General features: G+C 43.2%; 8 protein-coding genes across 13 annotated transcripts in view; 3 read left to right on the forward strand and 5 right to left on the reverse strand.

Annotated features, from left to right (window-relative positions):
- Positions 1-1,833: 1,833 nt before the first annotated feature.
- rnd1b (Rho family GTPase 1b) lies at positions 1,834-12,297 on the forward strand. The gene is made up of 5 exons (XM_076741033.1): positions 1,834-2,097; positions 2,623-2,710; positions 8,483-8,592; positions 8,737-8,871; positions 9,256-12,297. Exons 1-5 carry the CDS (start codon positions 1,978-1,980, stop codon positions 9,499-9,501), a joined length of 699 nt encoding a protein of 232 aa, XP_076597148.1. The 5' UTR covers positions 1,834-1,977; the 3' UTR covers positions 9,502-12,297.
- Positions 12,298-26,965: 14,668 nt separating this feature from the next.
- On the reverse strand, positions 26,966-30,494 carry LOC143327234 (putative E3 ubiquitin-protein ligase DTX3). The gene is made up of 3 exons (XM_076741478.1): positions 30,129-30,494; positions 28,855-29,072; positions 26,966-28,156 (listed from the first exon to the last, which is right to left on the reverse strand). Exons 1-3 carry the CDS (start codon positions 30,414-30,416, stop codon positions 28,078-28,080), a joined length of 585 nt encoding a protein of 194 aa, XP_076597593.1. The 5' UTR covers positions 30,417-30,494; the 3' UTR covers positions 26,966-28,077.
- Positions 30,495-32,151: 1,657 nt separating this feature from the next.
- dtx3 (deltex E3 ubiquitin ligase 3) lies at positions 32,152-38,043 on the reverse strand. Its single transcript, XM_076741477.1, has 4 exons — positions 37,306-38,043; positions 35,954-36,756; positions 34,320-34,537; positions 32,152-34,125 (listed from the first exon to the last, which is right to left on the reverse strand). The coding sequence occupies exons 1-4, from the start codon at positions 37,316-37,318 to the stop codon at positions 34,050-34,052; spliced, it is 1,110 nt and encodes a 369-aa protein (XP_076597592.1). The 5' UTR covers positions 37,319-38,043; the 3' UTR covers positions 32,152-34,049.
- Positions 38,044-43,484: 5,441 nt separating this feature from the next.
- ptges3a (prostaglandin E synthase 3a (cytosolic)) lies at positions 43,485-47,357 on the forward strand. The gene is made up of 8 exons (XM_076741488.1): positions 43,485-43,649; positions 44,574-44,687; positions 44,896-44,965; positions 45,055-45,153; positions 45,427-45,516; positions 45,616-45,672; positions 45,831-45,858; positions 46,290-47,357. Coding segments are annotated over exons 1-8 (462 nt in total). The 5' UTR covers positions 43,485-43,647; the 3' UTR covers positions 46,292-47,357.
- A 3,100-nt stretch (positions 47,358-50,457) lies between these two features.
- On the forward strand, positions 50,458-51,870 carry mipa (major intrinsic protein of lens fiber a). The gene is made up of 4 exons (XM_076741486.1): positions 50,458-50,817; positions 51,226-51,390; positions 51,504-51,584; positions 51,685-51,870. Exons 1-4 carry the CDS (start codon positions 50,458-50,460, stop codon positions 51,868-51,870), a joined length of 792 nt encoding a protein of 263 aa, XP_076597601.1.
- A 1,042-nt stretch (positions 51,871-52,912) lies between these two features.
- stat6 (signal transducer and activator of transcription 6, interleukin-4 induced) lies at positions 52,913-75,730 on the reverse strand. The gene is made up of 20 exons (XM_076741679.1): positions 75,279-75,730; positions 68,331-68,476; positions 68,006-68,150; positions 67,458-67,538; positions 66,476-66,659; positions 65,183-65,283; positions 64,661-64,809; positions 63,761-63,877; positions 63,425-63,592; positions 63,039-63,126; positions 62,836-62,958; positions 62,625-62,717; positions 59,514-59,717; positions 59,336-59,430; positions 59,106-59,239; positions 57,469-57,618; positions 57,311-57,371; positions 57,104-57,184; positions 56,416-56,529; positions 52,913-56,307 (listed from the first exon to the last, which is right to left on the reverse strand). Exons 2-20 carry the CDS (start codon positions 68,462-68,464, stop codon positions 56,247-56,249), a joined length of 2,283 nt encoding a protein of 760 aa, XP_076597794.1. The 5' UTR covers positions 68,465-68,476; positions 75,279-75,730; the 3' UTR covers positions 52,913-56,246.
- A 4,660-nt stretch (positions 75,731-80,390) lies between these two features.
- fignl2 (fidgetin like 2) lies at positions 80,391-96,715 on the reverse strand. The gene is made up of 3 exons (XM_076740118.1): positions 96,629-96,715; positions 94,880-95,020; positions 80,391-84,901 (listed from the first exon to the last, which is right to left on the reverse strand). Exons 2-3 carry the CDS (start codon positions 94,902-94,904, stop codon positions 82,857-82,859), a joined length of 2,070 nt encoding a protein of 689 aa, XP_076596233.1. The 5' UTR covers positions 94,905-95,020; positions 96,629-96,715; the 3' UTR covers positions 80,391-82,856.
- A 37,635-nt stretch (positions 96,716-134,350) lies between these two features.
- scn8aa (sodium channel, voltage gated, type VIII, alpha subunit a) overlaps positions 134,351-144,179 on the reverse strand; it is a 42,883-nt gene continuing 33,054 nt past the window's right edge. For all 6 annotated transcript variants that reach the window (XM_076742005.1, XM_076742001.1, XM_076742006.1 and 3 more), the window contains 6 exons: positions 140,033-140,317; positions 139,624-139,677; positions 138,982-139,119; positions 138,783-138,887; positions 138,413-138,683; positions 134,351-138,303 (listed from right to left, as the gene is read on the reverse strand). In XM_076742005.1, coding sequence (XP_076598120.1) covers positions 137,144-138,303; positions 138,413-138,683; positions 138,783-138,887; positions 138,982-139,119; positions 139,624-139,677; positions 140,033-140,317 — 2,013 coding nt within the window. In that variant the 3' untranslated portion in view covers positions 134,351-137,143. The remainder of the gene's footprint in view (positions 138,304-138,412; positions 138,684-138,782; positions 138,888-138,981; positions 139,120-139,623; positions 139,678-140,032; positions 140,318-144,179) is intronic.

Raw genomic sequence — 144,179 nt, forward strand, 5'->3', positions numbered from 1 at the left:
AATAAAGTTTTTATAATGCATGAAGAAAGCACAATCTCTGCATATTTCAGCCCTCTTTTCTCCACATACTTTAATTACTGTCACAGTCTTTTTAGGTCTTTATTACACCCTGGCAACAAGATAAAGGTGGAAAGTTATCTAGCTCTGCTCCCTTAATGCATTACTGCATCATGATAGACAATTGAGTAAGTCTCTGTTTAATTGTGGTTTATTTGCTGCATTAAAGTGAATTAGTTTCAAGCAAATGCTCACCCGGTTTGTTGCAGCATCGAAGAAGCATGTTGGAACTTAAAACATGTAAAGGCACAGTCCATATATTCAAATTGAAGGAAATGTTGCTTCATCTATCAGCATGCAACTGTTAGAATATTAACTAGCTGGCCATGTCACAGAAAAATATTAAATTATTCTGAAACACTAAGTAAGTTGTGTTCATTCAACAAAAAAGATTTTTTTTTGCCCACCATACTGCAGGATGAATACAAAATACAATACAAAAACTCTTTTATGAGCAGTACTATTATACACTCACTTGAAAGATTGGTGCAGAAATCACAGTAACTGCTATGAACAAAGAGAGAAATAGCGCTTAGTCAAATGTAAATAACAGCAATACTAAATATTTTCTCCTCGGCATGCAGACACAACCCCCACAGTCAGAGCTGTGCATGATGACAACAAGACATATTAGGCTGTAAAACACAGACGGATCCCAGCGTGAGGGGTGAATGATACAGGCTGTTTGTGAACAAAGGCAAATTGCTTTGACCCACTGGGGCAAAAACTGCAAGGGCTCTGATTGGTAACAGTAAGTAAATTAGCCAACGCACTGCCAGACACAGGGGAAGGTGGCTAATTGACTCTTATCTTTTAATTCTTCTTTTACTTACAGTGAGATGCTGTTTCCATATGGTAATAACCTTCAGGGTGTGAAAGTCAGTGTGCCTATGTGTGTGCGTGTGTGTGTCTCCAGGGATTTGACCGGCACAAGTGAGAGGAAAGACCTCTGACTTGACCCTGTGGACAGCCCATCGCTGCTCACCTATCAGGGGGCCTCACACCATCCCACCACATGCCGACATGGTGGTATTATACTGAGCACCATGCTAACACCGGTCAGACTGCCCTTTGATCAGCAGACACGCACTGAAACATCGTATCGTTAAACACACCACAGCAGACAGTAAAGGTTCAGTGCTAATTTGTCTCATTCCAAAGTCAATGATATTTACCATCCACACACTTTCACACGGCTTAATGTGAGTCAGGGAGTTTCAGACCAGTTGTGGAAGATGGAGAATCACTTTCAAGGCGAAGAAGCTGAGTTGCTTTGATAAAATTGACTTGACACTGTAGTGCAGATTAAAGTTAACTAATTAGTGTGCTGTGGATTAGTCTATCAGCCCCATTGTCCTTGGCCAGTGGTATGCTAATGATGTGTCCAGTCAAGTCAATCTAATCAATCACTATGCAGCAGGCTTAGTGACAGGACCCATAGGTGACAAAACAGACGTCTGCAGTGACTGACTGCTGTATTTCTGAAGCCCTAATCTTGGAAGTACATAACAATGGATTTGCTCAGTTTGCAGGGAAACATTAATGAGCATATAACTGAGATATCCCTCTTGTAATGCATTCCGAACAAAATCTTCAAAGAAATCCCTGCTTATATATCGCAGCTGTTCTATCATCCTTGACAAAATAACTTGTTTTGCTCTCTGGGAACATCACCGAGTGCAGTGAAGGGACGTTAGAAAGCCTGTGGAATGGTGAGCTCCTATTGGCTGCTGCTCGCCTGTATAAAGAGCCGCAGTGGCAAACTCAATCAGATCCACTGCGAGCATCCTCAGAGATCCGGACACCGGGACGCTCGATCACTCTGGGGCGATTTCTGGGCTGTTCTGTTGCTTGTTCTTTTTTTTTTTTTTTTTTTTTGTGATAATTTCTGCGGAAAAAAAAGTGGACAGCATTAACACCATGAAGGAAAGGAGAAACACACAGCCGCTGGTGGTGAGATGTAAACTGGTGCTTGTTGGAGACGTTCAATGCGGAAAAACGGCGATGTTGCAAGTGCTGGCGAAGGACTGTTATCCAGAGGTATGTCCTAATGTGTGTGAAATATAACTACTGACACATGCATATAAATCTGATCTGTGTATTAGTGATAATCCGAGTGTTAAGTTTTCTTTAAATCATTGAATGTGGCAGAAAAAACATCGGTGCGTCTGTTGCAGTCACAGTTTTCGTGCGCATTTTCCTAAAATTTCGTCCCTTTGGTTTATTTTTCCTACACTTACCGTAATATTTCAAGATGCATTTGCTTTTTGATGGCATGGTTGATTAATGGAAATGTATTACCCACGGATTTGTGATCGCTTCATATTATATTGGCCTGTGCTGAATATTTCCTGCAGCTGCAGTGATTCATGTGATTGATTGATCCAAAATTCCTTCATACTGAGGAAAAAAATTATCAAGCTTATTATTTGATCGACCCCCCCTCAGCGCGTGTTTTCGTGTGTCACCGCCTAATTAGTTGGACAAATTCCATTACCTGTAGCTGACTGACTGACTGACTGACACCTCCCCACTAATGGCACCGTGTTGCTAATTGCTCCCCAGACCTACGTGCCCACGGTATTTGAAAACTACACAGCCTGTCTGGAGCTGGAGGAGCAGCGAGTGGAGCTCAGTCTGTGGGACACCTCAGGTAACTGATCAACCTTTTCTCTGTCTGTCTGGCCCATCATGGCTTGCCATTCTGCCTGCAGCACTGAAGGAGACTGGGCTATCAGGCAGTGCGCTGCGAATGTAATGAGCGTCTGTCTCAGCTGAGAGCAGAGCTGCGCCTTTGAATTTCCTCCCATGTTCATCTTTTGGGAACTGTCATGACCCCGTCCATCTTGGAATAAAGGAGATGATATGAAAGTGGTGTTTTTGGGCAGACCTCGTACTCTTTGTTTTGTTGATGCAAGGGCACAAAATGCGCACTTGTTGCACTGCAGCCTCAGCTGTCCTTCAAATCTGTAAACTGAGGCTTATATATCCTCTTACATCACACTTTTGCATGTGGCAGGATAAAGGATTGATCAGGATTGATACAGATGCATCTCTGCCTGATATGTGTCACTGGAAACTACACAGAAAGACAGTGATTATTCCGCGTCCCTTGTTGTTACTGCTGACTTTGTGCATCATATGTTCATTTAGACTCAGCGTGAAAAAGAGGGTCAATGTGTCAGAGTGGATCTCCCCGGGGATCGGCTGTTTAGAGTGTTGACCTGGATAGTGTGAGCACGGGTCTGCAGCACCTGTTTGATTCCCTTCATGCTCACTGCACAATGGCATCCTCTCTGTAGCTCGCGTCCTCTCCATCCACACTCGTGCTGGCTGTATCTGCAGCCTCACTAGGTCACCGTGGATGAGCAAGTTGGCTCGTGTGCGTGTGTGTTTTGTGCATATGCGTGTCTGCGTACAACAAATCCTTTATGTAACAGACCCACTTGTATGAGATGATGCAGTATTTACTGTGTCGTCCCCCCCACCACCACTCCTCAATTATCCAAAAGCGGCAACAGGCAAAAAAGTGAGTGTAATTCCCTCCCCAGACCAAATCCTGGTTTTTAATCCCAGACTGTGGACCTTTGGTCTGGCCAGCAGGAGTGGGCCTGGTGCCGGGGGATGACGGGCGCACAGAGAGACATCCTGTTGAGCAGGAAGGTTTTCTGGAGCAGACAGACAGGAGGCAGCTCAGAAACTCTGGTGACCTGCATTCGCCTCCATATGCTACTCTGGGTCACCCACTCGAACAGCATGATGCAGTGGATTAAGACTCTGAATAGGACCACTGGGCCACCCCTTCTGACTGACCCACTGAGTTTGAGAGGCTTTCTTTCTTTCTTTCTTTCTTTCTTTCTTTCTTTCTTTCTTTCTTCATCACTTCTTTATGCAGCATTTCTGTTCCCATTTACACCCTTTTCCTTCGCATCTTTCATTGTTTCAACTCTTTTCTTCCCTCTGTTGACCCTTTTTTGGCCCTTTCTAGCTATCCAGGCACAATCCAATCCAGTTTCTGCCTAATTTGCATCACAAGGAACAATGAACATACCCAGTACCAAACACATACGATGCAATACAGCGTAACATAAACATCACACATACCTATGCCTACTAAATTGGCCACAGAAGGCATCACAGGAAGTTTTTCATGATGATGTGAATATTTTGACAGGCTTTAGGTTTGATTTAAAGACTCAAGTAAATTTTCTACTTTCTTGTTCCACTGAGAGGAAGACTTACATCACCGCCTCCCATCATTTGTTATAGACGCATCTCATGTACCTCACGTCAGGCTCCTGGTGATGGACGACAGGCGCAGAGGCTATTTATTGGCCACACCGTACAGTTTCTCCTTCTTACTGTAATTTGCTCTAATTGCGTGGAGTTGTGCCGCTGCGGCCCCACCACACTGAGCGGGTCTCCTCATTATCCCGACTCCCCTTCATTGATTGGACTGACCTCATCACCGGCTCCACATGGCAGGCAGCTCCTTCTCCCAGCCCCGCCATGGATTTACAGACCAAAATCAATCCACCGGCTTTAATCAGCCTGGTCCGATCGGACGTGGAGGAGGGGGCAGGGGAAAGAGGGGAACACCATCCAGTGGCTGTAACTCATGTATGGTGAATAATGAATCTTGTTATGGTGTTAGTAATTTATTTCAGGTTGAACAGTCTTGCTGATAAAGCCTTTGAGTCTTAGAGGATACTGTATTTCATCATTTTTTGTATGATTAATGAATGAGATTGATTTCTAATGAACCCAATATCCGTTTAAGCTCATGAAACAATCTGCGAAAACGTAAAAGAGAGGCGCTGTTGGTGGACAACAGTCATGCTAATGGGTATATATCAGTCACATCTAATGACCGCTCTGTTTTTGGGGTTCAGTCTGTTTTAGGGCTGCAACTAATAATTGTTTTAATAATAGATTAATAAGTCGGCTATTTTTGTGATTAATCAATTAATTATTTGATCTATAAAATGTCAGAGAAGGAGAAAATTTGATGCCTGTAATTTAATTGTTTTGTCCAACCAAAAGTCCACAAGATACTCAGGTAGTCAGTTTATTTGTTGATTGAGTAATTGTTTCAGCACTAATTCAGTTTTTATTAAGAATAAGGGATAAGGCATTAAAATACATTGTTTTAAAGTGCACTAATTCAGTGTTCACATGAACCTTTTAAGTGTTCACACAGTTGTAGATTTATACCTCTGAGGCTCTGACTGTAACTTTGTGAAAGATTACCAGCAGAATACACTTTTTAATTCAGTGCACATCAAGGCTTCGCTTTGAATTTTTTAAACAATCTGTTGTTTGACTCAACTTCAAAACGCCGAGTGTGATCAGCTTTGACAGTGTCAAGTTACAAAGTAAAGCTTGTTAACAGCTCAGACGTGGTGATGCTCAGGAACAAAGAACCGTCCTCTCCCTCCCTGCAGGGGGCTTCAGCTGCGATTCTGACTGGCTCTGGCATGTGAAACCAGGGAACAACTGTCTGACGCAATGTAGTGTGCTTTTTGGCCTGGCTGTGAAGACTGTAGTTATCAGCTGCAGCAGCAGCACCACCACCACAGCTCCCAGCCGGCTGAGTGTGGGTGGAGGGCCAGAGCTAGTCCCATCCCCAAATCAGTGAGTCATCTCATCACTGGATCATTAATCTGTCTGACCCCTGCATTCTCACTGTAGGAGAGGAGTGTGCTAACGATGAAGACGGGCTCTGTTGCTCAGATGATTTAGCGCACGTGCACAAAAATTCCCTCACGGTCTCACTCGTGCACACTCAGAAAAGTAGATTCTCCCCTCCCCCACCTGTACGCTCCAGCATAAGGCCCGTCGTCTCGGCCTGCAAAGCCTACTTCTGCTCTGGCCCAGTTTCCACCTCGACACTTAGCTCTGGGCACAGCACCATCAAGACGGATGGAGTAGAGCTCAGCCGCAGGAATTTGGTTATGCTCTTTTCTTTTCCCTCCATTCCCCCGTTAGTCAGCCTCACTCTCCATGTTTCATGCCTCACAAACTCTCCATCTGTTGTAGAGGCATGCTGTTGCGAAAAAAAGGAAGAAAGGGAACATTTGGAGCATGCTTAGGCTCTGCGTGCGTATTGATTGGCCCATCCAAGCCATTCTTTGGGTTGTTGCAATGGAGAGAAGGAGGGAAGAGAGGGAAAGGAGCGACTGGTACTCTCTCTGTGATATCAGACTGCAGGGGGTGAAGGATTAATGGCATAGGAGGGCTCTTTGTGATCTGCCTCAGTAGGCAACACTCCTGCTTTCCCTCCTCTCTTCCTCTTGGCTTTTTCTTGCCACAATAGAAACAGCTATTTCTTCCAGGATTAGAAACTGGGTCCTGGAGTGTCGGGAGAGTGCTGCCAAGGCTGCTCTCGTACCCAAACAGCATGCTGTTCTTCAAATACTAATATTTACACATTCATATCATTTTGTATTTATTCCCTTTGAACATAGGATAAATATGTGTACTGAATCGTGCGTCGCTTGTCCAAAATGAAAGATTGAATCAATTTCTGTGGAGAAAAAAAAAACACCCCAGACGTCCCCTCCGCCTCCCTTCCTCCTTTGCAGGGTAACTAATTTGTCAGCTTTAATTGCAGAGGCTCTTGGACCCCCTGTGCAGCTTTCCATTGATTGCTGCATTTAGATCAGTGGCCATTTAATGCAGAATCACACCCAGTTTCCCGGCAGTCTGATAACCCCTTGTGGGAGATTGAGAAGATTTATAGAGTGGCCCTGCCTCTGATTCTCCTATGAGATACCTCAGAGTCACCACACACACACACACACACACACACACACACACTCATCATCCCAGTGGTGCTAATTGTTCTGATCTTAATGTGTGTCAATTTTCACAGTCAGCAAACGCAAAGTTGTCTCACAGATGAGCGTGGCTGTTTTTCCTCCAGCCCCAGGTGTAAATGGTGTAAGGGCATTCTGTAGGTGCCGTATGTCCTGTTTGTAAAAAATACAGTCATAGTAAATCATTTGCTTTAATCAGGATGTCCCAGTTCATTTGCTTTTTAAGAGTAGAACAAAGTAATTCTTCTTTCCAAAGGCAAAGAAACAGAGTCAGAATACAACCAGCGCATCCCTTTGTTCCTTTGCAGAGGTGTTTACTTTCTTCCGGACATTGAGCCCTGAGGAATTTCATCGCAGCTTGTCATTATTCCACTCACAGCGCCCGGCAGCTGGCAAATTCAGTTTTACCCTTTGATAATGTGGAAAATCATTAAGTATTCATGAAACTGATCTATATGCACACATCCATGTTGTGCGTGTTTTTTTCATATGTTTCTTTCTGATGCATTGTTTTCTACGCCGTAAATCAATTAGGACGCTTGTGTAACATCTAAATGAGAGATTACACACTCTGCTTTTGTTATGTGTAGCTATAAGAGGAACACTGAATCCCTCCTGGGATCCTCACGGAGCCTAAAGTAAACATGTTAATCCCACTGAGCTGCTCTTCTTCTGTTTCATCTGATCCTAGATTGGGTTCACCTCTGGCTGCTGCCAAATTTAAATAGTGAGTCTGTGTGCCATTAGATGTGGATGTGTGTGTGTGTGTGTGTGTTAGTGATGGATGCGTGTCTGTGGGCCCCAGCTCTATTGCAGAGCAGAGGAATGTCCCCAACAGTAGGTGGGTGGGCAGTTTGCGGTGTAAAATGATTGACTGGCAGTTAAGGCGAGCCTTTATGGAGAGGTGGGAGGAACGCCTGATGTAGATGGTGGATTCCAAGGCTGTTGCTGTGGTAACAGAGGGACTGGAGGTATTGCGCGCCGAGCAGAGGATTTTTGGGGGGGGTGGGTGGTTTACTTAAGGATTCTGAGCATGAGTGGGAGCGTCTGCCTGCCCAGAGCCCCACCGTTCCACTTGCGTAATCTACTGCAAGAGAAGATCAATGAGGATTTAGTGCTCGATTGTCATCTTCTCTGCCTCTGAAATGGCAGCAGAGGATATCGGTGCAGGGAAAAGAGCAGCTTCAGGGACAGCAAAGTGAGGCTCAGCAGGAGAAGTGATTCCGATTGCGCGTAATCCCTGCAGCTGTACTCTCTCGGTCTGCCGTCGCCACCCTTTTTGCTCTGGCCAACCGCCTGTTGTCACAGCAATCAATTCCTGAAACAGTCTCCACTGAAAATGAATGAATCATTGGCTCAAATCAGGAACTCTAAAAACATTTTACAATGCAATGTGCTGAAAATATGAAATGAAAGAGTAGTTGTGGCAGAAGAGGATTTTTTTATCCATATTTCAAAATGGTGGCTGTGCAAGATTCTTTTGTCTCACAAATCAGCAAATACTCAACACTGGACTCACTCTGCTTCGAGCTGCTGTGGTCACTCATGTGTTTACAGGTGTTTGTCTTTTATCCACATTAATAAGTCTCTGTTTTCGGCCATCTTAGGTTCTCCATACTACGATAATGTGAGGCCCCTGTGCTACAGCGACTCAGACGCAGTTTTACTGTGCTTTGACATCAGCCGCCCGGACACTGTGGACAGCAGTCTGAAGAAGGTAATGGCTTCAGTGCTATACTTTACAATCATAATTCTCTTTGTACCCCATTGTCACAGACTTAATATCAGCAATTCCTTCAAATCCGGCTTGTTTTCTTCAAAGTAGGACTGTCTGATACTGATTGCCCTTTTGTGTCCCCAGTGGAAAACTGAGATCCTGGACTTCTGTCCCAGCACACGCATCCTGCTCATTGGCTGTAAGACTGACCTGCGCACGGATGTCTGCACACTGATGGAGCTGTCCAATCAGAAACAGACCCCCATCACCTATGAGCAGGTGAGACCAACATATATAGTCCACTTCCACTGGAGCTGCGATTTTCAGCTGGCATCCTCCAGTGTTTCATGAATCATTTTGGGAATTTGGTTCATCAATTGCTTGAAAAATGTGGTGATAATGACGTTTCATTAAGATTACAATGGCAGCTGATAAATTCTGAATACTTTTTTATGATGACAAAGTGGCGAAGAATGTAATGAGTCACCTATAGTCACCTAGAATAGTCAATGATGCCATGCTCCCTCGCTTTTAAAACTCACAGCCATTTTATGAGCTTGCAGGGGCGCCTCTTCCTGAACTACATGCAACGGTGACCCTGTTGCAAATAGAAAACAGTAAAGGATGTATGAGCAGCACCCTTCATCACTCCGTTTATTGCAGGGTTCTGCTATGGCCAAGCAGCTGGGTGCAGAGGCTTACCTGGAGTGCTCAGCGTTCACCTCGGAGAAAAGCATCCACAGCGTGTTCCGCACCGCAGCGATGGCCTGCATCAACAAGCTGCAGCCTCTCCCCAAGACCAGCCCCACCCGCCGCCTCTCCAAAAGACTTCTCCACCTGCCCAGCAAGTCAGATTTGCTCTCCTCCACCTTCAAGAAGGAAAAGGCCAAGAGCTGCTCGGTCATGTGAGTGGAGACCTCTTGGGTTACAGTCATCACATGCGACCCCAAGCCCCTGCCTCTTTGGTCTTGGGGAAGGGGGGGGTGGGCACGATGGTTTTATCAGGGCTTCCTGCTGAATCCTTCCCTCACCCCCCCAAAAACCAAACACCCCTCAGAAGAGGTGGACACCTCGCTGTCCACTTGCTCCTGAACCTTTTAGCGCACATCCCTCTTTTTCCACTACTGTCTATCTTGCTTTCGAACAAACAATATCAGTCGAGGTTTGATCATCGAGCTATCATTTTTTTCACCTGTAAACAGTATGCAACTACAATGGTGTTACATCTGTCTGATTTTACTATCTCTAGGCACATGTTGATTTTGTCCAAATTGGAAATGTGCAACGTGTGACGTTTAATCTTGTGATGTAATTGCCTCTGAGACAATTCAATGGATATTTTTCTAAGTACAAAAATATATCTAGCATGAAACTGTCAGGAATTAGCAAAATCCTGTATATCCCTCTTAGTAAGGTGTCCGAGGTGTGAAGTAGCTTGTCGCCGGTGTCCCCATTTAGGCCTGTGAGAGCACAGAGATGTAGAGGGAGTAGTGGGACAAACCGCAGTGAGAGCTATTACACAGAGAGCTGTTCTCATTGTCTCAGTGGTGATGAGAGCGGGGATAAGAGCTGTGAGTGCAGGCTGCTGTGCAGACAGCAGTCTGGACTGTTTCAACCTGCATGGATTGTTGATGCATGGTTGTGTGGCTCTGGACAGCACTGCTCCACAAGCTTTCAGTGGAGGAGGCTGAAGAGGCTCTGTGTGTACAAAAATGAGGACACACACACACAAAAAATAAAGGGAAGTTTGGTTGGGCTTCCGGTGTCTGTGCTGTCACAGCTGGAGTCGATTTTAAAATACTGTTTTGGTGATGGGACAGACACATTTTAATGGATGAGAAAAGATGCCTTTGCTGTGACCAGGAGCATAAACGTGAGAGTTCAATGTCGAGCTGTCGAGCGTTATTTATGAAGCTGTGACTGGTTATTGATGCCAGTCAGGGTGAGGGGGTATTTAAAAGCATAGCTTAACGCCTACTGAAGTCAGGCTGACTGCTAATGGGAAAATCCGGTTTGTCGTTTTCAAATATTCTTCGGAAAAGATTTGTAGCATTGTATTGTTGAGAGTTTTTCAACAATTCTCAAGTGGTATGCAGTTCTGAAAAATGCCTTTCATATCATGTTCCCAGAGGTCATTGAGAGTTTGTGACTACTGTAATATGCCTGTGGATTTCTATCATTTGCAAAAATCCAATGTAGCACTCCCAACCTGACTTAACTCTTCCAGGATGACTCAAGTTTTTGTGCCGTACACTCTTGTTAATCTAATGACCTCCAATAAGCAGCACTTACTGTAGGTTGCGATGCGGGGCAAAAATCGGACCCTTTTCTGAGCTTAAATCTTTGGCTTCATGGTTACGTGTGTGTGCAGCATTGATCTCTGTGCTTCTAACCATAAAGCAATAATGATTTAAGTGCTTGTGATGCAAGGTGTGGCAATAAAGATGCAGCTTTGTGATTACTGTCATGCTATAGCGCTCCATGGACATCCACGTTATAGACTGAAACCATCTCTGCTGTACAAAAAGGCTGCTGATCTATGTTCGCCCCCCCTCCTCCATGTAAGTAGCCACTGGTATATGAAACAACCAATGACAATGTCTTGCTGTGACATAAATCTGAGTATCTGAATAAGAGGGATTCTCTGAGTTGGAGATGCTCAAATTTGCTGTCAGTTTTACATAATTAAAATAAAAAAGCGTTGAGGCAGCAGGATCTAAATAAACTGCTTGAGTGCATTACCGCTGCATATGCTTGTAAAATTGGAGCTCTACCTTCAAAAGTCAAACAATCATCTTGTAAAAAAAAAAAAAAAAGGGCTAGTGTGTGGGGGAAAAGGAAATAACGTGGGACTGAGGAGAATAAGTAATCAAAATGCACAGGCTGGCCCTGTCCAAAGAAAGCTATTTTTCCATTATTTGTTTTTATGATTGATGTGTATTTTCTTTTTTCTTTTGTTTTTTTTTTTAAAGCATGATGTCAGTCCCACTGTTTTTTGGAAATTTCTCCCTGAGATGGTCGTAGCATCTTTCCGGAGCTGTGGACTGCCCCCCGGTAGTCGGAGGAACTTAAAGTGGTGATTTGCACAAAGGCTTCCAGTTCATGGTCACACACCAAATTCCTCAGCATTGCCTAGCAACAGTTCAGCATAGGAGGCAGAGTCTGGCTCTCGGGTTGGTTGTGTGGACAGGGAGGGTTGGCTCACAAGCAGACATCCCCGCATCCATTCTTACAGCATCAGTAATGCATTTATTGCCAGGCTTGTTCAAAAAAAATAAATAAATGAATAAAAAAAATCTGAGTATTTTCCTTTGGGTTAGGGAGCTGATGCCAGGCCTTGTGAAGACGGGATTGATGGGTGGCTCACGGACCGTGTCAGTTAATATGCAGCCTTTGTGTTGTAGTCAGTGTGTGGTACAGTGGTGCAGTCAAACTCCTAAGCATGTCCTATTGAAGTTGTATGATTGTACATACCGTCTCTTGTTTTATAATCATTGTAAGACATCTTCAAAGATGTCACATGAAATTACTGTTGTTGATGTGAATATTTATTTTGTAGCTATTTTTGCCTCTTTTTTTTTTTGATTGACATGTACATTTGTTTACAATCTATTTTGGAAATTGAACTTTATTTCCTTTTTTTGTTGGTTAATTTTTTTGTTTTTGCTGTGTTAAATAAAGCTCGCCCTGTCTGGCACCCTTGAATCGTTCTCGTCATCATCATTTAAAATTTAAATTATTAACAATTCATTAATATTGTCTGTGAGGGTGTTTGTTAATATACACCCAGTTTCACAGTGTTGAAAATAAATATTTAATTAAAATGATAGTAATATTTATTCAGTAATCCTTAAAAATGAGCTGGTGGTAAGATTAATATATATCAAATATAAGATATATCAAATCTTAATACATTTATACTAAAATAATATCTTTTTAAGATAACCCACACCTACGATGGCCCTCTAGTTTAAACCTTCTTGTCATTTTCAGATCACATTCTTCTGAAATTGTGATAATGAACGTAAACTGAGGTCTCCAGCATTGTATCACTTCAATCATCTCTGTAAGGAGTGAGGTGCTTATCTTTTCCACTCTATCAGTGCTAATAATTCCTCAACAGGCTCCGTGTCACTGCATGCATGCAGAGCATGTCTCATTAAGGACAGAGCAAATTTAAATCACGGCGGATGGGGGATTACTGTCATTATGCATTACTTCAACCCTGAACTAAGATCATAGACGCTGATGATCAGGGAGCTATTATCACAGAGTGAGAAAAGAAAAAAGTGTCAGTCAGATGTGTAATTGACAAATGATTAGCATCAGGAAAAGCATAACAAGGATGATAGGGAAATTTTGATATTCACCACTCAGAATGTAAAATACCTACTCTGCTAAATGGAACGATAAAACTAACTTGGGATTAATTATGTATCATATTATGTGAAAGGTAATGAAAAGCACACTAATGAACATTTTCTAACATAGATAGATAGATAGATAGATAGATAGATAGATAGCAAGCGCTTGGCACAGCAGTCGTCCTGACAGGCTGTTGGAGATCTTCACTGCCTCTCCGTCTCTTGAAGATGCACAAGGCTGCTGCTCTCGTCTGTCTTCAAACATGCCACATCTGGTCGCTACCAGCTGCAGAGGTGTCAAAAACTGGCCTGATGCCACAGAATGTGGCAGAGGTGCCAGCCAGCCCATGTGCCCTCACATTGCCTCTTCTTCAGGCACTACAGGCTCTAATAAGCTCTAGTGACACTCTGCACTGAGCGATGTCTGCGATGTGGAGTCAGTTGAATATTATATATTATAATACATAATAATATCGAACCGTGTTGTGTCTTTCGATAGGATTAGGACTCAATAGCAGACACACAGAGAGGGAATAAGGGGGAAACTAGGAGTTTATTCATTGAGCAATGAGTGGAGATTCCACGTAAACAGGAAACTCATAGCTGGGAAGTCCTGAGAACAGCAGGTGAGGCACGAGGTACTGAGGAACAGAGCAGTTCATAAATGGAGCGCACTAGGGGGTCGGTGCAGGAAATCTCACTGATCAAAAAGGGAAAAAGACACAGGAGATCAGACACTGGGGACAGACACTGGAGAGCAAACACTAGATATTTACTAATTCTCTTGAGTTATACTGGTAAACGGCCAACAATACCACTAAGCAGCAGAAACAATCAACACAACGAGTCTTCAGCAGTCCACAGTCTTTATGCTGTGCTTGATTGTGATGAGTCCCAGCTGTGTAGGAGCCAGCTCCCAAACCACATGGAGAACTAGTGTGTTTGTGTGAAGGAAACACAGGAAACACAGCCCCACACCTCTGGAAACCAAGGTTTCCAAACCACCACAGAACCATATCACAATGAGGCATCAAGGAACCAGAAAACGTGTCTGTGTGTGAACTTTTTAAAGTAAGTTGGTTGCATTGCTTGGTCACCTTTCTTGTGCACTGTCAAGGTGAACATGCCAGTGTGCCAAAAGCGCAAACATATCCTCATCTTTTAAATTGGCGTAGCGACCTGACCTGACCGATATGGAGCAACATTAGATTTTCTTTTGAGTCGTGTTTGTGTGCACGTGATGAATTGTAGTCATTACTCTCCTTCTAACTGTGTTTTGCTCTCCACTAACTCCTGAGTGAAATATCAGGCTCCTCAGCTGCTAAATTTTCCTCCATGTTCAGTATCTAGTAGTTAACTGTGAGTCTGTGCTGTCTGGTGCTGAGCAGGTAGTGTACAGTGAATTTTTGCAGCCTGTAAAATCAAAACAATGAGCCGAGAGATACTGAAACTGGGTGATGATTATCTGTGGGTTCATCACGACAAGCAACAATTTTCACAAATAAATAGTCATTTGATCCATTGTTACAACTGGATGAAAGTATTGATCAAAGCAGCTTTAATGGACTCAAACTTTAGCACCAGAAGAGATTCATTTATGGTCATATAAATAGTCCTGGATCAGAAGAGGGACCATTACTGCAACTAAATCTTATTCACACGATTTCTTGTCAGATGGTTCTGGGAGAAGTTGTGTATTTGCCCGAAACCAAATGATGACAAACTGTTCAAAGAAAGATAAAAATTGTGATTTCCACCTCTTTTCATCAAAATGCACTGAAACATTAAGAAACTGGTGTGAGGACATTGAATCTGAGCTGTCCCCAGTTCACACCTCATATATCAAACCTCTGCTGCTTTTTGCCAAAAACCCTCTGCTGCTAAAAACAAAATGAATCATGGGGTGTCAGTGGAGTGGATGCCGGAGCACCTGAGGTAGAGGCTGACATTGTACACATGCAGGCACACACACTGGGTGTGAGGACATGTAAATGGGCCACATACGCTGCTAGTCGTAGTAAATTAGGCCAACATCTGGACAGGCACACAGAGTTCAATTGCCCACTCAGCTGTGGCTTGTACCTCCAGGGCTCGGTTAAGGAGAAGTGGCATCATGGCACAGTCCAGTGAGCTTTCAGGATCGACCCTGCCATTTTGCCATTTTGTTAGGACTTTGCCATACACAGCCACCTTAGAAAAGTTCTTTGTCTCCAACACAAACAGTGGGTCACTTTGACCAAGGATTACTGTGTGGCCACAGACAAAAGCCGGAGAGAGGCCATTTTTACCCGCACAAAGCCAATTTAACGGACTGTAAAACAGAGTGGATTAATACTGATTCACACACACGTGTTAAACGGATCCCTTCAGAATATCAATCACAAAATTAAATTCATAAGAGTGCTAACATCATTATCTCCGTGGTGACATTTAAATCAATTGATTAAAAATTCCAGACTGATGATAGAAGATGCTCCAGCTTTCACTGTAGTAACAGAGATGACATTCTAGTTCGAAGGTATGTGCCTCCAAAAAATAAATAAATAGATCAAACGCTGGATTATTTCAGGGCCATAAATCAGTTTTCAGGCCAGGATTGGACAGTTTTTCTGGACTGTGGTGTACAAAGGGTGATCTGAGGGGAGTTATGCAGCACTGAGTGGACAGCCCTCAGTGCTGTTGTGTAACATTAACATCATGTGCTGGGTCCTCAGATAACTCTCTGCAAGAACACAACAACACAACAGCACATTCCAGAAGCAACCTGTCACTTTATGTTTCCTGTGTGTGCGCAGGCACATTCAAATACACACATACCTTATCGTCATCTGGAGGGGAGTCTGAATGCTACGGTGCAAATTCATCCACATGCATCTGTGCAGATATGTGCTAATGTTTGATTGCTGATGATGTGTTGAGTCCTGCAGTGTGCTCTCTCTCTCTCTCTCTCTCTCTCTCTCTCTCTCTCTCTCTCTCTCTCTCTCTCTCTCTCTCTCACACACACACACACACACACACACACACACACACACACACACACACAGAGACACCAGATTCTCTGCCGCAGTGCAGGGCAGGGCCAGAATATCCAAACCCATCAATTCCCAATTCAGCCAGTTTCGCTCTGAGAAAAGGGGGATGGATAACTGGGTTTAACTGAACATTCCTAATCATTCCTTTTATCCTCACAGTCTCCACAAGTTCCTGCAAAGGCTGGCAGTAAAATCTAGGTTTTTTTTTTTTTTTTAAATGATAATCTTTTCAGATGCATATTCTCAAAGGAAATATTGGGCTGAGATTTGAGAGATGAGTGTTTATGGATTCATGAGAAACTCAAAATATTCTCTTTACTGTATATGATTATTTTACTTGTTGATGACTTTTAATTTACCCCTTTCTTCAAAGCAAAAGTCCTACATATTAGAGAAAATCTCATCTTGAATTTTAACGTACCTGTGGATCTGGCCTGTCTCTGCTCCGACATCATCATACCGTCGTGGGCACAGAATTTTTTACCTACCACCTCTAATGATCTCGAAGAGGTGATACAACAGCTAAGCTCCTCCACCTGCTCCCTTGACCTAGTTTCCACAAAAATGTTTCAGATGTGTGTTCCACTGTCACTGTCACATGATGTACTGAATATTGGAAACAGTTCCTTACTATCAGGAGTCTTTCTCTCTTCCCTCAAACATGCTATTATTGCACCAATACTGAAAAAAGGACAATTTAAACCCATCTATGATAAGAGACCAATCTCCAATATTTGTTTTCTTTGTAAAATACTTGAAAAGGTTGTCTGCAGTCAGTCTTTGATACTGTCTACCCAGCAACTAGAAACAAACAGGCACAGCATTCCCTGTGTGTGTTGACAACTTTAAATCTGGCGGTTATAATATTTGCTGTGGGGTCCAACAAGGCTCATTTCTAGGCCCCTTAATGTTCAGTGTATATATGCTGCTACTTGGATCCATCATACAGAAGCACAATATGCAACACTCATTGCAAAGTGTTCCTGAGCTCATGTAGTAATCTCCTTAATACAATGATGTGTTCACAAAGTGGTGACTCTCACTCCATCCTCGCTTGCGAACAACTGAGCCTTTCGAGGACGCCCCTTTCATAGCCCATCATGATACTATCACCTGTTACTGTTAGGACCTGGCAGCCTGTCTCACCCTTGCATTTCCTTTTCCCTTTTCCTAGTGTGGATTTTGTCTGTCTGTCTCCCCCTGTCTGTACAGCTGGGTGTGTCCCTGCACCTGGCCGGCTCCGCCTACCCAGAGCACACCGGCAGCTCATCAGGCTCATTAGGCACAGCATAAAAGGAGAGAGCTCTCTCCTTGCTGTGCCGGATTGTTCCAGTCTCTTCCTCCCGAGATCTTTCCAGGCCTGGTTGTGCATTCAGTATCGTGACTAATTTCTCTCTCTCGTTCCATCGTGAGTTTGCTAATGTGTTTCTTATGTGCCACCACTTAAGGTGTGGTTATTTGTTTCAGCTGCTCCTTTTGAGTGCGCTTTTTGTTGTAATAAATTTTTGTTCTTCTACCTGCCTTCTCTCTGGTCTGCATCATTGGGTCCTGTTGAAAGGATTGGTGACAAACCGTAACAGTTACCAATGAACCTGTTTACCTGGGGAATGTTCCACATACACAATCAGGTGTTTTTGGAGCATTCCATCACTTCCACAGTCTTTTCTTGCTCCTGTCACAACTTGCTTGAAACGTGTTGCTGCATCAAATTCAGAATAAACATAAATTTAAGTCATGAAGGATTAGCGAATTATCACATTCTGTTTTATTTAGGTTTAACACGGCATCCCAACATTTTGACCCAAAGCCCAAAACGAAGTGAGCAGGTTAGAAATCTAGGTATTATCTTGAATTCGTAACTCAACTTCAAAAGCCACATTACAAGTGTGACTAGGACAGCATTTTACCATCTAAAAAAAGTCCAAATGAATCCATCTTGTCTCAGCCAGATGCTAAAGAACTGTATGATGCCTTCATCATCTCTCTAGGCTTGATTGCTGTAATGCCCTTCTTCTTCTGAGAAAACTCACGGGAACAGGAAAAACCAAACATGTTACTCCCATACTTAGATCACATCACTAGATTCCAATAAAATACAGAACTGAGTTCAAAATGTAGCTCACAGTGCTTCACAGTGCTGGTAACTGTGCATCTGAACAGATCTTCCCTCTGTATCTTCAACTTCAGAGGGGAACTAAACACTATATTGCAGCTCCTCCACCACCCCCACCTCTATGTGTGACCCCTGACCCCAAACTCCCGCCTGTGGCTAAACCTACGGCTTGCCTAGAGCTCTCTCTTGACCTTGTGTTTCCCTGGCAGCAACACCAATGAGCCCAGTCAAATGTGAGCAATTGCTTAATGTTCCCTGTGGCCACAGTGGGGAAGCACAAGTTGTTCCTCTCAAACTCACTGTTGTTTTTTAAAGGAATCTCCAAATCGCTGTGTTGTTTTTAGGACACATCCTAATGCATTAACTGGGATAGGGCAGAAATGTGTCTGTGGCACAAGTCATGCAAATTGAGTAGATGCGGGTTGGACGAGTAGTCATCGGTTTATCCTGCTCCTTATATGCTACTTGTGTAGTGAGCATTGCCTCTGGTGTATGTTGACTTGCTCCTGTTTGCCAAAAGAGCAAATTTCCTCAGTCTTGTTTACATGAAATGACAGGTATTTGCTCATGAAAATAAAAATGTGCACATTTTAGGCTGAAAATATCATACAAAGGATGTTGTGTTGTCCATGAGTTAGCGTAAGGTGCCCTGTACCAAGCTTCAGTGCTTGATGTTTACATGTATGTATGATTTAAACCTAAAAGATTGCAGATGAGGTTTTGCAATACACCAAACGTTGATGTTTATGCTTAATTTTGCATGTATTTCATTAAATAATATTTATTTTTACATGTTTTATACAGAGCATGTTCCTCAAAGCGAGTGTACTGATCCAAACCTTACATCCAAAACATAAAAACATTACACAAGCTCACTCACACTGACACACAAAATGCACACGCTCTGCGCCCTTCTTTGTGATCACTGGGCAACCGAACACAAAGGCTGAGGCGTGCTCTGCTGTGCACAATGTGACAGTGTCTGAGCGCAAGGCTGTACCCTTAACACACACAAACACACACACAGAAACACACACAGTGAGTTTGGCTACGGGCCATATCCTGCGTGTGTCTGCACAAGCCAAAATAACATGGAGACATCCAGTACAGCAGCCATAAGCGCCGTCCCCTCAGCTGCACCAGTGGAGATATAAGCAGGGCCCAATGCTTTGTCCTTCATGCTGATTAAAATGTTAGATTAGGTCAGCTGCAGCAGACTGAGTGCACAGCAGTGATAATTACTCCATAATTACACCTAAATACACATTGTGTCTCTGCTGTGTTTCACCCCCATCATTTTACTTTTTACTCAGCGGTCGTGTGCAGAAAGCACTGCTTTAATTGTACACATCAAAGTGCTGAATCTAAGCCGTCAAAGTTGGTGGAGGAACCTGCTCTGTAACTCAGAGGGAAAACATCAGCAACCATTAAAAGGACCAGTGCATTCCTCCAAACAGAGCACGTCTCCATCAGTGATCCGTGTGCATGCATGTGCGTGCATGTGTGCAACTGTTATCCCTAAGGTCCCTGCAGCTATGAGAGAAGTATTAGCAGTGGGGGGAAGGATGGGAGACACACAAAAGGGATGCCGAGGCTACTGCAGACAGCACTCTGCTCTTTTTTTTCTCCGCCACTCTTCTTTAGGGAACCATGGCTACAGGCGAGCATGTGCCTTTAGTGGTTTGAGAGAGGGTGAGGTGTGTGTTCAGCTTAGTCCGGGATGCACGCGGGAACAGAGGGCCCTCCCACTGAGCAATAACTCCAGCTCTTGCCTGGGGGGGTTGGGCGTAAAGAAATAAGGAGATGGGTAGAGCAAAGGCAGAGGGAGAGGGTGTGTGCGGAGATGGGAGGATATCTTCAATAGCTTAATGTCTAAGTTTAAACCTCATCTCTATTTTTCTTCAAAATGAAGTGGGCTTTGAACAGAGAAATGCTTTATGTTTGCCCTGCTGGAACAGATGAGGACACTAGAGTGCTAAAGGAGGGTGGATCTAAAAGAAACACTGAGCCGAGCAATGACATTGATCCTTAGTGACAAGGGGGCTGTAAAAGCACTGAGAACACACACTCTGGAGGGATGTTCTTGCATGTACGTACTCAAAGGGGGAACTGAAGCATAGAGCCAATGCAGATTACATAAGCACTGCATTGGGAAGAGGTCTTGGCTGGCAGGCAGCATCCACAGAAAACCGAAACGAGTTGCAGCAAAGACGTGACGATCAACCCGACAACCTATGAGGAAACATGGCCTGTATGGTCACTCTCCCAAGGCGTCGTTATCCGTGCAATTATTTAACTGGCATTCAGTGTTTCATTGCAGGGATATGTTGTCATGACAACAACAGGTAGCACATCTGTGCTAAAAGCATGTTTCCTGACTTTTTTAAAATAGACGATAGGAAGACGCAGACGTACGATGCATGGAATTTTTTGATGGAGACAGTAGAGCTGCACAGACGCCTTTTCAAAGAAAATGTATCAGTCCTGTTTTGGCATCTAACTGCAGTGTGCATCTTCTTGTCTTGCAGCATAACAGAGGTGTCAAGAGCCTAGTGGAGATTTACAGTATCAGCCTCAGTCACTGACTCACAGCAGTATTTCCAGCAGCACATGCGGTACAGATAATGAACACTATGATACATATGAGACAGTTGATGAGCTCAGTGAATATGACTCATGCATGCCGAAGTCCACATTTATTTATCCTAAAATTATGCAAATGACAAATTCGAGACACAGCCACAAAGCTTTGCCTTGACCTCCAACAGATTCACAGGCCAGAGTTCACATTTGTTGAGGGCAGCATCACTACCAAACACCATGGTTGAGCACAGCAATGGTGCATTTCATATTTTCAATCACACAACAAAGGTTAAGTAAACTCACGGCTTGCCTGCCATCACGTCAATACTGTCCATGCGTAAACACACCGATATTCCTGTTTGAGAAAAAGGTTGGTTGATGTTCCTATCCAGCAGTGGAGAATATCTCCACTTCCTTGCGTTGCTCATTTACACTCATTACACAATCATACGAGTCCTGATAGGTTTCCTAAATAATGCCAGGTTCTCTGGTTATGCATCATCACATTTAGAAAGGTAGGAAAGAAAGTGCTTTGACATAAAAGAAGAAGTTTTTAATCAACGCATGGGCTAGATACTGGAACGCATAGTCTGTTACTATGCAACACATCAGCTCCACAGATATTCCCGTGGAGGATTTTCATCCGCCCTCTGTCTGTGTCCTCCCTCCCAAAGCTGTGTCTTCTTTTACATCTGTTTCTTCTTCCTCTTCTGTTTGACTCACATATCCCCGGTTTTTGATTCACAGCTGCTTGGGGGGCATCTTTGATAGGTAAATATGCATTTTTTTCCCCAGTTGCTATCCTTCCTGCCTTGATACTGACTGTAGAAGGCTTAGAGGCACCTTTGTGACAGAAATCTGTGCCACACTGGCAATATTTAAATGCTCAGTCTCTCCCTCTTCTCCCGCTCGCTCTATAATTACTGAGATGCCTTTTGATGCTCAAAAGAGGTCTTGTGTGGAGACAAACTATTCATAGATCCGCTCTGTGTTTAACTGATGTTTTACATCATATTACTATGTATTCTACCCTCACCTCACAATGAAATTAAGCAGGCAATCTGAGACTTTATTTCTGTTTGCAGTTGATTTAGACATGTACAGTATGTTTACTGTAAACTCAACTGAATTTATAACATGAAAATGATTTTTCCAAAGACAAACTCTAAGCTCCTCTAAAGATTTTTGTATTGTTTTGAGCTTGCGAGAGCTTCTTTGTATAACCTCACCAGTTTTTTCTCTGCAAAAGGGACACCAGTTGGGCTGTGAATATGAAAACATATCCTCTGACTCACTGATTTAGGTATCATACGAGGACATTATTGTGACAGGAGTGGTTACTCACACAACATCTTCAACTCTTGCTATAATTACCTGACATGAATAAGCTCCGTGTTTACTCGTACGATTCAATGTCTAAACTGCTGAGTGAGCTGTTTGTTGCCATAAGGTGCAGCTGTTCCATTCGCTAATTGTACAAACTTCTGCTTATCCCTCTGGAAGTGTGATGTCTCCGCATCAACACACCACAGGTGAAGCAGTGAGGCCACTTCATAACCGCAAAGATTTTCCCCGTCTTCACACACTTAACCCTCAGACATTTAAAAGAAAACTGCTTAGAGACTTGCATTACCGGTCTGATAGTTCTGCAGTTCTTCTTTGGATCTGTATCAGCACTCATGGATACTCAACCTGGATTATAGTACAAGAAATAGTTACATCACATGTGGGTAAATAAAATCTGTGTGTGTGCACTCAGCACTCAGCTGCAGCAGAGTATGCTTTTTCAGCCTACACTCTGGCACAGCAATATAAAATCCACAATTGTGCAAGCACACGATTTTTCATTAGCTGGTCCATATTTATATTTACCCTGTATATTCAGTGTGAAGCCTTAAAAGCTTGTATGCAGGGATCATGCCAAAGCCCAGTTGTTTATATAATAATGCTGCCTTCTCTCTGACATTTGCAAAGAGGCAGTTTTTTGGAAAACTTAAAGCTAATTACATCAGTCCTTCTGTTGTTTTTAAGTGTAAATCAATGGTTAGATTCATATCGCAAACTTAAACTCGTGGTATGTCTAAATGAGATCTTCTCCATATGATTGAAGATATAAAAGGGATGCAATTTAAGCAGCTATGTAAAGTATACAAGACTGCATTAAAGATCAATCCTCAATATCACTTAACTATCATATTCTTTACAGCCTGTGGAGTCATGACATGGCCACTGTCTTCGCCAAGAGATACCAGCCTCAGCACAGCTATTGGAGTAAAATAACAGTGGAAAAAGCTCCAGACAGCTGTTGCAGTTGTTCAGATGAAAGATGGACCTTGGTTGAAATTCTCGTTTGTAAAATGACAGAAAGGTCATGCTAGTTGCCATGACAGCCACAGCTAATTGCTCTTACATGAAGCAGTCTGAGCGTGGATGGCCAAGGCTGAGGATGCAGACAGGAAGGACAACAAAGGAGTTTGGTATTCCTCAACACACCCAGAAAATATTCACTGGACTGTATTTGCTGGGGTTTTTGTTCAGCTACTGTTGAATATTTTCAGGCTGCTGTACGGCCGTTTAGTGCAGATATTGTGGGTGATACGGACAAAAACACTTACATAAGCACAGTAAGCAACTGATAATAACACTGTTCTTGATTTAAGTTTGGAGAGGTAATTACTGGACATTGTTTTCATCTTCTCTCACAGAGGACAGATGATGGACCTGCCATTCTCTAAGCGAGGAGAAGCTCGCCTGTCGCTAATGAAGAACAGCTTGAGCAGAGCCTTCAATCTGCGATGCTGACAACCAAGCCAAGGACCCCGGTAGTTGCCAGCTCTGTTTTTGTGTCCTGTCGGTGAAGTAAGTCAGTAAATCTGTCAGCATTACTAAGAAAAGCAGAGGGTCTGTTCTGCTAAATCAGGCAGACAAAAAGCCATGTAGCCCCGGCTATGAATCAGAGAACAGAATGTGAGAAACCACCTCGACAAACACACACACACACACACACACACACACACACACACACACTCAATTATTCACTAGTGCATATCCTCACAGGCTACTGTATGCACAGATGCAGTCAAGGGCACACAGACAAAAGCCACAGAAGCACAAGCACCCACACACCCACCTTCACTTTACTGTTCTTAAGTAAACAGCCTTAGGCACAGTGAATGAGCATGTCAGCGGTGTAGGCTGACATTCTGTCACACAAAGAGTGTGTATGGAGACAGACGCCTCCTCAGCCTCCTCCTGTCCATTTACCTAACACACAAACACAGCCTGAAATATCCTTGTTTGTCCTTTAGGACATGGATATAGAGATTTTTAATTCAGGGAAGCCAGAGACTCTTTATCTCTGTCGAATTTTGTATTAAACAAGGAAACTGGGTGAAGATATATATAAATATAAAACATACCTTCAAAGGTATGCAAAAGTAGGCTACGTCTGGCAGAGCTGATCCTCATTACAGCGAAGGGAGACGAAGAGTAGCGTGCCCTGCCTCCAGACAGACAGGTAAGTCTGTGATTGGGTGGCTTTAGCACCAGAGGATGAGAGGATGAGGAGGCAGGCAGGCGATGTGCCAGGGTTCTCCCCGCAGCCAGAGACACTCTAATTAAGGAGCACAGTGGGGAGAGGGGGCGAGAACAACAGCTCTGCATTGTCACATAATGATTTTCTTATCATCTCCAGTACAGGAAACACTGCACATCTCTCATCTGATAGGTATGCACGTCTGTGTGTTTCTTGGGAGCCCCTCATGAGCGGCCGTCTAGTCACACCCAGAAAGTCTTGGTGCTATTTTCAGTGCCTGACAGGAGAATATTCAAGGCATCCTGCCACAACAGTGCAGAGCGACGTTTGGGGGAAATTAATGAAAGAGGCGACGGATGTATCCGTCTTAATCCATACACTCAGTGCTTATTTTCACTGACATCAATCCATTTTATAGGGGAGGCTTGTCACTGGCCATTTACATTGATGCATGTTTAATCCACCCACAATATTGCTCTGCATAATCATTGATACATATTTATGTCCTGGGTGACATTTTCTGTAATTCTTTGCCCCTCTTCCCAGATGTCCAGATGGACAGTGACAGGGAAGGGAAATACCTGCAGAGAGGGGCAAAGAGTCACTCAATTTTAATATAAATTAAAGTAAATAAAGTGAGAGGGCAAACAAGATGCTGAGAGTCCATGTCAATTTTTTATTATTATTATTCAAAAAAAGCCAATTTATCTGTCTGTCAGTCTGTTGCTGTAAGTCACTCTTCTGTTAATAAAAGGTCTAAAACATAGAAATATATTACAACAGGATATGCAAATATGTAATGAAAAGTTCAGTTTTATCAGGTCAAGCTGGTCATGCTTTCCATAGCGACAATACAGCAGAAAGGAAAATAACTGGCAGGGAAATGCTCGTAATTTACAGCCACTTCAATAGAAAACTGTTAAAGGGACAAGAGAGGAAAAGGGACAATGATGAGAAATGGATGGACTGGACTGATGAATTATGGGAGAAAAGGGAGAAAGGGGAGGTGGTACATTTGACCAGATGGGTCCTGTTCTGCTATGAGAGAGCAGCAGATGCCCTTAGATCTTAGGCCACAGAAATGCCCCCAGCCACTAAACACCAGAGCAATAAAGAGGCCGAGCGCAGTAAGTCCGCCTTATCACATGTGCGCTCTGATACAGAAATATAGGTTAAAGGTATTTTCTAAGCCTATAACTCTGTGCTGTCACCCCTGAAAGGAAGATCAGCTGGAGACTGCTCATATTCAGTTGTGACGCGTGTAATGGTCAGTGAAAAGCAAAGGCAGAGCTTATGTGTCCTGCTTTGTTTGCAGTATTTTCAGGCGCTAGTGAGGACTTGGACACCTGTTACACATTTAACATTCAAAGTCACTTCAACAACAGATGACTGTGGAATTTATCAAGACTTCCTCCAATGAAAATCAAGTTTTTATATGCTACATATCATGGCACATCATGAGTGAAATAAGCTGTCAATGCCATGTCTGTGCATTTCCCCACTGGGACTGCAGTGGACCAATGAGTGCCTCACAAACAGGTTCAGACAGCCAGAGTTTCATACATCACATACCTAGGGAACCAATCCCGTCACCTGAAACGAGAGTTTCACTGGCAGAGATGTGTTCTGGTTGCAAAGCTACAAAAGGATATATGGTGAGCCTTCATATTTTGCCAAGCTGTAGACAGCAGTCGCCTTTTTACAAAGAAACTAAAGGATTTTGCCATAAAACTTGAAATGCTGATGCCAGATACTGTTCTGTCCATTATCCTCATGTCATGGTGAGTACGAGTTTGTTTGTTTGTTCATGTTTCTCATGGATAATGTTAGCCAGCATTAGCCTGCCAAGCTACACGATGATTCATGTCAAATGCAGACAGGACATTTTACATGGTTGAGGGAGCTGATGAAGAAAGTTATAGTAAACGTTACTCAGAACAGTCTGTCAGATAGCTCAGCTGCTGAACTAGATGATGGCTATATTCATTATACTGTGTGGCTGAATTACTCCCATATTACCACCTGCCATTGTGCAGCATACAGTAAGTAGTAACACAGAACCCAATCAGAGGTTTCTGTGTGCTTGATGAGCAGAGTTGAAGGCGAGCACTGGAGGGGTGGGTGGAGAAGGCGGCAAGGACTATTTAGATCCACTCATTCTAAATGAAGGCAAAGGTGGAGAGTAACATTGAAGACTTCTTAAGGTATAATGGATTTTTCTCATAGAAAAAACTTCCAAATATATCATTTTGATGAACAGGAGAGGATCTTTAAACTGAATCTGCATCTGTATGCATGTAATTACCTCATCTAAGAACACCTGCACCGTCATAATAGACCCAGAGGTGATGAGTTCAGTGTGGTCAAGCACAAGGTGACAGCCGCTCTCTGCGTTGTACATACAGTGTGAGCTGCTGCTGCTAAAACTGCCCCGGGCACCATAGAAACACATGACTCATCATCTATAGCAGATGCTCTGCTCCTCTCACTGACTTTGGGCGATGAGGTTTGGGAGGTGCTGTGGGACTGTGGGTATGTGATGATGATACAGCTGCATACCAAGCAGACGCCATCACAGTCTTCTTTGAGGAGAGCATCACCCTCTAGTGGACCAGACAGAGAAAAGGCAGGACTGGAAACATATCAAACATGTTTATGGACTAGAAGAGCTTGACAGACACATGATACACTTCAGCTGGAGCGCCGACACTCCTGCTGTTTGACACAAGAAAAACTGACAACCCTTGACTAAATTATATATTTTATGGATGTTTCACAGTATATTCAGTGCATAACAACACAAGTGCAAAGCTGATCAACTCAAATAACCCAAATAGTGAATACAAAAAGTGCAGGAAGTTTGTGGAATTTGGAGCAGAATTTCCTGTGAATATTCCATCAGAGATGAGTTTTCCTGAGCAAGTCTCTGAGTGTTTTATGTATTATTTTTAATTGTTAACAATCCTGCACACTTCATTGGCTATTCTTTAACAAATTTAGTGTTGTCTTCTGTCTGACACATCGTTCTGTTAACTCTTTGGTTGTTGTAACCGTGTGCTTTTCTAATGCAGAACAAGGCCGTTTAGCAGAGAGTGAAGGTTCAGTCAGTACAGCTCGTGGTGTTCAGGTCTTCTCATCTAGTGATTTTACCTAATCTATTTCAACTTCATTTCTTCACAGAAATGACAACTGTATATACTTTTTAAAAGATTTATTAGACCCTTTAAATTCAAGATGGCCTGAATATATTACACTAAACAATGACAAAGCAGTCACCCGACATCAGAAATAACAGGAATGACACATTGTTGGACTCGTACAGTTACAGTCAGATAGAGCACAGCCAGCAATCACTCTTTGTTAAATAGTCTTCGTTGTTTACGGCGTGGAGCCTTCATCCTGTTCTGCTCATTTTAGATGTCAGGATTATTTTGCTCATCAAGTGCTTTTACTACCTTTTCTGTCTCCCATGTTTGCTTTTCAGCACCAGACCTCTGATCCACTGATACAAAAGATATTTTTTACATCATTGAAATTATTACATCATTGAACTTAACGACGGGTCGTTACGTTTCCCCTTTTACCTTTTTACTCGTGTACTCTTTGTTTCGTTGGATTACATAATGCATAGACTGTGTTTTTTGCATAATCAGTTAAAGAATCTTTGGGAATAGTCAGTAACATTCATGCCTCAATATAATAATTCACCATCACTTCATAGAAAAAAAAGAAAGACCTTAAGGTGTCAGTGATGAAGATCCCTGCTTGAGGACTGCAAAAAGTGCAGAAGTAAAATCAGCAGCTTTGCAACAATACACAGTATTAAATCTATTTGAAGGATGTCTTCTGATTCACCCATCAGTTATCTTCTGTCACTCCTTTAAGACGAAGCTCCTCTTGAACCCTGAACAAATAATCTGGATCTGGATATCCAAAACTGGAGACAAACAAGCAAGAAAATGACATCAGTACATCACTGGAACAAAGAAAAAACTTTCATGTTACATCACTGAACGTGTGTTTTCAATTCATCCATATTTGTCATCGTCTGTGCAGATTAATGAATGCTTCTTATGTCTAATGAGTCTCATGACTCTGATGATGCCCTCACTTCTCTTCTAGCACCACAATGAGCTTCACTTTGGTGGTTTTCAGTGAAATGTCTCCACATTTACTGGATGAATTTTGAACTTGTCATGTAGTTCTGTCATTAGGTCAAAACCTGTAATACAAACACCTGCAAAACCAATCACACCCATCTGCATCAGCTGCACTTTGTGCTAATTGGCTAATTTGATCATGCTAATGCGCTAAAATAAGTTGGATAGCACGGTAAATATTATACCTGCTTAAATCAACATGTTAGCAATGACACTGTGAGCTTGTTAGCATGCTGACATTAGCATTTAGCTCAGAGCACCTGCATGCTTAAGCACAGCCTAAGAGGGCCTCTGGGGTTGTTTTTATAGTGCTCTTCTCTGAAAATAAGTATTGGTATGTATTGATTAAAAAACACACCTGATCGAGTTGTGATGTTGGAGAAAAACAGTGATGTGAGTTGTAAATCCTGCATTACACATTTCTGCACGGTGGTGGGTGGAAAACGTGGTTATTCTACATCAATAATGTGCATACCACTGTGGGCCACCTCCTGTGCTGGTCTTGTGGTGAATGTCGTTCCAGGTGATGACGTTGTTGAGGCCTGTGGTAACAGATCGTCCGACGGTGAAGATGAGTCTCCTATCGAAGGCTTTCCTCAGCAGCTTCAGGACTTTTTCTCCCTCTTCGCAGGCTGGCAGGAAGGCAGTACGGGAGGTTCTGCTGTACCTCACCCCTGGGTTTGGGTGCTCAGGCTGTAATACCGGAACAACAGCATATATTGTATGTAACTAACACTCATCAAAAATTGTAGCCCATTTGTTTTAAGGCATGAATCAAATGAAAATCCTACAGGACATTGATGCATTTTGTAAAACATGCATTTTGTTATACATCTGTATCAGCCCGCTCTCTCACTGTCCGTCTCCTACAGACATCTCCCCCTGTTATAACCTCTTATGAGGAAAAACTGGGTCATCAGTCAGTGTTGCTTAATTTCTACTGTTTTCTTCCTGTCACAAGACAGACAGACAGACAGACAGACAGACTGTCCCTGCCACATTTCCTGCCACAGTCAGGATGTTTGTAGGTTCCTCGTACATAAAATGGTTGGAAATAGAACTTCTTTCACATATTAAAGGTGTTGAGAGCTAAAAAGCTAAAGGATGAATCAATTTGTTTATATTAGATGACTCTGCAGCTACTTCAATAATCCTTTCAGTGAATTTTCAATCAAAAACACCAAACAGTGTCAGCTTCAAGCTTCTCTTATGTCAAGATTTGCTGATTTTCTCTGTTTGATATGGCTGAAAAGTGAATATCTTTTGAGTTTTGAAATGCTGATCGCCCTGGGCTCAGGAGGAAACTGCCTTTTTTTGTTTGTTTTTTTTTTTGTTTTGTTTTTTGGCATTTCATAAAACAATTAACCAAGAAACTAATCAGCAGATTCACTGATAATGAAAACAGTGATTATTTGCAGCCCCAGCTGAGGGTTATCAGACTTCAGCAAGTCTCTTTGGTTTTGAGTTATTTTAAACATGCCTGCATGGCGGCTGAAAACCTACATATTTTTCAGTGGCTGTTGCTTTACAACAACTGCACAGAAAAACCTTTTTGGAGTATAATAGCTAATAGAATTAGCAGCCATTTGATCATAATTAATCCAGATGCTTTATTATAGAGTCCGTGTAAAACAAGTCAACAGCGCCCTCTGCTGAACAAAGGTGACAGGAGCAGCACCCGGAAGGTGTAGTCAAAGTAAACGTCGGCTCTGTTGACCGGTGGCCTCTCCTTAAAGCAGCCAGCCTCACCCCTTGTATCCCGGCAGGAAAGTCGTACTGTATCACGATAGATCCGCAGTGCTCGAAGCCGGGGAGGCGCTGCCAGCTGCGCGTCACCGTCATCGTGCCCTCCGGCTGGTTCCCCCTGTACTCTCCGTGGTAGGTGTTGCATATCGGACAAGCGGGTTTACACTTAAAAAACGAGTCGATACACTCCGAGCAAAACGAGTGGGAGCACCTTAACGTTTTCTTCCCGCGAATTGTGTCCAAGCAGATGGCGCAGTCTTCACCAGACTGACTGCCCGCTCTGTTTTCCATTGTTTTTGCGGTGTGAGAGGACAAATATGTTGTCTCTCCGTGTAAGGATGCAAATAGGCTGCTGTGCGTCCGGAGACATGTGACGTCAGCACAAGGAAAGCCCCGGTTCACTTTCACTGGGTGGCGCACGTCCATGTGCCAGGAAGTGCTGCAAACACTGACTTCTGATTGGTTTGAATGTGTTATAGGTGGCTCTGACGGGAAATCGTAGCTTTTACGAATAGAGCAATACTTTTACTCCACGAGACAGGTACTTACTAGATACTTCGCTACTTATTACAGTTTACAAACTATAATAATACCAGTATAACGCGTATATAAATACAGATATACATAAAAATGCTGCTGACATGTTGCACCAGTAATAAAAATCCAATAGTATAATTTATTATAATACTGTAACAGTGACAGCGGTGATTTTGCCTGCATAGTACTCTCTAATGTCACATTAGTGAGTACATATTTCTGATATTACTTACATACTTTTACTTAGCCGACATATAACTTTGAATGCAATGAATGTATTTGAGTGTTGGCAGGGCTGTTTTTGCTTTAAGCAAAGGATCTGGACACTTTTTCCACCAAATTAAAAAAGATTTAAAATCTGCCATCACTTTCACATTGACTGACAGTTCATTTAAATCTAGACTGCCACTAGACACAGTAAGCTAATATTTATTAAAAATGCTTATGTTTTGCGTGCATCAGTAAGTATCAGGGAGTAACCGTGCCTAGATTATGATCAGATGAGAAAAACACAAAATGCAAAAAGAATCTGTTACTCAGACTCTTTGAGTCAACATACCTGTAACTTATCCTGTCAAACTGGCTGGTCCTTATGAATCTGAATGTGCAATAAGCTATTATACACTGGATGTTAAACAGGTTGTTTTAGTGTTTGCTTTGACAGTTTGTAATAATTAGCCAATAACTTCTTGCCTGCAGCTGTAAGGAAGAGGGGAACAAAATCACGATATTGAGTGGCAACTTTAGTCTTGTGCCTTTGTAAAACTATTCCAAATCTAATTACATGAAAGAATGACAACAAGTAAGTGGTAGAGTCTAATTCTTCAGTCAGCCAAGCAGTAACAGTGTAGGTACTGAGCTACAACTGGTGTTTCTGCATAAAGATGATATGAACAGATGCTGCATTGGTTCCTCTGTGCAATTCATTCATTTCACATTAGTGTTCCTTTTGTTCATGTTCAATATGACACAGCCTAAAACCGTCAGTCTTATCTGTGGTTGCACAGGATGTAATAATTCCATTGAAAGACTCTTTACTGGGCATGTTTGCCTTTAACTGTCAGCAAAGAGGAAGACAGGAAATGTGGGTAGTGCGAGAGGAAGATGACATGATCACAAAGGTCCCAAACCGGATTCAAGCCAGAGTGTTGTGGTTTGAGTGATTTGAATCTTAGCCAGTGTGATACTGAGCAGTGATTCACAATGAAACTCCTGCTTCAAAAACTTAAGCGATATATAATCCATGTCATTACCCATTTTTAAGGGTAGTTATTGTACAGAATAAGATAGAGTTAAAGATCTAGTATGAGGCATTTTCAAGCTCTGTTCATGGCGCAGTCACACTGTTGTCCACCAGATGGCAGTAGCAGAGTTCAGTATCTTGGAGTTCCGTTGTACTACAGGAGATCTGAGGTCAAACCTTGATCAGAGGCCACAACCCCAACTCATTCCAAATGGACTCTCTCCAGATGGACACAGGTTCAATATTCACTTGCTTGATGACGCACCTGGTTTATTTACAGTGAACATCCAACACAAACCCAAACATAACTTTTTATTCAAGTATTAAAATGTAAAGCACATTATTCTGAACATCGACAAAGTACGAATCAACACAATTAGAAAAGCAAAACTCCAACTTTTCCTCAACAATCAATTTGTAATGTGTGTAATCTCTCCAACTCTCCGCTCTACTGGCTCCTCCTCGGTCATGTAATGCATAGAAATGTTTGCACAGTAGCCTTAGTAAACTACAATCCTGTGTCCCAAAAATATTTCAGTTGGTCCCTTAACTAAAATACAAAGGGATGGAAATGTAATAAAGGGGTATTTGATGTGTGGATCTGAACCAGACAAATTAATGACAAATTTACCACGAGCCAAGCAGGTTACTGCACTCAGCAAAGCACTTTCACGCATAGAGCTTTATCAGTTCTCAGGGGGTTTTCAGCATTTGGACTACAAGAATGTTTATGAAGGCGAAGCTAATATAATATACATTAGTATGCATATTTTCATTGTACTTAAAGCCAGATAGTATAGCTACAAACATAATGCTGTTTATCTATGAAATAACACCAAATACGCCCAAACTGCTCATTCATTAGTAACATCATGCTTGATTTTTATCAAAAGCGAATATAAGAAAGGCACAACAAAATGAGATCGATACCCCACCCCCCAAATCAAATCAATTGTTCCCACAATATTTTTTTTCTTTTTCCACTGTGTATCATTGATTATCTATTGATAAACAGATTTACAACAGTTACCTCATTTTAAATGAGAACATTAGCAGGCAAATCTCCCAGTTTGACAGGGACGGAGGCATAGATATTTAAAGAGCTTTTGTGCCTTTCATTTGGTTTAAGTGGTCTATATGCCCTTTTTATTTGACATCGTCATAAATCTGGTAATTAGATGAGCACATTACTAACAACTGAGGTAACGGGCTCAACACCTGGGAGACATCTGGAAATAACAGGAGTGACCGATGGCCAAAAAAAAATAAACGTCAGAAAGTCCTAATGTGTGTAATAAAAAGTGCTGCGATGAGACATAGTTTAACATTCCTCCTATTTCAGTACAAATGGCGGGGAGACATGAAGATCACACACAAATGAAGAGTTCCAAGCAAATGACATCAACTTGTTGCCACCGAGCTGATCGCTGATGGCTGCTCGAACCTGTTTGCCCCGAGCATCCTTCCACAGAGGAGGCGACGACCATGACGGCGACTTCACTGAAAAACAAACTCCTGTACCAAAGTGCCTGTGAGTGCTTTAGATTGCAATAACTTCAGAAAATGAACTCTTTCTATTGAAGCAGTGTTATTCTGCCATATAACCCAAGTACTTTCCTTACACCGGGTAATTAGTAACAATCAAAATTAGAGACGTACCCAACCGAATTTCTGAGGAAATAAAACAAAGAATGTGTGCTTGTAAGAAATAAAACAAACCCCAGAGTAGAAATAAACATTAACATAAAACGTCTTTGTAACATTAAACTTAGATTTTCTAAATTATATATAAGTACCATGAATTCCAACACGCCACGACGCTCTGAGATAAGTGCATCAGATCTCGGTTGCCAACAGCCGCAGGTAGAGGACTGTGTAATACAAGAATTCACTGCACTCACAGTATTTTCTTCTACATGTAGCACTGGATTAAGATGAACTCTGGAGGAAAAATGAGCGAACAGAGGAACAACTAGTGGAGCGATGTGGGCTCTGCTGCAGCATTAGACGCCTGTCTGCTGAGGGCCTTGTCCTCAGCCATCCTTCAAGGGACGAGCAGTCTGAGAGCGCAGCCTGGAGCCGACTCAGGTCGGACGCTTGGAAAGTCCTTCAAAGTCTTGGAAGAGTCTGCCACTTTCGTGCCGTCAGTCCGCCGTGATGCCTTTCTCTCTGAGCTCCTCGGTCACTCGCACCAGGTAAGTTGGGTCTGGGTAGCCAAAACTGTCAGGAGAAACAGAAAAAAAGCTGTCACTGCGTGTATGAGCTCAGGCAGCAATAGTGCCATGTAGCCAAGGACATCAACAAATAGGATTTAATTGTCAGGAACTTGAACTAGTCAGTCTTTTCTGAGCCCTTTTCTCAGCTGCTGCACCTCTTTGCCTGAAGTTTGCCTCCAGTTAAATGTCCGTACATACCAGCGGGGCCCGCCCCAGATTGAGGTCTTGTGGTGGATGTCATTCCAGGTGATGACATTTTGCATGCCCGTAGTCATGGAGGTACCGATGGTGAAGATAAGGCGCTGTTCGAAGGCCTGGCGCAGCAGGCCCAGCACGCGGTTCCCCTCGGGGCTGTCAGGGAGGTAGGCCACACGGTCTGTTCCTGGGTACCGAACACCTGGGTTGGGGTGTTCTGGCTGTTGGCGACAAAGGAGTTAAAAGAGGATCAGTTTAAAGTGCCATTAATGGCTTCAAGACAGTTGTGTCTGTCTGCTTGTTGGGGTCGTTACAACAGCAGCCATTTAAAAACAGACCCATCATTATGCTGGATGTTTAATGGTGCTGCCACGGCCACGTCATTTATTTTAACTGCTTTTTTGCTACATGTTTATCTGTAGTTCCTTCAATCCAAAACAATTTTCTCCTCTGGGACACGATAAAAGCAACCAAGAATGTTGAACCTCGAGATAAAAAGCAAATATGGGCATGACATCTGTGAGCTAACCATTTCCTGTCTAAGGGGAACTCCACTGATTTTACAAAGCATTAAAGCATCTAAAAATAATTTTAGAATGTCTTCTTCTTCTTCTTCTTCTTCTGATGTCCTAAGCTGTTACTTTGGCCTGGACTACAAATTTATAACTGAAAGCTCTTGGTGCAGACTGAGGACATGGAGCCTGAAAGACGTTGGGTAGAGGCTAAAGAAAAGATAAGAATGGTTCCATTATAGGAAAAGTAGGATGAAGCATTCTTGACCCATAAAATAGACAAAAAGACACAAAGATGAAATGTTGAAGGTGACTTTTTAAAGAAATCTGTTGTGGAGCTGTCTTTCTGTGAGTGGGCACCTGTTTTGTTTCTCTCATGCATGCTTGGGCACATGAGTTACATACAGACAAACGTAGGCGATACAAAGGTGTTTTCTGCCATTTAAATTTGGGTTAAATTCACAAAATGTCTGAAGAGTTGGTTACAGTAATGAATAAAAAGCAGTCTTTTGTGTTTGCCAAATTCCAGCAGTTCTTTTTACTGCTATTATACAAAAATACTGATGTAAACAAACCTTACAAGCATCAGAAAACAGCATTTTTTGTTGTTCCTCCCTGCATTAAAAGACACTAATCTGAGAGTTACAGCTACATCATATCCTGTGTTTAGAGTCTTGGTGGTGGGCTGATTGTGGATCTGAGATCGTACCTTTAATTTGATGTATTTGCTATTGAAACTGGATATTAGGGTTTGGATGTAACACAGGGGAACGTAAAGATTATCAAAGTGTAAACAAACCGGACATCAATCGAGGACAGAAAGGAAGATTAGCATGATCAAGCAGAGTGGATGATTGCGTAAAAAGACCTCATGGTTTGATGTAGTATTACCTACATAAATGACTAAAGAAGTAACATCAATTAGTTTAGATGCCAAACTAAGACTCTTGTTTAAATGTATTAGATTTTTCTACACTTTCTATGTGATTCTTATATTGAACTTGTTCAATGGTCTGTATTATTTATTCAAAACAACTCTGAGTTTCATTACACCTATAAATGATTGTGAGTGCTACTCCGGCGGCACTTCCATACTGCTTCCGCACATGCTCTTGGTTTACTCACCGCCTGGAGGCCAGGAGGGAAGCTGTAGATGATGCAGACACACCCATAGCCTTCATGGCCAGGAAGCTCCAGATCAGGATCTCGCTCTACGATCATTGTACCATTGGCGGGCTGGTTCCCAATCAACTGGCCGTACACCAGCCGACACACAGGACACGCTTTCTTCACTTTAAAGGCTTGATCCAGGCAAGAACGACAGAACGAATGGCCACACCTCTCCAGGGTCGTCTTCTCCACTATGTCCCCCATGCAGATCGAGCAGGTTTTGTTGTCCTCCACCTCGCTGTGGGAAGCCAAGCTGGAGTCCATCTCCTTCCTCTGGGTTGCCTCGTGGAACATAGCGCAGGCCTCCTCATCAGCGGGCTTCCTGAACCTCTGCTGCTGTCTCTGGGAGCGCCGAGGCTGGGGAGGCGGAGGCTGAAGCAGGCTCCCCTCTCCGTTTGGCTCCAGGACTCCCACACAGGGCAGCAGAGCCCTCTTCCTCTTGGGTCCCCCCTCCTGTTTGCTCATTTCTTTGCGGGCACAGCGGCATAAGTCAATGAAGGCTTTTCGTGTCTCGCTGGAGATGGCTCCATCCATCACCCCGGCTCCAGAGCTCCTGGTGCCTTCCACCGGCTGCAGCCTCACGGCGCAGCAGCCCCCCCTTTCTCCTCGCCTAATGATACCAGCGCTCATCCCCTGCTTGTGCTGGAAGTCAATGAGCCAGGGCCGCCCAGCTGCAGCCAGGTAATCCCACACCGCCTGTGAAACCAGTACCTCATCACTGCCCTGGCCAGCACGCACACTCATCTCATCAGAAGAAACTGCAAAGAGAGGCACAAAAAAAGTCACCAGCACATTAGTGTACGACCAAAGATACTCAAACACAATCTGCACTTGTGTGAATGTAATTCCCCTTGCAGAAGTTGACCACTAAGGCCTATTTCCAGATGCATTACAGGGAACGATGCTATCTTTCAGACATGGCTACAAGAGTGTTTTTGTTTTTGCAGGCTGTGCTGGCTTCACTTCCTTTCTCTACATGGCCTTAACAGCTCATGCGCCCCGGTTAAAAAGGAACATCACATCTCCTCCAGCTGTTACGTTTGCAGTTTGTCTCTTTCATCTTCTATCTGTGCATGACAAAGTCAATCCTAAACACTCCACGGGGAGCTCTTTGCAGTGGCTGCAGCACGTCAAGGAAGCACACAGCCGCCAGTATCGCGGCATTGCTGAGGACGTATCAGCTGTTCACAGATTCACACTGTAAACAAAGGAAACCAAAACCCCCGTCACACGCGGAAAACATGAAAACCAACACGCCCGGCCACACGTAAACACAACACGGACACCCATTAGGGCTGAAAGGTTACCTTGTGATCCCATAAATCCCTTCAATTGCGAGTGAAGCGTCCTGTTGAACAGAAAGAGAGAGGCAGAAAGAGCGACGGGCTGGAACGAACGTGATCACAGCTGCTCGGCGGTGGTTTGACTGAGCCATTCTCCGCAGCAGCAAAGGGAAATTCGGCGATTTCGCAGCATTAGCTCAGCTTTTAAAACACTTGGCGTCCACATTGAGCTGAGCGGGTCTTGCTCCGGTACCTCACCCTTCGCCGTAGCTCGTCTCTGGTTTCTGGCTGGATTAAAGAGCCCGGTGCTCCATCAGAGGAGGCCTTTATTTCTGACGCGCTGCTGCAGTTTTATCCGCGGATAATTGGTCTTCTGTGGTCAGGACATGGTTTCCAAACGTATCTCCGGCTCATATCTCTTTAGGCTCTACACAGCCCCTCCCTGGCCCCGGAAAACGCCATCCAAAGCCCGCACTTCGTCCCCAGTCTCGCCTGTGTTTGCCTTCCTCGTACGTCCTTGGGCTTGTCGTAACACCGCGTAAACACCATGTAGTCTCTCTCCTTATCTGCCTCCGACCACGTTTGCGATGTGACACCTTCCTCCGGGCAGATTATGCGCTCCTCCGTCTCCTTTTGAGTCTGGATGCTCGCCTTCGAGCTTTGGTTTCCTCCCTGTTGACTGTACAGGACCAAACATACCCATTAACAAGAGGACCTACGAGAAAATGTGACCAGGAAGTTCGTCACTGAGCGACACGATTGGCTGACAAATGGTGGCTTGAGAGTGTGTGTGTGTTTGTGTGTGTGCGTGCTTGTGTGTGTGTATTTTTAATGCTGTGAGTGAATCATAGGTTTGTCGTGATTAACAGCTTTAATGATAACGCAGCGTTCAACACACGCTAAGTGCACACTAGTGTCCAGCCTACACGTCAGAGAGGGAAAACCCACTCACCCAGTCCGGATTCATACCTACAGCAGAAGGCATTGTTTGGGTATCACAGCACCACTACAGCTGAAATGATATTTATTATGATGACGACTGTTATTGTTACTATTATTAAGACACAAATATATTGTTTGATTGATTGACATTGATACAGAGGTGTTAATTGAACTGTTATTCTTTCTATCTATCTATCTATCTATCTATCTATCTATCTAGCTGCTGTCTGGAAAGCTGTCTGAAAAGATTATTTTCATCATTGATTAATCAATTAAGTGATCACTGACTTCATCCCAGTGGCCATCCAAAGTTACAAGTCTTAAAATTGCCTGTTTATTTTATTTAATCTTATTTTTAATCTAAAAAGCAGAATGAAACTTTAAAAAGCTGGATTTTTGCTCGCTTGAGATGCTGTAACCAACATAATGGTATTTTTCTCTTGATGAATTGCAGTGTTTTGCCACCCCAGTTGTTGTTGTTGTTTTGTTGGTGTAATCTCATCATTGAGAGTTGGTGCAAAACAAAATTGCAATCACATGTTTACTTCTGATTGAGACCAGACCAGAGATCATTACTGTCTACTCCATTTTGAAAGGCACAAATAAGAAGACAAATGTTTGAAAACCAAATCAGAGTGGAAGTAAATACATTGGAATAGGCTGTCCACATAAAACATGGGAAACACAGGGATCATCCCTACATCGTACCCAGAAACCCGTTAGTTGCTGTATCAAAGTGACCTCATGTGACATTGTCTAAAACTGACAATATGTCTCAGCACCTTCAGCACCTGCACATGAATTTTAAGAACTTACAAAGAACTTCCAAAGCCTGATTGATATCAACCCTTGTAACAGGTCAGCCATTATTAAGCCTGTTGAAATCAATGATTTCTTGTGATTCTTGTTTTAGGTTTCAATAAAAAGAAGTCAAAAAGGTTGATCAATTTCCCCTCTTCCAATTAAAAATCGTTGTTGACACAAGGGCATCAGAAAAGTTAGAAATCCCTCTCCAGTCTGCAGCTAGTGCAGAGGGCTTCCACTGAAACCACAGTATAATCTGTTTCCACATCATTTTTGGGTTTTGGTAGATTCAGGATTAGCTGATGTGACAGTTGGCCCTGGCTGTCGGGGCTCATAGTCTTCGGATCACCCTGCCTGAGGAGCTTAGACCAGCAATATCACACAATATATTTCACATAATTTCCCAAAACACATTTCATACTGCAATTACATTGTTTTTTAATTTGGATTTAATCAAAGCCTGGCACTCGGCTAAACCTCGTCCGCGAACCTCTGGAAATATGTGGTGGTCTTACTCATCATAGTATAAACATTACATTAAAACTGCTGAGGTTTCTGAGTCATTGTCCAATTAAATCTGCAGCAGCAAAACACAACCATAACTATTCATGTTATGAAAGTCAGTGGGCCCAAATCAACATAGCATAAACACAGTCAGTCGCAATAAACATCATAATTACCTGAGTTACCTGAATTCATTTGAGGGCAGTATATCTTCCACCTTATTTTTTTCTGACAGTAATAAATGTCCAAAATATTAATCTCTTTCACTGTGGCACACACACAGAGAAAGTATTCCTTAAAACACATTTTACATAGCTCTATTCTTTTGATGCTGGACAATAGAGTCAGTATGTTCATACACAGGCACTAACGCCTTAAGCTGGAGACCAGAGTGCAGGAGGTGAACTGTTACCATTGTGACCTCATTTTCACCTGGTATTAAAATGGATTCTGTATCACATTCTAATACCAGGTGTAAATGGATTTCTGGAGCCAGTACAGTGAAACCAGATCAGCCTGACTCTGTAGGGTCAGTGAATCTTTTTTTCCATTTACATCGAATGAGTGTGACATAACAGTGGATTATTCATTTATAAAGCAGAGAATGAAATCATATCCCAGTAAAGCCCCCCGTGGCTGTGGTTATAGGGTCTAAAGGGCTGCTCAATTAGTCATAATATATGGAGCTGCTCCAGGATTTGTGTCTGGCTGGCATCATCACCGTCTTGACTCTTTGCTGCTTAAAGGAAATGTGTCTCAAATAACTGCAAAGTATTAGAATAGACATAAAAATAATACATATTTTATGGTATGGTGGATTTTCAGTTGTTTTTGTCCTTTAAGTTTATTGTACCTTACATAATTTACAACCAATAAAAAGCATGTGGACAACTACTACTGCTACCTGCTATGTATAGTAACATGTAAACATTATGTGTATCACCACACAGTGCAATGTAAAATGTGAAGTCAGTTTAATCCAGTCTTTTCTTCTTTACGGTTATGTTTCATGCTCTTAGGCTCTGGCTGCCTCTGCAGCACCTTGTCGTCAGTGTCATTTTCTCTCCTATTTGTCAAGCATATGCTTGACAAACAAATTGCATCATTACAATCAGGCCAGTAGGAAAACTTTTGTTGACTAGATGACACTGAAGAAGGAAATTAAGTTTTAAGATGACAATAATGGATCCAAATTATGGCTTATTATCTGCCAGAGTGAGGAGACAAAAACAGCAGCACAGCACAGCTTTTGCTGATTCCTCATTCAAATCACACTGCAGCTGCAGAAAGCTCCTGGAGGTAATTCAGATCGCACTATGTCTTTCTTTTCTCTAATGATGACTAATTCATGAGACTAGTTCATTGTAAAGCTGCTACTGTCTTCAGTGGCTTTATAACATAATTACATTGTGTCACACTGTAACTCTGTGCTGTACACATTAAAAAAAATTAGAGATTGATGCTTTTGGTTTAATTCACAGAAGTTCCCTGTCTTATAATATTATCCTACAAGTAATGCTCAGGCCTGTATCAAATTTAAACCTTGTCTTTTGCTCTTGTCTGGGCTCGTCTAAGGCCTCTGCTTTGGCGTCACTTCTGGACCTTTAAAGTAATATGTCTGGCACAAATAAAGATTATTTGCCACCAGTCACCTATACCCATCTACTGAGCCCTTCTCTGCATCAGTCGTGTATATTGTGCCACTATCTGACTCAAATACCTATCCTTTCAGATATTTTCTACTCATCCTCCCTGACATCTCCAGTCATGTCCCACACACTCAGAAACTGTCTGCCATTGTTATTCTGTCAGAGTTATCATCTGTGTCATCTGTGGTTCAATCCACAGTGAACATTTCTTATTCATTTGATGGTGCCGCTTTGTCTTTCCCTGCCTTCGTGCTATTGTTCCACTTGCTCTATCGACAGCTGCCAAGCCTCAAACTGGTGACACTGCTTCTCGGCCTATTTCCTCTCTTGCCCAAGTCCAACTGCTTGAAGCAGCTACAGCTTCCCATGTTCACTTCTATAGTCATCTGTCCGTTTCCATGTCATTTTCTACTGCTTGAGTGCTTTGGCCCGCTAAGAAAATCATTGGATGTCAAACACAGCGGCAGCAGGTGCATCTGACAGCGTCCATTCCTACGAGGACCTAAATTGAGAGCCGAGCTCTGATGGCTGAGAGCGATGCTAAAGAGACGTTGGTTAATAAGATGGCTCAGAAGCAAGCTGTGAAGGGACATGCTTCGGCTTCCACCACTGCATCCATGCTCATCTCTATTGACAAAATAACCGGAAGCCACAGTCTTGTGTCTTTCATCATTTCCACATGTCAACATGCCCTCAGTCTTCTGTCAAAGTACATTTTCTAAATCAGCAGCAGTTTTTTTTTTATATATAGGTGACCTGCAACTCATGAATGAACCTGTCGTCTCATTTATGTTTTACTTGTCACATTGCAATGGAGATCTCACAAGCAGCAGGAGATTTGAGGGGGGCCACTTAACAAACACACTTGACAAAATATTTTAGACATGAATACAGATACTGTTTTTAATAGATATTTGGTGTAAACTCAGAGTGGAGTATAAAAGTTAAACATGTATTTACTCAATACTTTGATTCACAGTTAAAAAAAGAGGATTGTTGTATGGAGAAAAAGACGCTGACCGGATAAAATAGAATTGTAGGATTTCACAGTTATGGCAAAGGAGTAACACACACCAATGTCCTTTGGGAGGTGCCCATGAGTGTGTTTGTGTCGGTTGGTAGTGTGGGGGCAGGGCATGCTCCCATTGAGCCATCCTCCCTGTTAAAAATTAACAAATCACAGATTGCCTGCAAGGAGTCATCATTACCGATTTCTGCTTCCTCTGTTTTTTTCTCACTCATGCTGCAGACCAAGATTTCTTAATGGAGGCCGGGGTCAGGAAGAACAATGAAAGAATTCTCTCTGCATCCGTGCCTGTTTTGTGTGGCACTAACTGGAGTACACTTCATTAATCACTTGTAAACTCATACTCTCGATAATCAAGACTTGACTCAATCAAGAGAAACATCAGCTTCAAACTCTGACAATGAAGACAACACCAATGGAAAAATGGACCGTAGTGATGGCTTTAAGACGAGACCTGCACATACACAAACAGCTCCTGCACCACCAGCAAGAAAAACTGCTGCTCATGCTACCTGTCCAGCTGCAGCAAGTATACCTCTGGCTGTGTGTGCAAAGAGATGACCTGTAACACCAGCGGCTGTCAGAGAGAGGAGCCTGCAACATCAGCATGCTGCCCTTGGTATGAAGCCTGTATTAATTGCAGTTGTAAATGGCAACAATAGAAAGTGTATTTTGTAGTTCTCTTCTGACTTTGAAATAATAATAATAAAAAAAATTCCTTAAATATGTTTTTGTGAGTTTTCTCTTTAGATCAAGGCAACAGTCATACAATGTGGTGAAATCCAACACACAAGACTACAGTTTTTTTTTTTTTGTAGTTAAATTGTGCTTTTCACTAGGTTCTGCGGTGTGTATTACATTGCATCTGCTCAGGTTAAATTACAGTGGCTGGATAAGCAACTTCATCTGAATGGCTTTATCTAGCTCGCTAACAATACTTTAACAGCCTACACATACAATACTACTTTTTTTTTTTTTTTTTTACATTTTCAGTGAAAGACTTCAATTATTGCTATTTTTACTAAGAAAAGAATCTGAATATTCCTCCCACATCTGTACCATAAAAATTGTCATACTTCAGTACACAGTTTTCATCTGCGTATTCACATAGCTCAGGTAGTCACTTCCTGTATCTGAGGTGGTGTGCTGTTACGGAGCTGCTCTGGTGGTGGCGCTGTTGTGCTGCTCTTGAGCGCGGGCACACTCGTTCTAGAATTGTCTCTGGCGGCTCCGGTCTGCAAAGCAAGGGCGGGCGTGTGAGACCGTACGTCACGAGAGAACAAGGAAAACACGCGATGTTTGGAGACACACCAGTGCATCTGTTGCTAACGTTATTCATAGCGGTTAAGGCTTGTACGTATTTGCCCGGCACTACAACTAGGTAACACTATATTCCAAATTGTGGTCCGAAGAGGGAGTTTAATTGCTAAAACAGTGGAGATGTAAGTCTTGGGTTTATTATGTAGTCGTTAGCGGTCGTAGCTAACTAGCTACAAGTGTTGGTAGTGTAGTATACTGTGGATCAGCCAGCTAACATTAGCTCACTGAGCTAAGCACGCACGCGAGTTAGCCTCGGCGGTGCAGTCATACTTAACGACTGTCAAGACTGAAAGGCACAGCACATCATTAAGTCCTCCGACAACTAATTTTTGTTCAGCGTAATTTAACACCAACATGATAAACCCCATGCTAGTTTTGTCTAGGGCGCATTAACGTCACATCAGCGCGGTATCGTTAGCTAGCAAGCTAATGTCAACCAACACGGACATGGGTGACGTTAATGTTGCCACTGAAAAAGCATGGAGTCATGATTAGCGCGGAAGATTTCACTTTAGCTAACGTTAGCTAGCAAGCTAATGTACACATGTTTGACAGTGATACACGTAACAAGAGCTGCCCTAGTTCAGTCAAATATTTATCACCTCACCGTGGTTCATATCCAAATAGTTATGCAATTTACTATTAATGTGTCACTACACATTCCTTCTCAACATGACGATAGGTGGTCAGATTTGCTTTCTAGTAGGTTAGCAGGTGCACCATTTTGATGAGGGGTTAGTTTTTTTCATGGGAGAGTAGTTACTGTTTTTAGTTAACTCGGTAAAGAAGTGAAAGTGGTGCTTCGGAGACTGTCATGCTAATCTGGAGTGAATGAGGGAAGTGTTTGTCAACACGAATTAAGCGTGACCTTAAATGTACTGCACTATATACACGTGGGTTATCAGAGCAGACTAACCACCCCTGGTTATGAAAATAATATACCCCACTAATATTATCAAGCTTGAGTAATTACCATGTTAGATTAGAATGAAGCATGGATGAAGTTACATTGTCATTTATTCCCTCCTCCTGCTCTTTGTCATTAGGCACCTTGCAACAGCTAAGTGGTATGACAGACGGGACTCTGTTTTTGTTGAGTTCTGCGTGGAGGACAGTAAAGATGTGCAAGTGAATTTTGACACGTCCAAAATTCATTTCAGGTAAGTTGCATTAATAACGTGGTAAATGGCAGTAGTCTTGAGAATTGTATTACCCTTAGAGCAAACTATCCTTCAGATGCTTTTTGATAAAAGAGGACCTGTGGTATAGTGTATGGACAGAATGATGAGAACACAGATAACTTCCTGGTTGTCAGTTGTTTGCGGTTGTGAAGGAAACCTTGTGACCTCTCCTCTTTTCACCTTACAGCTGTCTCAGTGGAACAGATAATATCAAACACCAGAATACAGTGGACCTTTTTGGGGAGATTGACCCCAAAGTACGTGTGCCATTTGAAGACGTAGTCGCAGTTCTACATTTGTTTATATTCCTTCAAAGGCATCATCAAATGCTCTCTGTTCTATGCAGGGATCCAAACACAAACGCACTGACAGGTCTGTGTTGTGTTGTTTACGAAAAGCAGAAGCTGGGAAATCATGGCCACGACTTACCAAAGATAAGACAAAGGTAACTTTAATTCTTTAAAGAAATAAAAACTTGTCGATGCACAGATGTCAGTCATGTGGCAGTGCAGGTGCAGACTTGTTGCAAACCAGATATGGCCAGTTCAATAGACATCAATTTGAAAATATACCCTGGGAAGCTGTTAGCTCATTGATTTAACCTACATATGAATAAAACTCGCATCTTAAATATCAACATCGGTAAATATCAGTGTCGACAAAGCAGCTTGAGTAAACTGACTACATTTTGAATATTGTTTTACTTAAACACTAATAGAACAACTGGCTGAGCGTGGATTTCAGTAACTGGAAAGACTGGGAAGACGACTCAGATGAGGACCTGTCACGTTTTGACAAATTCTCAGAGGTAAGCATGTTGAACAGGCACAGTGCCTGAAGTGAGAGTACAGTATATATCTGGTGATATACTGTAGTGTTGATTGTTGTCTTCTGTGCACTTCTCCAGATGATGAACAACATGGGAGGAGAGGATTTACCTGATTTTGATGGTGCAGATGATGAGGTATGTTTTTTTTTTTTTTTTTTTAAATACATCTAATACTAATTATCTGCTTCATATCCTTCATCACTCAGACAGGTGTTTTGTGTGGAGAACTTTTAACCAAGTGGAATTTACTGAGTAAAGCAGTCAATGAATATTTCCTTGTTTTGTTTTTGCAGCATGATTCTGCAGACAGTGACGATGAATGTAAGTACTGTTCTCTAAGAAAGCTGTTTTGTAATGGGTAGTCACTAGATCCCATGGGTTGAGAGACAGAAGAAGACAGTGCCCACAAACATGACTCATTTTAGGGTCCATTAACTGAGCTTTACAATGTCTGGGGAAAGATGACATCTTCTAATGTAATATGGTGATCCTGACATTATTGTAGGAAGGCCTTCATTGTATATTTAAGTATTTGAAGGAAAATCAATTTATTCAGTTTAAGAGATGTGATTAATTTTTGCTATAAAATCACAAATGGGTATGTTTAGGCATTAGTTTGGATGTGTGTCATCAGTTGGATTTAATTTCATGCAAACTACCTTCAAATGTGCATTCATTTTTGCTATCATTAATAGGCTAATGACTAGAGTCAGGTGCTCACACATATCACATTTTTAATGTCTGTCTTCTAGAAATGTCTGACTTTGAGTAGATGAAGATGGAGGCCACCTCCGTTGTTAACAAAGTGAGTTATAAGTCGGTTGAAGAGAGAGACCAGACATGAGTTGGCAGCCATGTTGGAGAAGAAACCTCATCTCTCTACGCAGTTTCCAAAGCGAAACCCCTCAAGGGAGTGACAGGGAGTGACTGTTGGATACAGACATGCACAGAGACATCCATAGCGACATACAGTGCTGTGCTTTGCTGTTCTGTTCTGCATGGACAATTCTGCTCAAATGAAAACGTTTTTATTCGTTGACTTCAATGACTGTAATGGGATGTGCTGATGTCTTACACCTTCTCTCTCTGTCTTTTTTTTTTTTTTTTTTTTTTTTTTCAATGTTAGGTTACGTATTGAACATTGTGATTTCTAATGAAAAAATTAACTCAAAATGCCTATTTTCCAAAAAAGTAGTTTTTTTAACGACAGATTTTTCCCCTTTAATGTTTGTATTGTAAATTGCACTTATTTTTGTTTGTTAATTTAAGGAGCAGGAATTCTGCTTGAGATGGGTTTTCCAGTGTTTGCCAACATCTGCAAATATTTAACAATAATTTCATTTTTTAAACATTTCAGCAATTAAAATAAACAGATATGCTTGTGCAACTCACAGCTTGTGTTGAGATTATGGTATTAGAGTGGTACAGTCTTTGCATATAGTCACATTTTTGCAAAGCTGAGTTTGTTTCTCTATGCCGGTGTACAAAATGTTGTATATTAAAGCAGGTACAAATATTTTCTTCCAGAGGTGAGGGCAGAAATCATATGTAGTCTACCAAGTGTTTCCGACATAGTTAAAACAATACAAGTTGTAAATGTTTGTTAATTACATACACTAGAACTGTGCTTTGGAGGCTTGTGTGTTTGATTCAGCACAGCTTGAGCACTTGCATTTGTCTGATGCTGTGTTAGTTTGGGTTTACATTTCAAATAAATTCTTTCAGACCATTGAATACAAGGCCTAGTATTGAAGCATCACTTCTTCGACTTCCAAAAAGTTCAACTCATCAGTGAACTCTAGAGATGGTATACGCTGAGGCAGGGATTATAATTCATAGAGTAGGCATGTGGTGTAGGAAGTGCTCATGTTTAATGAAGTTATTATCTACACTGCTGGGTAGCTTGTGAATTGTCCCCTGGGGAACAAAAAAACTTAATTTATAGTAGTACAACATCATTTGTTGATTGTATTTGGTAATCTGAATTTGCAAAGTAACTAGAAACTGAAGCTATGAAGAGTAAAACATAAGATTTCACTCTGAAACATCATGGGGTTGAAGTATAAAGAAGCGCAAAATTGATCCACCCAAAGTACAAGTACCTCAAAATTGTGCTTGAGTAAATGTACATAGTTACTCTTTACCACTGGATCTCAGTCTCTAATACATTTACAAGATAGGTTTACATTTTTTTTAGTTTGTGATAAAAAAAACAACAGTGACGCAGCCGAACGCACACTGAAATAATTATTGGTCTGTATAATTGTTCATTCTGGCCGCACAGAGATCCCATTTCCAATTTATCTAAATATATGTGTATACTCTGAGGCTTCAACAGACAAATCAAGTGGTTATCTTCCTAAGTTGCAGTCTTATTTTAGAATAAAATTGCCTCTCTGTGTTTCCTTGCTGAGCAGCGACAGTAACCCAAAGAGGGAATTTCACATTAAAAAGACTTTACATAATACCCACTTGATTTGTCTTAGTCAGTCTGCTGAAAGCTCATATCAGAGTCTCTTCACAGCCTGTATAGAAAAGAGGAACAATCACAGCGACCATTAGCTCTTTGAATTTCATACACTGTCGTGTGAGCATATATATAAAGACAGACTTTAATCCTTTGACTTATATTCCTCTGAAAATGTGAGATGTGATTTTGAAACCAGTGTGCAGTGCTGATGCTTCAGAGCACTTCACTCTCACTTCTCTGGGACATTACAGGGCATTTCAGGGGCTTCCCATCTCCTCTGCACTTTTATACCGAGTGCAAAAAGGGAAATGGAAGCCTGAAATTCCTTTATGTTGTTTCCATTGTAAGTGATTAGTGACCTTGCTGTGTGTGTTCTGCCGTACAGGTTTTCACCGCTGCGTGGTGAGTGCGGACCAGAGCTTCTACTCCAGTGTGAGATGTTTAGGGGCTGCACGTTATTATGCATGTGTCAGCAGTCTGGACCCAGGGAACAGGAAAATACAATGCAAGCACCTTTTCAACACCCTCCCCTGTAAAACTAAACTGTGGGCTTAAAGCCACAAAAGGTGGCTTACCCCTGATGGAGGGAGTCATGAGAAGGACATAATACTCATCACAATAGAGGAGCACCAACTGGCAAACTAATAAACTGTCAGAAACAGGACAGGATCAACACTATTTTTAGCAAAAAAGTTGCTTTTTTTGTTTCTTTGTTTCTTTGTTTTTTGGTCGCGCAGCAACAGCCACCACTGCTCCTTGTATGATGGCAGATTTTGGTCACCATGTTTTCATGTTGTTTTGAAGGTCAGGTGAAAAAACATGCAAACTGCCTCACACTGAATATTGGTAAAACACAAAGCTTTCAAAGTGAGACATAAAAATGATGATTATTTATCTTTTGATGCCACACTAGCACAATGCTCTGGAGTATGAATGCAAACACCCCCCCCCCCCCCCCAAATAAATTTATATTTAGCCAATCTGGCCCATGGAAAATAGCACTCACAGATTCAACAGTGACGCTAAGACAAACAGATCATAGAAAGCAGCAGAAACTGTTACTGCCAGCGTTTTGTTTCCATGCATGAAAGGAGAAAAGCATTGAGCTCAGCATAATCCTTTCAGAGGGCTGCGGCCGTCCCTCTGGCTGCCCTGGTCAGCATGATGCTCCAGTGCAGAAGCTCAATGCCAGGCCTGCTCTCCCCTCTTCCTCTCCAACCGTGGATTTTCCACCGCTTTATCCAACCTGAGCCTCCAAACCCGCCCAGCACACACACACAATGTAAAACTGTGCCTAATCAGTTCTGCTGCCACAAACCTAATTTGTACCAATCCAGAGCACAAGTGGAGAAATTGAGAAATTGCTCGTGCTTTGGTGATCACGGCTTTGATTAGAGTGAATGCGAAGTGTTGATTGTACATTACAAATGAGACAATGAGGGCAAAACCATGGGACAGGAGTGAAAGGTGGACGTTGAAATTAAATGAATTCTGTACTTGTAAAAACACCCAAATGACTGGAATCCAAGCAAAACTCCCACTGCACTCCACTTCTAGCAGCTCACAGGTTCTTCCCACCACATGCCCACTGCTTTTCTATTTTCAGGTTTGAAGGTCAGTGCAGCTTCTCACTGGGGCTTTTCAGTCACTGGTGTAATGAATGGGCTCTTCTACCGCTCAGGTACTCAGGTACTAGATCTCCACATCCAAATATGAGATGCTCCAGAGCATCCCTCGCAACTGCTTTCTTCTCAGCTGCAAGAGACACAGTTTCAAAAAATACCCCTTAAACCAACTGACTGCAGTATTTTGAGGACTTTTATACATAAGTAAGTAATGATCAAGGTCCGCTCCTATTGAACTTGTAACCCATTAGTCCAGATTCAGGGGTCCTGCAGACAGAGGGAGGTTGAGGCAGGAGAAGGGTTAAATGATTTTGTTGTGATTTGTAGTATTGTGTGCTGGCCCCTCCCCTGGGCTCTGCGGGGCTGCTGTGGCCCTGGGGTGTTATAAAAAGGCCTCTGAGCTCCCCCTGCTCTGGTAAAGAGGCTGAATGTCTGCAGGACATGCTTAACGTTTGTCTATCCATGTTCTTCTACTAACAACCGGCGGGGTTGGCACATAGATGCACAGAGACTGGCGTATTGCTCCACTCAGGAGCTCTCTATGACAGAAATCAGACTTCAGAGGACAGAGCAGCAGATTGGTCACAGTTGCATGAGAGTTTCATGTTGAGCGGTTTGCGTGTCGTTGCATTTAGCTTTAGAGAGGCAGTTTCTGTTTGAGGGCAAATTTTATTTTTTCTGTGTGGGTTTTTTTTTTTTTTTTTTTTTTGGTCTCAAACAGTCATTGTGGAGAAACAGCATCTCCTTTTAGTTAATTAGTTAGTTTTTCCGTTGACTTTTCATCCCTCCATTTCTTAGAGGTTCCTTTTTTGACATTTTGCCACCATGTGGGAGTTCAGGTCCATGTCTTTCTGGCGGGCGGTGTTTGCCGAGTTCTATGGCACCATGTTCTTTGTATTCTTTGGGCTGGGGGCAGCCCTCCGCTGGACCACTGGGCCCCATAATGTCCTCCATGTTGCCTTTTGCTTTGGGCTGGCGGCCGCCACCCTCATCCAGTCCATCGGCCACATCAGTGGAGGACACATCAACCCAGCTGTCACCTTCGCCTACCTGATTGGCTCCCAGATGTCCCTGTTCCGTGCTTTCTTCTACATCGTGGCCCAGTGTCTCGGAGCACTGGCTGGTGCTGCTGTGCTCTACGGGGTCACGCCCAGCAACATGAGGGGAAACCTAGCACTCAACACGGTAAGATTACCTGCCAGTCACTGGAATACTGCATCCATTACTACAAGTAAGCTCTGACAGGCTCTGACTCCTGTATTAAAAATGTTACATTACATTTTGCACATGCAGTTTGTTTAACATTATGAAAATGTACCATGAATTACATAATGTACATGAAAGTACTTCATATTTGCAAAACATTGCCAGTTCTGTCTTGAAAAGCAGTATTATCTATAAAAAACCTGACAAGTCTCCAAGGTCATTCAAAGAAAAAAAATCACAATGTGCATGTATTTATTTAAATAAAAATGCACCTGCATTATATATACAACACTTTAACTGTATCTAACAGTAAGAGTTTGCCAGAGAGTTTGAAACCGTGTTACTTTGTGCACTCTCACCATTAGTTTCGTCACTCTCCTCTTTCAGCTGCAGCCCGGCATCAGCCTGGGCATGGCCACCACCATGGAGGTCTTCCTCACCCTGCAGCTTGTCGTCTGCATCTTTGCCGTGACTGATGAGAGGCGCAACGGACGCCTGGGCTCTGCTGCCCTGGCCATCGGCTTCTCTGTGCTAATGGGCCATCTTCTCGGGGTGAGAAGAAATTGGGGATCTAGGGATTTGAAACAGCTCACTGGGTTCATACAAGGATCATGTCCCACTTTTACAGTTTTAACGCTGAACTACCCTCTCTGTCTTTGACTTAGATGTACTACACTGGAGCAGGCATGAACCCAGCAAGATCCTTCGCCCCTGCTGTCCTGGTCAGGAATTTTGTCAACCACTGGGTAAGATGATCATATCTGTACATCCTTTCACGCTGCAAACTCTTACAACTCTTCAAACTCACAAACACGTTCTGCTCTTTGTCTTTTCTGTTAATCACAGGTGTACTGGGTGGGACCCATGATTGGTGGTGCCATGGGCGCTCTGCTGTATGACTTCATGCTGTTCCCTCGCATGCGCGGCCTCTCCGAGAGGCTCGCCACGCTGAAGGGCACCCGGCCCCCAGAGGCCGAGGGCCAGCAGGAGACCAGGGGAGAGCCCATCGAGCTCAAGACACAGGCCCTATAAGCCTGGAGAAGAAGATTGGCTTTCTGACCCCCTCCCCCTCCCCCCTCCCCCCTTAATCTGCACCCTCGGTTCCCGGACCATCCTCAGCCCACTCAGCATTTCTGCACACATACCTCCTCCCTGCCTCCACACATGCTAACACAGATCGCAAACACCTTTGTTATCCTTGTTCTGCATCCAGAACTGGACCTACTGAATTACAGTGAAGGGGCACCCACAGCCCTGACCATCTCACCTGATTTCACCCCTGCGCATCCTTCCTCCTCCTCCTCCTCCTCCTCCTCCTCCCCCCTTGGACTGCAGGACAAAGATGGAGGGTTAGAAGAAGACTTGCCACTGAAGGAAGCACCCTGTGCCCTGTGGTGTGGGGAGTCAGTCACTCCTGGCTGACCAGGTGGCTATAACTGCTCAGGACAGGGGCCTCTCTCTCTCTCTCTCTCTCTCTCTCTCCCCCTCCCTCCCTCTCTCCCTCCCTCTCGCCCTCTCTCTTTCTTTCCCATTCTCTCTCTTTCTGTTTTTCTCCCTATTTTGTAGTCTGCTAGGAGTGAAGCTACAGTAGAGCAGTGGACTTCTGCATGCTTTTCCATTTTGATCCAGTGTGATCTCGCCCTTCGTTTTGTTTTGTTTCATGAACTTTGGGTAAATTACATGTACGTATTGTACTTTACCAGTATTTATTTGGCTCATATTCTTTTTTTCAGTTGTATGCGTGTGCGTGGGTGAGAGGCAGAGAGTGAGCGTGCATGCATGTCTCTGTGCATGTGTATGCGTGTGTGCTTGTTTCAATTGATCATTTTTATTTTTCACTTTTCATTGCCACAATCCTTTGTCTGTATCATGATTTCTTTTCTCTTTTTTTTTTTTTTTAACCATGCAAGCATATTCTAGGGAAAGATGCGGCCGTTTCCGCACCCTCACTGGTACTGCAAAAGTTCAACAGACTCCATGTTTAGAGTGATCCCCTTTTTATATCAGATGAAAACAAGTTATGCCTTTGAGTCAAAGCCAAATTCATTCAGTTTAGAGTTTGTGTCTCATCTAGTGAAGCACACACACATTCATATTTATATTAAAATAAACACAAAACACAAAACCATCTGGTCTTTTCTGAGCTCAGTCTTCAACAAAGTTACAAACATTTCAATGGTATAATTGCCACCAAATTGCCACTGTTACTCATTGCTTTATGAGTGGCACATCTGCAGGTTCGTACCACATTTAGAAAACTTATACAGTATTTGTGTTGGGTTACATTTTAAATGACTTTCTGACAGGAGCTTTGCTTTTAGAGCAGCGCTGACCACAGATTCATGTACAGGTGTGTGATAGTTGGTTTGCTTTTACTTTTGCGTGTCTGCCATGGAAAAAACAAAGAAAGCAAACCTGACAAGCTGTCATGAGGAACAAGCGTTTTCTAGCTGAATTGTGTTGTTTGACGCGACTGAAGGGTCTTTGTTACATCAACTGGAGGTTAGAAATGAAAGAGTGCATGAGGTGTAGTGGCTTGTTGCTGGTGTTGGCAAGCACCTGGTGCCTTCTCTTTTCTATGCTGAGCTGGGTGGCTCTTTAGGAGTGAGATAGTTTTATTGGACAAGCCCCTCTCTGATACTTGGGAGAAGAGAGAAGGTCACCGTGAGGCGACTGAAATCTTTAGTGTGTTTGTACAGGGTGATAAATGTACACCTTTATTTTCATACGATCTACACAAGAGAGAATGGACTTTGAAGTTGAAGCTCTACATTGGCCTGGTGTCCCCTCTCTCCTCCATCCCTCCTTCATTCACCCTACCTCCTCCCTTTGTTTACGCGGCAGCCACCTTGTTCTGCTCTAATGAGGGGACATCTAAAGCTGCTGGGATGGAGGGAAGGGGACGGGGCACTGAGATAAGTTACCATTTTGACAAATTTCACCAGAGCAGTTTTTGAACCAGGCTTGTAAGCTGATTCTCTTTCTGCTTCCTCTACATAACCTTTTTTTTTTTTTTTTTTTTTTTTTCAGTGTGATTTCCCTGGCAGTGGTTGAGTAGAATTTAAATTTTAGTGACATGTTGAAATTAGAATTTGTGTTCTAATGGAAAAGCTTTGTGATGTACAGTGTAAAGTTTTCTTTTTTTAAAAAAAAAAAAAAAACATTTCATGATTGTTGAAACTGGATGGATAGGAAATATAATATGCTAGTTATGCAATGTCTCCTCTTTGGCTGATGGATTATGGAAGTGATGCCAATTATGTTATACACCAATATGCTCTCATTCAATGGACAGCCTCTTTGGTACCAGGCATACCTTCCCAGTCACAATGCCACTGATTTATTATTTTTATATGTCAAAAAAATCAGAAAATTCTTATGTTTCCAATCCTTTTTTTGTCTGTTTTCTTTTAGACCCACTGCAGAAAAATATGGGACTTAAATAGACGGTTCCAGACATTTGCATGTAGAAACAAATCATAGATGTATACAACAGTTGTCATCACATATTCCACTTTTGAGAACTAAACCCAGTTGCCATTCACAAAACACAATCAGATGAGGTTATTTCTGTCATGCTACAGGGTCGGTGAAAGTTGCGATTCATCTGTCTGCAACGACACTCTGTGTGCACTGTTCCAAAAATTGACATTAACACCTCTGATATCAGTCACTGACTTGAGGGGGATAACCAATTTCTTGTAAATAAATTCACAAAAATATTTTTGATATTTTGAGAAAAACTGAGCTTTTATTTTATTACCACGGTTAAAAGAGTATATGGATTGTTGTAGTAGCATCAGAGTGATCTGTCCAAAGGTCAAGCCACGAGATATAAAAGGTTATCATCCGGCAAACATACATGCAGCATGGTACATCCAACACATCACTGTATTCTTCCATGCATTACATTGACAGTGATGGCAGGTAGTGCAAAGCTTCTCAGAAAACCAGAGCTTTGTTTGTAAAATTGGTTTTAATATACATCCAGATACAAATAAAAGCTGCTAAAGCCAGAATATAATTAGATTTAAAGCTCCCACAAAGCAAAGCTCCCTGCATCCCCTGACAGAAAGATATTTTCATTTATCCTGATTCCAATTAATTCCAGCGCCAATTAGTTCTTTACTCTTCATTTTGGACTTCATCCCTAACACTTTTTTGATCTTAATTGCTCTCTATAACAAAAAAAAAAACAGCTAAATGGCACATTGACACGATATTTGAGACTCCAAACGTTACATTAATTTAGTTGTTAAATTAAATTTGAGAATTTGCATATAAGAATAAAGGAAGGATGGTTCGTAAATATACTGTTGATCATTTACTTTCACTACTTCTATCAGTTTTAGCACTCCAGGGACTGAAGACAGATAAACAAACTGCCTTTTTGTGTGAGCATTAGGGAATCAAAATTGATAAAGAATCTGAACCAGTAACATTTATGCTCAGTTAGTGGGACCTGATGCAGACATACAACAATTATTGGCTGAAGTTAGGTCATAAAAGCTTTAGAAGTATATACAAATACAGAAAAAATACACACAAATGAGTCTCTAAGTAGACAGATGTAACAGAAGCATTTCCCTGCAGCACCATCACCACCAGCTCTGCCATCCGCTGCATTGTAAGTGTATATAGTTTCACAGTCACCCGTGATGGAGAAGCTTATTGTTCCTTTCATGTTCCTAATCCTCACTATACCACGGAATGGGTTAGGCTCACAAACCTTTAATGAAGTACTGACCATGCATACTGTGTGTTACTGTGAGTGTATAACATGCTATAACTGAGCCTTAGTCAGGCTTTTCAATCACAAGAAAGGGTTATATGTACAGGGCCAGAAGTATCACACTACCTGCTTTCATGCATGTTTGGTCAACGGTGGAAAAGCACTGTAATCTGTACAGTAAATCACTTATTTTCCAAGATGCCTGGAGTAAAGTATACACAGACAAGTAAAGAAATCAACATCAGCAAACCTACCACCAGGAGAGAGAGAGAGAGAGAGAGAGAGAGAGAGAGAGAGAGAGAGAGAGAGAGAGAGCGAGAGAGCGAGAGAGAGAGAGAGGAAAGGTTGCACAGCAAAGATGGCCGACAGACAGCGATGACAGCACTTTTCATTCTGATTTGTTCTCTGTTTTACTTTGTCCTTAAAATGATTTCCTGCTTTTCACGTAGCACCAGCTCAACACGGTAAGTCCAAGAGAAATCAAAGTTGTCTCCACAACTTTTTTACTCAAAAGTACATGAAGGTGTAGATGGACGATGAAAGTGATGAAAGTGGAGGATGAAAGTCTGACCAGAACAACGGTGCTTCTTCCACATGAAGCTCAGCCAGATGAGTTTCTCTGTGGTCTCTATTCGATGTCTGCTTTGCACTCCAAAAACGACGATGGGAAATCTTCCTAATTATTCAGAGTCTGGAGAAGAGTGTCCAAATCTAGCTCCATATTGTTAGCTGTAGAGCTAGATGACAGACACATACACATAAGTGGCATCTCAGCACTGCTTAAAAGTAACTTTGGAAAAACAAAACAATGGATTTCATGCACAGGCCTGAAGATGAAAACCTACATGTGTTCAGTGAAAACCACAGGAGGGTTCGGAGTGAACTCAGGAGTTGGTGCTGTCTCCATAATGTCTTGAGGGATGGGCTCTTGTGGGCTGAATGGCTGCTGGAACTGAGGCCTGAAGGAAACAGCAGGAGCAGACGCGTTATCAGCAGGAACCATAGATTCATTAATGACCACTAACAGTTCCAGATACACGCTTCCTTCAGTCACATGACCAAAGCGTTCAAAGATGGCAGGTTTGGGTGTAACAACCTGACACTGGTCAAATTACAATTTAATCATTTCTAGTAATAATAATTATTGTTAATAATAATAATTTCACTGTGCTATCAAGAGGAAATGTGAGTTGCCTTCGATTTGCTCAGGCATTTTCTCATTTTATGAGCCTTTATGGAAATAAAGATAAGTACTCAATGAAACACTGAAAATGGAAGAAAGTAATACAAGTGTATCAGCAACTACTGCAACATACCAGTGAAATATTTAAAAGGGAAATTTAACCTGTTACATATTTGCAGGTACCAAGTATTTCATACTGAATTACAGTGAAATGCGAATAAAATGGTGCTACAGTGATACAGAACAAGTGGAGTAAAAAAGCTTGGATTGGAATATTTCACTTAATGTGAGTGTTATTAGGTTTAAAGCACAACAGAGGAATATATTATCTATGTAGAAGTGACACTTACACGGGGAAGCCGACAGTACTGCGAGGGCTTTCAGCGAGAGGGGCCATATTGGGAGCCGGATGTGTGGCTGAGCCAGCTTCCCTGCACACACACACACACACACACACACACACACACACACACACATACAAAGATGCTCCCAGTGTTTTTCATTTCACACAAAATGGCATCAAATGACAGGGTTTATCTGTAAAAACAGTTCCTTACATGCCAACTTTAGTATGGAGAGACACAGGGATATAACCTCCGATGGGAGACGCCTGAGGCTCTGTTTCAAATGAGAGCAGGAAAGAAATCCATCTGTTAGTCGTCTGCTCTCACCTGAACTTAAGAACATGAAGCTGACTGTGCATCACGATCATTACCTGTGTAGAATTTTTTGAAAACTTCATGTTTAGGGAATTCAGGATACAGGAATGTTATGTGGCTGATGTCCCGTATGCGGTCACCAAGGCTGCGGATCTCAAGATCTCTCTTGGTGAAGGGCTGGATGTTCTGGATTTTCTGTCCCCCATCTGAGAGACAAAAAATGTTTGATGTGACACCTCATGAATGTGTGAGAGAGGGACGTGAGAGAGTGGCATACTGCAACCCTAACCATTATTATTAGCATTATTATCATATTTACTATTAGTAGTAGCTACTGTTCCACAAGTGGAACTGTGATACCCACATAAATATCAACATTCAACAGTATATACAACCCTGATTCCAAAAAAGTTGGGACACTGTGTAAAACAAAACACAATGTGATCATTTACTAACCCTTTTTGACAAATGCTCAATCGAAAACACCACAAAGACCATATATTTAATGTTTGACCTCATCAGCTTCATTGATTTTGTAAATATCTGCTTATTCTGGATTTGATGCAGCAACACGATTCAAACAGGTTGGGACAGGAGCAACAAAAAAGACCAAAACATGCTCCAAAACACCATGATTGGATGGAGGATATTACTACATGAGCTCAGGAACACTTTGTAAAACACAGGTAAACATAGTTTGTTTGCACATTTTGTTTATGTTTCTCACAGTGTCCTCACTTTTTGAGCCTTTCTTCAACATGAATGCTCTGTCCTAAAAATAATTCAGGTACAGGGCCCACAAACAGGATGTCTACACAGCCCCCAAAGGGTCACAGTGGGATCATGTTTCAGAGCTACTTCTACATTTCCTCGCAATAGCTCTTGTGTCTTTTTGCATTCCCTCACATCCACAGGAACAGCTACTGAGTCAGTCCACTTAACACACTGCCAGTTAGGGGAAACAACCACAGCTGTAGCTGTGTGTGTTTATCAGATATGACAGCACCACAGTAGCTTCAATAACAACACTCCTGTCACAACCAAGTCAATTCACTGCACGCACACACATCCCCTGCATGTAGTCATTCATTACAAACCAATATGTCACAGCCATAATCATAACAATCAAAACATAGCCATGGTTACAGCCACAAACACAGCAACAGCGATGGCCAACGCTGTATCATCCCATTTCTCTGCGGCTCAGAGGAAGGCTGAACATGAAGAGTGCAAACGCAAAAGAAAAAATCCCACCATGACCTTTCAGGGGCTCCAGTCCAGCAATGTAATAAATTGTTTAAAGATTATGACCAAATGTGTTGCAAGGGTCTAAATAAAATAGTCCATTGGTGTTAATTTAGGAGGACCTCCCTGCTGACGTGGCCAGAACACTGATGTGCGTTTACAATAGCGTCAGGAGAAGCAAACTGGTTGCATACGCCAGCATTCGGACTGCAAAATGCAGGGAGGGCGTTAAAGCATCAAGTGGCAATTATCTAAATGAAGTTGTGAAATTACTTCACATAAAAATAAAAGATATACTGTGCGTTAGTCCTTGTGACCACATCAGCACTGAGTGGACTGGGTGCACTTCAGCATCACTACGGTCCAAACAGGAAATAGAGGATGTTGATGGATGAAAAGGGTAAAGCAAACACAGTCAAACTCAAACCGGGGCCACACCAACACTCACTCTCAGTAGCAGACACATATGCAATGGTGATGCCTCCGATCTCAGAGTCACTAAAGCGAAGCAAGAATGTCCCGTTGGGCCTGTCTTTGAGAATCAGGTGTAGATGCTGCTTCCCAATGAAACCAAATATCAGCCTAGTGGAGCAAAACATAGCAAACACGTGTCATTATTAACAGACTGGAGCAGGTTGCTAATGTTTACTATTGAAATAGCAGGTGGGGTCTCATCACCCTTCACTCCAGTAGGTCTTCAGGTGCTTCTTGGTCAGCTCCATCACTCCCTCAAACCACTGCCAGAAAGTGAACGGTCGCCCCGGGAGAACCTCCTGTGGGAATGCAAGGCACTGTGAGATGTGAGTGCGCGTCAGCCTGCCTACGTCAGAGCGAGAGCACATACACCTGCGTGTACCTTATTAAACTGGGCCCAGGACACCATCATGTTGCTGAAGTCATCAGCAAAGTCAGGCTTGTCGAATATCTTCTGGGCCAAGAAGTGCTGGTTGTAATGGTCCAGATTGTGTTGTGTCTGGACCTCAGCGGTGAATTTACTGTTGAGAGTACTGTACATCATCCTCCAGGGCACGCGCTCCGGCACCACAAACGGCACTCTGTCCTGATGACGACGACAAAGAGGGTGACGTGGTGACAACGCTGACGTGCAGTTACAATAATGTCAGTGTGTGTGTGAGTGAATGAAACTCAAACTGAGAAGAGAAAAAGAAAGTGGCTTCACAAACGTTGATTGTAGACATTCATTCTGTTCAGCGGTTAGGCATTTCAAAAAATCCATTTATTTCTTACAGACCACAACAGGCTATTTCCAGTCACAGAGAGCAATAAACAGGAAACCCATCCACAGAGCTTGTATGCACATTACTGTAAGTCTGTGGCTCACCTCCAGCTCTACATAGGAAACTGACAAAGCTGCATACAATATTCTGTCTGATGAAAGAAGCCAGGAGACATTTGTCCTGATGTTTGAGTATTTTGAGAGTTAAGTGCTGAATAGCTTTTGTGCAAACTCAGACCTTCAGTAGAGGATGATATCTTATATTGGTGGTCGGGATGTAAATATGTCATCTTGCACAGTGATTATCCTCCTGTAATACTGCCTTTATGGAAAAATCAATCGACCTTTTTCACAGCAGATATTATAACTTGTCATAGCAGGGAAAGTGTAATTGAGAACAGTGAAAATGACTGCATTGCATTTAGTTGAGTCAGTTCCAGACTTCTGGCGCTGTGCCTGCTGGCTCACTGTCACAATGCAGATTACTCTCCATCTCCCTTGCTTGCATGTTTTGGCACTTTTCTATCCAATTTTTAGAGCTCCATATTCAAAACTCTGTCAGATATTTTTCAACAGTCGATACAACCACAACATGAGTGAGAGCAGACATATTAGTGAAGCCAAATACAGATGTTAGGCTAGCACAGTAACTTAAATCAAAGATAGCTGAACGGCTACGGCACCTGAATTGATTTCTGTCTGCCACCAAATAATGGCAAAAATGCCAAAAAAGAGAGATAAATTCACACATGTGCTCTATGGCTCTCCTGAAAATGTTAATATGCCAGACCTTCCTGAGTTATGCTAACACTGATCTCTAGACTGTGAAAAAGATGATGCAATCATCTAATGCGTCATCTGAGAACTACATCACATTATAATGAAGCTTTGGCTGAAGTTCAATAAAGTTCATGTTTATTCCTCTTCGGGTGAATGTCTATCTCCTCCTGCTCTGCCTGTCTTCATCATGTCTTCCCATTTCCCATGCCATCAAAATCCCTGTATTTACACTTCAGCCGTCATGTTCAAGATGCTTTAAAAAACAAACGATAGTTCGTCTGATCCACACTATCCACTCACACGCTAGACACCCTCTGTACATTTAAGAGTAAGCTTCAAACTTTCCTTTTTGAGACAACTTACATCATAAAACTCTTAAAAATGGCTCAGGCTGGTTAAGACAGGCTTGAAACTGCCCTGGAGCTTCCCATGATACACTGAGCTCCTCTTCCTCCTCCTCTGAACACATTCATGTCCCATGAACACATCACTAGCTTGGCTTCTTCCCCGGGTACCCATGGATCATGGCGGCACCTGGAATCTGGATCATAGTTGTGCACACTGCCGTGGCCCTGCCTGATCAATTATGTTTCTACTACTATTTTACTATTATCAAATACATATTATTATTATTATTATTATTATTATTACTCTCATGATTATTATCTACATATACCATCATATACCTTCATACATATACATATGCATGTATGAATGTAACATCAAATTTTATTATTACTCATATTTCTATTATTATTATAGCTGTTTTTGTTTGTATTGGCATTGCCGTGCATCTCTCTCTCTCTCTCTCCCTCTCTCTTTCTCTGTGTCCCTCTCTCTACCCGACTGGTAGAGGCAGATGGTCGCCCACCCAGAGCCTGGATCTTTTTGAGGTTTCTGCCTGTTAAAAGGTAGTTTTTCATCGCCACCGTTGCCAAGTGCTTGCTCATGGGGGAACTGCTGGGTCTCTGGACATTTAAGTGGGGTCTTTACCTCCTCTGCACGAAAAGTGTCATAAGAGAAGTCCTGTTGTGATTTGGCGCAGTATAAATAGAAGTGAAATTGAACTGAATAAATATAAGCAAGTTAATACTGTAATTATCTGCTGCAGCCTGCTGCATGTAAGGGGGGATTTCTAGGTTTAGATTTATCTACCTCAGTTTAGCAGATAGTACATTCCCTGCAATGGCTGAAGGTGTGAATGGCCACACAGCCCACACAGAGTGGGTAGATTCCACTTAATAGCTGACGCCAGCTTCTGTGTCGACTGTGGGTTTGGGAGCAGTTTATTATGGTCAGTCCTTTGTGCCTGCAGTGGGGAGATTGGTGTATACCTCAAGTGATAAGGTCAGAGACTATAGGTGCTAAATATTAACTCCCACCCATTTCTGGTCTTCTATCCAAATACAGAGACTGAGACAGATCATTTTGTTGGTCAAACAGATACAGATATAGATAATGGAGTCTCTGTGCACCTCTATTATACATTTTATTTCAATTCAAACCCCAAAATATTTGCAGAAAATTCCTCCGAAAGCTAATTTGATCAGCTGCTCTTTAAGTCGATCCTGCACATAGTGTTCAGCTCATTTCATGAATGCGTTCACTCAGTCAACTCGAATCTGCCCCCTTCATAAGCCCAACCTCCACCATAACATCATCCTATGGGGGGTTTTTTAGCCTATGTTCCTCTATGGCGGGAAGTGACTATCATCAGCTTGCTATGCTGACCTTGGCGTTTCCTTGTGGGAAGTGGTCAAGTTGGAGGACAGGCGCACAACACTCATGCTGTACAGTCTATAGTCACATAGTAATCTGCTCCACATGAGTTGGTGTAGTCACAACAGCACAGACAAACAAACGGCATCATTAGTAAAAGAGAGTAAGAAGTGTAAGGACATAAAAGAGGAAACGGGAAAAACAAAACTAAAAGAATAATCAGACACTTACTGCTTCAGAGAAAGCACAGTCCCAGATGATGGTGGCCAGAGCGTTGTTGTCTTGACTTCCGTGGACAATGACGACCACCGGCAGTGAGATCATCTATAATCATCATCATATCATTTAAAGTTAGTGAGTAGCCCTGGAACATCATTTCGACACTTCATCAACAGGATGTAAAGACCTGTACAGTACACACAGAACAATGACGGGGCCGAACCTGTATCCTGTAGGGAGTGTCACAGCCTGTGATGGTGATCTCCGCCGAGAACAGGAGAGCAAATTTCTCCTCTGTCACAGACTCTGATCCCTTCCTGTCTGCCCTCTTGATCTTCTTGATGGACTGTTAAACCAAAATAAAAATTTGTTAACCAGACTAAATGATAGTTTAATCGAGGCTGATAAGTCTAGAGCGGCGCACACCATATTCCTGAAGGTGGCACATGTGCTCTTGCTGGCTGTGTTGTGTTCGAGGATGGCTGTGTTGTTGATCAGTTCTCCGACGTTTTCACTGCAGGGAACAAACCAAGAAGTACAAACCATTAAGTACAGAAAGTACCTCAATAAAAACCATTTTGAGCTGTTAGGCTTTAGTTTTTATTTGATTTTATCTTGAAGCTGTCAAATTATCTAGTTCTAGTTAACGGGTGCAGGTTTAACCTTTAATCAAAGTATAACCCAAATAATTACCAGAAAAAATCCAAAAATACTTGCACAGTACTGCAAGGGGGGAAAAAATGGACTGAATGCTATGAACACCAATTAAATAATGCTCCCTGACAGTCCTCCATGTTCACAGAATGACTCACCCGGGTACACTGCCCAGGTTCCTGGCCTGCAGTTCATTAATGATTTGCGCCTTCAGCACCACAGGCTTCCCGGGAGCTATTTTCTCTCCCAGCAGATATCGCACAGTCGTGGAGAACTTTGACTGGGTCTTAATGACTTGTGGGGGCTGCTTGTCCACTATTAGAGAGCTGAAAGAGACAAGAGCTACATGAGTGAAGAAACATGCTTAAGACGTACAAAAGTCATGTATGTCGCTCTTTGTGAGTGACCAAGGGAGAAAACTTAAAGTTAAATTTCACAGTTCTCCAATATAAAAAGAAACATAAATATATAGAAAGGGGTGTGCAGTGTGCTACCTTTGAACCAAAACCTGCAGAAGTTGGCCCAGCCTTTCCTGGAGCTCTGGGATCGGTTCCCCTATCAGCATCAACTCCTGTCTCAGCTTGCCGTTCACTCCAAGCAGCTGCTCACACCTGATGTGGAAAATGTGTAAATAAAGTGAGAGAGTGAGAGTGAAACAGAAAACACAAAGAAGTACAACCAGGAAAACACAAAGGTTTATTTATCTGATCATTCATCACGTAATTCAACATCACGTGTTAACTGAAGTATTCTATTTCAAAGCTCAAACCAAGAAAGACTGGTTACATCAACAATGACTTCCTTCAGGCCTCATGGCCATGACTCACAGGCTGACACTTATTTACAATATCAAGGTACAGTATTAAGAGAGGAGCTGGTGAAACGCCTCAGCTGGTCTGTTACGCTGCAGCAATGAAATGATTATAGTCAAACGATGGATCTAATTAGATAATCACACAAAATGTAAAACATTTGCTGTTTTCTTCGTTCTGTATCATAAGATGAATGCCTGTCGGTTTTGTATGATTGGACAGACAAAATAAGGACTTTGAAGACACATTAGACTCTGGGAAATTGTGAATTTCTGCCACTTTTTAAACTGAACAAGACTCTGCAGCCATGTTGCAAGGCTGTGAGCATGCTAACTTGCTAACAATAACAATGCTAACATGCTGATGTCAAGCAGGTATAATGTTTACACAATATTTGCCATCTTAGTTTAGCATGTTAGCATACTAATATTTGCTAATTAGCAATAAACACTAAGTTTGAGTCTGTCTGAGGCTGATGGGAAATTATTCTGCAGATATTTAGTCTAACACAAACTGGATAAAGCAATACAACACAGAGACAGTCAGTCGAAAAAGGGACAAGTGGAGTGGGCTGCACCTCACCAGGTCTGCAGCGGGTTGAGGTTTTCGTCAATGGGATGTCCGATGGCGGCCTTGTGCTGCTCCCACCTCCACGACTTCAGCCTGCTGATCAGCCGGGACTGACACTGGTCCAGACAGTCCACACACTCCTTCAGCAGCTGGAAACGCTTCTACAACAACCAACATCCAAAAACATTACACTGACACACATGGGCAAACACACGGACGCATGCGCGTGTCAATTAATATCATGCACACAAACGCAGAACTGTCACACTGTCATACCAAAGCATATTAGGACACAAAGAGCTTCACATAACATTAATCCACATTATTTATCTATCAATTGTTTTGTTTTTTGTCTGTAAAGTGTATAAAATGATCAGACTACTAAAGAAGTAGAAGTGAGCAGTGTGAAGCTCTGACCTTAGAGCAGCTGTTTGTATACACTGTTTGGATGACACAACTTTCTTCAGCAACGTATAAAGAGGAAGTAACTCCCCTCTAAGGTGCCAGTCACACTGACACTCGCAGTAACCTCACCGTGGCCATTGCTTTCACATTGTACTCCAGCTGCTGGATGTGGTTCTGTAGTTTCTGGACTTCTGAGTTTGAGGGATCCAGTCCGTTCTGTTGGATCGGCCCTGTGAAAACAATAAATAATGATGTAGGTTCCGTCGTTTCCCACGACAGGATACTACTTCAGACAAACTAATTATGACACTTTTCCTTGATGCTTCACTGGGATTTAGTGGCCATTGTTCTGAGAGGAAAGAAAACGCAAACTAACAATGTAATTTTTGACAGACTGGGAATTATTTTACATGAGGGAATACTGGCAATGACAGGCAATAAAAACCTCTTCTTAAAACCAGATAGAACAGGTTAGACTGGGCAACATGCCAGACATACAGGTCAGACAGGACAAACAGACAGAAAACAAAGACACAAAAATGTAGTAACCTTTGCCAGATATAAGTCTCGTTTACAGTAGATAAAGATAGTACTACTTCCACTGTGCACTGAAAAAGTATTTAAAAAGATAGATGTAAAAAAGAAAATAGTTCACGTATGTCACACTGAAACACCGAAACAGACAAATTGTCTCTGTTGATCTTTTTTTTTTTTTGGCAAATTGGAGGACACTGTTTATCCATAAATAACATAGAGGGAGCAGGGATTTCCAACTGAACAGTGTGAAACAAGAAGACAATTAACTTGAATGAATTTATGGGGCTTGAAAACACTGCCCTGCAGAACAGAACTAGAGGAAGCGAGAGCAAAGGTCAGTGATGAGGTGAGGGGGCACCTCAGGGCTCCAGTCTTGACTGTTTTATATTCACATGTTACACCAAAAACACCAAATTTACCGCAACTAAATTCACACCAATCAGAGGTCGTTATTATTGTAACCAAGCGGGTCAGAAACAAACAGTTATTTTCATATTTTCATCTGATTCATCTTGATTTGATTAACGATGGATCGATCTTCTGTGTGGAGCACGCACAGTGCTGTTTATGAATACGCTCTCAATCCCAGAACTGAACCCTGTCTTAACTTTTTTAATAATAAATACATGGACATGAAAAGCTAAATTAGAAATGGTTGAAAAAGCTCATAAAACTAAACTGAAAACAAAATGAACGGATGAATTAATCTTGAGAAAGCGGAATTAAAGTAACTCAGCTCCACCTCCAGTCTCTTTGGTGAGGTACCGGAGGCTTACTGGCACTTGGCGCTGCAGTGTGGCTGTTTCGGTATGTGAACATGAAGGAGCTCGTCACTGAAGGGAATCTCTGTGTTTACTCTACCTTGTGTGTGTTTGTGTGTGTCACCTTGCAAACCCTCATAGTTCTGTCTCTCCCAGTTGAGCTCTTCTTGCAGCTGGTGCATCTTTTGTCGGACTTCCTGGACGTCGAGCACCTTCAGAACCAGGTGGTCTACATCCTGCATGTTGGGGAAGGAAGACTCTCTACTCGGGTACTGTTGGTACTGTGAAGGTCTGGGCAGCTGAGTGGGCTGCAGACATGGAAGAGAAGTGAACACACGTACAGGATGGTGGTGCTGGGGTCAGAACTAGTTTTACGACATTACTTCACTGCTCCACTATTAGAAGTAAATCAATAGTGGAAATTATGTAGAAAATAGATTAACTCTATATTTCTGCCTGAGAAGTCAAACTAAGAAAGAAGCAAACAAACAAATAATTTTGTAACTCCTATTATTATTCTTTGTCTTACTTTCATTCTCATGACTCACGAGTTTTGAAACTACACTTCCCATAATTTGGAGGATTTGGCGGCTGTAAACAGGAAGCACAATGCTGCCATGGAGTCACTTAATTAGCTGTGGGCTACAACTTGAGCCCTGTTTATTAGCTGATACTTGCATGCATTTTGCCAAACTGGCACCAACAATAGGGCCGAATTAGCTATTAGCAGTTTGCCTGTGATCCTTAGGTAAGTTCTGCACTAATAAGGACCACTATTACCAGTGATTTCTAAGCAGATTTATGGGCATTTACTGGCAAAAGACATCAGAGATAATGATGTCCTCAAAGATATGTGTATCATGTCTGTGTGTTCAGAGTTATGACTCTGAGGAGTACAAATTTTGAAGCAAATTGTGGCTGACGGCCTGCTGCAGGCTGAGAAAGTGCTACAAATTAGGGTTTAGAAATACACACTTTTTACACCTGCTGCCCCCAAAAGAACCTCTGATCCTTTCATACATATTACACAACAGGGGATTTTGAACTGATGTCTGTTAACTGCATACTTCGATTAAAAAGTTACAACTTCCTCCAGAGGATCGTACCGTGTTGAGCAGAACCCTCTCCTTCCTGAGGATGTCCCTGACCATCACTCCAAACTGTAGAGGCTGCGGCTGAAACATGCTCTGTAAAGAAAGCACATGTCTTGTAAAATCTTTTCAAAAAGAGTCCATAACAGCACCATATGCAGTCATAAGTAATACATCTCTAGTGGCAGCTTTCCTGCTTTCATGCTGCAACGGTTTGGCACAAACATTTTTAAAGAAGCTTGTGTGGTTATGAATCTCAAAGATGCATTCCTTTGCGGCACTTCCCACCCTCTATACAACCCCAGAAACACATCTTAACATTAGTCATGAGAAACGCAACATTTCCTTTTTTTCTGTGGTCTCAGCCACTCAAACCTGCTGCGACTTCTGGCAGCTGCAGGGAATCAAACAGCACATAATGGCTTGAAGAAACTACATGAACTGCATGTAACCTCAACTGCAAACGACAGGTATAGTGACACTGTCTGCTTTAAACCTGTCAGGGATCCAGGGAGGAACCTAAATCCTCTTCTGGGAGCTGCTGAGTGACACAGTCCCCCTACCATGTTCCTGCTGATCTGCATCAGCTTCATCCGGTCCACCACGTTGGCATTCTGCTGAGCAATCGACTGCAGCATGCTGATGGTCTGGTCCAACAGAGCCTGAGCCTGGCTCTCCTGCTCCACCTTTTCCAGTGCAAAGTCGTCCCTGTGAGCACACGCACACAAGCACATTGATCCACCAGAGGGCCACGAACAAGCACACATTATATGAAATAAGTATCCATATGCTTAAGCTGTAAATATACAAGCATATGTGTGTAACTGCTTGCATGCACATGTATGTATGTGTATAGCATGTATGTCGTCACATGTGTTTGCGTCATACCATCTTTGGTTCTCAATCCATTCAGCTAAGAAATGTCTGACTTCGATGGGGAAGGCGGATGGGGGATACAGGCTGTTGACAGTCTCATCAGGCAGGCACTGTATCATCTGGGACATGTGTATCCACTGGGCCATGATCACGCAGGGCTACAGGAGTCAGAGTAAAAGGACAGTATGTATGACCATTCAGTTTTACTGCAGATTTAATTTACAGGACATCTTTGTTCAAACGCCACACTGACATTACAGAATAAGAGCTGTTCTATATTTTTCCTAGAATCCCATGAAACAAACAAAACCAACAACAGACAGACTGTCTCTGTATGCTTTCTCACATCCTTTCACGGTTTGTGGCCCAAGCAAATTTCTTCCTCCCAGACATATGAATCATTAAAGAAATGACTCACAGATATATTGCTTCATTTGTAACCTCAACTATCCCACTGCAGTCATTAAAAACTCATGCTGTGCAGCCAACATTGTTCAAACCCACAAAGCTTCGTTAAACCTTTCAGTGGAGGTTTCCAAAAACAGCAAATGCGTCAGGATGAATTTTGAAGAAATGTGTCTAAAATGATGTACCATGTAGAACAAGCAGAGTATTCCCATTGGATGGAAAGATGCAGCCATAAAAGAACATGGAGTCTCGAGTTTAAACACTTGTGACTTTAAACACAACGACGTCACGCTGGAACAAGCTGAGACACAATATTTGTGATACTGTCTGACGGTGTGGAAAACAAGATCTTTTTTTAACCTTAAAGCTGATTTAAAGGGGGAATTAAAGGAAGCTGGAAGTTAAGGAGTTAAATAACACATTTCTCAAACATGAGCAAATACATTTCATGGCCTTGTTATTGAAAATAAACACAGAGCCCATGTTCATCCTGCTGAGGGAACGTGTCACCCAGTGGAACAATGTGGCTCATTTACATGTTTTTAACAGTTTTTGCACATCAACGGAGGTTTATGGCACAGGGGCAATAAACTACATCAGGATTTGGATACACAGACAACACTTGTTGGAGCAACTCATTGTTGGGTTCGGCCTTCCCGTTCGGCAGTATTTGTTGACAATAAGAAAACTAGAATAGAGTCCAAAACCTCAGAGTGTTGCCCAAATAACCATGTGGAAAACATACACACCACAGCTGTGGAGAGACAGAGATGACGTTAATCTGTTCTCTTCTATGTGTTAAGACTCCACTTAAACACTATTTTGTGGTAACGTGAAGGTCAAACCATTAATCTATTTACTTCTGAATGAGTAAAACATTCCATCGGCTACTATCACTTGCATTGAAAACCCTTATCCCTTCACTGTATCTTAAAGCGTTCATATCTCTCTGCAGTCTGTTTGTCATTATGTGAGCTGAAAGTGGTTTCCTGTTTCACTCCTGATCAGAGTTGGCGTTCATGTTGACTTTAGTACACAACAGACACATTAGAGAGCAACTTTAATTTAAGCATTTGTGAAAGGTGAGAGAAGAAAATACGTACAGTAGGTCAAGATATCTATGAAAGATTGAACATATTTCTGTAGACTGGAGGATATACAGGTAAGATCTGAGGGGAAAATGCTTTGCTCTTTCATTTAAAAAAAAAAAAACAAGCAGTGCTGAGGATACAGCGGGGAGAACAGACCCCCCCCCCCCCCCTTAAAGGAATAACTCAACATTTTGCCTCTGTGCTTATTCATTTTTGCTGAGAAGATCGATACCACTCTCATGTCTTTATGCTAAACATTAAGCTAAAGCCAGGTAGGGCTTATCTTAGCTTAGCATAAAGGCTGGAAACAGGGAAACAGGGAGCCCACCAGCACCTCCAACCTTCCTTAATTAAAACATTATATCTCTTCTGTTTGATCTGTACAAAAAGCCAGAGCAACGCCATCGAGCTGCCTGAACTGATGTGTAATGAGATTATTTATATCCAGTATAACCGGCAAACACTGAATTTCTGCAGATAATATCAACACGTAAACATTAACACTGAATCGCGTGCTCTTCCACTTGGACCACAAAAAAACTGATGGCTTGGTTTCATTGTATTTTAGTCCCTCTGAGTTTACACTTTATTGATGGGATGTAACATTTGATTCTGCACAACTTAACACCGGACACAACTTGCAAGGAGCAAGCTAAGTTTAACCTGGCAGCGTGGAGTCAGTCATGCAGAGAGAGGCAGCGTAGCAAGTATAGCAATCTAAACAGCGGCTAGAGCAGAGAGTTCAAATGCTTGGTTATAAACTGATCCATTACAGTACGGTGAAAACAAGCCGAAACAGAGCAAAACAGTCCAGCCTTTTGGCTATGCAGCAGCATGGCACAGGGCGGCAGAGATCATAGTGCTTATTCTTATCACAACTGAACGCACATGCTGGTTCTTGTTCATTTGGAGCCAATCCAGACCAAACACGAGAAAGAGAATGAGACAAATTTGCAGAACAGGTCAACAGAGCATTCCAGGTAACTACAGTGAGTTTACACATTTTTCCTCTTACTGCAGCTCTTTACTAGTATTTACTCCCTCAGCCCTGCAATCTTAGCAGCAATTATTTGGACATACGAACCTACGGAGCAGTTTGCTTCTCTCCTCAGGGAAACTGCACCACTGTCTCAGCAAATAATACAAATAAGCCAACCAATGCTACTTGTATCTTACACAGAAAGGAGGCCTCGGCTGTGGTTCAGCGTTGTGTTATACTCATGTTTATTCCTACAATGAAAGCTTCTTGTCATAGCACCACAACCACATACATCAATTATCAGGGGATATGTGAGTGTGTCATATGTGTGTGTCTCTAGCGTGGCTGCTAAAGCTGCACTACTACGACTTGGACCACATTTTGACTTCTGCCATGCAGGGAACAGCAAGTGGGTTTGACACAGGCAAGGCAGTCGTGCAGCCTCTTGCAGAAAGAACAGTGTCAGACCCTGAACCTGTTGATCCAGTATTCTTTCAGCAGCCTGGCACAACAATCACCCTGCATGCACCCTGTGAGGCAAATCTTTCCTTGATAACTCATCCACAGTGCTATGAGGAAAGGTAAATAGAATGGCATTCATTATTCAAATAAACACTGATGCGCCCCATCTACAGCAGCACCCGAATATTGGGTCAGGTGTCCCATTCAGGCTTTCCCCCACTGCTCAGTTCCTCACAAGATGCTTAACTGACAGCACCCTCAGCAACAACAATTTTCCTTTTTTAAAAGATATATTTTAGGACAGCTTTATGTAAGACAGCATTTTGGATGTGTTCAATACAAAACTACCAGGTCAACTGAGTCCACTTTCATCTTACAAGTCAATAACAGACATCTCACTGGGACACTATAAACCCTGGAAGCCTTTCTCTCCTGCCAGAAACATCCCTGGTGGGACTCACTCAGACATTTTGAGCCCTCTCCAGGGCCTCACCATAAACTACATAACCACAACAACAGCATTTGAAGTCAGGCAGGGACATTGCTCTCCCTTTGCTCCCGAGTGCTACGTTTCCACAAAGATGACTAAAAAATAAACAAAGTATCAAGCGAAATGTTTCTAGAATTTCGTGTCATGTCAGGACAGTTTCAAGCTATAAGCACTGGGGACAATGTTTTGATCTGGTAAAAATCCACAGATCTGTGTCAGTATGGAACAATGTTCATCAGATAGGTGAAACTAAACTTCCCTTTAAAAGCGGTTGTGAAGGTTTTCAATCTGTTTTGTTCCTGAATGTTGAGATGGAACATCACACTGGGCTGTTAATGAGGGGCTATGAACTGAAGTATTTGGACAATGTATCATTGTGTACAGTTGTCTGAAACAAAAAGTGAGTTCACTCATTGTATAATGGGAAAAGGGGGGTAACCTGCAGTAAGTGTACTGGGGGTAAAAATCCTCCGTAAACTGGAGTCTCTGCTGCTCTGTTTCTTCCCACTATCTGGAGTTTAAGCACTGCAGGCATGAAGGTGATTACCAGACAGTGGCTGGAGCAGCGATCCCTCCAGCTGACGATCTGACTGACATCATCTACTAACCAGAATAACTTTCTCCTTAAGGCGACAACATGACAAGTTTGTGAAAATATGCAAAAGCTTGGATTTGTATGTAAAAGAATGGACAGTCAGGCTTTTACATTTTATTGCAGTAACTTCATTCTTGTACATTACCATGGTAAATAAAAACAAAGAGAATTTAATAAAAATTGCAAATTGCAGATTCAATTTCTTGAAGAGTAACAGTTGCATCCAGTCACTGGTACCCAGACGTGGCACTATGTTTTACTTGTACAGCCCAATACACCAAACAAAGCTGGGAGTCACAGATGCACAAGATGTTGAAGACATGAGTGATATAGAAACCCATGATATTCAGAAGACATACTGTTCATATCACTATATATGATAAGATCCGTTCAGGTATGGAAAACCACATGTCAGGTGGTGTAGCTGATGTCACTCATCATCGGAAGTCAAAGCAGAACTGGTCATTTTCCACTGGCATTCTCAGAACTCAGTGTGGGTGAATCTGATGATTTTATTTTCTTACCTTAGACATTTGTTTGAAGTTACAAAGTCTCATCATGTGGGTGCAGTCATGGACAACAAACAACGAATCCTATTCTACTGCCCTTCACTTTCTACCTGCTTTCCCTCACACTACCTTTCACATTGCACAAATAATCTTGTTAAGCAGCAGTTCTCTGGGTCCAGTTTCTCAGATTTGAGGATTTGCTGCTTCTCTTTGGGAGTAAACTGAGTACAGTGCCTTTAGTTTGAGGACTTTTTCACTATTTTATGACACAAAAAGAGCAATAATTTTTTTAAAAAAGTGCTACCGGATAACTTGATAAGGAAAACAGTCACTCGCTGCAGCCCTGATTCCACTATTGATCAAAGCGACAGTCAGATTATTGATGACTGTTGAGCGGCTGAGAGAGAGAGACTGCTGGCAGGACTATTCGAGTGGGCAGATACTGAAAAAAAAAAAAAAAGCACTTTACGGTGGCGAGGAGTGGTGCCTCATCTGTAAATACAATAAACATATTTGCACTGGGAAAAACACCCTGCTGAAGGTCTGAATGTGGAAACGGAAATAATAATAGAACGCAATCATTTGCAAACAAACTGTATTTACTGGCAACAGTTTCACGAAGTGTTCCTGAGCACCGGTTGTTATTTGGCTCCGACGGCCGTTCTTACCTCTACAGCTAACAAAGAGATCCAAAACCTTGAAAATGAACTCAGTCAAGCCTTTGACAGCTGGAATCTGCTGCCCCTCCTGACAGACAGCACCAGTTTAGTGTCTGAGCAGACCAAATATGACAAGTCAAATGCCCAAACATCCTTCATCAGATAAATGAAACTAAACTTCCCTAAAATTTGGGTGAGATCACCAAAAGTGCTCCGTTGACAGTAAAAACCATGTGAACGTGCTTCAAGTCAAGTAAATTCTGTTCACATAGCCATAATGTGCCTCAAAGGGCTTTACAAGCTGTACAATGAACAGCCTTCGACCCCACCCTGGATACAGAAAAACTCCCCCAAAAAACCCTTTAAAGGGGTTAAAGAAGCCTTAGAAGAGCCACAGATAATGCAAACCCATGGGAAAACCTCTGAGACCAGAACTACCAACACCTGCGTCAACAGATCTCTCAGGTTACGTTGTAGAGGTTTCTGAACATTGATGTCTTCACCGAATTCAATCATCTGTCATTTGTAGGCTCAACATTCATGACTGATTTTACTTGAAAGAGAAAGTGAGAGACTTCCCCCTTTCTTTCTCATCATGTGTGGGCAGTACAGTTCAGCAGTGGTGAGGACAAAGAATGGATCTGAGGCCGCTGAGCTGCTTGGGAAAAAAGCCGTGGCTGCTTCAGACACTATTACTATTACTACTGGGCAGGAAATCTTCCATCACATGAATCATTGTCATGTCGGATTTGGCTCATCTGTGTCCCATGAGTGTCTCCAATGGTCCGACTGACTTCTGTAGCCAACACATATTTCAGGTTTTCTTTTACGCTGGAGCTGCTGTTCTCCCTGAGGTGGGCCATGCTTCTCCTCACTTTGTGTGTCTCAGCTATCCGCTGCCAGGCTCTGCCTCTGGTGGATTCAACAGAGCTGAACATGACGTCCACCCTGTGAAATCTGGGTTCAGTAAAATGAAACTTACACACTCGGCCTAACTTACTCTTACTGGCAGAAACACCCCACCAGTGCATGAATGATGAGGAAACGTCTACAGGCTTCACCTTTACAAATAATGAAGGTTGTCAAAAGCAGCAATACTTTGATATTTTGGTGTTTTAAACAAAACAATCTCCATTAATCATCAAAGCTGTAAATAAAAAAGCAACCTATAGTCAGTAAATAACGACGTAAACAGTGTGTAGGCCTACATATCTGACTGAAGTGCAGCCAGCAGCTTCAGTGTTCAGTGCTGGCCTATTCATCACACGGCATCTGAGGAGCTAACACAGTGTGATCCATTTTATCAATACTGGGGGTTCATGGCGCATAAAAAGCGTCGAGCTGAACAGGATTTCGAGGAACAGGCCGGTGACGATGAAACAAATGTGCCGATTGGGGCACAGAAGGAAGAGGGAGGGACTACGAGGTCGATAAAGACAATACTGAACTGATCATTACATAATACCCTCACACATTAAAAGACAATGATCGACAGCTGGGTTTGTTTTTAGTGGGTGAAAGTGGAAAAAGTGGGCATGATTACTTGTAAAGTTTGCATGAAGCTGAAAGGCTGCATATTCAGGCCAACACTTTTTTTTTTTTTTTTTTTTTTTTTTTTTTATGAAACCAAAACATGGCAGAGGCGCACACAACCTTATTTACTACGCACGGCTCCCACAACTGACAAGGCCTCATCAGCAGCAGGCCCCAGCGTTTAACACTATAATATATAGAATAATATACTTAACAAAACATACAAACACTTACCTTCAGTTAAACACAGATCTCAAAACATTGAAAAACCCTCTGGTCCGTCGCCTCTTCCTCCTCCTCTGTCTCATAAGTCCTCCGCCAGTCCGAATATCCTACTGAACATTTCCTCCCTCCATCACTTAATTTAGCTCCAACCTTGTCCTTTAAGATGCGTCGTCTTAGCCGAGGAGAAACCAACTTTGAGAGCCGAGCAGTTCTCACGGGCTGAAGGTAACTTTTACGAACGCAGAAAGTAGGTTAGGCTTACTTCCCTGTTACGCACGATGTGCCAATAACGGAGGAGCGCGCTTTATTTCCTGCCCTCACGTTCAAGTTCACACATGACCGAGATGTGAATGTGGTCCGGGCTGACATCAGGGCTGCTGTTCAGCAGAGTGATGATGATGATGATGATGATGAGGAGGAGGAAGAATGAGCGCAGCTATGTTTTGGTCCAACTGTGCGGGCTGGATCAATTTCAGGCTGAACTTATGTACAGTGGTCTGTTTGTTATTACTGCGTGAATTAATGCCAAAGCACAGTGCTGCCTTTAATGTCTCAGGAATGAACCGACAGCCATGCATAGAGCTTAAATGTGGCGTTTGCGTGCCACCTATAAAACAGAAAGTACAACTGAAGGCACTATGCTTGGTGCACTTCCACAGAACGAAACGTAGGCGGAGTAATGTTGAGTCATTTCACCAGATGCTGTAACTTCCAGTAAGTCTCCACTGAGACACATGATACCATATCTGCAGATGGCAGTGCCTTCAAGTCGGACATATTCCCAACGGCACCCACTGTCGGACAACCAGCAGGCCTCCAGTATTCAGTGCCCCACAGGATTTTGCCTCTCTGTCTCCTCTAAGCTTAAAGATAATAGCGCATGTTGTGAGTTTTACTCTTTTGGACTACACGCAAGTCAGTCAAGTGAAGTCATTACAGGTTGTAAAATTGTTTTTTCCTGCGGGGATGCGTGCAGCAGTGTCTCATCTCTTCTGTGCATGTTTACATCATAAGACCTGAGTCTGCTGTGTGACCACTGTATGAGTCTCACCCCGCTCCAGCGATGACATGCACCTACCTAGAATACAGTGCAATACATAATAATACAACACTGACAGGAGCCTCTCTGAAGCAGAATGAGTACTTTTACTCTTGAGTACGTTTAGCTGATACTGTTCTTTTACTGACATTTTCATTGCAGGACTGTTTCTTGTAGAGGAGTAATTATGTAATGTGTTGTTGCTACTTTTACTCCAGTGAAGTATCCGAATACATGGAATACTTCTGCAGCTGCTTTGCTCCCAAAGTACTGCATCTGACGACAGCACACACTGACACGCTGTTATTTGTTCTACCTATGCAGACAGCAGTAATGACGAGTTGTGCACTTATTATATGGTCATTAAAAATGTATGTGCCTAAGTATTTTGTGATGCATTGCAGCTATACAAGGCTGCTTTTAGGCAGCATGTCAGCAGATGAAATATTCAGCGGTGTTGTGTTTTACATTCATCTCTCTGTTGCAGAAGATTTTGTTGCCCTGCACTCATACTACACACATACTACTCATTAGGTTACTGTGGGTTTGTTCCCTGGATTAACATGCTGTGGTATAAATGGCTGATTTTATCATTTGTATTATCATTTCCTTTTCATGTGGAGCACAGAACTTTTCTTTGTTTCCAAGTGGAGCCACCAGGGGTCATTAATGTGTTTCATATGTGACAGTTCAGCCACTGCTTGGCTGTCTGGGGTTTTGAAGTAGTAACATTGTTGTATTTGTGTGTTTGTTTGTTTTTTTCTATGTGTGCCATGTTTTATAATTGTGTTGATATTTCACACCTTGTCTCATTGTCATATTGCACTTGGTAATTTTAAAATGCACCCAGCTGGTTTTCATGCTGTATCCTCTTTGTGAGCAGCGTCCCACTCAATTAGCGCTCAAGCACTTCAGTTTTATGACAAAATAAACACCTACAAGCATCAGATGATTGTAGACTGATCTGTATCTGACTGGATTGATGGTCCAGGTGGGTCATGCATCTGGCTTTGTGGTTATCTGGACTGACCACATGAGGGAGGTATAGACCTGCATAAAAGCTGCCTGCCTTCACTGCATTCAATCGTCTGTTTGAAATTAGGTGCTGTCAGGCTAAGATCTCACGTGATCATCTGCAAACTACCCACCATGAATCAAATCTGATTTTGTACAACAATGTTCATCCGTGTCTGTCAGTCTGAGAATCTTCTGCCGGTGAAACTTCTGTCTCCACTGCTCTGAAACAGCAATCTGTTTATTCTCTTACAAACCTATTTAATGTTTATTTATTCAATGATCACATTTTAGTCATGTGAGAAGGGGCAGGCCGAAACATTTTACCTACACATTCCACCTGTCAAACCCAATTTCCTGAGAGTTTTGACTGACCTGTCCAACACAGAAACAATGCAGCTGCAAAGATTGGATCATTTCCTTTCAAAGAACCTGAGCAGTTTCCATTGTGCCATGTTTCCCTCACTTGATCTGGATTTCAGATTAGCGCATTTATCTGGCTTGAAGCTGCAGGCGTCATCTGATGGTTGTGAGTCATTGTTTCTGTGTTCTCTGCTTCAGTTTCGCTGCTCTGCTCAAAACTGCCAAATATTGCAGAGCTGACAGACTCAGTCCCAGTTACCGTAAAGATTATGTTCTTTAGTATTCAGGCCAATATTTGAGACGACAGCTACGACGTCCAGGAAGGAGCCAGTATCTAATGTTAAACGACATTGATCCCGTGTAGTGGTCATGCTTTCCCTCTCGCAGTGGAGCTCCTCCTCTGTCAAGGACACATGATTTAGGATATAATGTAAAACCTTTCAATTAAAGTAACAACTATTTAGAGCTTGACATCAGATAACTTCTCAGTTTTTTTTGGCTGTCTGTTGGTTGCAGGTTTGGTGTTGAAACACATCCTTCAGCTTCGTGTTTGTATTGTTGTTGTTTGATGCATTACCACTCTCTGTGTGGGTCATCATTTTCGGGGTCCTCTTAGGTAAAGGGCCCTTACTGCAGCGTTGCAACATCTGGAACCAATACAGCTGTGCTGGGTATCTGTGGTACCAGGGGGCTCGGAGGTTGTAGGCTGGGCTGGGGGGGGCGAGGGGTTGGACTAGTTGCTGCTTTGGCCCTGGGGGTCCATGTGTCCCTGACTTCAAAATAGACTTGATTGCTAACAGCTGGCAGTCCTAACTCACCCAGTGTCAGAGCTCTCCTCTGATGTCAACCTTGTCAGCATCAAGGCCCGAACAATGGAGAGCCAGCAGCACGGCAAAGGTAGAGAGGACGACTGGATCTGTGTGAAATGAGATTCAGAGAATGACCTTTTTTTCTGAAGGTTGTTAGCATAAATAACTCTCAAGTTTTTATCAAGGCACCTCTAAACGAAGCACACACTGAAGATGTGCATGAACACTGTTAAAACGTAATAGTCAAGTTGAGTGCATCAGTGCAAAACAAATATATAAACACTGAACCAACAGAACAGTCCCAAAAGCCTCCATCAGTACAATGAAAAAGCTTCAGTTTCGATTACGATTACCCACATCATTAAATGACATAAAATATGGTATAAGGCTAATTATTCCTATACCCTTAACCAACTTTTAATTACTGTGAAATGTACTCTCAGTATCACTTTTCATTAGCGCTGTGACACAGTGAAGAAAGTGTGGCTGCGTCCTGCTACATTCACTCCCTAAGTATGAGTAAATAGGACAGCAGCTCATTAGCATCTTTTATTATCCAATTACAAACTCTGCTCGCCTAATTACCTCCAATCAGCAGGGAGAAGAAAATGATTGACTTCCTGGAGGACAGGAATCACTCAGGACAGAGAGGACAGTCTGGTTTTCAGTCTTCCTGGATGCAAAGTGACTCACAGGAAGTCGGGCGATGGACTTAATGTGCAAAGAGAAGGCAGGAGCTGCTGTTTCAGTAAAAATCAGTTAACACCAATTCAAACCGGCACACAAACCTTTAGCTGGTGTGGATCTCTTACTTGCCAGAACATGTCATACAGGTAAGTGTGAAACTAGGTAAGCTATAAATAAGCCTTTCCTCATATACCAGTGTCTCATTTCCACATGGTCTACTCCAGTTATGCAAGGTTGCTCTGTGGATTATGTTGTTGAGTTTGTGACAGGAAAAGATAGGAAATAATTTTTAAAAATTTTCAAACAGCTGCAGAAGCGATTATCCTTCATCAGAGGATGAAGGGCAGCCACTGCGCAAGGTTGTGCTTATAACAGAGCTATGCATCATTATTAGACAATTAATTACTCTGTCATCAACACCAGCAGCACCACTGTTCTACTGGGATTCAGTCACAGATGTTTCGAACTCAGCTTTGACACCACTATCCATAACTGGGGAGCAATAGATCCTGTTTCAGGCTTCCACTACACTTTCACTTGTTTGCTCAGAGTTGCTCAGATTTACTTCTTCTCTCACTTAGTTTTGAGTCTTTGAAAGATGTCAGGAAAGGCCAGAAATAGCACAGGGCAGGCCGCTGGGACGAGCTGTTGTTTACAGACAGTGACAGATATGAAGGACCTCTGTGCTCTGGTGCTGGGCTGGAGCCTCAGGGGTGTGCTAGCACTGCTTCTGTTACTGTTCCGGACACTGCAACACACACAAAAACACACGCACATGCAGGCCGGCAAACTTGTGTGCGCCTAGACACACATCACACATACAGTAATCTCCGTGTTCTCTGCACACCTTCATGTGAACCCACGATGCACCCGTTTCTTTCTCCCATAATGACATCACCTGAGGCTGCTGTGTGAAGTCAATTCAAGCCGATGAACAAATCCAAAACCCCGTGATGAAGTCTTCTGTTTCTACGTTAAACGAATTAGCAATCAGTTTAAGTAACGGTGCTGACCTTAACACCGGGGTCAAGCTCCAGATACAGACATCAGGTGAGCACCAGCATCATGTCATTTCTGCACTCTGGTCGACTGCAGTAACTCGCCTGCTGAAGTCAGAGAAAATGAAAGAAATAACCGCAGTGCAATATTGACAAATTCTGTTTAATATTGTGTGATACTCTTCTCTTAAAATACAGTCTTTTCTGAGGTAGACCATTACAGTTCAAGAACATTATTATCATTTTTAAAACAGACATCAAAAAAGACATGAAATAAATACTTTCATGTACAATATGCCGCAAAAATGAGGTAGAAATGGTTACAGAAAATGTACAATAACCAAGAACAAAGTTACTGCGATAACAGATCAAAACATGTAAAAAATAAAAGCTTGTTTTGTTGGACAAACTGTCGGGAGCAGAGGGAGCAACAAATCAAAATGCTTCACCTAGCCATACCTCTAAGTCATCCTTATTATTTCACTTCTGTAATTACCTGTGAATAATCGCTAGCATTATCTCGACCGTGGCCGCTTGAGGCAGGGGTTGTTCTGTAATTTGTAAATGTGTTTTCAGCTTCTGAGACAGTGATCAGTATGCACAGCGGGGGTCACTCTGATTGATCTGGCTGCATGGCATGACTGAAGCCACCAGCTGGAGAGGGACGGCTGCACTGTGATATAGGGTTGCTGGACATCAATCAGACCACTTCCACTCCAGAGGAATCGGTATAAGGGAAGGGGGGTGGGGGGTGGGGAGAGGATACAACGCCACATGGCCACTGGAGCTTGTGGCCAGGGGGCAATCCAATCTAATGAGATTGCACTGGGGAGAGAGAAAAAGAGAAAAATAATGATGAGGGATGGAGGGAGGGAGAGACAGAGGGAGGAAAGGGCGGTAGGAAATATTACATCATTCTGTTTATACCTCCTCAGGACCATGGCAACAGCCTAATATGTACGACCTCTGTACCTGCAGTCCGGTGATGCAGTTTTTCCAGGCTGTTAAAACAGAACTGCTGGACTGGTGGAAAAGGAAAGATTTGTCTGGATTGTCTACATGTTGGGCTCATCCACAATATGTACACACTGACTGTGAATTTTTAGACTCGTGCTGAAAGTCACACAGAACAACTTCAGCGTGAAACTTTTCCGGCATCCGTGTTCGCCGTCTTCTTCTCTTGTGCTCGCTGTGATTGTGTGCCTTATATTTACATTTTCAGACGATATTTTGCAGACATGCATATAAAGGATATTCATAAATAACAGATACCTGCAGGCAGTTTGTCCAACAAAAAAAGGAGTATTTTCTGTATTCTACGTAGCATTTCTTGAAGACAATCATCACTCCACCATAAACTACAATCAAAATAAAGGGTAAAAGAACAGAAAAGAAAACTTATTTATATATTCATATATAATAATACATGGATTTATGGCATCAAATATCCTTTGAAATACCTGAATTACATTCAATGATACTCTTTGTAGCATATTCAAGTTTCTCTCCCGAGGTAAAAGCCCAGCTGTAGTGGGTGTTACGAGACTGTCAGGTTTCTCCTCGCTTCTTTATCTCGCTCCGCGCCGCTCTCTACTAAGACCCTAAGATTACATACATTCTTTAATTTCATATTTCTGAGGTAAAGAAATTCTTCCTGAGCATTTCAAACAAGACTACATACTAAGAAAACAAAAGCAGTAAGTGAAACAGAACACAGAGAATCTGGGTGTGCAGGTGGTTGTTCTTTCTTAAGCGGGATTCTCAGGAAAACTGCTGACGATGAGGAATGTGAGATCGAGAGCACGTGGAAGTGAAGGACGACTACCAGAAATAATTAAAGAAGGTGTCTGTGACTTAACTGAAAATACATGTGAAGTATATCTAAAACCAAACATGTTGAGTGTAACTGCACAGTTGTACTTGAACTACTGAAGGAAGGACAGCAGCATGTTTGGCTTGAATAAGAGTCATTTGATTTTCTTCTTCTTTTTTTTGGAATAGGTAGGATTGACTGTTCTGATTTGGTGAGAAGCTGTCGACAAGGATTCGTTTACTGTGATTTTGAAATAGAACAAGACTGCTGATTATGATTGGTTTGACGTGTTTTTGGTCAAAAACTGCGGTTTGCTGAAATGTTGCTGATCCCGAGCCCTTCGTACTGAATAATTAGCGACAATCCAATGACTAAATCAACACTGCGATAACGTGGAAGTGGACTGGCAATAAATAGGATCCTGAGAGTAGCAGTCAAAGGGGGGATTTTCCAAACCCTGATTATCCATAATCTTGGACCACGTCACCTAGCAACAAATAATTGATTTTGTCCTGGACCAAGGCTAATCAGGATCTCTGAGAGTATCCAAATAGTTTATAATCTGATTTTCCCATTGGCCAAAAGACTAACACACTACCCCAGTCAACAAGGCCTATTCATCTTTCTTTTCTTTGGGAAAAATAAAATATTGCGGATATTCATATGAAAACAAAAACAGCACACCATGGCATGCTTCTGCCAGTAAAACAACTTTGTCAGCTCTCCCATATCATTGAGCTTCTCTGGCTCTTTTGGCTGCATAATCTGTAATTACAAAACAACAACAAAACATTCCCAAGGCTTGCCATGTCAAAGCGAAGACAGGGTGGTAATACAGTCCAAGTACAGCGACTGGCTGCTTTCTCAGTGGTTATACATCTTGCTCCACTCTATACAAGTGTCCAGTTCTTTTGTGGTGGTGTGTGGGCGCACCTTGCAGAAGGCATTCTCAAAGTCTGTGAAGGCCGGGGGTTTGGAGGATGTGGGGAGGCCATGCATGGCCCCAGTGGGGGAGGACGCAGAGGAGAGTGCCTGCTGGCTGAGCTGAAGCAGCTCCCACACTGAGAAGCCCTCTGTGCGCTGCAGCACAGCGCTCAGCTCCCTCTCGCTCAGGCTGCAGCCCTGAGGTGACAGCGCCTGCAGCAGCACCTGTCTGCGCATACCCCCATCTGGCAGCCCAACGTGATACCGCTTGGCAAAGCTCCGATGAACTGCATCTTGCAGCAGGTCTGGCCTGCCAGTGGTACATACAAGAATCACCAGACCCGTGGTCCCGACCTGGGCTTTCTCCAGGGTGGACAGCAGGGTCTGCCTGAGCCCCTCCTCTTCCATGGCCTCCACCTGGCTGAGCAGCACCACTGAGGGCTGCCGTGCCGCTGCCACTTGCAAAAGAGACCCCAGAACGTGCTCCGCCTCAGCCTTCCCTTTAGAGGCCAGCATGGCTCCACTCAGCCGGTAGAAGGAAGCGCCCAGCTGTGAAGCCAAAGAACGAGTCAATGTCGTCTTACCCCCTCCCCGGGGGCCAAACAGCAGGACGGTTCTTGGTGGCCGCACCACTGGACTGGGCCTCAACACGGGCCACAGAAGGTCCTCCTCCAGGGCGGTCTTGACATGGGTGAGCCCGGCCAGCTCGCCCCAGCCCAGTGCCGGGCTGCAGTCCAGTAACTCCCCATTGACAAGGTCCAACAGCCGGGGGTCTGGGCTCTTCATAGTCTCAACAGTTGGAGCACATAATGGCGGGCGCTTGTGGGCCTGGGAGCGGTGCTGCTGCTGTTGGATGAAGCCCTGCTCCGCCACGCCATTCTCCCCCGTCATCCCTGCTGGAGGGCTGTACTCCCCTGCTGCCCCATACTGAGGAGACACCAGGGGCTGAGAGGAGGCCTTACTAGGCTTGAAGGTTTGAGGGTCTGTGCTGCCTGAACTGTTGAAGCCGTTTCCCCGGCACTCTGTTTTGTCATTCACACTGTAGGGCGAGTTTCCCACAGCCTTCAAGGGGTCATAGCTATATTTCCTGTACCGAGACCCATCCCCGCTCTCATCCTCTTCGGCACTCATCTCAAATGCTTTTCGCTTTAATGTCCCTCCAGACTCAGATGTCCCAAGATTGGTGCTCTGGTAAGTATAGCTGCCTCCTACCACTGTGGGCCTGGAGGGAACGGGAGTAGGTGCTGGTAGACCTGAGGGAAGGTAAGTTGCAGAGGGGTGGCTGTAGTTGGGGCCAAGGCTGGTCTGGGGAGGGTATGTGCTAGGGGGGTAGTTATAGACAGGTGTGGTGGGGCTATAGCTGGCCACAAGAGTGGGAGTGGATTGGAGAGTGTGAAGGGAGGCAGGGGGAAGTGCTGCACCGGGTTGGGGACAGTACCCTGAGGAAAGATAGGTGCCATTGTAGCTAGAGGGGTACTCACTGGAGCCGCTACAGGTGCTGCTGCCACTGTAGCCAGAGTCTGAGAGGTTACTGTTCACCACCGACACACTACTAACCCCTGGAGGGCCTGCAGATGTGGCTACAGACTTGGAACCTGAGAGGCTGTCATGGCCTCCAGGGGGCACAAGGGAATAGGAGGCATCAGTGCTGTGCGTCAGTGGCCAGGGCTCCAGCTCAGTCTTCTGGCCGTTGAGGCCCCCAAAGGCCCCTGTCTCTGGGTAGGTGCCCACAGTAGGTGGCCGGTCATACGGTGAGTCCAGCACACCAGCGTACTTCTCAGCATAGCGCTTCAACAGGTTGGAGGCGGTGAGAGCAGAGATGTCGTCATTGGCCCAGGCGTAGTTGTAGGAGCCGCGGCCGCGGCCAGAGTAGAATTCTGACTTGTGGGCCGGAGAGGAGGTGGTGGAGGAGACGTCCAGGTGCTGCTCAGGCCACTGGCTGAGAGGCTGGGCATGCTCCGGGTTCCAGTGCATCTTTAACAGGCCTGAAAAAGATGAACACAGGGAAAGCAGGTCATAATTTTGCTCTAATTAGAATTATTTCACAGTGACACAAAAATGAAACATTTAGCATTTACATCAACGCAAACTATATCTGTGGTTGCCAATATATCAAAAAACCACATTACTGATTCTTTGTTAGAGTGAAATGACTCTTTCAGTGTTAAAGAATATTAATCTTTAGATTTTGAATTTCACACTTTCTGCAAGAGCTGAGATGGTGCAGACTCAATATACAAAAAAATGTTTACTATTAAAGAGGTAAGAATAGATATTTTTTTATTTATTTGGTGCATAAAGTGTGATTTTGAGATCTATTTCATCATGTTGCAAGACAGTTACTGTTAATTAATGTTAATTTCAATAAAAGACAAAGAGCAAAGTTCTGACACTCTTCCATGGCTGTTTTTTCCCCATGCACAGGGACACATGGTGTGGGACCCCTCCTCTCAAACAGCCAGTGACAAGAAATGGCCTTTCTTGTGTTTGGAAAGGAACCTTTTCAGTGTTACATCCTGCATGATCAGAAGGAGCTCATATTTCCCAGAGAGGAAGAGGAAGGTAAAGGAGAGGTGAAAGGGGAAAGAGAAAGCTGCAGAAATAAAGAGTGTGAAAGCAGATCGGTAGGTTGGATGTGTTGTTTTGCAGTTTTCCAGTGTATATTGGAGGAGATCCCACCACTATTCCCTGCACTGCTAACATCTGCAGGTCTCCCAGAGGAGCTATTGTTATCTCCCCATGCATGTTGCTGAATGCCTGCTCCCTCCACCCTGCACCCCCACCTACCACCCACCCACAGTACACCAGAGCTCCAAAGGCCCACTGGCCGGCTGGACAGAGGGAGGGAGGGAGAGGCGAAGGAGGGTGTGTGTGTGTGTGTGTGTGTGTGTGTGTGTGTGTGTGTGTGTGTGTGTGTGTGGACAGTGGTGTGGAGAGAGTGAGAAAGGAAGAAAGAAGAGGGGGGTAGGGTTTGGAATTGCAGCATAGTGTGCTATTCATCAGCACAGTCTCCCATGGAACATTGGGAAAGTGGAATGTCTGTTCCTCTGGCTGACTTCAGCACTGGCCGAGGTCTGATTGATCATGGCTGCTACGCAGTGAGCACATCGCAGAACTAACAGGAGAGCGAGCAGTCGAAAAAGAGATTTTGTCCCATGAATTGATTTCACTCCATGACCCCTCACGCAAAGGCTTTATTTTCCGGTAGAACATTCGACTGATATTGCATCTGAAATGCGTGGAACATCCATTGGCTTGGCAGAAAAACAACTCCTTTGCCCAAATGCACAATGCATCTGCTAATTTTCAGTGTTTGCATGCTGTTCTGTTCACCCTCTCAAGCTCATTTTATAGTGAGTCTGAATGTTCAACAGTGAATTTTCACACTTAAACATGTATTCTTATGTATGTTTACCCAATCTTTCCCAATATGATGGTTATAAAGTCGTCTGTTTCATGAAGACAAGCGCAACCTCTTGCTGAGGCATTAGCTTGACATTCCACACATAGCTTGGCATTATTGAACTGTCACAATTTACCCTGAGGTGAGGACTACTCCAGCCAGAAACAGGGAGGTAAAAAGGAATATGGCAAAAGCCGTCATTACTGCCTTTCCTTCGGTGGATGCCTGATGATTCATTATTCATGGCTGTCTGTGTGTGTGGAGCCAGGCTTCTTATTGCCATTTAAATCAAATCTCACTATCCACAGCCTGTGATTCTGCTGCAGCTCTCCCGCACTCCAGCTCACTCCTAAACTTTGGCCTCTTTCTTTACCCGCTTTACAAACCTCCCCATGTGTGTTTTCAGATTACGCCCGTTATTTATTCAGTCAGATGAGACCAGCAGACCAGATGGCCATTGGATTATCATGTCCTTCATATTCAAATCCACTGCCTTAAGTTCCCAATGGCCAAACCAGTTCAAGTACTTCCCTAAGCTGCAGCCAACCCACACACCCACCACAGCAAGATGTAAAGGAACATTCTCACACCCTGTTCCCTTGTATTTTTACAAACATGCTGAAGACATTGTCTTGTCCACACCCAGATGACCGCATATTTTTGTGGTCTGACTCACAGGTCTTTGTCCAGGCTGCAGAAACCATATATATGTCCTGCAGGCCCTTCCCATCTGCAGCCCAACCAGTTTGTGAGCAGCCCCAATAATGGGGCCTGTGTGTGACAGAGATGGATGAGAGCCCAGGGGAGCTCATAAAACCTGCAGCGGGGAGGGAGGGATGGAAGAGGGAGGGATGGAGGGAGGGAAAAGAGTGGACAGCAGGCGCTTCGTCCTCTCTAAGCGGACTGGAGCGGACATTAGAGGACTCAGTGAGGCGGGCTAACTGCTGTCCACTCCATCATTAGAGTAGCACCAATACAGAATGGACTTCTCTCCCACTACCCCCTTGACCAACATAATGACCAGCAGCCCATACCTGAAGGACCAATCCACTGTTAAATCTGAGAGTAATTACTTTCCAGAAGTCTTTTTAAGAAAGCGCATTATACGCCATAATTCTTTCTGTATGTGCACGGTGAGTTAGATGAGTGATCGGCTGCCATTCACCCCTGATGAACACAGCAGGGTTGCAGTGCAGTTTAGCTGTTTCCATGTAATTAGAGCTCGCCTTCTGCTGGATTGTGGTTTTTAGAGCAGTAGCGCTCCACAATAAACTGAGCAAGCTCTAATCTACACTTCTGTTTAAATCAGAGCCGTCATGTAGATTAATTCACTGGAGGGGCAGAAGAAAGCTAAGATTAGAAGCAGGAAATCAGGACAATGTGGACATACTGTGGGTAGCAATGCAATCATTAGATGAACTTCAATATATGTTGCAGACTGATGCTAGATTGTAATCATCCTAAAGAACATAGAAAAAAGGCCCTTGTGCTAATATAGTTTGTAAATCTTGTCATTCAGATGCAAGCAGTCATTTTGCAACCTCTGCTTACATCATGATGCATTTTTAAGCTCAACTGCTGAGACATTCCCTTTCCTGCCACACACCCATCAAATGCAATTCACCCATATTACAAGAAGATTAAGGATCAAAAACACATTCATTAAGAAGGGACAAGGACACCATTATGTTTGAAAATGAGAATCCTGTCCCCACCCTGCAAGTTATTCTACAAGCTTTTGTTGCTGCTGTCAATAAAGGTAAAGCTGCTCTGTGAGGCTGGCAGAGTATTTCATGTACTTTATCAATTATCAGCCGCTCTGTTGCATTTCTGATGAACACAAATCGGTTGTGAGGACAAGACGGTTTCTCTATTGACTCATGGCCTTACTTGGCTGCGATAAGGTTGTGCGTATGCTCATGAAACGTCCCCGTGTGTGTGTGTGTGTGTGTGTGTGTGTGTGTGTGTGTGTGTGTGTGTGTTCTCGGCCCCAGGAGAGGCAGATGTTCTTCTGCTGACCGCCTTACTGTCTGTGCGGCCATTGTGGCGGACGGCCGTCCAGCAGACGTGCGCGGCTCGGACCATCCAGTTGGCCCTGAGACAAAGCCTGAAGGATCCTATTGTCAGGGGCCTGTCTAATTATGGAAATCTTATTAATCTATTCAGCAGCAGTCCACTGACAGCTTTTGTGTCAGCCTGGGATTTATTGAGGGACCTGTGTGAGCTGCATCCTATTGTATGAGTGCGTGATGAAGACAGTGGCGCTGCTCTCTTCAGCAGAAACTAGCTTTACTTTGAGGAGGCCCTGAAATTAAAATGAGACCACTTATGGCTCAGAGGGAGTGCGTTAGGTTCATTTGTGATATCTGCCCTCAATTGCTCCAATCTGCCATCTACAAAGTCACTAAATCTCATGTTGACTAGGTGGAACTGAAGTCGCTCTTGGCCTAGAAAGACTGGTAGTACTACAGACGATGTTGTGGTTTCCTATAAAAGACGTATCAGTGGCTGAGCTGAAATGTTATCTTGGCAGGAAGCCCGGAGGTAGAGGGCTCCAGTGCCGTTTCACAGCTCCCCTGAGGTTGCCATCCCCTTCTCCCTTCCCGGTACTTTTGTTTTTCCCTGCCCCGAGGAACAAAACGGACACGGATGCAACAACCCTTCTGGGACAGCATGCTATTAAACTGTGCCGATAGTGAAGAGGCTGCTTGTAAACAAGAGCGCCGTGGATCAATCCAATCAGGGCTCTATTCAGGGATGAGCTCTACCCCCACCCACAGACCACAGAAAACTACCAACACCTCCACTCCATCGTACGCACAGAGGCACGAATTAAGGACAGCAATGTGCTTCTATATAAATCTATATTTCCTGTCAACCTGCGTTCCTGATTTTTTAAAAACATTAATAACAAGAGATCATGAAGCAGACTAGCAGATAGTTGCTTAGCTGGTCAACACAGCTGCAAAAAATGCTACAACAAGAAAATAAAGCAACAATTTAAAGCAGAATTCAAGCTAGAAAAATCATCCTTAAGTTATGAAATGTAGAATTTCTGTGGAGAAATTGTGGAGCCAAACAGCTCTTTCTGCTCCCAATGAATCAGCAGACATCCACAGCAAGAGGGCGATTCTGTCGGTTCAACAAGGAGGTCAAATATGTTGAGAAGGGTGTGAATTTACTGCGAGCCAAAAAACCAAATTCTTTCAATACCTCTGAACAAAAAAGTTAGACAGAGGGCAGGATCAGATTATTTTGAGAATGCGGCTCTGGCTGTTGCGGCAGCGTGTCAGGGATTCAATCTGGACAACATCTCAGACACTTGAAACAGAAAAGCTTGAAATGAATGCATTTACGATAAAAGGCACGCAGCCGTACTCGAGGGGGATGACAGGCAGAAAGAGGAGAGCAGGGCAGAGTGTGACAGACACTACATTTGTGCTGATGAATCACAAGCTTGACGCTCCGGTGACTGCATCGGCTGTTATGCATTCAGCAAGCGCAAGCTGATCAATGAGTTACTGGATGAAAACTCCTGCTCGCTGGACATAAATATGGAGAAGAAATGATGTCTTCCTTCAGGAATCTTTAAACACTCCTGCGCAGTCCAGAACTGTGTTTGGTGCGCAGAGGGAGAAGCATTTGCACTCAGGATCTGTTACTTATCAGAGTTTGTTATCTTGATTTGTTGTTCACTCTTGAAGCCCCTTAAGTCCTCTGTTCTCAAGTTCACTGTGATTTATGACACTAATATCAAGCAGGACATTCTCACTAGGCTGTGGCCGTCCTGCCGCTGCATACTACCTGGTCTGTCATAAAAACACCAATCTGAGGGGCTGGCCACATTTCACGGCATGGCAGGTGGAGACACAGGAAAATTGTCTCGAGACGTTCTCTCACTTTGGAATGAAATACACATTTTATCTGCTCTTGCACAGTTTGTACCAACATAATAAAAAATATATAGGATTATGTATGTTGTACAATATTACCACACAGATGCCGAATAGTCTCTGCTATCGTGTGGGGTAATGTCAAAAGGCTGTTAAAAGACGCACGGGGTCAATCCTCGAGATCCTTCCCAAACCGCCTCAAGACGGGGAGAGTGCACACACCAGACAACAGGGATCATAATTTATCAGACATGCATAATTGGGCATTGCTGAGGAAAATTATTATAAATCTATGCGTTAGTCACGGGGCTGCTATCAATCAAAAGAAACAGAATCCCACACTCCCACTCTGCCTCTCCCTCCCTCTGGCTCATCTGCTCCCTCTTTCACGGCCCTAAAAAGATGTAATAACAGAAGAGTGCGGGAGCTCTGGTGGGGAGTTTTCACACCTGCTGCCCAGAGCACGAGCAGACGCAGCTCTTTTCAAACACGCCTCACCAGTCCAGTCCCAGGAGGAAGGAGTCCATCTCCTGCAGTGGCATTGAGGGATGTCCTCTGTGTGTGTGTCTCTCTCTGCCCTATCTCTTACTGTGGATAGAGCTTTCTGTACTCCATGTATCAGAGTGACAGTTTGACTTCCACTGTTTTTTCTTTCATTTCTCTTTGTGGATGTTTTCGGGCCAGCTGTCAGAAGAGTTTTTGTCAGCGAGTGCAGCTAATATGGTTTTATTAGAGGAGAAGGACAATATGACGGCAGTGTATTGAGTATTTTGAAGATTTGCAGAAAACAGAATAATTAAATCGTATTGCCCTTGTCTGTAATACAATACAGTTAGGGTAAATTACTGCTCAAAGCGGACACAAACAAAATAAAACAAGCTTCTGTGTGCTAAATCTCCAATTCATTAGCGGCGAACGAATATCCAGAGTGTCATTAAAAGTTGTTGTTTTGCAGAGTGGATGGAGAGGAGGCTGTAGCCAAACTACTTGATGACATTTGCTAAACATTGATTAATTGACAAACGTGTTTAGAATTGCAAATGATAGTGCAGCAAAAAGCAAATTCCCATCTGACAGCATGCTTATTTTACAGCCCTGTCCTCAGCACTCTCCAAAACTAAAAAGCCTCCGGAATAATTGCTGGATACGTCACTTCATGCTCGTAATTTTAGAAAAAACTCCCCCATCCCCCGTGCCTGCTAACGCACGTCCACAAATGGCAGAATCCCCCCCCCCCTTCAAGAAAAACAGGGTCCCTATTTTCTGTGACTGCAGGCTGGCTTTAGGTCATTGTGTCCACTAATATATCAAAGAACAGCTGTCCTAAGGCTCTGTGATGACCAATCACCCCTTCCATCTGTCTCACTCGCCCAATCTCTGCTCTATCTCCCCCTCTTCAGCTCTATCTTTTTCTTGCAATCTCCTTCTTTCCCGGTTTCTCTGCTTCTCCACCTCCCTCATTCCCCCCATTCCCAGTGAGCATGCTGCATTCCCTCCTTTCTGTCCAAATCCCCTGGCCCCTCTGCTCCCAGCTTATACTCTGAGCACAGCGCACGGACAGCTCTGGGATTTGTTTCGGTTCGTACACAACACACAAATAAGAGAAAACTCAATATATTCAACAGCCGGCCACACTTCCCTCTCCAGCAGTTTATTTTATGATCACTGCACTACAAGCAGCTCATGGCATAACGATTAAAGTATGTTATTTCTCAAGCGTAGTCATTTACTAATTAGCTGGGCCAGTGTGAAAGACGTTGTGTCTCATTGTCGAGCTCTGGATTCTGCTGCCTCAGGAATCCAGTGAAGTGTTGTCATCCAAATGAGCCTCACCACCTTGCCTCTTAATTGGACCCTTAACGGGAGCGGAGGTCTCCTTAATGAGCTGATGAACCCTCAGAGAGACAGAGCAAAGGGCCAGTGGACTCACAAGGCCTTGGGTCCCTAACCTTCTTTTCTGGTGGACACAGATGTATGCAAACACACAAACACACACACATAGACACACACAGACACACACAAAATCACACACACACTGGGAGCTAATTAGAGCCCATTCACACCCTACACTAATGATCCCAGCTCTTATTCACACACACTTTAGCAGTCTGTGTGTTTACTAAAGGGCCTCACAGGCCCCTCCAGTGCACCACTCATACTACTCTACCCACAATAGGGATAGACGCCAGGGCAGCCCTCCAACCTGCTCCTTCAGGGGCCAGGATGAGATTCACTCCTTTTTTTTTCTACACAAACTACTCCACAACTTAGCCGAGTCATTCACAAAGACACTCGCACAAAACATAAAAACAGGGCCAGAGAGAGAAAGGAGAGGGAGCGAGGTCAGTCAGAGGAGAGCTATAAAAACTGCCAGATCTGGAGTGCTGTGTGTAGTGTTTCTGTGTGTGTATGTGAGTGTGTGTGTGCTCTTTTAAAAGAAAAGGTATCGCTACACCAGCGGGGGCCCCCAGCAACAAGAGTTAGGGCACTCCTGGGTTGGCGGCCTGGGACTGATTTAAGAGTGTGTTTGAAGTGCAGATTACAGATTCTTTGCACCAAATCCCTGCAGGAGTATCCATGGCCCCTGGAATCTATCTCAGGTTTCTTCTCAGGTCCGGCAGTGGCTGCTTGCCCCAGCTTGAAGTCTTCTGGACTGGCCAGAGACAAGGACCAAGGACAGTCCTTGTCTCACGCCAGGGAAGAACGAGACGCACACACATTCACACTGGCTGAATGTGGGGTCGAAATCATTGAGACTGGATTTGTAAGAGCAGTCCTGATAACAAAGAGTCAAGTGTGTTGCTGGGTGTACCTATCCGAACCATGCATGCATTTATACACTGGGACCCGTCTATGTGCAGGGGCAAAAATGCCTCCACTAGGAGCCAGAAGTAGCGTTGGGAAGTGCTAATGCTCCACATACAAAGGGGATTCCAGCATAGAGGTGAGAGTCTTCACATGTCCTGCACATATGCAAAGTCCCTCACAGCTGGATTTTTGCACAGCAGATCATGACTACAGTCTTTAACTAAGAGACAGTGAGCTGCAGTGTCACCAGCAAGCACAGGGGTGTGTCTGTGTGTCACTGGTCTGAGAGTAAACAACGTGACTACCTAACACTGCTGTGTGCGCTCATACGTGCCCTCTGTCTACATACACGCACACTGGCAGGCTGTTCTGAAACGATCTCAAGCCTGCAGAAGCTCTGCAGAACAGAGCTACTCTGTACATGAAAAGCAATCAAGCTGCTGTGCAGAGCAGATGAAAACCAGCATTGTGCATCCTGATCATAAAAGCTAATCACACACAAAGGCGAGCGCATAGTGTACTGGAAGATTCCCATGAAGCGCCAGCAGCGTGCCGGCTCTGAAGGCATGCTAACTATTCCACCAGCAGTTTGTGACATTCTTGGACGTGCTGTCCACTTCAGCAGCAGGGAGCGTAAATTCAGTCAGCGTGGACTAACAGGGGGCAGGGGGCTGATGGAACAACTACTTAAACACGCCTTGATGGGAAGCATGCATGTTCTTGCAAATTAATGGTCCATCAGTGTTATTTGAGCAACTCAGGCTAATTGGATTTATATGTATAAACATCTTGTAATGAGAAAAAAGAAAACATCTTGTGGGAAAACTGACATTAAGTCAACCAAGAGCCACTTTAAGAGAACGTTTCATAACAACACATGAGGTCAACTACTTATTCGACTGGCAACACTTCAAAATTCCATTCATCTGATGAGTGGTCAAATAATAACATTGGCCATTTTAAGGGTGATATTTACAAAAGGCAAACAAAGTTTCATGGTTACTGTCAAACATCCACTCATGATGGTTTAATCAGGTCGTTTTGTCTAGTTTGAATTCTCACACCCACACACTTGCCTTCCACGGGCCCTGCAATCCATTTTTTGGATGCTACGAAAACAAATCCAAAGTTTTTACCATCCATTATGCAGTAATACTTTTTAAATGAACCCTTCTGTGTGATTTCTCCCTCTTTTCTTGTAACTGTCATGCCAATAATGCTCCTTTGAGATGAGTTAAAGAGCTGGGAAAAAGGGGCTCTTGAGGCCGAGGCCACGGAGTCAGCCCCATGCTGGCCGGCAAACAATGCTGTTTTGGAGAGCCAGAGCACTGGACTCAAATGAATCCTGGTGGGAGGGTGCGACGGGGGGAGTCCAAAACTGGACACGTCAGTTATTAGGTCAGCATAGAAGCAGAAAAGAGAGAGAGGAGGGGGAGAAAGGAGGGAGAGCAGCAGGCAGCATGTGTGGTGGGAAGTCCTGAGCTGTATTGGTAAAATGACACTAGCAGAACTGAAGGGGTTTCTGCTGCTTAAACCATCATCCCTCCAACCTCCCTCTGTCCCTCTTCCTTCCTCCAACTGTGCTGTCCACCCGGTGATGAAACATTCAGACAGGGTTTAGCATTTCCACAGTCCACGTCAAGGAAAAACATCAGGTTTCTGCACTGAGCTTTGCACATTTTCACAGCGACCTGTGCGTTTTTCCTTCTGTTTGCAAACGACAGAACACAGTGTCCACTCCTGCTTGCTTTTGGAGTAGGAGCTCATTGATTGAGGCAAAGTCCAACTGAGTCAAGTGGGGCTGTTTGATGTGACGTGCAAAAGGGTACAGAGAAAGAAGTGTGTAGCAGTGTACTCACTATAGGGGACAATAGGACTCAGCATTCTGTGGAGCTGGTCTCAGTAAGGAGGAATGCTGTTTTGTGAATGCCAGCTAAGGTTAGCGTCCGTCCGGCTGTAGTCCATCACTAGCATGAGCTCGCACTGACAACAGAACAGCCCTGAGAGACAGAGACAGAGACAGAGAGAGAGAGAGAGAGAGAGAGAGGTGAGGCAGTTACAGGCTACTGCACAATGTCTGGACAAACACTCACATGTCAACCAACCCTTTCACACAAGCTCACACAGCAACACAAACCTAAACACACACAAACACAGAGACCAGAATTCACCCACAGTATGATAGAATTACTGACCAACCTGAGAACCCTATCAGTGTAACAAAAACAGAGTTCACACACACACGCACGCACGCACACACAGAAACACACACAGTCCGCCAAATTGACGCATACAAGGGTATTCATTATAGGCAGGCATTAAGCTGATTGTGAAGCAGCGTTCAGCCTCTAAAGAGGGCTTTCTAAATCTGCCTCACAAAAAGACTCATGCATACCATTGCTCCGTGCACTGGGGCAATAAAGACTGCATTCTTAGGCGACCGAAAAAATGTGTCCTGTTATGACAGAGTTTCACATTTCAACTTATCTAAATGAATACACCTCTGTTGGTCGTGGACATTAAAATCATACTTTTGAAAAACAAGTTACCTGAAGACGACTACATTTGTCTGTTTTCACATGTAAGCAAAATTAAATGCAGTCTATTCTGTGTTGTAGTTTGAGTTGTAAATGTCGTATTTTAATCATGCACAGATTAAAGAGCACCTAATCCTCCAGTTTCTACTGTTTTATTCTGAGATTAAAACAACTGTCTGAATTTTTTGTTTCCTTTTTCATAACAGACATGCACTGGGTGGGATTTTTATCCACATTTCTGTGGAGTTTCTCAAGAAAATATGTGTTCATCTGTGCGTGCATGTGTGTGTGTATATATATATTTATTAGTGTGTGTGTGTGTGTGTGTGTGTGTGTATAAAGACAATAGAGAGAAATGAAATTGTTATCCAAATTTAAAAATCTGTGAAAACATTTTAGTGACAAATAAACATGTTCATGTTTCAGTAAATTTACAGTCCACTAATAAGAATATGTGAGGCTACTGTATCTATTAAAAAAAAAATCACAAGCAAAACATCTCAAGAATGTCAAATATATAAAACAACTTAACAGCAATAAAGCAGCATTATGACATGCACTGATTTGCACACTGTTACAGTTGTCTTTATCTTACTTAGCATAGATCAAAACAAACAATTAGTCTATAACCAATTTACGTTCACTCATATACCTTTCACATGGAAGAGAAATTACACAATGACCACACGGCTCTCCCTGCACGCCAACAGGCTTCGCGTACAACGCTGCCTGCGACTACGACCCCCTCTGCTCTAACTGACAGTCAACTTTTAACACTCAGCCCAGAATAACTAACTGCGCTACAGCAGCAAACCACAGCTTCCTATTCAAACAAACACGGCTCTGTCCAGTTCAGAGAGCGGCTGAAAGGCGAGGGCATACTTAGGAGGTTTGGTTTGCTCAGGGAAACGTCTCATGGTCAGTGGCCAAACGGGAGAGGTGCTACGACGCGCTCGGCTCCGGTCCTCCTCCAACTTCAGCGAGCCAGCGGAGCCAAGTCAAACAGCGGGGAGAGCAGTGGGCTATGACAGCAGATCAACACAGACACACAGAGAAGACAGGCAGCCTTACCTATTCATGCCGGCATGTCCTCCATCAGATCTGAAAGCGCTACGATAATCCCTGGAGCAGACCAGACTCGTGTGTGCACCGCTAGGCTTTTTTTCCACATATGGGACACAACTCCACTCTCCCTCTCTCCCTCTCTCTCTCTCCCTCTCTCTCTCTCTCTCTCTCTCTCTGGCCAGTGACAACAGAGTGAGCACTCAGCTCCCCTCCCCCATGAATCTCCCATCCCCCTCTCCCTCCCCTCCTTCTCTCTCTTTATGCTAAAAGTATTTAAGTAGAGAGAGAGAGAGAGAGAGAGAGAGAGAGAGAGAGAGAGAGAATGAGGGAGGGCAGCAGAGGGTGGGGGACTGACCAATCATGCTCTGAAGGGTAGAGAAGGCGATCATACCGAAGTTTGGATGAGAGAGAGAGAGAGTAAGTGGGGTAAGTTTTGTTTGTTTTCCCTGGGAGGATGAAGAAAAAGTAACTGATGATAATCAAACTACTTAATTAAAAAAAAATTTAATAATGTACTTATTACTTATGAACTCATGAAAACGTAATAATATTGCTTCAGTCATTAGTCAACTGCAGAAAAACACTTTTTTCATTACTCAGCTCAGATGCCTTCCAGCAATTCCGAAGCCGCCACACCCACACGTCACATCTTCTGCACGTAACACGTTTAGAAAGAGAAAACAAATGTGGTGCAGCAGGCAGCCAGCCAACACTTTGGAGGTATTCACAGATTAACAGAGTGCTGAGGCCCCACTCTCACCATGAGCAACCCAGAAGTCCTGTCCTCACGTAGCCCTGATCCAGGATCATCGGTGTATGCGTCATGGTCCAGTGTGGTCTTCTCCCAGAAACCAGACATTTGAGTCACTCAGAGGCTCTGAGTGTGGAAAAATGTGGAAATGCAAACTGAACAAGAATAGGCGATCGTCTTACCGCCTTATAAGGTTGGAAAAGAAAGAGTGTCAGTGACAGGAGGTCAAAATAACAAATCATGATTTACTTTGTCTGAGAAATCTATCTTGCATTTAAGTCATAACAAACCACGTCAAATCAAAGATGCTGCAGGATTTCTTCCTCACTTCTTACTGGAGAGCTGCAGAGTGCTCAGTGCTGCTACTGGTGGCAGGACGAGTATAATAGAGACCACCATTTCATACAGGAATTTCATTATCTTTGCACGTGCCTGATGTTTATTTATTTATTTATTTATTTAACTTTTTTCTACTCTAAAAATGTTTTCTGCCATCTGATGAGTTTGATCAACATTCTTCCCACAAGAACCCACAAATTTTGTAAGTGACACACGCCATCTGAACAACTGAAAAAACCCACCGGCTACTGAACGTAGGCTTGCCACTGGCTAGCAAGAAGACATAATATGCAAATAAGACAACACTGAAGTTACCATAAGGTGTATCCTTCCTTTTTGGGGGGAAGCTCGCCACGTCCCCTCACAACTCACCCAGTCTGTCCATTGCACACACATAGATGAAATCAGCCTCCCATCCAGCTCCTGACAAGACAGCAAACCCCCCAAAATTGTTGTATTAATGGAGCATTAGCGGGAATAGTAACTATTAATTGTAATCCCTTCCGCTCATTATTACTAAAGAACTACCTTCATTATTATAATAACAACAATGATAAAAATCACACAAATAAGAAAGGAAGAATGCTAGGCCTTGAAAAACACACTTTTCCATTTTAAGATAACAAAATCCAAATCCTAAACACACAATAGTTTAGTAAACACTACAATAAACAGTGTTAAATACATTCGATGTGTTAATGATCCAATATGCGTGTCACCCAGAAAGGTTTCAGAGTTCCATCTAGCCCACGGTCAGGTGCTGTTCCAGTTTCATTTACTTGCTCTTCACACACAGCTGTCAGGCTGTTTTTAGTGCCATGCTGAGGGCCCAGTCATCTGCTCTTGTTACACGGAGACAGTACTCTAGTCAAGCTTCCCTGCTGCACTGCCACACACACACATACACACACACATTGTGACCATATGTTTGGTGTCCAGAGCGTCCCATGCACGTCAACATGTGACAGTATTATGGAAAGTGTTTGCTGTCAGAGGTCTGCTGAGTTTAAAGGAATCATCCTGTACTGTAGCCATGCTAGTTGAAGATGTTGTCTGGTGATTCGTGGAAGCAAAATGTTAAACCCAAACTGTCCATTACAGACGTCCAGCCAGCTTCCTGGTTTTGCTTTGCCCTACCTTGACGTGTAGTTTCCTCTGCAATGTTGGCTTGCTTTCAACGTATCTGATCACCCGACTGCTCGTGTTTCTCGCCCCGTCAGACTTGTTTTGTATCAATGTCAATGTCTTCTTGGGTCTCAGCAATTACTTTAGTGAGCACATTGTTAAAAGAGATAGAACTGATGACCCAAACTGCCAAAGTTGTAATAAACCTTGATCATTCTTTAAACATGTGACCTCTGGAAATTCTTTTGTTAGACATGTGGGTTGAGCTATTTTAGGAGATGCCCCAGTGGTCAGTGACATGGCTCAAATTGGAATGTAGGGCAATAAACCCATTGGAGGAAACGCTGCAACTCATTAGAGTGGTTACAAAACTTAACACACCCAGTGAGTCCCAGTTCAGGACCACAATTAGACTCCTTAATGTTTTCCCTAATATGGGATCCTCAATAGATTTGCTAATGGTGTCTCTGTGGGGGGTTAGATGAGGGTACGGTTGAGGAGGGCTGTTGAAAGCAGACAACTCTGGTGCTCTCTCTATCACTCTATTGCCTTATTAGTGCTGAGGCAGCAGTGTGTGGACACAGGCAGCCTGCTGAGCCCAGCACTACTGAAGCACAAAGACTTCAGGGCCCCAGGACATGAGACGAGCCAAAAACTGAGAAAAATAAGACTGAAAGAGAGTTTGAATTGGACCAGGACAGAGCAGGTGTGCGTGCACATACGGGGTCCTCTGTCACATGAGTGATTTTGACAGGTGTCAAAAAAGAGCCCACCCCCTTCTCTGACATGCATTAAGATATTTCCGCACACTTGTGACAGCTCAGGCTCCCCAAAGGTTCAGAGGAGAGTCAGTCCAGTGGACACAGGGGGACATGGGTTACTGTCAGAGCTGTGGGCGTCTGGTAGTTTGTGGGTTAATGCAGAGATATGAGAGGCAGACAAAAGAGCTATGGCAGGCTGAAAATGACTCCTGAATGGAGGGTGCAGGTCAACATGCTAGTGTTTGACCTCATAGTCCGGGGCACGTCAACTCAACACCTCCATTCAGCAGGTTGTTCGCCCGACGATGAACTGTGTTAGCGGGTCAGCTGGTTTCATCGAGCCAAACTGATGAATCAGGATTATATATAATTAAGTTAAATGAAAATCTGCATGCAGCACAGCCCCAAAGGGTGATTAGCTAAGCAAAATATAATGCTTAACGGCTGTATGGACATAGTTTCTCTTCTGAGCGAAAACTGGAGTTCCACTACGAAAGTGCTGCAGAGCAGACATCCTGAACTCCTTCACACGTAACATCAGGAAACTGTTTTGGGCAAAGTTACATTGAACGGAAAAATCAAGGTGGCTAAAGCAAAGTGCTGGGCCGTGTGTGTAAGGACAATGATGGTGTAGCTCAGCTGCGGTGTGCTCTCAGTGCGGTTGGGTGAAGTGGAATAAATACACATATCAGGGGTGTGGGGATCAATATATTTTCAGCCAATCACATAATGTGTCTCATGCCACTCAAAGGCCCAGAGAATGTATGTAAATGGTGCAACTAGTGATAGTTTATGTTAGCAGCATCTTACATAAAAATATGTTCTTTCCTTTGCTGCTTAAACTCGTATCACATTTAAGATATTTAGAATGAGGTGTTTGGACCACTAAATGTCTTAATTACTTAAAATTTTAAAAGATATTTGCCAATCAGCTGTACATAAAGTATGAATCACACAGCCAGACTTTTGACTACCAACATGAAGTGTGACAGAGGTCTTTTAACTGAAAATCAAAATGATTACAGATAGATGTGACACATCTGCAAAAATCCATCCACAGACTTCCAGAAGGTACAAGATCATTAATGGATTATCAGTGAAATGGAAATGTCTTGCCCAGCTAACATACATAAAAACCAACGTGCCGAGACACTGTAACTGACATTGTAGATGACCACTGAGGTTGGAGGCTTGAGAATCTATGAAGTGAGTAGACCAGACCCCAGCTATGAGACTAAAGGTTTGACCTCGGACACTAATTGTTTCCAGGACTGAGTGGACCGACCTGACCAAAGCACCACTTCAGGGAAACTAAACATCCAAATTCAAACACGTTGGCCCGCGAGCAGAAAAAGATGCCGGACAAATTTGGCACATTTTGTTTTTCAAAACACACATTACATGTCATTTCCTGTATTCCCCCTCCTGTGACAGCACCTCAAAGCGCAATGAAGCACAGCTTACTGATGTTCTACCTATGTGATTTTACATATCCACAAACAATCCACAAATGTGCATGTGTGCTGGTAGTGATAATCAGTTCCAGGCTCCCAAAGGTTGGCTGATATCATTTCATTAGAGCAGAGGAGTGAGCGCTGGGGCTTTGGCCAAGATTAAGGCAGAGTAGGAAACTCTACCCCAGCCCCAGTTGCCCTGTAGAGGAGGAGGAAGGGACAAAAAGTGTGTGTGTGTGTGTGTGTGTGTGTGTGTGTGTGTGTGTGTGTGTGTGTGTGTGTGTGTGTGTAAGAAAGAGACGCGCTGGGGTGGGGTCAGCAGGATTATTAGTGGGAGGTTCAGCTGTTTATTATTCCAATTCTATCTCTAACAGCTGAAAATTGGAGAATTAGGCGGCAGCCCTGAGCAACCTGGGGATCAATGCGGAGGGGTTAAACCCTGTGGCATGGCTCCACACACTGACAGCGCTCTCAGATACTGATGCAGCACACACACACACACACACACACACACACCGCAGAGGTCACTCACAAAACTTAACAGACACATCAGATTTACCGCTCTGAAGTGATAAGACACTCACAGACGTCACTGGTCGATGAATAGCTTCACACTTCAGATGTGGGTGAGCGTTTGAAAAACATAAGGCTTTGCTAGCTGTGTGCTAAAAGCTTGAGGTTTTGTTGAACTTCTATTGAATTTCCTCTTTCAAGCCAGGCAAATGTTTCTGCAAAACCTTGAACACAAACTAAAGTCTCTTGATTCTGTATTTGTAGCACTCACAGAACAAGTCTTTTTCACTTTGCCTTGATGCTGTTGATCATGGCCAGTGAGCAGAGATGAGCCACAGAGACAGGCAGGTTGGATCCATCCAGATATCCAACTCTCAGTCCATCCTTTGCACACTTGGACTTTCTCTGTTGCATACACTGTTGGCATGTGCCTGAAGTGTCAGAAGGTCTCTTGTCACATCCATGCATGTTGCTAATCTGGAGATGGACATGCGACACTGTGAACTGGGAAACCTTAACGTTCCACGCTATGCAGGCATGCAGTCTGAGGGCAGGGAAACAGGTCTTTGGACATATGGAGGTCAAGGAGTTTAATTTAGATTTTAAATGGGCTTCTAGCAGTTTCTAATATCTACATGGACACTTCTTTATGCCTTTCCTGTTGATTTACAACGAGTTAAAATCACAGGCAAGGACAAGCAGTTACAGAGCACAGACAGCGAGTGCTGCTCGTGGGATTATTCCTTAATGTCAACAGATTACAACCTATTACAGTGTGTGTGTTGTGTGAGTGCATCCTTTCAAGTGTGTCAACTGTAAGATGTAATTAAAGACAGTGAGCTAATCCACTAGATGGAGGACCTAACACTAGTTACTGTCACCAAGACACTTAAAGTGATTTAACCCAAAGATCCTCCAGTCCAGCTCCATCCACTGAATACACTTGTGTAAAGCGTAACTGCCATTTTCCCCTTGAGTCTACAGAAGCATGGCTTTTAATCAAATAAAAAAAAAAAAAAAATCATTGATGCATCTAATGATATATACCACTGCAGAGGCACATTCCTCTTCATGTCCTCCAAATGAGGGTCGGTTGATCAAAACTGGTAACTGATGCAAAACAGAACCTTGCTTACTGAGGCAAGTTGTAACTTGATGCTCCAAGTCAGTGACATTAATTTGCAAAAATGCTTACTTAATGAGGATGATTTCCTTAAATAATGGCATGCATTTATTCACTGTGAATAGGTCAGCTGCAAATTGCATGAATGTATTCATTATCTCAAATATCTTCCAATGGATTCCCTCAGTTGGCATAAGGCTGAACAATGACTTCCATAGCATACTGTGCACTTTCAGCCTATTCAGCTGGTTGAAAGGAACTTTATCCTTGGAGTTTGTTCATAGTCACACAAGCGTTGCAAATAGCAGCCATACAATATAAAGCTGATACTGTTAGATTTTACATGGGCCACTAAACACAGCGGCAGTGTTGCCTTAGTCTGTAAGTCTATTTTCAACCTAACCTCCACACAGGATATCAAATTGAATTCATTTGGAGCTTTGGGATGAAAACAATCTCCATCAACTATAAATTGCCTCGTCCAGGGAAACAGATTCCATCTTGTGGTAATCTATTCACCACCTGGCCCTTACTCCAAATTTTTAGAAGAATTTATCTCAGATCTCACTCCATCCATCCATCCATCCATCCATCCATCTCAGATCTCACTCATTTTTATTAGAATATTAGTTCTCAGGGACTTTAATATTGACTTAATTAAGGCCTTCAACCCTCTAAGCAAAGCCTCTTTGGTACACATTGATACTTTTGGTTTTGCTAAATCTGTTCATGAACCTACTCATCACGCAGTGGCAACACCCTGGACTTCATTCTTTCCTGCAGGATGAAGGTGTCTGTCCTGAATGTCTCTTCTGTCTCAGTGTTGGATCATTTCTAATTACATTTAAAAACATACTAGCCTGTCCTTCTAATGCTGCACCAATGTTTCTACTACTCGCCACATTGGCCAAGAAGCTTTAACTGCGCTTAATGAACATTTGCTTGTTGTAATTTTTTCTAGTGATTTAACCTCAGTCCTCACTTCTTTCTAGGGCTGTAAATGTCTTCATACCTCCACATTACAAAATAAACAAATAATGTCCTATACCATGTTGCTGAATTATTCGCTTTTCACGTTTCAGCTTAATCCACATTTCAGTTTCAGTCAGCGAAACTGACTTTGTGTGCAGAGTTTTCAGTTGGTGCTGTCCATGGGCACTGGAAGATTTCAATATTCCAGGAAATGGAAGGAGAGAATCCCAGTCAAATATTATCTGATTATGGACCCAACTGTACCTTGTTTTTGTGTCTAAGTGTCTAACGGAGACAACATTTTTGACGTTTTTCCAGTCCTCTTCTCTCTCTAGTCTGCATGTCATCATGTCTCTCTCCTCCTCTGTGTGTTTGTCTGTCCCTCCTGTCTGTGTGATTGCTGTGCTTCCTCTTCTGTGTTTGTGTGGTCTGTCCTCCTTCCAGGTCTCCATGGTTGAAAGGAGGTTGTGTGGCTCATGTCCTACTTATCTGGGATCACCCAAAGCTGCTAAACGTCCTCCTGGATCCATACTCTTCTCTTATGTTTTACAATCTACATGTATCTGTACTTTTATCATCAAAATTTGCACATATTGTGATTTGTTGCTGATCTATCATGTATTAATATTATGTATTAAGGATTTTTTGGAGGGAGGCTTTCCTTATCGTCGAGGGTCCAGTGTGGAAAACAGAGCGTAAAACCAATGTGTCAGAAAGAACGCTACAGCAGGACTGTTTAATCATGTAATGTAGCACTGTGTAGATGCTGTCTTTTCCAATTCTACATCACAAACCTACTTTTTTTTTTTTTTTGCACTACTGTTTATCAATGCTAAAATATGCTCACATTATCCATTTCATCTGGTGCAGTTTTTAAGTTGCTGTATATTTTTTCTCAACTGTGCAATAACACTATTTATTATCCATATTGGCAACAGTATTTTTATAAAGTGTCCATTCTCAAGTGCAATGCAACATATGACACTGGTTGTTTTCTCATAAGAATATTGGCAATAGTATTTTTATGGCATTTAGTATGTCTGTAACCTGTACATAATGAACACTGAAAACTCTGGAAAGAGACAAGCACCTAACTGCAACAAAAGCCAATTTTGTTACCCCGATGTTCCTTTAAATGTTAGCACAGTTTGGTATAGTTATGTGTCAATTATCACAAGTAAGAACACCTCACTGACAAGGAAGATAAACCTCTGGCTTGTGTTCTATAAAATAATTTATAGGATATTGATCAAATTACCTCTATCTTGCTACTAGAGTGGCACAGGTGTGTGTGAGTAAAATCTCATTCAAACCAGCAGGCACTGATGACGCGTTTGTGGCAGAAAAGACTCCCAGAACATTGACTGACAATTGATTTAATTTTGAAAAGACAATTCATATATGGAGGCCAGGCATGAGGGAAATCAATGTTTGCCATCTACATGCAAAACAGAAGAATGTGAGCAAGTGCATCTAGTAATGCTTTGACTTCACTGGGATGAAATACAGGATTTATGAGTTTTATAAATAAGAGGCTTAATTGTGTGAGTGCAGCCATTTTTATATGTATGTGCATGCATGTTTGAGTGTAATAAAATGCAGTAATAAAGAGAGGAGAGGGGCTAAACCCAGACCACCTGGCAAAGATATAAGCAAAGGAACAATAAGTTAACACACACACACACACACACACACACACACACACACACACACACACTAGATATGTGTGGAACTCCAATTTTCTTTCAACCCTTGCTTCTTAAATTTTGTAATGACTGAAGCTAAAGAACATTTTCAACTCCGAAGTGGTGGACCACTCAAGCTCAGCCTCAGGAAAAGGAATTAGTTTGCCCTTACGTGATTGTCACAGACTCCAATAGCTCTTGTTGGTCTCTTGGTCCCCCTATTTTCTCCTCCATCAACAGAGGTTGGTAAGGAGCTAATGGCTATTCTCCACTCCTTATTAAACCTTTTCTCCAGGGTCTATCTCGTGCCCAGTGTTCAGGGAAACAGGGGCAACTGAATGGGGCACAGCTCACCGGGGTGTCTTTTCTAAAGTGTCCAGCCTGTTGGAGAAGACGTGGACAAAGCAAGGAGCCTGGTGAAAGCTGCCTGTTGTCCACCTAATCCTAGCTATGGCCCCGTCTCCATTGACAACGCGAACCGGAACAATAGTCTCTTTCAAGAGTCGTTCTCTTCACTGACACACTGACACAGCAACAATGGAAGAAGACACTTAAGAAATGGAAAACCTTGTCCATGATCACACATGTGCTTTCTTCACAAATGATACAGGAAGAAAAGTGCATCTGTAAATGAATGTCAAAAATAAATAGAGTTTTCCTGTAAGAAAGAGCAGAGCTGTGAAGCCATGGGCTCATCCTCACCGATGAATGCAATAAACAGAAGCCGAGGACAGCCACTTGTACCAGACCAAAGGGTGGGAAAGGCTTCACTGTGTGGTCTGGTATAAAATGATTTCTCTTCTTCGAGATCAGCTTTTCTCGCCTTGCTTTTTCCTTTCCTTTGAGCACATTTGCTGACCAACAGAAAAGGAAGATGAATGCTTCCATTTCAGATGCTGAAGCCCCCTTCTCTCATCTTCTTCGATCCAGATTTCACATTAAACTTGTAATAGCATACGACCCTGCAAGGCACGATTCTCATTCAGGTGGGCCATGTTATATGAATGAGATTTGGTGAAATGCCAATATTTATGCACATACATTCGCATTCCGAGCTTTTCTCATCATTGCATCCACTTCGGTACTAAAGGAAAAGCAGCTGTCATTTGATACCTCAAATTATACTCTGGAATACACAAACACGTACGCGTGCATGCACATGCACAAGCACTACATCCACCACAAACCACAGCCATGAAATGTACAACCACACCACGCTGTCCAGACACTGATGTGCCTTTAATGCGCGTCTCCCCACTGCTCTGCGCAGCTCTATCCAGCCAGCTGGCTGCCCAGCTACAGCTACAGTAGTTGGGAAGGTCATCTATCAGAGAATGAACTAGGCAGTGGCCGTTTGGCATCCCCAGGAGGTCTGCAGAGAGAGGAGAGGCGTCTCTGAAGGACACTTTCCCTTCTCTCCTGTGCACTAATTCAATCGTTCTGACAGGGTAGCGGTGTCCCAGTGTCTGCCAGCCCAGTAATCTCTGTGTAATTGAGTTCCCAATCAGCCATCCATCAATAATGCATCTGGTTCCATGAGGGAAGAGACGACCACACTGCACCGGCCCTCTGCGTGGAGGAAGGAGACAGGATTCTGCTCCGACTGGACAGAGAGATCTATTATTTCCTGGAAATCAGTCACTAGACTCTCTGGCTTGAATCACTACAAAACACAAGCAACTTCAAAAACGGGATAATTGTGTTATATCGGACGGTATCATGATGGTGGGTGGTTTGCAGAGCTGAAAACACTGTTGTTCCAGGCAAACACAGAGATGTTCAGAAATCAGCCCACATTTCAATGTTACAAACATCAAAATGCAGTGATTCATCTGCAATGTGTTGTGTGGTTGGACGACAGAAAAGATTCAAGGAAAAAGGGTCATCAGAGAAATACTGAAGCACTTTTATGAAGCCCCTCTTATGGTGTTTTGTAAAGCTTTCTTGAAACACAGCCATCATGTCCATAAAGTACCACACATCCATAAAGACAGACAGACAGACAGACACACACACACACACACACACACACACACACACACACACGGGTTCGAAGTCTACCCACATACTCCTCACTTTTCAAGTGTCGGTGCATGCCAACCTATCAATTAGTGACTAAGACCATGGTCCTCCAAGGTTAAACTGTACAGCTGTCTGAATGATTTTCAATTATACGGCCAGGAAGCCCCCGACAGCTCATTGGCTCCCACCTCCCTCTCTGGTCTCACAGGGTCATTTATAATATCTAACACCTCCCATAGGTAATTGTGTATCGCCACCTCCACAGTGTTATCTTCATTTTCAATTTCCGATCCCGGAGCACCTGGTATCCCCCTTTAAAAGCGTCAGTTTGCCTCTGCTCTGCTTCTGATGGAACATTTTAAGTAGAAATCTCTATCCAGTAGACTTTTGATAGATGTAAGACTTTGAAGGAATATTTAGTCTCATAAAAAACATCCACTTCTTAATATAGTTTACATGGCAGTTATTCTTTTTAAAGAATAATGAAATCACAAATCATTTGTGATCATCTGCAGCTCCCCACATCTTGGTTGCATCATGCTGCTCCCAGGATCCCTGTTGTGCTGTCCCTTTACCCTTGGGTCTGCCAGATTAATGGCTCATTTAAGTCCCCATTACATTACATTAGTCCATTCAGCCAGTGCATACTGTACACTCCCCAGCAAATAAATCAAATCATGAAAATATGAATCAATCTCAATAAGTGACTGCACATAATCTGTTTGATGTTAAAGACTATGACAAAGGTTTATACTCAGAGCAGCAAATTACTGCCACTCACAGGGATAGACAGACTCTAAATTAGCTCTGGAGCTATTGGCTTATCATTGCAATGAGGCTATGGGGCTCGGGGAGGAGGGAGAATATCCTCAGTGTTACTGCTACTAGATTTCACAACTAGAAAGCCAAGTATGTCAGTGTGAGAGTGTATTACACTAGTCAGTGGTCTGAACCGATTGCTGTGGTTGGCTGGCTGGGCCAAAAGTCACAAAATGCCACAAAACAGCACTGCTTGCCCAAGCAATTTTAGAAAACCGATTCTGTGCTGCATAAGAGTGTGAGAGCGTGGGTTCAAGAAAATTCTGTGAATTGCAGGCATAGAAAAGGCGTAGGTGTGGTTCACACCACACACCAACACACTCAACAACACCGTTCCCAGCTGGAGGTTAATTCAATCCCAGTGCTTTCCATTTTGAGGCTGCTGTCAGGTTCAGGCCTGCAGTGTGACATTGTGAGAGAGAGGTAATTACATTTTGGTCCAGTCCGGCAACTCAGCGTCTATTCAGAAGGTGCTGTCAGTGCCCTCCTCCTATAGACCACAGGCACCAGAGGAATGTCCAGCCCTGGACACACTACTTTGGACCAAACAGCTCCACTGATTGCACCATTGCACTTTACAGGCTACAGAAACATTTATGAGCAAACTTCCCTTGATCAACTCTCCTGTTTCACGTTAGATATTAGAGGCATAACATTTTAGTTCAGGAAATTAACAAGTGGAAAAATGAAAAACAAGAAGCTCTAAAGCGTTGCAATCACCCAGACCTACATACAAAACTATTCTCTGTAAAAATCCTTAATGAAAGCAGTCAAGTTGCTTCAGTGCTGTATCAGTTTCTAACAAGCAGGCTGGACATATGAGCCTTTAAGGCAATTCCTCTGCAATCAACAGTCACAAGTTGTGCAACAGATCTGTCTCATGGCAGAGAGTGATGTCGTGGTGAGAAAGCTGAATGTAATCCAAGAGTATTTACTTTCGATTTATTTTAAAGATCTTATGTTGGAAGGGCGCCAGCACTGAAAGACTATCCAGCGATGATATGAAACACGGGGAGGACACATATGTTAGAACAAAGGGGGAACACATGTTAACTATCCTCTTTGCATGCTGTGTAAAGTCATTTCACAATGAAATGTAACTGTGCTACAAGTCAAGGGCTGTGGACTTTGAAGTAGACCTGAAACACACCCAGCAGTTTTTATAGTTCCCCTGCAGCTAGCATGTGCACCTGACAACAAAACTTTGTGATAGATTTACAGCTTTGCTGATGCTCTCAGTTCATGTGTGGTCATGTTGTACTTGTCCATTGTGTACTATTGATCAAGCCCTGGTGAAACTTGTGACTAAAGCTTAGTCGTATCCCAGCAGAATAAATCACAGTATTGACCCTGTGGTTATCAATAAAGGTAATGACAAACATCTGGCCCCACCTTTAATGGAATCGACAGAGCCTTGCTGGCAGCGGCCCAGCATTGGCCACACATAGATTGCCTTGATCTTTCCAATGGGAACCCACCCTTAGTATGCAAATGAGAGGGGAGAAATGCAATCGCCATCTAAAGCTAAGCAGTGCTCCTATCGAATTAGGAGCTGAAAATCTCCATAAACACCAAAGGAAAAACCTTAAAATGTCTGCTGACAATAAGCCTGTTTAGACTAAGATTCATTCTGTCAAGGAGCTCTGACACAGTGTATCTATGTCAATGGAGGAATAAGTGAGGAGATCAAATCAATGGTCGCTCCACTGAGGTCCAGAGGTGCTGAGCTGGACTTTTGTAGCGGCCTGCAGAGGCAGCACTCTGTCCTGTGTGTCTTGGGTGTGTCAAGCCTAGATCTACACTGGATATCTTATTATTAGGGCCAAGGGTCTTCTGCAACAATTAGCCGCCATATATGAAAACAGGACTGTGGCCATAGCATTATTTGTGAAAAGAGCTACATTGTCCTTCTAACCTTGGGATCGATGAGTGGCTGAGAGAGGCAGACTGGAGTTAATGTCTCTGTTGTCTCGTTCTTACACGCAAGGATGGGGCTACACAGAAATTCATCATATTGAAGGGATAGCAGCATAACTGAAAACACAAAGCAGGTGGATACCCTGCAGCCCAGTTAGCGTTTCACTGCAGACGACAATCAAAAGAACATGCTCAGCGAACTAACAGTGAATGACACAAAATGGCACTCTATTGACAGTATTGAATTCCTAAAGGTACTGCAACAGCAAGCAATTACAGCTCTCTATCACATACAATTTGAAATAACACCATTTTGCTCTAATGGAAATGTTACAACTGACATTTTCCTTCACTGAGAAAATGACAACACAATGATCTGGTGTGCTACACAATGAGGAGAGTACTGTATAGAGTCATGGTGAATAAATGCAAAGGTGAAACATGCCTGGTCTAAAGACTGATTTAAAATCACAAAGAAGCATTGATTGGATGTTTCAAAATGAAATGGAAGAAAATCAAGCAATAACACCTTCAGTTGTATCTTTCCTGGGGTTATCCAATGAGATAAGAGCCACTGAAATTTTATCAGCACGTCATAAAATTCAGTCATGTGTCTCCAGGTTTCCATCATCATTTCTTTTGGGTTTCCACTTCATTTAGAGGATGGGCTGGAGCCCAATGAGTGAGTGACTCATAAAGTAGGGATGTACACGGCCAACATGCAGGGGGAAAAACATAAAGGTTTACTAGAACAATTTCATTATGTGAGGCTTTAGGGCCCGCTGTGTCTGGGATCAGCTCGTTCAAATCTGAGGAGAAGCTGCACATGAGACACACACATAAAAAGTAGGTGTAATGTAACATCTACAAATAAATGCTCAATCTTCCAATGTACAGTTGATCCAAATTAAAAAGGACAAAAACATGCTGGTGAGCTCAGCCTGATGACGACAGCAAAAGTCAACCATGTGTGCACAAAGTTATCAAACTGTCACTTTCATCATCCAGTTGGCAGCACTTCACATTTATCTGTGGGACACTGGATAATCTATTGGGTTAAAAAATAAAAATCTTATTACAGACATATATTTAAAACATGCTAAACTTTACAACCACTACACTTTACATGACCCCAAATGAAGTCTTTCTCTAAACTGGCACAAAAAACATAACACTTGAAATGAATCTTGGACTAAAAATAATCTTCTCTTTGTTTTACCAGCACATCCAAATTGGTACCAAACTCAGGGTGAATATTTTTCATCATTTTGCACGATTTTTACGGTAAGGTGAGGGAGCCCTCAACCTTCCATTTCCTCGCCAATCCTGTTACTGCTGGGATTTGTTCTGCTCGCCCTATAAAAGATTAGTCCTCGAGGAGAAAGAATGGACTTGATTAGCTAGACAGCAGTTTAATGGGATTGTCAGAGGGCCTACAATAAATCAGCTTTTGTGATTAAATGGGATCTCCAGTAAAAGTTGTATGTCTCCAAATCAATAACTATTGAATGTTTCTCCCTTTGTTCCAGGCGATGGTAAAAAGAAAAGGAAAAAAAAAAAGAAGAAGCAAGAGAAACAAAGCCAAAATTTCCGGTGGGTTAATGACCCTGCAGCCAGTGGTGAAAAGAAGCTTACATGTTCAGTGGGGAGGTGGAGAGAGAGGGCAAGGAGCCACTCAGCCTGGAGGCGAAAGGGGAGGGAAAAAAAGAGATAGAGAGATTTGTATTTAGAGTAAAGAACAAAGCATCAGGGAATAGTTGGGGCATTAAGTAAAAGCAAATGGACTTAAGCAGATGCGGATGTATAGCCATAATTGGACTGATACTGTAAAAGCTTCAGGCATCTCTGTAATGGCTAACCACAGACAGCACAGTACTCCCCCCCTCTGTCTGTCTCTGTCCATGTGCTCACAGGGATATGAGTCAGGTCAAAGAGACACAATCCATGTGTATCTCTCTCAATGTTACTGAACACTTGGAGGAAGAAGCTTTGTCTATTAGCGGGAAATAAAATGGCGTGGAGGCACCGAGTCTCCAGCCAGCCCATGACCCTGTGCAGCCATGGAGAGCTGCCCCGGTCAATTAAGCAGCAGAGCTCTGATTCCTCCATCCATATTAACCACCAAACGCCAGCGAGGCACAGAAGGTGGACGAGTGCCCATAGATCATCACACCAGGTTAAATAGAAAATATCATTGACAAACAGGGTTTTCTTTCTGGCTAAACAGATATGGGATTTGGATTTTGCAAAAGGTATCACAAGGTTAAAAGATTTATTGATGTTCTGAGCCGTATTGTGCTTTTTTGCAAAAACGCAAAACGGAGGGCATTCATCAAAGCATAGCAAAGGCTCATATAACAAAACACATTGACACAGCAAAGCATTAATGACTGCTCTTCATGAAAGTGACCACTGTTTTTCACGGTCCGACAATAAGGACTGGCCAGGGCCAGTAAAAAGGTTCACTGGGCCAGTTAATACAACCGGCCGACTTCCCAATAAGACCAGAGTGCAAAAAAAAAAACAAGTACAAAAAAAAAATCCTTTCATTAAAGTAACTTTCCAGACAATGTTTCACGAGCGACATTACTGCATCTGCTCTACTATCTGATACTTTGTCTATGTCTGATAAATCAGCAGTTTTTGAAGGTACAATATGTATATGATATTATACAGTACGTACACACAATATTTATATTTATATAGTGGTGGAGGAAGTATTCAGATCATTTACTTAAGTAAAAGTACTACTGAAACTCTAGCGACAGTCAGGAAGACTGTTCTTTTGCATGCTTAGGACTGTGGCTTATTTCTCATTCCATCCCACAGTCATTCCTCTCATGCATGCTCACTCTTAATTTCCATGCTGTCATTGTCTGGAGCTGTCAATTGAGATATCAACTGCTCTGATCAGCTGGTCATATCTATCCAACAGCACACCTAGCTGCTGTCTTAAATATGATTATCTCTCTGCTGTAGTACGTCCATGCTGGGATGTTCACCCCTTCACTTCCCCACCACTGCCCAGTCTTTGCAGATTCATCAGCTTCGTCAGCCTATCCGTCTCAGCAGAGTCATCAGCCACCACCATCAGTGGACTCCATGGGAGAATTTATCTTGCTGCTGCTCAGGCAGACACCCCTTGATTACAAAATCTCCCTCTAGAGTCTAAGCACCAAGGGCTTTCTACAGAACGCATTTATTACATATCATCTGTTATCAGTTATCTTTACATCACTCACGTCTCCCTCCTGATTGAAATGCCACAATGTAAAAATACTCCATGACAAGAAATGGCCTTCACTCAAAACTTTCCATAAGTAAAAGTAAAAGTTTTCAGCAAAAAAGTACATTATGCAGAAAAATGGTCTTTGTTAGTATTATACTATTACAAACCCAATTCCTGAAAAGCTGGGACAGTGTGTAAAACAGAAATAAAAAGCGAATGTAATGATTTGCAAATCTGTTTTGACCTTTGCGTATTCAACTGAATACAGTAAAAAGACAAGACATTTAACATCCAACTTAAAAAACGTAATTGTTTTTCACAGACACTCATTATGAATTTAATGTCTGTAACATGTTCCAAAAGTGTCCACCGCTGTGTCACAACACCTTTTCTTCTTTACGCTTGATGTATGGCATCAGCTGCTCAACAGTCTGGGGTCTCTGTTGTCTGTGTACACATTTTCAATGTCCTGTCCTGTGAGAACCACATGTCTGTAAAAAGTCAACTTTTCATGAGTTCAGAAAAACAGACCTGTTTCAGATCTGTGACAATGCATTTTCCAGCTAATAATCCAAGGGGATTTTTTTTTTGTCTGGACCAGTAGATTACTGACCCACTTGCCAGTGCCTGACCGTTGTTTTCTCCTTCTTCTTCTAGCATAATGCTGGTTCAAGTCTGTTAACCAGCTGAATGTCTGTGGACCTGGTCTGTATCTCGGATGCTGCCTGTGTGCAGTGCTAAACTCTGACTCACCCCTCCACTTCACACATCACATCACATCAGAGGGTTAGAGGAGCGTTCCAGGTCCTACCAGCCCGCTCGACATTCCTGCTGCTTTGATACTGGGGAGGGCTCCCACGTGTCTGTCCATCATCATCATCTCCCCTCTCCTCAAACTCCAAACCTCCTCTAATCCCCCCCACCCCACCCCCCCACCCCCCAACACACACACACACCACCACTCTCTCCCTATCCTCCCCCAACTCAGAGGAATTCTCCAGCTCTGGACAGTGTTTCATTTCTTCACAGGCCACATCTTTGATAGCTTAATGGCCCCCGCAAAAAGGAGAACATGCACTGAGAGACAGGGCGCTTCCCCCATATTCAAGTCATTCAGGCTAAGCTTCAAGGTATTGTGTGGGCTTTCTTGTTGTTCTGTTCTGTTTGCAGAAGGAGTATGTTGACTTCCTTTCCATAAAAGTCTGTATTAAGCAGGCACGGCTAGATGCACCTTTCACAGGCTGCAGCCAGGAATACAAGGACAGCGCACAAGGAGACAGCAGCCCTGAGCATTGTCCAGCAGCGAGCAAAAGACGTTTCATACAATAAAGCCATGTGCACGAGCCTGGACTCAACTCCATCTCTCTATTCACCTCTAATTCTCATGAGCCACAGCAGCCCTGCTCTTTGTCAGTGCTATTTCACTGCCTCTCACTTTGACACCATCACAAGTATGTGCATCGTCTTTGTGGCCCTCTGCACTTTGAAGGTCTGGTCATTTTCTATGCTGAAAGCACAACACCCAGTGAAGGCTGTGCACACACTGATCTTTCCATCTGACAGTAAATATTTTGCCGTGCTTGGAAAGAAATGGAAATCTCTCCAGCTGTAAGACATGATAACATGCATGAGAGAAGTTCCAATGATGTATTTTGCGTGTTCCTGCGTGGTACAACTCTCAAACAGCAAAACATCTCAAATTATTTTCCAATTATTTTCTAGACCAGTGGCTCTCAATCCTTGACCCCAAATGCCACAGTTCTGCTGGTTTTCTTTCTTGCCATCTAATCAGGGACTGATTTACACTTGGTTGGCTGAGTGAATGCTTTGACAACCAATGTTCCAGATGATTATCAGTGAGGCCACTGGATGTGCGGGGCAGCTCAACTGTCATTTTATTGTCCTGCAGGACAACTGGGAGACATACCCCTCCAGCATGTCCTGGGCCTCCTGCCAGACAATCATGCCATGAACACCTCCACTGGGATGCATCTGCCAAAACCACCTCATCCAACTTTGAAGGGACTTAACAAATGGTGATTCAGTAAGACAAATAAATTTAATTGGGTCATCAGGACAGTCAGGACTTGCTACCCGATCGTGGTTCATCAACTCCTACTTGAATGGTACAAAGCTAAAATACCTGCTAGGCAAAGAGAAAGGGCACAGCAGACCCAATCATCACCTACCTCTGGCCCTTGACTTCATAGTCGAATTATTTCCATACTACAGTTAACTGTAAGACTGTACATAACATCATAACTGGCACTAGGGTTATGGAAAATTAGTACAACCACTATAGAAAAATAAAATAGATTTAAATAGCTCAGATGTGTTTGAAGTAGACAGAGAGCCGTAGAGAATTAGGTTCTATGAAGTGGCTTTGAGCTTTACTCAATTGTTTGAAATTGCATTGCATGTAAATAAGGGTATTTATCAAACATAAAGTGGACATAAAAGCAAAGACTACTGGTGGTCTGAGAGAGGGTTAAAGCAAAGCTGGATCACCGCGGCTGGCCGCTGACCTTCAGGTGCCATTTGAGGGACAAGTGCATGATGCTACTTTTACTGCCAAACCCCCCTTCCTCTTTCTACCTCTGCCTGTAATAGCATGGCTTATAGTCATTTTCAGCTATAGGACATTTTATGACAGTCATAGCTATGATTGCAGACCAGGCCAGTGGTAGCAGCAGCATGGTTGAATACATACAACAAGGCACAGGCTGACCCTGAACCAGTCCGCGCACTATTGGCTCAGCCACGCAAGAAGAAGAACGAGTGCTGTTGGACAGGCAAGATTATGGCTGGAGAAGTGCGAGTGTGGGTTAATCTCAGGTGTTGGGAGCAGGTTTTAATATAGATGGTCAGCGAGGATGCGATAGGGGATAATTGCTTCTGGGGTTGTCACAGATGGTGCTGGTTGATCTGTTAACTATGGGCAGGCCAGAGCTCTGTCAAGGACATTTTTACGTTCTGATCTCCTTATCTCACCTTCACAATGTCAATCAAAACTATTTCTGCAGATGTATGACTTTACGTGTAGCTCATTCGATTCTCTGGATTATTTTCTTCACTGAGCAGCTGTAGTCTTATGGCAGCACCACATAATATGTATTAGAAAATGACTGATTATCAAATCCAGTGGAAAACAGCATCTTGTTCAATTCTTACAGAACAACCACACTAAAACATGTGTGCACAGTAATCTGACTGTTCCTACTCTGATTCGTCTCTTCTATACTTGAATTAACTGCTGATGAACCACAGTGATTTTATTCACTCATTATTTATACCAGGTCTAAATGCTCAAAGGCTTCAGACAAAACAGAACGTATCAACACACGTTAATCACTGAAACCCATTTGAGTGATTTATATTACAATGCATGCCATAGGAAGATGTATGTAAAAACACCTTTTACTTTATTTCACCAGGATAATTCACTCAGTATCAATACTGCTTTCCATGGAGTCCTGGATACATATCAAATCACCCTAATCCTACACTCTTATATGCTACGTATGGAAGTACAACACAACTTAACTGCAGTTCATCTAACACTATTTGCTTCAGCTGTTTTATATGATTTATGTTCTAATTACTGCATTATAATATCTGCAGCGTGTGCATGTAAACATTATTACCGTAGGAAAGTGGTTTTATTGTTGTAGCCACACCATGGTAATTCTCCAGATGCTCTTACATTTCCACAAGGACAACCCAACAGCAGACACGCATTCACACACAGAAACAAAGACAGAAAGCAAGAGTGACAGGGAGCAGCAGCAGAATGATAGAGGTCTGCGCTTGCCTCTCATCAGAGCTATTCCAAGCGGCCGCCCTGTCAGAACACGCCCCAGATGAGGTCTCTCAAGGCATGGAGAGAGCTGTCATAACAGGAAGCCTGCAGGGCTGTTCGATCAGACAGACAGCTCTGAGAGGTGTTAGACACACACACAGGACCTGTCTACATGTGAGTGGTCCTGGTTGTAGCCAGAGTGCAGGCCTGCTGACAGACAGACATCAGTCAGGGGCCTTTATCATTCTCTCTCTCTCTCTCTCTCTCTCTCTCTCTCTCTCTCTCTCTCTGCACCTTTTTTCCCCTCTTTCTCTCTCATTTTCTCCCTCCTTAGAGAGCACATCAGGAGGGAGGGACCACCACTGACAGATTTACTTAAATATTTATGCTGAGGGGGAAAAGACAAGAATGTTATCTCCAACAAGACGTGCTTCCATATCAACACATGCTCTGACTCAGCCGCTCACATGAAACATTTGCTTCCTAAAAGCCCTCCACCTTCTCTTAGAACAAGTTAAAAAGGGAAAAGACTGAGAGGTCAGATCAGGTGGCCTCACATCGTGTGTGCAGCTGCTTTCATCGAGTGTTGACAATATCAATATAATCCACCTATGTGATAAAATGACAGCAACAATGTCAACGCAAGAATCATGACTCTAGTAAAAATACACATAGCTCCTCTCTCCAACCACGTGAAATGGCCTGCACCACCTCCTCTTTATTCATGCACACTCCATCCTGTTGTTCACTCTCTGAGTTGGTTTGACTCTCGACTTACAAAACACAGATGGGCTGGTAATACAGTGCGCTGGGCCCCTCGGGGACATGTGCTCGAGAATGAGGCAGCACTGTACACAGATGCCACATCTCATGTGAAGCACATCCCATTAAAGAAGGGTGGACAGCTTCTCCAATCAACAGATCACCTTTTTCAAGCAGCCCTTTGTTCTGCGACCCCTGGCAGCTGGCAGCAATTAGCTGCCAGGACAGGACACAGCAGTCCAGCTTGCCAGTCAGTCCATTATGGCGAAGCCGGGTGAAGCATGGGAGTGGAATCACAAGCGCCGGGGGCTGTAAATTAGATCTGTGATAGATGCTGTGGAATCTGTTAACTCAAATCCTGCCACCCCTAACATGGACAGCTTTCAAGCCTGGTCATACCCAAAGCAGATTTTGTGTATATTTCAGTCATACACAGCTAGTTTTTGCTTTGTTGAGATGGCACGGCAGAGGTGATGAGCTCACTTTACCCAGTGGACAGCAAGTTTCCCCTTGAAAAGTCTTGTTGCTGACAGCAATAATAAATTGCAATCTGACCAATCAATTGTAGACCAACTTGAAACCCTTAAATCCTTAAGAATGAGAGGCTGGGGAAAAAATCAATTTGCAATTTACATCAGGCTGATGAGTGTTGAAAACACTGAGAAAGAGACAGCTCCAAGGACCCAAGTATAATTACATCCTAGCCAGTGCAGAGCTTTGGCCCTAACATCATCATGGGTTTGATAATCGATGGTACTGAGTGGAGTCACAGTACCTAAACTCCTGTCATTCATGTACACAGACTGTTCACCACACTGCCAGGTATCGCACAGGGGAAGTGATTTGTGTCGCATCAACGGGCAGTGAGTGTGTGACGACAACCTCTTAGTGGCCTGGCTTCCTGGAAACCTGCCTACCTGGCTGCAACACAATGGTGCTGGTAGGAAGAGGACACCATTGAGGTTAAGGAGCATATTGAGCTGAGGGATGGTGTCTCAGGTGCCAGAGGCTACTGCCATGCTGTGTTGAAGCCAATGTACTCGTGTGGCGAAATCAGATCTGTGGAGGTACCATGAGATCGCTGGACCGTGAGAGTTTCATCTTATTCCCATACGCAGACCAGGATGAGGAGTGCAGGACTCATTTCCATCCTCTGTCTGTGTCTCACTTGCTCTAACAAGCACACTTACAGCACATACAAAGTGTCTCAACACATGCACATGCAAAAGAGCGCAACGCACAGCTAGAGACAGAGCCAGAAGTCATAATGAAAAACAGAAGCAGGGGGAGATGAATGAATAGTCGCGGTTTCAACCATGTTTTGTTTTCTAGTGGAGACAGAAAGAAGAGGCAGAAAAAGGAGCAGACTCGAAGGGTTAAACTTTGGCAAAAAGCGGGGAGGGGACAAAAGGCCCATTGTAAGGGACAGAAGTGTCCCCGGAAAGGAGGGGAGGGAAAAGAAAGCCACCACTGACTGGTCCCCCGGACCCATTGTAAGCGAAGGGGAGTGCAGCCACGCATGACAGATGTCCCTGGCCATTGTTTCCCCAGCAGCCTCCTCTCTGCCTCCTGCTCGGGCTCTGGAATTCCATGAGACGGCCTCCGCGTGTGAGAGTCGTTCAACGTGCCTCGTCTCTCGCCCCGCGTTCCCCGCCGCCACCCTGGCCATGCGCAGCGGGTGCATACGGAGACTGTCAAGGTTGGGACGGGGCGACGCTTCTCAAGAGGGGTGCCAGAAGTTATCCTTACTTGACACTGTTCCTACTGGCCTGTCATTTAAGGCACTTATCAAACTGTGTGCATGTCAGTCTATAAATATATAGTCATTACTAGACACAGAGCAGCTGTATGCATGTGCTAAAAAGAAATTCACTGACCAGTACATGAAATCTGACAATCACCAACTTAAAAATCAATAAAAAATACCATTGATTGCATTTGAAATAATCTGAATAGCTTCAAAAAACATCACTCACATCATATTTTAGCCTCAGGGCTGTGAAGCGAAAAGCAATTACTAAAGTGTTAAGTGAAGCGCAGGTGAAAGCTTTTCGCAACATAAAGAGTTGAGGTAAGCTGTTTTTACAAAGCGGTGACATTTTGCATTCCCCATTCAGCGGCCCACCATGTGGCAGACCTACAGAGGCGGCTTGTCGGGCTGTCAGTCACACCAACAGTGTGCCAGTGGGAAGTGAGAGCAACAATGGCCCTGGTCTGGTTAATGGGTGAGAGAAATAGCAGACAATCCTTCATTTCTATGCCCTGCTACCACACTGTCTGCTCTCTGTCCCATTCTTCTCATCGTCTTAACCACATTCTACCAACACTCGCTCACTCTGACTCCAATCAGTTACCCCACCCCCGCTCGCCTGTTAACATTCATTTAAAAAACACACACCACACACACACTCGCATTCCAGTGCATAAGCATGAGAGACTGACAGAGAGAGAGAGGGAGAGAGAGAGAGACATCAAAACAGAGTGGAAAATCTGGTTGAAAGCAATGAATGTTTACCAGGTGGATCAATGGCTAGTAATAAATCATTTGGTGAATTACAACAGTGCTGAGCTGCTGCTGTTACACCAGGAAACTCTCTGCCATACTGTCTGAAGCCTTGCTGCACTGACCACAAACTAAACACCGCATCAGCACAAAACCACCAACTTTGCCACAGAGGGGAAACACTCCCCGGTCATCATGAACAATACTCATGCAGCTTCCACGTATAAGCAAAATATTCTGCACGCCGCATTCTGATAGAAATGCTTGGCAAAGTCTGTTTACAGGTCTCGTAAGATGCCTTGAAGTGATGTCAAATGAGTCAGTGTTGGGGGTGCAGGGTTAGAAAGAAGTCACTTTACCAAACCTGCGCAGCTCACTCCTAATCTCTACTTAAGGCTAGTGGCTCCCAGCTACATTAGCAGCTATTGGTGGAGTACTCTCTTTTAGCAGCTACCTACAGTCTCTATATTTGTATTTGTGTAAGTATCTTTTGGGGCATTTTTGCTTTTATTTGACGGCAACAGTGGAGAGGTGAGAGGAAATGAGGTCAGAGCAGAGAGCAATAACAATAATCCCATGAGGGATGGAACACGAAAATGGCATCAAAATAAAACTATTGATTAATTCATTCATACATAGCGCTTTGAACCCAGAGGCCACCAAAATGCTCCACAATCACAATTTAATTGCACAACTATAGTAACCAATAATTACAACTAGACCATTAGTCATACCCAAGTATGACTCCTCTCAGGGATGGCAAGTAACTAACTAACTAATCAAAAGTACATCACCATCAACAGAGTATTTATTTTTTCATTCACCAGAAAATCTTTGACAGTGTTTTTTTTTTTAAATAATGAAAAAATAGTCACATATTTGGAAAGTATTGCTTCATTAGAGATGAATGGACTTTGATATGGACAAGAAAACCTGTTTTCTGCAATGTTTTTTTGAAAACAAGTTTAACAAACTAGTTCCACTTGAGCATAACCCGACCCTTAGTCCAAGCTGACATGCTTTCTTAATGACTTTCTTCAATCATTTTGAAGGTACATCACAGTGATTCTCAGTTGGATTGTCTACTGAATTCTCACCTCTGCCCTCACCGCTGCCTGCCGGTCACTGTTGCGCCAGATTCTGAACTTTTATCCCTGGAGCTCTTTGCATTGCTCTTTGCATTTGCACATGAAGTTCAACTACTTGTCATTTGTTCATCTGTTTTTTACTGTCACATTTGGCTCCAGAGTGTATGACTGAAACACTGAACATGCTTACTGGTCAATTTTCTGTCATGTCTGTCAGGTCAATGTCAGCAGAGAAGCAGCATTAGTGTCATACATGTTCCTCAACCCACTCATGTTAAGAGCCATGTCTGGGGTCACAGCTGAAAGCTCAGAGCCAAAACACAAGGTAAGGACCCTCCCACAAAGAGTGCTTATTCTTCCTAACTAGCCTCCGTAACCTGGTGGGTCTGACCTTCAGTCCAGTGGTGGAGAAAAGCATGACATATGGCCTTGTCTGCCCGTCCTCAGGTCGACACCGGATTGGGCCAGCAGACCCCTGGGTAAAGCCAAATGAATGCATGTAAACATTTAGCCCCCTGCACACTGTGCTGTGATCCCCTGCATGGGCTTAGGTGACCCCAGTCAACATCAATCAGAAAAAACACAATGGGAAGAGGCACACAGGGGAAAAACCGGGGTCAACCGCACTTTTAATACGCAGACGCGGATGGCATTGTGGAAGCAGATCAGTCCTGCTCTCCCGGCGGCGGGTAAGCTGGGCACTGCTGCCCCCTCAACCGCATGCGGCAATTATGAGGAACCCTCAATGCATGAGCTTTAGAGATGAGTGGATAATCTACTTGGGCGGATTTAAGACTAATCTGCCATTTTTGCTCTCCAAATCAAATCACAATGGGATACATATAGGGCTTATGCACTGATATGATGATTTCAGAGGATGGACGATTCACAGAATGGCCAGAGGAGTATTTGCAAGGATTTGGCAGGAATATGATATAACAACAAGATGAAATGCTTTTTTTGGTTTAGTGGAGATAACCCAAATGGTAACCACCACCTACAAGAGCCTGGTACAAATTGTACTATGACAATCCATAACCTCTTTCTTACAGCTTAGCTAAGCTCTATCTCCCAGGAACATGCATCAAGTAAACAGACAGAGAATGACTGTTTTGACAGCTGCAGGAACGGCATTACCCTATTTCTCTGCTTTCAGAGATAAGAACTATCAGCAGAGTAGGAAATGCACGAGCTGGTCACGCCTTCCCTGCTGTAACATGCTGCAGTTACGTTGTCATCCTGAGGTTCCAGTCTATCACTGCGGCAGAGCTGCAAACCCACAGAGCTGGTGACAGTTCGCAAACACTAACCCGTGTGATCCTGTCTGACTGTCAGCAGGAGCGGCGAGTCTGTGAAAGCACTGTGTCTGCATGGGCATGAGCATATGCACACATTCCCACACGTGTGAAAAAAAACATACACAAACGGCACACGAGATGGTGTTTATCTTCCGATGCGGGTGGCTGTCAGTTAAAATCTCTTGCTCTGACAGCCATGGCTGGCCCCTCATTTCATTACCGCTCCTCCTCTCTGCCAGACACTTACAATCCCATTAGCCTCTACAGATCAGCTCTGGCCTGGGCCAGAGCCTGCCTAGACAGACGCAAACACATTGATTCAGCATCTGAACCAGCAAACAGCAAGGGCGGACACAAGAAGTAAGAGATTCACAGTCACACAATCAATAAAGAAGGAAGTGCGAAAGTTTCAGCAGTCAAATTCTGTCATCAAAGACTACAAGAGGATTTCACTCATGATTGAGAGCCGAGCGTCGATTAAACAGACAGAAAAGACTGCTGCGATATTTTTGGAGTGTTGATGCATGAGGACACAGAATTTACTATTTTTTATCAAAAGCTCTCTCTGCTCTTGTCATAAGGAGACGTTTTCAAATCCTCAAATTATAGGGACTGAATCAATAAATGAAATTCAGCATGAACATTTAAAAGATGAACGTTCAAACTGTTCTGAAACACCCTCCTTTGCTCTCTCTTTACCCCGAGGAAATGACATGAGGCTATGAAAGAGTGCAAGGCAACCACTTAGTGGTTGAGGTTTGAGACCACAGTTGTTCACAAGCATCCTTCAAAACTGCTGAAAATAGACATCCTCAGCTGCTCCACAACCATATTCACCCTGGCCGACTACGACACCACCCCCTCCACCTATTCCCCCCTTGGAGAACAGGCCTGAGTCCATGCTGCGGTGCATTGTTCATTCTTTAAGTTCATGTTATAAGAAAGAAAGGCTGGATTATTCCAGTCCAAGATGGCACAGGACCAACAGGCCTCTCCTCCATTTCCATTTGCAGGGAAATGGAAGAGAGAAGAGATGGAGGAAAAGAAAAGGACCAACAACACTTTATGGGGACGCAGTGCATGGAAGCAAATAACACACTGAGAGAAAATTCACAAGCAATGAAAGCTGCTGTGTTCGTGCTTCGTCCCTTCCTCCTCCCCACCCCCACAGGCCTCCTCTCTGGACTGTGGTCGAGCATCCATGCCCCGAGTGCGCTCGCTGGAGCACAGGGCCCTGCAAGAATGGAGCCTATTCAACAGCCTGCCTCCAGATGCTCGCCAAAACAGTCCTCCAGGCTACAGCAGGGAGCAGAGAGCAGGAAAGGGAGATAGGAATCTGATAGCCTATCATTACCAGCCCAAATAAATTGAAGGAAAAATCTCAGGCTCAACCACTGCCCTCAGTCGTGATGTTTATAGATGACAGCCTTATTGTTTTGTCTCCTGTGACGATTCCAAGACGTGCTATGCCTCGACAGAGAGGGTGTTTGTTGTTGCAGATAAATTATCTAACGTGTTGCGTTCACTGTGATTCACTGACCTTGCCCTCAAATCCCAAGTGAGGCACGATCCATTTAAGGGCACCGTGTGGGAGTTTCTTCAATGTAAACTAATCTTACATCTTAAGTAACATCCACCCTAATGATTGGTATATTCTTTTACTTTTCAGTCGGACGTAGCTCATGTCCTAGAGTTAAAAAAATATAATAACATAAAAAATGATGATGATAATAATGATCCGCTTTGTGTAATGCAAAAGATCCAATAATAAAATAACACTAAACTCACTGGAAAACTGATGCCACACAAAAGATCTCCCTCTTACCTAGCATTTATGTGATGTGATGTAAACAAGTGGCCCTCTGTGTAAGAAAAGGCACGGATCAATGCAATATTAATGTATCAATCAGCAGCAAGTTATCAAGCGGCAGCAGAAAGAACAGCATTGCACCTCCTATAAGTATGACCCCCAGCTATATGATCCCTGCACTGTACTCCCTATCTTCTCTTAGTGATAACATATATCGAATATAGACTCAAACATTTATACCCCTCCCCAGGGGTAATGCAGGCAGAGAACTGTATGACTTGTGAGTTGGTGTGTGTACGTGTATATTTCTCCAAGGATCCAGCACCTTCCTTATGAATACTATATTACTGCACCATCCCACACATGCTACCGCAGCTTCTTTGACAGACCGAATGGATCAAATATTTGCCTTGTCCACCAGAGGCTTCATCTCATTATGTCAGGAATCTAAACCTTTTAAGTTGAAGACACTACAGTGGAGTTTCTCAAGCTTCAGGTTTGGGATCCATAGAGGGTTGTTTGAAAAGTGGATGAAGATGGCAGGAAATTTCCTCAATGGATAACTGAATGTTGAAAATGCACCTGCAGCTTCATCTTCAACTTGTTACAACTGGTGGGATTAGAACAATTTAAGATCTAAAAACAGAAAAGGTTGGAGAACCCCAAACTGGACGTTACTGCAAGAGGTTCCTGAACATGAGAACACAGGAGACCTCACTGCAGTGCTGTGGTCAAGTCTGACCCCTAGTGGCCACAACCTAGAAGTACACTGCATGCAAAAACTGGCAAATATTAAAAGCAAAACTTTAAAATATAAAGTCATGTCCATTAATAAAATAAGGAGTTGAACATTTTTAGCCAGACCAGTGTTTATGCAGCCTAATTTTACTATCTCCTGGTGGTTTTTAGGTGTTCACCAGACCGCAATGACAAAGTTGAAGGTCTAAGTTCTTGTGGGCTATAAAAAAGTTAAATGAAGATGGAAAAGATTCAGTCTCATAGGTGAGTGGTCGGGAGTGGCTAACAGAGGCTAACCTCTGTTTAACTGTTAACATTGAAGAAGATATAATCTCATACTTTGATACTTCATCATCGCTACCACTTAAAGGTATATATAGGTTTTCAGAGCTGTGTCCTCCATTTTTGTAGCATCCTATTGGATGTAGGCTGTTTATGGTCAGACACTTGGTCACTGGCACTCTATAACACGTCTGTGTGTGTTTGCATGGGTATGCTCAATCTAGACTTTAGACTAGATATGTGCAGGACAAACTGTGAGTTAACTTAAAAATTATTAACTCAACTCAAACCACTGAAGAAGATCAATTCCTCTCTGCCCGCACCCACTGCCATATTTCCATCAAGTGAACTCAAACTTGATGCATTCCCTTGCAGCAGAGACATTGTAGGCATGAGCCCAAGGATTGACACGTGAGGTCACCGTCATACGGAAGTTCGCGCCACTTACTAATCCTTAGCAGTGTTATTTCAGACTGTAGCAGAAGGCTTCACTTCGCTTGAGCTTCAGAAAAGATTGTAAAAATGTAGCTTGTGTGGATGCTACCACACTACTCGATCAATAAAAGGGCTGAGCTACTGAAAAAACTATTTCATTTAGAAAACAGCAAGGTATTACCACACAACGAAAATGCAGTTAAGAGACTAGTAACCAGCACTGCCCAACACAGCCTGCACGCTGTTATTGGCTGGGGGCTGCACACGCACTGCCCAAAGTTTGCAGGCCAGAAACGTGCCAACCACAACAAAGGAAGAAAAAAATATGAGAATGGAACAAAAACAAAAGGAATAACAAACTGAGTTCCCCATTCAAGAAACCACAAATCACCTGTCTCATGGTGGAATCAGGTCATTTCAACTGTCTCTGCAACTTCACATTAGAGTATCACAATCTCAACTGAACAGCCGGCCTAACAAAGCATGACATGATGACATTACAGTGCAAAGTGAAACAAAAACAAATTGGGCTAGGCCGTGAACAGTCTGTACTTACATGGGTGCACAGTTCGACTGGGTTTAGTGAAGCTCTTGGAGGCTGGAAAGGGGATGTCACCCCCAGTTTTGTCCTCTGCTGAACATCCTGACCTCTCCATAAAAGTCCTGTCCCGAAGACACTTTGAAAGCACCTCTTCACGGGAGCACAGGCTGCAGATCTGAAGGGGAGTCCAACTCTCTGCGAAAAAGTTTGATTAGTATGCAAATTCTCTAAAGGAAACATATTTGAAAAACAAGGTATAAAGCCAAATTAAAGACATACCTGTATGCAATATCTTGTTCAACTGGAAGCCAAATATTTCTGGTTGCACAGTTGAGAGCTGCTGTTGTTAGTCTGGCCATTGAGGTTGGCCAGTCAAACAATATTTCGGAGGAAATCCAGTTAGTCAGCTGTGTGATTTAGATGAAGTGAAAAGTGACTCCCGTTTTCTTTTGTACTGTACAAATGAGAATGATTTAAGAGAGTTATTTCCATGAAATGACTTGACAAAACCCTGACATATTCTAGTATACGGATGAGCAACTGTCTGTTTTTGGAAAGGTAAGCGCAGGCCTTCCAGGCTTGTATGACTGCTGGAGTCCTGGAGGCCAAAGCTTGCTGAACACAGTTACACGGAACAAAAGTAAAAGTTTTCTTTCATTCATTTCAACACCGTGTCTGTCTGTTTGTCCACCTTGGTTTTGTACTTAAAAAAAAAAAAAGGGGAATTGCAGATTAATCAATCAATCGACTAATATTTTCAGATCTCCGCCAAGTGTTATCTGTAATTACTTTGTCGTTAATCTGCTGGTCAACTTTTCTTTAGCTAACTTATCACCGACAACTAGCCAAGTTAGCGCAACTACCTTCATTAGCTAAATGACGGACATAATATTACCGTTTGTAGCAAGCTATAACATTTGCGGACTAATATTTGACTCTTAGAAACTTGCTGTCGTTAGTTCACTTGTAGCTTAAGGGTCAGTCACCGGGGGTCCAGCCATAATGTCCCCGCACTAAACGTCCATTGGTTAATGTCAACGCCCAGAAAGTCGCCACACATGTAGCTTCATTTAGCAAACAGCTAACGTTAGCTTATCTAGCCAACACGATTGACGCTAGCTACGACAGCAACATGCTAACGTTAGCTAGCTGGCTACCTGCTTGTTCGAAACATTTTTTTTTTTTGCATCCAGATACAGACACAATATTACACATACCTGTCTTAAAAGAAACTTCAGCGTGTGAATTAGCTTCATGTGTCCGTGATGTTGGTTGGCGGTCTTACCAATACAAGTTCTTACTGACTCATAATGCACATATGACGCGTGTTTGTGATAGCATACACGGTAGAAGGGCAAATAAAATGCCCGTGTACATCTAAGAATTTGCTTTCATGCATATGGAAATGTGCCACTGGGAAGAAGTTCTGAATAACTACATTATCTACTATTTACTTTACAGTCTCGATTTATATTCAGTCTAAATTGTGCACTTTTTCTGCTGCCGATGTTCCTCATTGGGTTAAGCAATATAAAACCCCTGGAGTAATCTCTGAATTATCTCAGATATGTCTCAAATGAAACATCCACCTATTGGGTGGATACACGTACAGGTGAGGTGGTGCAGCTGAAGGAGGGCAGGCTCAGGGGAACTTCATGAGAAATGGCACTGATGGACCAGATGGAGAGGTGTGTCTGACATCCATGTTGGTTTCAGTTCCAACATCTCTTCTTCAGGCCCTTCCATTGCTTTCTGTATTGTCCTTTTGAACAGAATATCAGATGATGAAATCACTGCAAAGAAATGCAAAAAGTTGTATGTTGTATTTCTTCCATACATGAAGCTTACATTATGGTTTATAAAAAATCACTTAAGTATTAAAAACTAGTTTCAAAAGGTCCTGTCCATCGCTTTCTGATCTGTTCTTGCTATCATTTGTTTCAAAAAGTACCCTAGTATGCTCAAAGTTTCCTCCAAATATTCATATGACGTGTTTGGGACTGCCACACTGCAGCTGAACACACTCAATGGCCTTGATTTCAGATATTGAAGAAATAAACAGTGCAGTTTAAGTGTCAGTTTTGTGACACCAGACGCCAGAATAAAATTTCTTCACACCTGCTACTGTCTGAGTAAGTGAGAATGGGCTCTAACCTTTGACCTGTTTGGAAAGCACATGCCAGTCTTGTTCGGATAAGATATAATCCAGACCACCGTAATGAGGAAGGGGGTCATCAGCTGGGTGAGGTGAGGTGTCACACTGGAACACCTGCTGTCTCTATAAAGCGACAGAGATGATCAGTCCCTGCAGTTTAGTCCACTCCCCGAGTACCTTCAAGGTGTTGCTTCAAGGTGTCGAGCGACTCCCCCGTGGCTTAATCGATATCACTCTGCATGTGCTCTGGACAAGCAAGACCAGCACTTCATTGGACACGAGTCGAAGTTCCCCAAGGTGAGTTTTTTCATTACGACCTTAACTCGTCTTAAGAAATGCAATGTTTTTTTTAATCTACTTTTGTAGGATAAATGGTGTGTTTGTGGTCCTGGTTATGTGTTGGATAGGCGACCTGAGGATGAGCCCACACATGTGGTGTGTGTTGGTCCTGTGTCTCTGTTCATGCAGTAAAGAGATGGTTGTGGATAAAACCAGAGCAGCAAGGTATGTAAGAGTTCTCTTTTTGCATATAACTGGATGGTGAGAAGTTTACTGGCACTTTAAATTATGTAGAGGCATTCTGTGAAATCAATATGTGACAGAAAATGACAGCTTCAACAAATCTGTCCATGTGTCTCTTTATAAATTAAATTAATGGAGCATTTTGTACAGAATTCATAGGCACAAAACAAACAAATGTTAAAATAAATATATGAAATATACAACGTGATATTTGAGGCTGAAATTTACTGTAAATGAAAGAACTTTCACTCATCAACATGCTTTTTCTTAGATGGCATTCATATCAGATGGAAAAAGGACAAAACATCATCCGAAACCTCAAAAGGCATTCAGATGGGACGTTCAGCAGCGACTTGACCCACTATCTTGATAAGATTAAGGCTAAAGATTTTGTGGAGTGGCTGGCCAGCGCCAAACAAGAGGGGTGAGCTGAAAAGCAACATTTCTACCAAAGCTGCTTCGTTGGTGGTGATGTGGATGTATCTTGGTTTTCTGTGACTTCACACGTTTTATGTATCATATTTTTTTACTTGTAGATGTCATGGAGACCTGCTCCAGATTGCAGCAGACGTTTAAAGCATCCCAGATTACATGTACTGTATGCTTGATACTGCTTCATGTCACCCAGCGGCATAAAAGAAGACGGATTCTCTGCAACCACTAATATTGGGCAGTTCATTTACGCAAAGCCATTCTCACAGTAAAGGTATATTTGCACTTTGCTGTTTCCACAATAAGCAGCAAAGTGAAGAAAAATAACTAATAACCTACTTATTATGTTGAAATGTCAGAATTATTTCCTTCAACTCTAAAGTCCATTCACAAAACGTGCTGTTACATTTTTCATTTCAGAAGAAAATGCAGTCATGTTTACTCCTGACAGTGAATGCATGCTTGAATTGTTTTTCTTTTTTTTTTTTTTTTGCACCTTTTTTTGTTTTTCCTCTGCAGTATGAATAAACTAAGATGCAAGATCAATCAATGAATCAATTTAGGGCCTTTTTTCCAAATGCATTGTGAATCGGCCCATATGCCTTTGATGTTGTGATGCGCACAAATGTATTTTCAAAGTATTTAAGATTTTAGAATAAAATCTCATGAAGGAGCAGTGTTTTTGTACTGATGTTGGAGATTGATGATGGATACTGTTGATGCTATCCACAGGAAAGGGGAAATGAAGCAACATTTAGTGATCTGTGTAAAAAAAAAAAAAAAAAAGAAATTCACACAAACACAGCGCTGACCAGTGGTGGGTGCTGTTGTTCAGCAAATCGGGCAGTCAAACAGCTCAGGCTCAGCACAGGCTCATTTAGAGAATCTTAAAAAAGGGCAGTGAGTGGGTGTAAAAGCATCTGTTTTCTTTCCTTTTGCAGTGCAGACTGTATATAGCATGCACTTTGTTCACACAGATTTACATTGTTGCACAATAAGGTTATGCAATGAGACGGACAGAAATTGCACTAAGCAATGGAGTTCACATTCAGTGCAGAGGAGGGGCTGGTGGATTTTAGGTAGGTGGAGAGAAACTGGAGGCTATAACTGGTGGTGGTGGTGGTGGTGGTGTAGGTTTTCATGTATAGGTGCTGGCAATGGATTCGGAGGGGGTAGAGCGTGCCTCATTTCTCAATGAGAGATGTGAGTTGTATGAGGATGCAGCTGTGGTGGGGGCTCTTGGCTTCTGGCCATAGCCATGATAGAGAGCTCCCTCTTTGGGCTCGGTCCTCCCTCCTCAGTCTGACTCTCCGGGGAGAAAGGGAGACTAGGGTAGGAGGGAGGGAGGGAGGAAGGGAAAAGAGGGAGAGGGAACACCAGCCGAGCACAAACACAACCCTCTGATCCCAGCAGAGGGTTGAAAGGGATCAGATAGTAGGAAAACCCCCTTTCACTGCTGGCTATTCCCACTTAATGCCTGTCTGACATTTACTAGCAGGACCACAGCAAAATGGGACAGGAGGGAATAGGAGTAGCACAGAAATGAGAAATATAATCCAAGCATTGTATTATCATGGATCACGGAGTCCTATTAAATGATGTATAGCTCTCATTTGTGATTAAGAGACAATCCTCAGTGTCACGTGCATAAAAAGCCATCCTTAAAATGCTAACCATGGCAAAGGAAGTACTGTGACACGTTTAATCGTTATATTTAGCCACGTTCAGGTCCACCCACAGAGAAACCACATGCTATGTGGCAACATACTTCAGAGGAGGGGAGGTGGGATGAGAGGAAAGCGAGCACAGGAGGAGGAGGAGGAGGATGAGGAGGAAGAGAGGGGGGTGTAGGTGTGGCTGTGCACGAATTAGGTCGAGCTCCCCCAGCACACTAAACACAATTTTATGGCTCGCTTTAGCCCCACGTCAACTAGCGCTAGCCTCTCCGTCCAACCACACCTAAGGAGCGTCAGAGCCGGTCCGAAGATGTTCGTCGTCGCGGTACCACCTCCAGCACCACGGACAGCTCCGCGAGCGCGCTGCCGTCGGCGCGTTTGCAGCTCTCACGTGTCGTTTAAGAACCTAATTTCAGGGTTAAATGTCCGTGTTTTTTTGGGGTGTGATTTTTTTTGAGCGTGGGAGCCGGTCTCCTGGGCAGTCGTGCATGGACACAAGATGATGGAGGCACTGGGCCAAACTGGGAGTGTGCTGCTGACTCAGCCTCGACTGCTGCATTAATTTATCTGCACTGCAGTGCTCCACCACCTCCCTTCCCCTTATTTTTCCTTACCTCCCCCTCCCTTCCTGGCTCTCTCTCTCTCTCCACCTCACTGCACTCTCAGCACGGGGGGGGGGGGGGTAGTCAATAATGAGCAGGTTCCCATTGCCTCCATGTGTAGATGATAGATAGCAGAGAGACACATAGATTTGAGAATATCATAGAAAAATCGAGGGAGATGGAGGAAGGGCGGAGGAGGAGGGAGATGCTGAGAGTCAAAGAACAGTCCATGTGACTCGAGGGAAGGGAGGGAGACTGAATTTTGTAATGTGACAGAAAAAGAAAAGGGAGGAGAGAAGGGAGGGAGGGTGCTCCATGGAGAATTTGCCATCTATTCGGTGTCTACGCTGTCTGAGGACAACTCCATGCATCATTTACATACACCTCCATCTGCTCGCCAAAAAAGGTTTCTCACCCTTCTCCCCATTCTGCAAACCAATGAGAGAAGCACAAACAGGTCAATATCACCCAACATGGCTATTTCAGCCCTGTTCTCATGAGGTTATGGAGCTGGTGACTCTAATATCATAACTCTGGGCTATTTACTTTATGGTGGACCACAAACAAGAGCATCACAGTGCAGATGGACTGCATAATAATGGGGCTTTAGTCCATCTTCTGCCTGTGAGGGGGATGTTAACACGGGGCTCTTAACAAATTCAATAAGTACATTACATTTGAAAGGCTGCCTTTCACGACCCTGTTGCCACAGCACCACTCAGCTCCATTTCACAGAATGTTTTGTAATCCACTTGCATCCCCATACAGCACCACAAAAGTAACATGATCCGCACAAAATGGTGACCATTACTTAAAGTGGACACAATGAATGTGAAATACTCATGGAGGGGAAAAAGAGAAGCAAATCTAGAGGCTCTGTCTTGTATCTAAATATCTTTGAACGGCAAAAGATGCCTTTAGTGAGCAAATCTCAACATTTCATTTGAAAAAAACAACACGCACATTGTAACTGGAAGGCTGCTTTATTGGTAATAAAAAGGTTCGTGCTCAAATGAAGACAATCTTTCATATATTCTTACCAAGAGTCCAAGTGGTTGTGCAACACACCATCATAATGTACTGTATATCCTCTTTTATCACGGTGTCAAATGATAACAACAGTTTGAAAAGCACTTTTTAATTTTTCAGCGAAAAAGAAAAAAACGCCCATAATAAACCATGCTAAAAAAGAATGAGTCCTATAATCAAATATTGATACAAAAATAAATTTCAGATGGAAACGGAAATATTGAAGAAATAAAACAGAAATATAGAAGGCAAGCTGCTTTTTCACAAGCCAAGTGGGTGACACACATAGCACTAAGAACAGGACATTTTGAGTTAGCTGTTTTTCTGTTAACATCACACACTGTTGAATATTAAGATGAAGTGGGGTGTCTGGATGATCCTCTGGCAGTATTTCTGACTCGACATCCCTGATTAATGTTGTGCTCACCCCCAAACCCCCACCCTGCACAGTTTGGAAACATGTTTTTTTTTTCTTTTTTTTTGTTCATTTTTTGTAATTTTTTTTTTACATTTTTTTTCAGTGTGGTATCGACATCCAAATTCGCAGAAAAAGCAGAAAAAAGGCACATGCCATTGAGTGGAACACTAGAAACAAACCATTTTCAACAAAAGAAACGTGAGGATGAGAAGCAAGTACATGATCGTATGCATGTTGAGCTGTAATGGCACTGATGTGTGGGTATGGGAAAAAGGCCCTGGGGTAGATACCGTCTCAGGGTGCAAGAGGCAGTCAGTCACACCAGCTGACGTCCTCGGGGAAGAGATCACTGGTACGGTTGGTGGGCAGTGAAGAGAGTCACCTGTGTGTGTTTGTGTCCGTGATTGTGGGTGTGTCCTGTATACTCAGTGAAGGTGAGAGATATGACAGTAAGTGAGAAATGTGCTGGTAACATTATCCTTTCATCATGATCAGGCTACAATCCATGGCAAGCAGCTCCAGTAACATCGCACATGAGCTATTCCCCAACATAGAAGGGTGCTGGAAACAACCAGTTTTAGACATCCACTGAACGTGTTGCACATAAATCAAATGTGACAAACAGTGTTCTTCTGTTTATATACATATAGACATATATGTATACATGTATTTATCTTTTGTATTATATAATATCTATATTTCATTCAATTTCCGTCAACAAAGTGAAAAGTGTCTCAAAAAATCCAAAAGGTAACAAATGTGACAAAGGGCATAGCTGGAAGCCATTCTATATTATTGTTATTATTCATTTTTTGATTATTAGTAGTAACATTTTTAAAATTCCGTATTTACAAAAAAACACAACAAAGCATGCCGATAAAATAAAAGAATATAATACAATATTTATAGTTTCTCTCAAAAAGTTCGTTCTTTTTCAGCAATTGTGCCATTTACATCATAGCCTGCACTGTACATATGTTTTTGTGTTTTCTTTTTTGTCTTTTTTTGTCTTTTTTCAAGTGTGAATGTATCATTCTAAAACATTACATCCAAGATGAACATGGGTAAATTGGATGACATTACTCACTCCTCCTCCTGTGGTTCTCATTGGGAATGTATTTGGTTTCAGTGTGCAGCAGCCAAACTGATTTGGAGACCTCATATTGTAAACAGACCTCAGTTATTGTTACAGACAGGGGGTTCTGGTACAGGCAGTGTTAAACACACCAAATGGCATTAGTGGTGTGGCAATGGATCCCAGATTTGCTGTATGTCCAGTCATCCATTTATAAATAGGACCATCACTCCTGTGTAAAAAAAACAAATGGCAGGAACACCTAAGGAGGCAGCTGTGTTTTGTCTACGACTTGGCAAAGCCTCAGGTTTTTTATGAAAAACACTCACAAAGCTTATTATACAACATAGCTGCGTCAATGTGAGGCCTGCTGATGTTTTATCTCGTCAAGTGTTCGTGTTTCTACCCCCATCTCTGGCTAATTATTTTTGAAGCGGGTGACAGCATTTGAAAGCCTGCAAGTATGTGAAAAGATGGTGCGAGCCTGGGTCCAACACCACACAGTGTTTAAGAGGTCCCACAAAAGCACAATGATACACTGACAAACATTGGACTTTCAGCACTCCGACCAAAGCGCGATTCTCTTCTTCTGCTCTTCCGTTTCCCTCTCGTTCTCATGGCAGTCAGTCTAAAACCCTGAAGGGAGAGGCTCTACATATTTATTGGTCCACGTTTATACTGAGTTATTTGTCACCCATCCACCTCCCTGACGCACCAGACAAAATCCATTTAATTCTCCAGTCCACACCACAAGCTCGTCCTGGCCATCCACCTTCCATACATGCTAGGCACAACAAGGCATGTCCTTGTGAAGATTCTCTGCTAACTCTGCTGTTTCAGACGGTCAGTGACACTCGCACTGATCAAAGCCTTTTCTGAGAATGATTGCATCGCAAGGACGTCAGAGAAGGACTTCAAGGCTTTTTATTTCTAAAGCTGGCAACTCAAATTGTCCGAAAAGCACTACCTAAGACATCACTCACTGGGGAAGTTCTGATGTGGGGCTGACAGAGTACAAAAGAGGAACTTGATATGAATTAATCCGTATGACTATTGTCTAATGGATCCGCCTAAATGTGGTTTTCAGTGCTTCCACAAGCCCAAAACAAACAAGAAAAGGAGTATCAAAACAAAATAAAACCATATTTTGGTCCCTTCTCAGGAACTACAGCATTAAGGAGGATACCTTTTGATCCTTGAGCACACCTGACCCTTACTGATGCCAGATGTGAATCCCTTGGATGAAACACAGGCTGCTCTTCCGTAACAGGGACCACAGGTAAGTAAGGAAAGTGACTGTATGATGGATGTAAGTAAACAAAGAGATGTAAGCCCCAGATTTGGTTCAGGACGACTGGCATGGCCCTCCAAATCTGTGCATCCTCAACTTGAGGATAGTCTGCTTCCGAATACTCATACACTCCACACTCTTTCTGCAGTACTAACATTCAGAGCAGCAAAAAAACATTTTGTAGTTTGTGTTGTTGGCTGATCTGACTGAGATTTTGCCTCTGAGTGCTTACATCCTTCATTCACCTGAATGTTTGATTAAGGGCTCGATTAAAAGATCTGTCAGTCGAAAAGCAAAACTGGTGAAGGGCAGGATCGTACGACTATCATTCCCCCGATATTCCACATATCATTATCCAAGATCTTCATTTTCCAGTTGTGGTTCTCGTAATTTCCCCAGTGGACAGCCTCAAACTATAGTCAAGCCACTGCAGTGGTCTGAGAATTAGTGTCTTGTGGACTATGATTACTCATGCATGATTCCTGATCAACACATGCCTTCATGCAAGTCATTTCTATGCATTGAACGAGCACAATAATTATTATTTATCTGGAACTCGGTCTGAGCAAGTCTCCTTCAGCCCAAGTCAAAACAATGACTAATGACCCCTACCGGTCCGTGTGAAAGCCCATGTAGAAAACGTCTTTTTCAATGTCAGTATAACAAAGAGGAGATGAAAAGACTAGTGACATGGGCTAAATGTTATCTTTTTTTGCTGCTCAAATAATGTAAAGATGCAAGTATACTCAGCACAAACAAACAAAAAAAATCTTTGTCTACTGTTCTGGGTTTCCCCCTCCCTCGCTAGTGTTTCCTTCCTAGCTAAACTTGCTTGGTTGATTATTGTTTTCTTCTTGATAAAGATGGTAAACGCAGAGTTACAGATGCTCCTTTAGACTGCTGACACAGTTCTAGTGGGATCTGTATGATCCAGTCCCGTAGCACTGGAGCTTTGCTGCGGGGGGTCCACACTCGGTGGTGGCAGGGATTTTGCAATTCTTCGATCATCTAGCAGAGATTTCTGTGCCTTGGCAGTTGATCCCCATAGATGTGTGCCACTGGCCAGCACACCGTGAGTCACTGTTTTTCATTTTGCATTTGTTCCTCATTTTAATGAACTTGGTCACTATGCAGCAAAGTTCCGTGGTAAACTGATTGTGTTTGGTTCAGCTGTCTTTGACGACATAAGAAACCACATTGCCTCAGTTGTATTTGAGTCTGTAAACATTTTTTTGGATGTTTTTGTTGTTGTTTTTTTTTCTTACTTGCAAATGATCACTTTTTCTACATTTGTTGGATTTGGGCTCAGAGTCTCATCTCACTGTGTTTTATTGGAATTCGAGAGTCACTGAACCCTAACACTTGGATTCCCACTCATCTTTTTGGTTTTTGTCCTTCTCTTTCCTGGCCCACTCCTCCTTGTTCTCGTCCTGCTTCTCCTTGTCAGGTTTGGTCACGCTGTCGTAAGAGGGGAGAGAGGCAGTGGATGGTGTGCTCTCCTTCTTCTCTTGGTTGGTCCCGCCATTCTCAAGCTTATTGTTAGTAAAAGTGTGGCGCTTGAAGATGATGCCACGCCTGATGAGGTGGGCGCGGTAGGCATTCTGGATAATTCTGGCAGAGACATCTTCCTGTTTGCGGCGAAGAGTGGTGGTGATGGGTTCATACGACACCTTGGAGGGGTTGGCTGCCACGAAACGCTCCTCCATCTGTTGCCTTAGCATGTCCAACTCACCACTGTCACCCAGAACTCGCTTTGTGAAAGCAAACAGGATGTCGAGGCAGTGAATGCGATCGCCGCTCACCATGGGCATGTCCATGGCAATCAGCTCTATAGTGTTGGGCTTCGGCACACGAAGCGGGTGCTCCAGCGCGTCAGCAAAGTCAGACAACTTGGCAAAAGTAATGAACTGAGAGGCAGTGGGGTCGAACTTCTCCCAGATCTCGTAAAACGTCTCAAAGTCGTCCTCACTGAGTGGATCGGCGCTTTCCTCTGTGGCCACGCTGAAGTTCTCCAGGATGATGGCAATGTACATGTTGACCACAATCAGAAAAGAAATGATGATATACATGACAAAAAAGAAGATTCCCACTGAGGGGTTACCGCAGTCGCCCTTCACGGATGTACCAGGGTTTTCCAAATTGGGGTCACAGTCTGGTGGGTAGTTGAGGATGGGCAGCAGTAAGCCATCCCATCCGGCCGACGTGGTGATCATGAACAGAATAATCATGCTGTTGCCAAAGGTCTCAAAGTTGTACAAGTCGTCGATGCCTGCTCCGTGTTTTACGTAGCCAAAGTTAGACATACCGAAGATGGAGAAGATGAACATGACGAGGAAGAGCAGTAGACCTATGTTGAACAGGGCTGGCAGTGACATCATCAAAGCAAAGAGTAAAGTCCGGATGCCCTTAGCTCCTTTGATCAGACGGAGGATACGGCCAATACGAGCCAACCTGATCACCCTGAACAGGGTCGGTGACACAAAGTACTTCTCGATGAGGTCAGCCAGGAACATGCCTGAGAGAAGGGAAAGGATGAGAAGACCATTAGAATACAACAGACGTCTAGAGGCTCCCTCCCTCCCTCCCTCCCTCATTGCTCCACGTCTTTCACCCCTCTCACTCACCGACAATAGACAGGATGACCACCACCACGTCAAAGATATTCCAGCCATTGGTGAAGTAATAATGACGAAGGGCAAAGAGCTTCAGCAAGAACTCTGTGGTAAAGACTACGATGAAGATGAAGTTGACCCAGTAGAGGACAAGCTCCGTTTCATCTGACTGATCGTCCGTTTCCACCATCATGGTGACCATGTTGAGGCAGATGAGTATCATGATGGAGATGTCAAAGACTTGCTGTGTCACAAAGTCAAAGACCATGCCTTGGATCTTGTTCTACGAGGAGAGAGGACACATAGAGATTTACCGGGGAATCCAACTGAAAGCATCGTGTGGTGAATAATCTGAACCCTTGGTACCAGAGAGAAAACATACCTGAGGGCGAGGAATAGGTTTTTGTGGTTTTTTGGAGCCCAGTTTTTTCATGGCATTGTAGTACTTTTTCTGTTCCTCTGTCATGAAGATATCCTGACCTCCAAAGTAAAGGGATAAACAAATATCTGGTTATAATCATATTCTAATGCTTAAAGACGGAAACTCCTAACATTGGACAAGGAGAAAGAACGGGTCTTATCTTTTTCTTCTGCTGGTTGAAGTTGTCAATGATCACACCAATGAAGAGATTGAGGGTGAAGAAGGAGCCAAATATGATGAAAACGACAAAGTAGATGTACATGTAGATGTTGACTTCATAGTCGGGCTGGTCTTCCACCTTGGAGGGAGGCACAATGTTGAAGGTAGTTTTATGTTTTAGTAACACATTTAAAGAACCATTCTGTTATTTCTGAAAACAGACTTGTTTACTTAAGGTTAGATGAAAAGATCGATATCTGTATGGTACATATGAAGCTACCGCCAGTTGTTGACTTACTTAGCTTAGCACAAAGACTGGAAACAGCTAGCCTGGCTCTGTCCAAAGATAACAAAATCTGCACTTCTAAAGTTCACTAATTAACACCTAATATGTACAAAAACCAAAGGTCCTGGTCAACGAATAAAGTCTAATCTACACTCTTTAGTCCAGCCTTTATGCTATGTGAAGTTAGCCGGCTGTGGCTTCGTACTACAATCTTCCCATCTAATTATCAGCAAAGAAAGCGAATGAGCCTGTTTCCCAAAATGTCAAACTTTTTCTTTATGTTCTGCCTGTTCACAGTCTTGCACACAGTAAAATAAATGAGCATTACAATATTTACTGAAAAAGCAACGAATATACCTCTCTTGAATCCACAGCTGCGTACATAATGTCCATCCAACCTTTGAATGTGGCCTTTCAAAAGAGACACATAATTAAATCAATGTGCAGAAACCGAAAACAAATAATATACAGGAAGAACATTCAAACTCAAACCGAAACTGATGCATGTCCTGTGGTACAGCTTGTTCATGGAAAGAGACGAGTAGATGAAGAAAAGGACACGGAGAAACACACGATATACATAATGAACTTGAACAACAGACAGCCTCAGAGCACTGTGGAAGCAAAAGGAGCTTGAAGTAACAACAGATTCTCAGGTGACACACAGAAAGACAAAAAAAAATGTGCACAGGAAAATGAGAAACCAAGTTAGCATGAAACAAGAAATGGAGTCACACAGAGAGGAGAGGAGGAGCGACACTCTCACCACTTGCAGCAGGGCCAAGTAACCGGCGCCCACATTGTCAAAGTTGATCTTGACGTTCTTCCACCTGACCTCGGAAAAGTTTTGTTTCATGAGGGCCTCGCATTGTGTCTTGTTGTTGACCACGTCGACGGGAAAGTATTCCTCTGATGTCTCATTGAAACAGTAGTAGTACTTGCCCGCAAACAAGTTGACCCCCATGATACTGAAAATCAGCCAAAAGATGAGGCAAACCAGCAACACATTCATAATGGAAGGGATGGCACCCACCAAGGCGTTGACTACCACCTAGACCAGACCAGGGAAGACAGGATATGACAGAGTGAGAACCAGGAAGCAAACGCAGCTCATTCAACCCCACCAACAAGACACTACATACTGTTATGGCGTTACACAAGTACTTAAAAAAAGCTATGCAACACTTTGGTGCAGCTGGTATTAGGAGCAGCAGTTCAATCTGATTATGATTTAAAGCAGCCGACAGTAAGCGCTGCGCTCCTCTGTGATGTACATGCTGATGTGTGGAGATCCGTTTTAATTAGAGCAGCACTGATGTGACTCTGAGATGCTCTTTGATCTGTTGAAACATGCGGCCAGAAGTGCTTAAGGGATACTCAAGCATGCGCACACACACACAGACACGCACACGCGCATACCAAGGAAAATACCAAAATAAGAAATCTATAAGAATCACATGTTTAGAATGTTTGTGTATAAAATCTAACAATTTGGTGACATTTTGTAATAATAATAGTAAGTAAGTATTATTTTACACATGACATGAATGTCACTGACGTGTAGCATGAGGTGCTAAACTGATGCAGTGTTGTAGACAACATGCATGACAGTTACTATATATCATATCAGGACATACATTGCGAGTTCATGTACTTAAGTAATTGTACACTTTCCATGTTTAAGCCTTTTTTTTTCTTTTCATACGGTTAAAGGCAATGCACACCTCACTCTCTCTCTCTCTCACACACACACACACACACACAGTCACACACAGTCACACACACACACACACAGACTCAGGCACACACACCACTTCTAGGTGGCTGTTTTCTAAAGCTCTGTCTCTTCAAGGATTCAGAGAACTGTTGAATACTCCTGTTATTATTTCATGTTTACATGTAGGTATTAGATAAATATCAGAATAACAGAAACATGAAATAATAACGGGAGCATTTGACAATGTTGTGAGGACTGCAGTTTATAATATTTGGACAAAATAGATGTGAGTATTTTTCTACATATTTGCTTCATAAAGCTTATATAAAAAAAGTGTTTGCCATACCACTATGAAGTGTCCGCTCTTAACCACCCCAACCTTAGACAGTCAATATTCTTAATCTCACTGGCCCTTTTCCATAACTAAGTCCAACAATATAACACTAAAGAAAAAAAACAATCAACTAAAATAATTCCCACCACCACCCCAAAATCTACACCTGTCTATCAATCCAATCTGTTTTCCCGTATATACTTATCATAGCCAGTAAAAGCTCAGCACATAGTGAACCGCTTACTACCAGTGTTAGGCAGGCCGACCAGCAGCTCTCAGGCAGACAGCTGAGCATGCATGTCCTTGGCAGACTCGTTTTGTGGAGCCATATTCCCTCCTCATGACAAACAGACAGGGAGGAGCTCTAGAGCAGGATTCTCTCAGCGTGTACACGGCGTTCACAGGCTGACTCGTGTTCAACGTGCGATCGTAGATTTCACATGTGCTGCACGCTCTTAATATACCATGTCATCAAATGTCGAATGCGGGAAGGAGATGGCTTTAGGGTGATATTTAAAGCCTTTCCCCTGCAGTGTTGCCATGCACTCGCTGAGAGAATGACTCTTCGCTCGATCTGAGGTACAATTGAAACGCTTTCAAATATTCAGTGTTCAAAAAAAGAATTAGGCCATGCTGTGTGGAAAGCATTCTCAGAAAGAGGGAAAATGGCTTTCAAAAATGCATAATGTGCATTGGCAGTTATAGTACATGCGTGTTACATGGCATTGTGCAATCTCAAGAACCGCTCAAATCAATAAATAAATAAATAGAGAAATGTGTGGATAGAGAGATAGCGGCTAAAGACATAATGATTGAAGCTTTGCTTGCTTGTGCGTCTGACGAGCCATTCTGATATTTACATGGGTTACATTTGTATGGGTGTCTGATAAATATCTACAGCACAGCAGGGCTGAGCTGAGACACCATTAGTCTGAAATATGTGTTAGCCTGCTGACAGGCCATTACAGTGATTGGGGCTCAGAGGTTATTTCCAAAGACCCCATGATGACTGATGCTTTTAATAAGTGGCAAAAACCAAAACACTAAAGTCATTGGCATTTCAAAATCTTTGGTGTAACTTAAACTTCAGCAGGTTCGTCAGGTAGAAGGGTGAAAAAAAGGGGATTGACTGAAACTGGGGTAAAGATGTTGTCATTCCTGTACAATGCATTGCTCAAAAAAGTAGGACCAAGATTACAAAGCAGCATTAAGAGAAAGAGAGAGCAAAGTACATAGTCAGAGCAGCCCATAATCATTGCATGTTAAGCAGTGCAATGTGTCCAATTGAAGCTGCACTGCTCGCTCGGCGCTGTTGGTTTGCGTTGGCCTCTGCGATGCATCGTGCTGTGACACTCAACCAGCGGGAATATAAAAGTTCTCATCATTCTAACTCTCCAGAATCTCTTTCATACGGTGTCATCTCTCCATTCATGTACTTCCCTATTCATTTATGTATTGCTTTGACCTCGAATTTTCCATTTTCAGTTCAAACAAAATGGTAACTCAATTGATGAACATAGACGTTCTAAAAAAAATTTTATACAGCAGGATCAAATTCCTCTGTTTGTTTCCCTTTGCGTGACTGGGCCACCCTCACCTCTCTTACCACATACCCCCACTGAATGAGGTCATTCATAGGGGCACTGGTGCTGGCATTAATACATTCTACTGAAGCAAATGTGCCAAGATTTCCAAACCCAAAAATGACAAAATCTCATGAACAAGTCTATTTCCCATCCCCAAATTAACAATTGAAACTATAAAATTTCAGTGAAATATCCTTGACAACATCCATAAAGCCTATCCAGGGCCTAAAAGCATTGATGTCTGCTCATGTGCAACGGCATCACATTTTAGTCGCTGGATATCTAGTATGAATGAGACTTCACAATTAATTTACAATCAGTCCACCCATTAGATAATTGCACAGGCCTTCTTCTCCTGCCGGTCTGTCATTTTTGGGGCGTGCTAAAGAGGGGCAACACATTGTCTGTCTAGGGTTGAGAGTGTTGTCCGAACGCTGTAGCGCTAGTCAACCTACGGGCCACCACCCACCCAGACCCAGAACTCAAAAGTCAGAGTTTAACTGGGCCCATTGTTGCCTCCCAGTTTCACTTCCTGTGGGAGTGGAAGGCAACAGGAAGCCAGGGCCTGCTGTATGTGCTACAGTATGTGGTGTCATGACATGACAGCAGTAATGCCTTGTGTGAAATGGCAGCCTAGCATATTTGCTAAGTTTCTGCCTGCATTCCCAAAGGAAGGCACTAAAAATGATTTAAAAGATTTAATATGGACAACGTGTTGAAAAATTTACAGCAATAACCTGCCACCAGAATGGACTGTTAGCAGATCGGTCGGTCAGATGGGAATGACCCACAGTGCTGACACTGGCAGAAGCTTAACAAATATTTTCCTCCCAAAGCCACAACACTGTGAGTGTGTGGTTTCTGTCTCAGTCCCTGATGCAGAAAGATCCTGGACAAGCAGGAGAGAGTGTGGTGACCCTCCAGCAGTCCGGCCCAGCCGAACTGGGCCAAGGTGGAGTGAGTAGTGGAGGGATCAGGGGTTGTGGAAGAAGGGGGGGGGGGGGGGGGGGGGGGGGGGGGGGGTTGGTGCTGCGCAGTGCTGCACATGTGGGGCTGAGGAGGAGGTGGTGGGGAGGGGCTGAGGTGAAGAGGGGAAGCTCAAACTAGAAGACAATGCAACCAGTCCAAGAGTAGTGAGTAGTAAGAAAATGAGATCACGAGAGTTAGAGAGAAAGAAAGAGACAGGAGGGACTACGGGTGACAACAACCAGGTGCAACCTATCGCTACCACCAGTCACAGAGACAACCAATCAGATCTGTGTGTTTTAGGCAGAGG

The sequence above is a fragment of the Chaetodon auriga genome, chromosome 10 (assembly GCF_051107435.1).
Source record: "Chaetodon auriga isolate fChaAug3 chromosome 10, fChaAug3.hap1, whole genome shotgun sequence".
NCBI classification, from domain to species: Eukaryota; Metazoa; Chordata; class Actinopteri; order Chaetodontiformes; family Chaetodontidae; genus Chaetodon; species Chaetodon auriga.

Excerpts from the sequence above, each read along its gene's own strand:
- fignl2 (XM_076740118.1), bottom strand. The coding sequence starts at position 94,904 with ATGCTGAGTCCTATTGTCCCCTATA. Across the intron at positions 84,902-94,879 it reads GAGTCCTATTGTCCCCTATA|GCCTGTTAAAGATGCACTGG; the intron begins GTGAGTACACTG and ends CATCTTTTTCAG.
- stat6 (XM_076741679.1), bottom strand. The coding sequence starts at position 68,464 with ATGGCCCAGTGGATACACATGTCCCAGATGATACAGTGCCTGCCTGAT. Across the intron at positions 68,151-68,330 it reads TGGATTGAGAACCAAAGATG|GGACGACTTTGCACTGGAAA; the intron begins GTATGACGCAAA and ends GTGTGCTCACAG. Across the intron at positions 65,284-66,475 it reads GAACTATGAGGGTTTGCAAG|GGCCGATCCAACAGAACGGA; the intron begins GTGACACACACA and ends TTGTTTTCACAG.
- rnd1b (XM_076741033.1), top strand. The coding sequence starts at position 1,978 with ATGAAGGAAAGGAGAAACACACAGCCGCTGGTGGTGAGATGTAAACTG. Across the intron at positions 2,711-8,482 it reads CAGTCTGTGGGACACCTCAG|GTTCTCCATACTACGATAAT; the intron begins GTAACTGATCAA and ends CGGCCATCTTAG. Across the intron at positions 8,872-9,255 it reads CCCCCATCACCTATGAGCAG|GGTTCTGCTATGGCCAAGCA; the intron begins GTGAGACCAACA and ends CGTTTATTGCAG.
- ptges3a (XM_076741488.1), top strand. Across the intron at positions 44,688-44,895 it reads ACGTCCAAAATTCATTTCAG|CTGTCTCAGTGGAACAGATA; the intron begins GTAAGTTGCATT and ends TTCACCTTACAG. Across the intron at positions 44,966-45,054 it reads TTGGGGAGATTGACCCCAAA|GGATCCAAACACAAACGCAC; the intron begins GTACGTGTGCCA and ends TGTTCTATGCAG.
- mipa (XM_076741486.1), top strand. The coding sequence starts at position 50,458 with ATGTGGGAGTTCAGGTCCATGTCTTTCTGGCGGGCGGTGTTTGCCGAG. Across the intron at positions 50,818-51,225 it reads GAAACCTAGCACTCAACACG|CTGCAGCCCGGCATCAGCCT; the intron begins GTAAGATTACCT and ends CTCCTCTTTCAG. Across the intron at positions 51,391-51,503 it reads TAATGGGCCATCTTCTCGGG|ATGTACTACACTGGAGCAGG; the intron begins GTGAGAAGAAAT and ends TCTTTGACTTAG.
- LOC143327234 (XM_076741478.1), bottom strand. The coding sequence starts at position 30,416 with ATGGAAAACAGAGCGGGCAGTCAGTCTGGTGAAGACTGCGCCATCTGC. Across the intron at positions 29,073-30,128 it reads TTCCTGCCGGGATACAAGGG|CCTGAGCACCCAAACCCAGG; the intron begins GTGAGGCTGGCT and ends CCGGTATTACAG. Across the intron at positions 28,157-28,854 it reads ACAGGAGGTGGCCCACAGTG|TTTTGGATATCCAGATCCAG; the intron begins GTATGCACATTA and ends GTTTGTCTCCAG.
- dtx3 (XM_076741477.1), bottom strand. Across the intron at positions 34,538-35,953 it reads TCCCTCCTGGCCTCCAGGCG|CCAGAACACCCCAACCCAGG; the intron begins GTGAGTAAACCA and ends TGTCGCCAACAG. Across the intron at positions 34,126-34,319 it reads ATCTGGGGCGGGCCCCGCTG|TTTTGGCTACCCAGACCCAA; the intron begins GTATGTACGGAC and ends TTCTCCTGACAG.